The sequence below is a fragment of the Ochotona curzoniae genome, unplaced genomic scaffold (genome assembly GCF_017591425.1).
Source record: "Ochotona curzoniae isolate NIBS_2020 unplaced genomic scaffold, NIBS_Ocur_1.0 contig_3819, whole genome shotgun sequence".
Taxonomy (NCBI): domain Eukaryota; kingdom Metazoa; phylum Chordata; class Mammalia; order Lagomorpha; family Ochotonidae; genus Ochotona; species Ochotona curzoniae.
This window is the reverse complement of record NW_024466004.1, coordinates 2,297,915-2,441,418: the sequence shown is the minus strand read 5'-3', so window position 1 is coordinate 2,441,418 and position 143,504 is coordinate 2,297,915. Positions and strand designations below refer to the sequence as shown.

At 46.2% G+C, this 143,504-nt stretch overlaps 2 protein-coding genes across 7 annotated transcripts; both read right to left on the bottom strand.

Moving 5' to 3' along the window:
- Window positions 1–38,617: 38,617 nt before the first annotated feature.
- MAPK13 (mitogen-activated protein kinase 13) lies at window positions 38,618–49,269 on the bottom strand. Of its 2 annotated transcripts, XM_040983254.1 has the most exons (12): window positions 49,077–49,269; window positions 48,388–48,517; window positions 47,362–47,420; window positions 41,188–41,296; window positions 41,020–41,049; window positions 40,659–40,706; window positions 40,404–40,518; window positions 40,255–40,326; window positions 39,754–39,833; window positions 39,472–39,550; window positions 39,188–39,364; window positions 38,618–38,952 (listed from the first exon to the last, which is right to left on the bottom strand). In XM_040983254.1, exons 1-12 carry the CDS (start codon window positions 49,193–49,195, stop codon window positions 38,873–38,875), a joined length of 1,098 nt encoding a protein of 365 aa, XP_040839188.1. In that variant the 5' UTR covers window positions 49,196–49,269; the 3' UTR covers window positions 38,618–38,872. The 2 variants fall into 2 exon arrangements, with proteins under 2 accessions (XP_040839188.1, XP_040839189.1); XM_040983255.1 differs by lacking the exon at window positions 41,020–41,049 and having other exon boundaries at window positions 49,077–49,246.
- Window positions 49,270–67,017: 17,748 nt separating this feature from the next.
- MAPK14 (mitogen-activated protein kinase 14) lies at window positions 67,018–142,749 on the bottom strand. Of its 5 annotated transcripts, XM_040983249.1 has the most exons (13): window positions 142,195–142,749; window positions 111,194–111,323; window positions 103,550–103,608; window positions 87,376–87,487; window positions 86,422–86,451; window positions 86,052–86,099; window positions 84,261–84,375; window positions 83,649–83,720; window positions 78,360–78,439; window positions 72,066–72,144; window positions 70,295–70,468; window positions 69,279–69,305; window positions 67,018–68,498 (listed from the first exon to the last, which is right to left on the bottom strand). In XM_040983249.1, the coding sequence occupies exons 1-13, from the start codon at window positions 142,308–142,310 to the stop codon at window positions 68,317–68,319; spliced, it is 1,224 nt and encodes a 407-aa protein (XP_040839183.1). In that variant the 5' UTR covers window positions 142,311–142,749; the 3' UTR covers window positions 67,018–68,316. The 5 variants fall into 5 exon arrangements, with proteins under 5 accessions (XP_040839183.1, XP_040839185.1, XP_040839184.1 ...); XM_040983251.1 differs by lacking the exons at window positions 67,018–68,498; window positions 78,360–78,439 and adding an exon at window positions 74,051–74,130 and having other exon boundaries at window positions 68,996–69,305; window positions 142,195–142,747; XM_040983250.1 differs by lacking the exon at window positions 67,018–68,498 and having other exon boundaries at window positions 68,996–69,305; window positions 142,195–142,744.
- Window positions 142,750–143,504: the final 755 nt, after the last annotated feature.

The window sequence follows — 143,504 nt, the reverse complement described above, 5'->3', positions numbered from 1 at the left end:
GGGATCCCATATGGGTGCTGATTCTAATCCCGGCAGCTCCACTTCCCATCCAGCTCCCTGCTTGTAGCCTGGGAAAGCAGTTGAGGACGGCCCAAAGCCTTGGGACCCTGCACCTGTGTGGGAGACCCGGAAGAAGTTCCTGGATCCTGGCTTCGGATTGGCATAGCATCGGCCATTGTGTTCACTTGGGGAGTGAATCATCGGACGGCAGATCTTCCTCTCTGTCTCTCCTCCTCTCTGTATATCTGACTTTCCAATAAATAAATAAATCTTTAAAAAAGAAAAAAAGAAAAGATAGGTTAAGACAAATAGTTCTCCCATTCACTCCCCAAATGTCCAAAATGGCTAGATTTGGATGGGCTGAAGCCAGGAGCCAGGAAATGCATCTGGATCTCTCATATGGGCAAGCATCAGGGAACCAAGTGCTCAGCCACTACTGCTGCCTTCCTAGGTATATTCGCAGGAAGCTGGACCAAAAGCAGAGACTACTGGAGGGTGAACTGTAACTCTGTTAGAGGATGCTGGCAACACAAGCAGTGACTTAACCTTCCATGCTGCAGTGTCAACTCCTCTTTTCATTTTTTCAATGTTCTCCACCACTACCACCAGCAAACTATTTCTTTTCTTTTTTTGGATGGACTCCAGTTTATCAATTTTTGCTTTCAGTAAGCATGGTTTTGGCATCAAGTCTAAGAAATCTTTACCTGCTGCTAGTACTCAAATGTCTTCTCCATTATTTCCCTAAAAGTTTTATCATTTTATGCTTTACAGTCAAGTCTATAATCTATTTTGAATCAACTTTATGTAGAGAATGAGATATGCGTCAAGCATCATGAAATTTTTGCCCGTGGATGGCCAATTACTCTAGTACCCAATGTTGAAAAGGCCGTCTTCCATCAAATAGCGTTTGCGTTTTTGTCAAAAATCATTGCGGTGTTTTTGCGTAGGTCTATTTTTGAATGCTCTGTTCTGTTCATCTTTGAGTCTATCTCTGCCAATATCATATCATCACGATTAGTTATAGCTCTATAAAACACCATGTAGTTGGGTGGACTGGTGTTCCTACTTTGTTCTTTCTTTGAAATTTTTTTAGTTATTCTTGTTCTGTTGCCTCTTCATGTGATTTGGGAATAATTTTGTCTATTCTGCATAAAACCCTGGTGGAATTCTAGTGGAAATTGATTTTAAGTTTTAAAATTTCTGAATACTTGGGGTATTTATTTCCTTGTTATTAACATCTTATTTAATTTCATTATAGTCAGAGTGTAAGCAATATTATATAAATTCTGTAAAGTTTCCTGAGACTTGATTTATGAGCTTTCATTGAATTATTATAAATGTTACTCCCAAACTTGAGAAGAATGAATATTACCTAATTTTTAGGTTCAGAGTTTTATTGTATTCCAACAATTAATTGTGTTCTTCAAGTTTATTATATGTTGACTGATTTGTGCTTGTGAATCTATACTTAAAACCTTAGGGTATATTTTTAAATTTATGTAATGAACTACTTCCGGCCTTGTCATGTTTTTGCCTTAAAATCCATTTTCTCTGATGTTTTCAAAACCATCTCACCTTTCTTTTGTCAGTGTTAACCTCAGTTCATATATATATGTTCATATATATAAGATTTTATTAATTATGGGCCCGGCACAGTGGCCTAGGGGTTAAAGTCCTTGCCTTGAACATGCCAGGATCCCATATGGCCGCTGGTTCTAGTCCCGGCAGCCCTGCTTCCCATCCAGTTTCTTGCTTGTGGCCTGGGAAAGCAGTTGAGGACGGCCCAAAGTCTTAGGAACCTGCACCCACGTGGAAGACCTGGAGGAAGTTCCTGGCTCCTGGCTTCGGATCGGTGCAGCATCTGCCATTGCAGTCACTTGTGGAGTGAATCATCGGACAGAAGATCTTCCTCTCTCTCCTCCTCTCTGTATATCTAACTTTGCAATACAAAGAAATAAAAAAAAATATTTCATTAATTCTTATTAGAAAGGCATTTTTACAGGGAGAAGGAAGTACAGAAGGATCCTCCATCTGCTGGTTCATTCCTTAAGTGGTGTAACAGCCAGAGCTGATTCAATCTGAACCCAGGAGCCAAGAGCAAGGAGCTTCTTCTGGGTCTTCCATGTGTGCAGGATCCCAAGGCGTTGGGCTGTCCTCTCTCATTTTCCCAGGCCACAAGCAGAGAGCTCGATGGGAAGTGGAGCATCTGGAACAAACCAGCATCCATATGGGATCCTGGCAAGGATTTTATCCACGAGGCATTGTGTTGAGCCCACCTCAGTTCATCTTTTCTTTTTGCTTCCAAGTTCTCTGTGAACTTAGGTTTTAGATGAGTCTATTGTAAATGGATAACACTGGATTCTGTTTCATTTTGAGTGTGGATATCTGTCCTAAGCGGCACTTCTAGCTCCCTGCTCGTGGTGTCACTGTGAGATAGTCACCTTCCTTCCGTCATCATACTTTATGTGTGTCATTCTTCCTCACTTTTCCTGTATCTCATCTTCACTCACACACATAAACACAGTGCTTGCCCCATTTTGAACTTTCTTCATTTGATCTTTTCCTTGTAATCATTCACTCCTGATTTGGAAAATGCACAGTTCTAATTTTATTCCTTTGTGGTTCCCATTGAAATTTTACTGTGAGTACATATTCCACTATTGAACTCTGTCTGTAAGTCTTCTCAAGAAAAATTCAAGGAGCCTGGAACTTTCTTACTCTCCCTACCTAAACTTTTGCTCTCACCCTATGATTTTCCCGTATTTTAGACTTGTCTTTTTAAATTTGGCTTTTGTGACAAAGTGATAAATTCACATAATTCCAAAGCTGGAGATATAAAATGGTGCATAGCAATAAATCTCCATTCCATATTTGTTTCCCATCTGCTCAGTTCTCACTCACAGAAAATCATCTTTTTTTTCATGGATTTTAATGTTTTTGTATTTTCATTTCTCCAAAACTCCTTTTCCTTCCTCATGTTAAATTCTTCACTGATTCATAGGTTACATAGTAGCATCGTTTTCTTCAAGAAGGTTCTTGGTTTTCATTTCTTCCACGACACATTAGTCCTTTAATAGCATGTTATGTAACTTTTTTTTTTTTTTTGCAATTTTTACATAGTTAATTTGGGTAAAAAGGTTCAAGGGCTACAGGAAAGTGGGTAAGATTATTATTTCCATATTGATTCCTTCATGTATCTGAGGTAAATGGGGATATTGAAAGAGAAGCCCCACCCAGTTTCCCACCCACCCTGAATCCCGTATGTGGGGCATGCTCTGAGATACTCACTCAGGCGGATTTGATAGTTCACCAGTTATGAATCGCTGCCAGTCTCGCCTCTCCAAACATGATGAGGTCGTTGAAGAATCCACTGATTGACATTGTCCACCATAGCGTCTCCATTTGCCCGGTACTTTGCTGCCAACATTTATCTGAGGTGGTTGATTGACTTTTCCGTCTTCTGTCTTCTGTCCTTTCATGGTTAATTTTCTGAGTCCGGCAGTTCAATTGGGGAGATCCCCAAAGAAACTTCGTCAGAGGTGTTCCCAGACGAGATACTTCTATGTACTAGCAAGTACAGGGCCCAGCACAGTCAATAGCCCCGATCAGCTGGTGGTTGCAATTGCTGGGTTGGTTCTGTTTTCAGCCCTGCCTTCCACTGGAACCAATGGGTGTTGCAGTCCAGGCTGGCTCTGCCCAGCGCATACTCGGCCCTCACCTAAATCAGTGGGAACTGCAGCCTAGTGAGAGCGACCCAGAATAATCCCCACCAGGCCCGCACCCTACCCTGGTTTGCCAGTATGTGTGGCAGACCAGTCCAGTCTGTCCCACATCCCCTTTGGCTCTCTACATGTCAATTGTCATTGAAGCTTAGATCCATCTAACCAGCTCAACAATCAAGCCCTCACAGGTGTTGTTGAGTACCTCTCTGTCTAGCCACCCCAGCCCCTGTCCTAGTTTTCATGCCCTCACATGGTAGTGGTAACCCAAGAAGGGGGAACCCACTATTTCCCTCCCAGGTCTCTCACTCCCGAATTATGCACTATCCAGGTGGTTCTGTGGTTTGACTTGACAGAACTAACCCCCAGTGCCAGCTTCTGCCAGCTAATGCTGTGGCTAAACCCAAACAACCCTCACCTACTCTAATTTTGTTTGCAACAGTACAGATAATCAGCCCAGCTTGGCTTTTCCTTCATCTAGTCCACATGAGGCACACAGGTGTTGTAGCCCTGCTTAGTCTGGTCTGCCCCCATCCCAGCTCATGCTCTCCAGTGGGAGTAGCTGTCCAGCAAGGGAACCCCCCTTACTCCCCCGCTGGCTCTGCCCCCTCCCTTCCTGGTTCTCATGTGTGCTGGACAGGCACTGCAGTCATATCCGGTACAGACAACCTCACCCTGGCATTCTGTATTGTGGACTGGTTTTTATTGCCACCGAACCTGGCTTGACCCACTCTGTTCTGGTTCTTAGAGTTGCCAGTGGATGACGTGAACTGATTCAGTCTGGTCTGCCCCCAATCCATGCCAAATGTATGCCAGTGGGAAACTTCTCATGGCCTACTCTGGGTTGTTTCCATTCATGCTTCTTGCACTTACCCTCAGGGTCTGTGTCCTGCCAGAGAACTTGCCCAGGCTCCTCCATCAGAACCTCTCCCAGTGCCAGATTTTGCGCATACCTGGGGGTTCATGAGCCAGCCCTACTCAGTTTACCTCCTGTCTTAGCAGGAACAGTGGCTTTTCCTAACTGGCCTTCGACCCAGCTGGTTCTTGTTGTTGGATGTTTCAGCCCAGCCACGGTTCGTCCATACCCACATACAGCTCACACATGGTTCAGTAGGGGTTGAGACCTAGCCTAGTCTGTCCCACATCTACCCTGGTCCTCCAGGACACCAGACAGTGTCGGGGTCTGGCCCAGCCTGGTACGTCCAGTTCCAGTCCACACTTGTGCCAAGGGAGATTTCAACTGTTTTCTGATCAGAACACAGCCCCCATTCTAGCCCACATGTTCCTTGGTGGTAGCCTTAATCCAGTTAGGGTGTCCCCTTGCTCCCCAACTGGGCTCCCCAACTCTGGATGGAGTTGTCTGGATGGATCATGCACATGCCAGGGGTTGCTCTGACTCAGCCCCTCACTTGTACTGGCCTCTGCCTTGGACACTGTGGCTTAGTGTCCCTGACTTACGCAGACCAGTAACTGTAAGAGCCTAGCTCAGCATGACCTGTGCTCCATCCTGGTTTCCAGTTTCACTAGTGGGCTAAGGCTCGTTCAGTCCTGCCCGGAACACCCCATTCCATTACGAACCCATACATTAGCCAGCCATTGAGCTCCCTTGCCCAGCTTGTCTGACCCTCAGGTCTGGACCACATGTTCCCCAGCGGGAGCTGTGACCCGCCAGGGGAGTTTCCCAAGTCCTCCACTTGATCCACTCCCAGACCCAGTTCTCATACATGCCAATGGGTTTTAGGCCAGTGCCCAGCGCAGTGTGGCCTTCCACTTAACCTTGTATGAGCTGGTGAACGTTGCAGCCTGGCCCACCCCACACCCTATTCAGGGTGCAAATTCAGGTGCTGCTGCCTTTACCAGTCCAGACTGCTGCAGGTTCCTTTACCTTTGATTGATGGCAGGCTCCTTGTTCACCCTGAGCTTATTCCATCACCTCCGCAACTCTTGAGCTAACCAGTGGGGCTAGAATTTCCAGAGGGCTTGGCCCACACAGCCCCCACGGAATCTACCCTTGGATATGGCTCTTGAGTGCTAGTTAATGTAATGGCCCTGACCAAAGTGACCATTCTCCTGATCCATCATCATGTCAGGTAACAGAATATGATTCTGCTGGGTAAGCTGTGATCCATAGCTTTTGCATGGACTGGTATTTGGTGGCCAGCATTTCTAAGTGATGATACGTTCTTCAAAGGAAGAGTAACTCTCATTGGGAGCAGCCCTGGAGCCCAGGCAGGCCCAGGGACAGCTTACCACGTGCACATGGCGTCTGGCTTGCGGGATCCAGGCATGCGACACCCTGTCCCAGGACCCACCCGCAGGTGAGAGGCTGCTGGAAGTTTAACCTCCCAAGCCCAAAGTTGCGCCCCACCCCAACCCCATCCGCCGTCCAATGAGAGCGGCGGGTGGGTCTGCCTAGCCCTGCTCTGAAGGCCTCCCCCCTCGGTCAGTGTACTCACCCGAAGGGAGCAGTCCCGGAGCCCAGGCAGGCCCAGGCCCAGCTCACCATGTGCACATGGTGGCTGGCTTATGGGATCCAGGCATGAGATGCCCCGTCCCAGGACCCACCAGAAAATCATCTTTAAGAGTTTATTATGTATCCCTCCAGAATTGCATTAGGCACAATGCAAATATGAACAAATACAAACATAAGATTTTTCGTGTTCACCCATCTTCTTGTAATAGGTAAGATAGCATACTACATTCACTGCCTGAAGATCTATTTATATCACTACACAGAGATCATCCTCTTTGTTTTTCAGTAGTTACTTGGATTTTATCATATGAGTTACCATAATTTAATGGCCAGTCCAGCACCCAAATGTGATTCTGGCATGTGTAAGATGAGGACTTTTAACCAATAGGCTACTACGCTGGGCCCCTAAATAAATATTTTTAAAATGTGATACATTAGGGCCTGGCACGATTGCGTAGCAGTTAAAGTCCTCACCTTGAACATGCCGGGATCCCATATGGGTGCCAGTTCCAGTCCCAGCAGCCCCACTTCCCATCCAGTTCCCTGCCTGTGGCCTGGGAAAGCAATTGAGGATGGCCTAAAGCTTTGGGACCCTGCACCCGAGTGAGAGACCCAGAAGAAGTTCCTGGCTCCTGGCTTTGAACTGGCTCAGCTCCGGCCATTGAGGCCACTTGGGGAATGAATCATTGGACGAAAGATCTTCCTCTCTGCCTCTCCTCCTCTCTGTATATCCGCCTTTCCAATAAAAATAAATCTTTAGAAAAAATGTGATACATTATGCATCTCCCTCTTGGGTTGCCACTCCCACTGGCGAGCATGAGAACCAGGAGTGGAGCAGGCAAGGCTAGACAGATTGTGGCACCCACCAGCAAATATGTGGGCTGGATAGTGGGGCTGGCTGAGTTGAACTAGGCTTCAATGCCTATTGACATGTATTTGAGCTGAAAGGGATGTGGGACAGACTGCACTAGTCTGCTGTACTTACAGGCAAGCATGGGAACCAAGGCAGGGGGTGGATCTGGTGGGGGTTGTTACAGGTCATTCTGACTAGGCTGCAGCTCTCATTGGACGTATGAGAGCAGAGAGTGTGCGGTAGGTAGAATCGGGATGAGCTCTAACACTCTTGATTTGCATAGAAAACAGGGCTAGAGACAGAACTGACCCAGCAATTGCAACTACCAGTGTGTGCGACAGACTGTGCCAGTACCGGTATTGGCATGCACACACAAGAACCAGGTCTGGGAATACCTCAAATGAAGTTTATGTGGGGATCTCCCAGCTGAATTGCTGGACTCAGAACCCCAACCATGGAGGGAATTACAGGTTCCATGGTCTGACCATGGAGTGCATATATCAGAGGTGGGTCTCCTCGGTGGCTCATTCGGAGCAGTGGACACCATATCCAAGTGTACATGGAGGATATGGCAGTATGCTGAAGCCTGCAAAGGACATCTAGTACCATAGCAGAGGATGGAGGATAGGACAAATTGATCAACTACTCCAGCCAAGTGTTGGCAGTGAATGCCTGGGCAAATGGAGACTCTAAGGTGAACTATGTCAACCAATGGATTCTGGAAAGATTTCATTGTGCTTGGAATGATAAGATTGGCAGTAATTCAGAACTGTGAAACTATCAAAACCTTTTGAGCAGGACCCTTGGAGCATGCCCCACATCAGGAACCCTGGGATGGCGTCAGGTGGCTGACCTCCATCCAAGGATTGGGAGTTTGTGTGTAGCTTCTCCCCTTGTATCCGCCTTTCCCCCAGGTGCAGGAAGAAAAAAAAAAGGAGAGAGAGAAAGTGAGAATGGTGGTCTCACCCACTTTCCTGTAGCCTTTGCACCTAATCAACTATGTAAAAATAATCACAAATAAAAATTTTTTAAAATGTGATGCATTACATTGTTTTCAAAATTGCTTATAGAGTTTAAATAATTTTTAAAAATCATTCTCTGATTTTTTGTTTCTGTCATTCCTTATTTTGTGTTTTTGTATCATGTCTTCTTTATTAATTTCACTACTGTATTTGTGATGCAGATCTTCAAATGGTTATTATCTTTATTGTAAGTTATTCCTTTTAGAACCATGGAGAAATCTTATTTGTGTGTGTGTCCTCTGACATTCAAAGCAAGATGACAGCCCTTCTAAACTTCGTGTTTAACTATGAGCTGCTGTGTGTTCTCTTGCATTCTGCCTTCCTGATTTGCTTTTCTACTCCACGGGCATCTTCTGAGCTCCACCACATCTGGGCCATTTCTCTGTTTCCCTTTCGTTCTTACTGTACTCGCATCCACACAGTCTCTGACCAGTTGCTTTCTGTCTTGTGGTGGTGACGGATGTAGGTTGCTCACTTGAGGGTGAGCCCTGTACCCACAGGAAGTGCAGTTTTGCTGATGTTTTCTGAGATCTGCCACTTTTATGTTTCCTTTATCCCCTGTGGCATTTGCTGCACTCCATCCCCTTGCAGCCTCTGCTGGGGCTTTGGCAATGTTTGTGCGTTGTTGAGTCTGTAGACAAAACTGCCACCTGTCTAGCAGAAAACAGAGTGAACTGATTTTAATGCCCGTCTGTCTTGGTTGCAGCTTTTGTCAAACATATTCAAGAAAAGAGAAATTGCCTTCACTAATCCTTTTTTACTGTAAGCCTTGACTTTTCTATAGCCCTACATTTTAGATATTTTGTTATAATCATTTTACAAAGTATTCTGGTTTGCCTACATATTTTTAAGCCCTCCATTGTCTCTTATATCCACCTTATTATTTTCTGCCTGCAACACGTTCTTTAAAAATTTCTTCAGATAAAATCTATTGAGTTTTGTTTATCTGAAAATATCTTTAATTCATCACTTTTCTTGAAAATATTTTTCATATGCAATTTTATTTTGATAAGTATTTTCTTTTTTTTTGAAAAAAAAATTTCCTCAGAAATAATTCCTCTGGAATTTATTGTTGCTATCGAGAAGTCTGTTTGCTTATCTTTCCTTTTTAGAGTGTCTGCTTTTTCCTTTTCAGCTATTTGTGTGTTTTTTTCTTCAGTTGCTTATAAAACCTCTTTGTCCTTGGTGTTCTAAGTTTTCATAAATTGTCTTCAGAGGTGACTCTTTTTTGAAAAAGGCTTTATTTACTTTTATTTATTTGGCAGGCAGAGAGAGTCAAGGAAAGGGAGAGCTCTCCAAATGCCTGGAACAGCCAAGGCAGGTCTGGCTGGAGCTGGAAACTGGTCTCTCCCAGGGAAGAACCTAGTGACTTAAGCCACTGCCACTACCTCCCAGAGAATGTCTTGTTGGAAAGCTCAAGTGAGGAACTGGAGCCAGAACCCAAACCTAGGCTCTGCAGTGTGTGATTTTGGAATCCCAAGTATGAAGCCAAATTCCTACTCCAACCTACCCAGCCTGTAATTACTTATGAGGATCTGGTTGGTGTCACAAACTTCACCTTCTGCAACATGTGCCACAGCCCCTTCACCTTTACACAGGGGTTTCTTGCCAAACTTAACCTTCATGAGAATGCTAAGTCCTTACAGGTATACAGTCATCTTATGCACATTTTTGTCTCTGGATGTGGCAGTATAAGATCTGTACAGAACAGCAGAGATGAGTTCTGTCAAGATGCCCCTGCCCCGACCTAGAAAAGCAATCTTCTTTCTCCCTGATGGTCATATTCAGCATCCGTCCATCATCCTAATAGACACTATGAACTATCCCCTGCCCCCTTTTTTTTTGGCCTAATCATGTGTGGTATCAGACCAAATGAGTAACAGTGGAAACATTGTTTTGCCTTTTTAATAAAAGCAGTAATCTTTTGGATTCTCAAATCCCTAGTCAGCAGAGCCCCAAGTTACAGAAAGGAGAAGCAATAATTTGATGAGTAAGCCATTCAAGTTAATCATGAGTGGGACTCTCCCACTACCAGCCCATTGTTTCTGCACCTATATATTCAAATTACAGGAGAAGCAACACGTATGTGTGCATTGACTTATGATTCAAACATGCACCCTGCCTGCCAGCACCCAACCTAGCACCACTGGCTCTCCAACAAGTGTCCTCATGTTCTATGAGGCAAACTGCTGGGCTAGACATAGTTGGAGTAACACATTCTTGAAACTTACTGTGTCTTCAGAAATGTATGGCATCTGATCTTATAGGAATAGTTTATACCTCTTATAGCTAATGCTACAGTGTGTAGTCAGGTGGCTCACACAGCAGTGGTAACAAAGGGCAGCTTTGTTAGAGAGTTCAGGTCCCTCCGGGACCCAGCCCCAAGGCCAGAGCCATTTCTCACAGTGAGAATAATCACATGTCTATGAGAGAGACCTTGGCTTTGCTCTCTGACTTGAAGCGCCTGCCAGGACTCCTTATCACATTCACAACCGCCACCCACTCACAGAACACCACAGGCTTTGCTGGGTCACAAGGGCCAAGTGAAAGAGCTCCCTGGCTACTTCCCAGCTGTGGCTTGAGTGTGCTGCCCATGTACCTCCTCCCAAAAGGGAGGCCATCAGAACACTTTTGGCTACAGGTAAAACCCAACTCAAACTGTCTTATGATTGCTGGAGGAAAAAAAGAAGAAAAGACACCTAGCTCACTGCATCATTGAACTTTTGAGAACAGTAAGTTGTAGATTCATTACGGTCAGGTAATCAGTCCAGTCACCAAGAGTGTTCTTCGTGTTCCTCTCCTCTCCTTTCAAAATCACAAAATGACTACAGTACTTCCATGTGTCACAGCCAGACACCACAAAGGCCAAAGGAAGAAGAGAGGATCGCACCTGTGAGAATGTTTGTGTTTTGTTTTAGGATTATAGAGAGAGTTCTAGAAACTTTCAAGAGAATTCCTTTCACATACTCTTAACCAGAAAGGAATTCTCTCTAGAACTCTCCCTGCTTGTGGCCATGGGAAAGCAATCGAGGACGGCCCAAAGCCTTGGGACTCTGCACCTGTGTGGAAGACCCAGAGATGGTTCTAGGCTCCTGGTTTCAGAGTGGCTCAGCTCCAGCCGTTGCAGCCACTTGGGAAGTTAATCAGCGGATGGAAGATCTTCCTCTCTGTCTCTCCTCATCTCTGTGTATCTGACTTTCCATTAAAAAAAAAAAACCCTTAAAGATCTGACATCAGAGGCAATTCAGGAAATAGAATGCAAATGCTACCAACAACTAATATCTCATAATCTCAAAGATAGTAATTTTTTTGTAAACAAAAAAACACATCATAACATTATGAAAAAGAAACAAAGATAAGAAAGAATTCTTGGAAATTGAAAGCATGGTTGCTAACCTCAGGAAGATGATAATGGTGGTACAGTTTATTTTTCAAGTTTTATTGTGGTTTAGTTGATGCAAAATAAACTGCCCATGTTATAAGTTTGACATATGAGTATCCCCTGAAAACACACTACTACCAAGACAATAAACATACTCATCACCTCCAAAACTTTTCTCTGGCCTCTTAGCATTTCATTTTTCTTATTCCCCTCTCTAGACTGACGACCAGTGGTATGTAAATAGAATATTAACACAACTCTGTTTTGCCTGGCTGATTTCACCCAGGACAATTATTTGAGATGTATTACACTGTGGCAGGTAAGACTAATTCATTCCTTTTCATTTCTTGATTGAATTTCAATGTATGCTTATACATAGTTTGTTTATACATTTTATATAGTTGGACATTTCCCTAGATTTCATTTATAGATTGTTTTTACTTTCATATTTTCTACCAAATAAAGCTTCTATGAACATTTGAGAACAAATTTTCATGGGTACATAGTTCCCTTGTCTTGACAAATTCCTAAGAATGGAATGATTGGTTCATGTGGCAAATTAATGATATTTTTACAGAATTTATTTTTATTTTTTAATGAAAAATCAGATTTGCATAAAGAAGGAGAGACAGAGAGAATGGACTTCCATACACTGGGTCACTCCATAAGAGGCTGCAATGAGATAAGAACCCACATTTTCCTATTAACATATTGTTAATCAATACCATGTCAATGCCATAAGGTTGTGAATGGTTATTGATGTAATGTCGGGGCTTTTGATTGATTGGAATGATACTTTGCTGGTTTTACCCTCAGACCAGAGATGGTCTCACCAAGAAATCATTGAACCCACTAGGATAATAAGACGCTAGACTTTATGCTTGGTAAATGCTTCCAATGAAAGAACCTCAACTGAATTTGAACTGTGGTAATGCAGCAAGGTGGAGAAATCCACCATGGGGAGAGGGTTCGGGGAGGAGTGGGGGGAATCCCAGTGCCCATAACACTGTGTCACATAATGCAATGCAATTAATTAAAAAAAAAAAAAAAAAAAAAAAGAGGCTGCAATGGCCGTAACTGAGCCAATCCAAAGCCAGGAACCAGGAGCTTCTTCCAGGTTTCCCATGAGGCTGCAGGGTTCCAAGGCAAAGACTTTGGACAATAGGCTACAGCACTGAACCCAGGTTTATGCTTTTTAAAGAAATTGCCAGGGCCCAGCGCTATAGCTTAGCGGCTAGGGTCCTTGCCCTGCATGCACTGGGATCCCATGTGGGCACCAATTCTAATCCCAGCAGTTCCACTTCCCATCCAGCTCCCTGCTTGTGGCCTGGGAAAGCAGTGGAGGACGGCCAAAGCCTTGAGACTTTGCACCTGTGTGGGAGACCCGAAAGAGGCTCCTGGATCCTGGCTTCAGATTGGCTCAGCTCTGGCCATTGTGGCTGCTTGGGGAGTGAATCATCAGACAAAAGATCTTCCTCTCTTCCTCTCCTCCTCTCTGAATATCTGCCTTTCCAATAAAAATAAATAAACATTTGAAAGAAAAGAAAGAAAGAAAGAAAGAAAGAAAGAAAGAAAGAAAGAAAGAAAGAAAGAAAGAAAGAAAGAAAGAAAGAATGAAAAGCAGCCAGTTGCTTTCCTAAGTGGTTTATCATTGTGTTCCTACCAGCAATGAATGAAAATTCTACTTTTTTCTACATCTTCACCAATACTTAACATCGCTTATCTTAAAAAAAAAAAAATTCACTCATTTTTATTTGAAAGGACAGATTTCTTCTGCTGGGTTACTTGCTAAATAGCCACAATGGCTGGTGCTGGGCCAATCCAAAGCCAGGAACCTGGATGGAGCTTCTTCTGGATCTCCCACATGAATATAGAGGCCCAAAGGAAATGAACAATTCTTTTCTGCTCTCCCAGGTGCATTTGCAGGGAGCAGGATCAGAAGTGAAGCAGCTGGGACTGGAACCAACACCCTAATGGGATGCCAGCACCATGGCTGGAGGCTTGCCTTACTATGCCACAGCACCAACCCCTCATCTTTTTAAGGTTTAAGACTACTTTATTGACAAATAACTTCGCTACCATGTAATTTGCCCAGTTTGAGGGTGTGATTTTAATGGTTTATAGAATGGTTATAGAGCTGTCTGCTTATCATGACTGTTTAACTTTAGAATATCTTCATCACCGTGAAATCACCCCTCCAAAGCAAAGCCTCATTTTAGTCCCTGTCTGTTCTTGTCTTTTGTCAACAGCACCCCATTTCAGGCAAGTGCCCATTGTGCACTTAGTCAAATAATACATGATGTACAAATTATTTCGCTTAACAAGAATATTTCCAGGTCCAGTACAGTAGCCTAGGGGCTAAAGTTCTAAAGTCCTTGCCTTGCACGTCCCGGGATCCCATATTGGTGCTGGTTTGTACCGCAACAGCTTCATTCCCCATTGTTCTCGCTGTTTTTGGCCTGGGAAAGTAATTAAGGATGGACCAAAGCCTTGGGACCCGGCATCCATGTGGGAGACCCAGAAGAAGATCCTGGTTCCTGTTTTCAGCTCAACTCAGCTCCAGTCTTTGTGGCCACTTGGGGAATGAACTAATGGGTGGAAAATCTTTCTCTCTGTCTCTCCTTATCTCTGTAAATCTGACTTTCCAATAAAAATTAAAATTTTAAAGTATTTCCAAGGCAATCTATGTCGTGGCATGTATTAGTACTTCATTCCTCTTTTAAAATGTCAAATTCTGAAGGAAACATGGATATACACGAAGTTATTAAGATAGGACAGAGATGTCCATGTTCCCTTCACCCAGTTTTCACCGGTAAACACTGACATAAAAATGTCAAAACCAGGAATCTGGCATTGGCATAAAGGGTGCTTTCCTCAGAAACTATCCCATCCCCATGGAGAGACTCAGTTCTTCTCAAGCTTCCTAGCAGCTGGAAACCACTCATTCATTTTCCATTTTTATAATTTTGTCATTTCCAGAATGTTAAAGAAATGGAATTATAATCAATTTCCCTTACTTTCAAATGAAGTAAAAAGCAGAGTAACTAGACTAAGAAAATAACACCTCAGAGATAATACTGATGACAAAAACAGGTGACAAAGCCTACATGCCAGAGGGTGGGGCCCAAACACAGCCCCAGCCCTTCACAGAGCAGCATGTGTGAAAGGAAGCAGAGCAGTGTGTCTGAACGACTTGAGAAGAGAACCCCAAAAACAATAACCCCTGAAACTATTAGGAGGGAAGGGACGAGGGCATTCTGAGAACAACACTTCTCTTTGAAGAAGGCAGGAAGAGTTCTGCTCGCTCCAGTGACTACCAAATACAACAGCATCCCTGCGAAAGTCTGAGGGCCTGGAGATAAAACAGCACCGTTATCCTCAGGAGACGGGCTCCAAGGACGCTCACGGGGAGCAGGAACTGAGGAGTGTGATCAAGCTTGAGAAGAACAGACAAGAGAAGCAGCAGAGGCAGCAGGGAGGCAAGATAAAATGAAGCGAACAAGCAAATAAAGAGCACGGGCCAATCAGGAGGGAGACCTCGGCAACGTCATCTGACCCATACCACCTTCTCTAAAACGTCAGAGAAATGAGTTTCATATAAAACATGAACCATGGCAAAGTGTCCAGATCAACCCCATACAAAACCACTGTAATAAAAAACAAGAAAACACACAGAATAACATCCCTACAGCTAGCGAATGAACACTTGCCAGGAAGAGCCCACACAGTAAACCGAAACTGTAACCCATTATTTTAGAACAGACCAGAGGACATCAAAATAATATGTGATATTGAAAGAATCCAAGTCAGAAAGAAAAACAGAGTGAATGACAGAATACTGGAGATAAGTGTAAAAAAATTAATAAGAAGAATAAACACAATAGATGGTGTCTTAGGAGAAATATAAGGTGGAAAGAAAATTAATAGTTAAAGATCAAAAAATAATTTTTAAAAGATGTGTTTATCATTATTGGAAAGTCAGATACACAGACAGGAGGAGAGACAGAGAGAAAGATCTTCCATTTGATGACTCACTGCCCAAGTGGCTGCAACAGCCAGAGCTGAGCCAATCCAAAGCCAGGATCCTGGAGTCTCTTCCAGGTCTCCCTCACGGGTGCAGGTCCCAAGGCTTTGGGCTGTCTTCAACTGCTTTCCCAGGCCACAAGCAGGGAGTTGGATGGGAAGTGGGGCTACTGGGATTAGAACTGGTGCCCAGATGGAATCCCAGCACATTCAAGGCGAGGACTTTAGGCACTAGGCTACCATGCCAGACCCAAGAAAACAATTTTTTTACATTTCAGAGAAAATAATAAATGCAAACATGCATGCATTTTTTACACAGAAATGAACTTCTTTATTAATTCCATTTCCATGAATATTATGAAATACCCTCATATTAAGGATTGACAAAGGATAATCAGTATATATAAAATTGGAAGCACATTATTGTTTTGTTTTTACATTGGGAAAGAGAACACTTAGAACTATAACTCAACAATACTGCGTTGGAGGCTGCATGGACCAGCGTGTGCAATGGCAGATGCACGTGACAGAGTGAACCTCCCTTGTGCTAGCTGCTGCACACAAGTCAAGTCTGAGGTGGCCTCAGAGGAGGTTTCTCAGAGGATACCCCAGCTGGACCGCGGGACCGCTGGACTCAGACCCTGGCCACAGGGAATAATCACAAGATGTGTTTGGTCTTGGAGAGCATGTTTCAGGACTGGGCCTTCTCAATTGTTGATGCCTGTGCAGTGGACAGTATGTGCAAAGGCATACGGGGGACGTGATGACCAGCAGAAAAAAGGCCAGCAGGGAACACCAACCGACTGCCTCATCAGAGGAGGGAAAGCAGAACAGGTTGGACAATTCTGCTTGCCAGCCTTTGCAGCAAGTGTTTGGGTCTGGATGCACTAAGGTGGACCAGATCAAACAACAGACCTTGGAAATTTTTTCTCAACTCTAGAGCAACGAAACCAACCACTTCTCAGAACTATCAAAACCACTCAAGCAACACCCTCAGAACACTCTTCCCCACATCAGGGTCTCTGGGGTGTCATCAAATGACTGTCCCTCAACCCCAGCTGCAGATGTGGTTTGACAACAGGGATGGGCCTCCCACTTCTTCTCCCCTGTGGACACAGGAGAAAATAGAAAGAAAACTGAAATATGTGTCCTACCCACATTCCTCCATGCCTGAGCCCTCCCACTGTAATTGAATGCTCCTTTTTTGCATACATTCCTCTCAACTATCTAAAAAATATTAATAATAAAATAAAAAGCAATACTGCCTCAGTGTTAACTTCTTAACAAGATTTGAAATTTTTAGAGTTAAGGCCCGTCGCCATCTTCCTCTTGACCTTTTCAGCCCCATGTTGTGTGTTACAGCTTCTGAATTATCACATGTCCTGGGGAATGTACGCTCTGATCCTGCTTGGATGCCGTTGTTCAGGCCAGCACATGGGAGCCTCTGCGTGATGCGTCTCCAGTGAGTACAGCCTCCACTTGCTCATGTAAATTCAACCAAGTGGGTCAAACTTTCCCTCAGTTTTTCCTTGAACTGGAAGAAAAGACAAGTAGTCCAGGTGTGAGCTCTCTTCCTTCAGGACACTAGTGGGCAAGGCAAGGAGATGTTGGAAGGGAGCTGGATGCCCCAGGGAGCATGGGTGAATACAAGGACTTCAGCCACTTTGGCGTTTTGAGACTTGAGCAGGTGGGGGAAGGAAACATCAGTAATACAGCCCAGTCATATCAATGAGAAATGTTGCCTAGACACCTGATTAAGTTGATACTGGAGTGAAACAAAACAAGGAACAAAATGAAATGAACATTAAGCTACAGAAAGTACATTTTTTTTTTCTTTACAGTGGCCTGTTGCCAGGCCTCCTCCCTCACATCCGCTCTGTTCAGTTACAGTTACTTTGCTTTTAAAATATAGGCAGGAAGAGAAACAGGAAGAGTTTCACCCATCTGCTGGTTCATTCCTCAAATGCTGAGGGCTGTGGCAGGCTGGGACAGGGTGAAGGCTGAAGCCAGAAAAACAGTCTAGTACTCCCGAGTGGGTGTCAGGGACCCAGTGAGCCAAGCCAGCTGCCTCCCAGAGTTCACAGGGGCAGGAAGCTGCAGTCAGCACCAGGCAGGTACTGAGACCCAGCACTCTGACACAGGACATGCCTACTTTACCTTTAGTTTCTACTCTAAAAAAAATTATTGGGCCCAACATGATAGCGTTGTGGTTAAAGTCCTCTTCTTGCACACACTAGTCGCCAATTCTAATCCCAGCGGCCCTGTTTCCCATCCAGCTCCCTGCTTGTGGCCTGGGAAAGCAGTCGAGGACTGCCCAAAGCTTTGGAACCCTTGCGGGAGACCCAGAAGAGGCTCCTGGTTTTGGATTGGCTCAGCTCTAGCCATTGTGGTTGCTTGGAGAGTGAAAGATCTTGGAGAGAGGAAGATCTTTCTCTCTGTTTCTCCTCCTCTCTGTATATCTGCCTTTCCAATAAAAATAAATAAATCTTTAAAAAAATTAAAATGAAAAAATTATTTCAGTTAGTATGGGAGAGTGTGGCTGCTGGGACCAAAGCAGCCAGTTTGATAATGGGTTGTGAGAGTCTCAAGTAGCAACTTAACCCATCCTACCAGCTTGCCCCTGCTGGTGTAATCAAGTTACAATGAGATGATACTGGAATGGGTGGGCCCCAAGTCCAGCTAGTGGTATTCTTAGCCAGAAAAGATTTGGAGACCAATACACAGAGGGAAGACAGCCACGTAGACAGGCCGACACAGGAGAAATGTCAGGAATTGGCAGCTATGGTAGGGTGCGGCCAGGTGCTAGCTAGCACCCTACAGCAGTGGCAGGCTTGCTAGGTTAATGAAATGTTTTGACTGCATAGAAACAGGCTCTGCTCCCAAGGCGGGGAGTTGGGCTGGACCTGGGTCACCTGGCCTACGTCCTTGGCCTCCCTGAGCACTGGGTGCTGGTCCACGAGCCCATGGGGTGGGTGGATCCGCAGGGCCCTGTGGGAGAACAGCTTCAGCCGAGTTCAGAGCTCGAGAAGGGTGTGTGGAATCAGCAAAAAGAAAAGACACGGACACCGTCACTTGGTGCCCTCTCGTAACAGCTCAAGACGCTGTCCTTTTTATTTACTCAGACACATCACAAGCCTCTGCACACACATTTGATTGTTCTGTTTTTAACTTCATGACCAAGCTGACATGCACAGATGTTTGGTTAATTTTTTAGTTCAAGGTCAACCAGGTGCTCTCTAAGATTATTCTGTAAGTTGCTATAATCGGTTTCTTCAAAGCAAGTCATTTTTCTTTCTTCAGTAGTAGCCATTAGGCAACAGCTAGGACTCCAAGGCCAAGGCACATGTGGTTATCTAATCAGTCATACATCCCCACTACCTTACTACTTCTACAACTTATCTATCACTTAATGGGAGAAATACATCAAAAGGGAAAAAAACAAAGATCCAGGACAAAAGTTTCAAATATTAAATCTCCCTGCAACTATAGGCTCTACAACCCCATGAACAGTCAAACAATAATTAAAAGCATATTGCTATTGTACTAATAAAAGCACCCTTTGAGGGCCCGACACAATAGCGTAATGGTTAAGGTCCTCACCTTGAACATGCTAGGATCCCATATGGGTGCCGGTTCTAATCCCAGCCAGCTCCCTGCTTGTGGCCTGGGAAAGCAGTCAAGGACAGCCCAAAGACTTGGGACCCTGCACCCGTGTGGGAGACCCGGAAAGAGGTTCCTGGCTCCTGGCTTCGGATCAGTGCAGCACCAGCCGTTGCGGCCACTTGGGGAATAAAACATTGAATGGAAGATCTTCCTCTCTCTGTCTTTCCTCCTCTCTGTACATCTGCTTTTCCAATAAAATAAACAATTCTTTAAAAAAGGCATGCTTTGATTCCTCTAGCCAAAAAAATTGTAAAAGCAGCTAAAACAGATACATTTTCTATGCTCCAAAGAGTTGCAAAGATAGACTAACCTTTAAGGTCATAGTAACTATTCATTGCCATAGCAGTTTCAGCTCACACTCCTGTCACTTCCATTAGTTTGTAGGATTCTTATCAAACCTTATCCCAGAAGGCATGCAACATGTCTGGGCCAGATTCCGAAGCCCCTGGGTAGGCACACAATAAGGTGTCCAGAAATGGCATGGGCTTAATTGTACTCCTGTGTGCAGTTAAAGGCCCACTCACCAAGACATTATGAGCAACATTAAACCATCTCACAACAATGCCTCAACAGATTACAGAATTCTTAGCAAGGTAGTTGAGTGCCCATGCAAAAGAGGGTGAGACTGCAACAAGGTGGTTGGAGAGACATCTGCTAGGCCTTGCCCTACAGGGGAGCTGTTCTCTTCATACCTTTGAGTCATCCACACCCACTGCACAACTCCAGCTGGTCCCAGGTCACCTGGCCCTTGGCCTTGGGCCCACCTGTGAGGACTCATTCTCCTCAGTGGAAAAGATGGAGTAGTGGACAGCTGGCCCAGATCCACATGGAGAACATGGAAGCCCACTGAGGCCTGCAGAGAACATCTGTACCATGCCAGAGGAGGGAGGGCAGAACAATGGGACAACTATCCCAGCCAAACGATGACAGCAAATATCTGGGTAAATGGAGATTCTAAGGTCGACTACGTGATCCAATGGACGTTGAAAGGATCCTTGGATCAGTGAGATCCACAACATTTCAGAACTATAAAACCACCTGAGCAGAACTCTCAGAGCCTGTGTCACACTGGGACCCTGGGCTAATATCGTTTGCTCATTCCCTTTCCCCAGGCTGAGGGAGTTGGGAGGCTGGATGTGGCTTCTCTTCTTATCTCTCCCTCCTCCCCTGAGAAAGAGAGAGCAGAAATAGAAAAATGGGACATAATGATCACACATACTTTTCCCTAACTCTTGATCTTTCCCACCTTGACCAACTATGTTAACATAACCTAAAATTTTTTAAAAATAAAAAAATATATTAAAATTTAAAAGAAGAAACCGATTCTAGAGTCTGCAGGTGTCCCACCCCTTCTGCCTTCTTAGGGAACGCTCAAGTTAATTGACTGCTGGGAAACTTTGGGTTCCAGTCACTCTGTTCCTGCCTTACACACACACACACACACACACACACACACACACACACACACACACACACTCCATTCCCACTCTCTTCCAGCTACCTAAGTTAACTGAATGTTTTGTACTGTCCAGGGAAGGGAAACTTTGTAGTATGGGCCACTTAAGTAATTTCCTGTACAAGGTAAGCTTAAAAACCCTTCGTATGGGCCCAGCATGTGGCTCAATGGCTAAATCCTCAACTAACCATCACAGAAATCCAATGTGGGAGCCAGTGCATGTTCTGAATGCCCCTTCCTATTCAGCTCCCTATTTGTGGCCTGGTATGGCATTAGAGGATAGCCCAGGGCCTTGGGACCCTGCACCCACGAGGGAGACCTAGAAAATACTCCTGGATTTGGATCAGCTCAGTTCCAGCTGTTTATGGCAACTTGGGGAGTGAATCAGCAGATGGAAGATCTTTCTCTCTGTCTCTCCTTCTCTTCATAAACCTAATCTGTTTCCAATTATTTATGTGTATACATATATATATATATATATATTTTTTTTTTTTAAAACAAACTCTGACCTCAGCCAAATGTTCCAATGACTCTTGGTGAAATGGGAGCTGCTATCACCAAGCTTGGCTAATAAGCAATCCTCTTACAACTCTACTTCAGTTGTTGTAAGCCAGTTACCATGTGCTGGGTAGTGACAGCAGCCTCACACACTCAGGCCTTAGCCTATATAAATAAATAAACCTGACAGATTGTATAAATGACTTAGTGACTTATCTGTGTAAAAAGCATTCTTAGGGCATTGTGTGATAGCCTAGCGTCTAAAGTCCTTGCCTTGAACGCGTCAGGATCCCATATGGGTGCCAGTTCTAATTCTGGTCCAAAGCCTTGGGACCCTGCACCCGTGTGGGAGACATTGAAGAGGCTCCTGACTCCTGGCTTAGGATTGGTGCAGCTCCAGCCATGGCAGCCACTTGGGGAGTGAATCATTGGACAAAAGAGCTTCCTCTCTGTCTCTCCTCCTCTGTGTATCTACCTTTCCAGTAAAAATAAATAATTCTTAAAAAAAATCATACTTAATCATTTACAAAATCAGTTATCTAGCAAGTCCATCAAAAAAGTTTTTCTTTTCAAAAAACTTGGGCTATCTTTAACTGCTTTCCCAGACCACAAACAGGGAGCTGGATGGGAAGCAGGGCCACTGAGATTAGAACTGGCACCTATATGGCATCCTGGTGCATGCAATGTGAAAACTGTTAGCCACTAGGCTACCACACTGGGCTCTCTTTTCCTTTCCTTTCCTTTCTTTTCCTTTCCTTTCCTTTCCTTTCCTTTCCTTTCCTTTCCTTTCCTTTCCTTTCCTTTCCTTTCCTTTCCTTTCCTTTCCTTTCCTTTCCTTTCCTTTCCTTTCCTTTCCTTTCCTTTCCTTTTCTTTCTCTTTCTTTCTCACTCTCTCTTTCTTTCTCTCTTTCTCTCTCTTTCTTTCTCTTTCTCTTTCTTTCTCTCTCTCTTTCTCTCTCTTTCTTTCTCTCTTTCTCTTTCTCTCTTTCTTTCTCTCTTTCTCTCTCTCTCTGTCTTTCTCTCTCCCTTTCTCTTTCTCTCTTTCTCTCTCTCTCTTTCTTTCTTTCTATTTACTCAGGCCTCCCATGATGGTTCATTGGCTCAATCCTTGCCTAGCACCTGCCAGGATCCCATATGGTCATCAGTTTATTTCCTGGATATTCCACTTCCCATCCACCTCCCTGCTTGTGGCCTGGGAAAGCAGTCAAGGAGACCCAAAGCCTTGGGACCCTGTACCCACGTTGGAGACCTGAAAGAAGCTCCTGGCTCCTGGCTTTGAATCAGCTCAGCTCCAGCTGTTGTGACCACTTAGAATGTAAACCAGTGGACGAAAGATCTTTCTCTCTGTATCTCCTTGCCTGTATAAAAATAAAATAAATCATAAAAAAATAGTCTTGGGGCCCGGCGCGGTGGCGCAGGTGGTTAAAGGTCCTCACCTTGCACGCCCGGGATCCCATATGGGCGCCGGTTCTAATCCCGGCAGCCCCGCTTCCCTTCCAGCTCCCTGCCTGTGGCCTGGGAAAGCAGTCGAGGACAGCCCAAGGCTTTGGGAACCTGCACCCGCGTGGGAGACCCGGAAGAGGCTCCTGGCTTCGGATCGGCATAGTATCGGCCCGTTGCGCTCACTTGGGGAGTGAATCATCGGACGGAGGATCTTCCTCTCTGTCTCTCCTCTCTGTATATCCGTCTTTCCAATAAAAAAAATAATAAAAATAAATCTTTAAAAAAAAAAAAATAGTCTTAGCTCCAGGCTGGAGTAATGGCTCAATAGGTTAATCTTCTTCCTGCAGTGCTGGCATCCTATATGGGTGCCAGTTTGGGCCCTGCCTGCCCCACTTCCCATCCAGCTCTCTGCATTTGTGGCCTGGGAAAGCAGCAGAGGATGGCCCAATATCTTGGGACCATCTCTCACCCACGTGGGAGACCCTGAAGAAGCTCCTGACTCCTGGCTTTGGATGGACTTAGCTTCAGCCATTGCAGGAATTTGGAGAGAGAACCAGCAGATGGAAGATCTTTCTTTCTCTTTGTAAATCTGACTTTCCAATAAAAGTAAATAAATCTTAAAGAAAAATATCTTGGCTAAGGCTGCAAATCAAGTCAGCCCGATGCTCTTAAAAACAAGAGAACATTGTGAATCTAGGTCAACAGGGAGGAATCCACAATGTCTAGGGAGGGCCTGCTCTTTTATCTCCTGAGGTTGCTTCAGGAAACCACCATTTTCACATCCTTGCTGCTTCAATGTTTTGAGAGTCAAAGAGTGCTGACTGTCCAAAAGCTGGTAAGCACGATGAGAGCAGGAACACGAGGAAACTGAAAATGAGGCCTTCAGTGACTCAGGGGCACAACTGTGCAAGAAGGGAACATCATATTTGAGAAGAACAGCTGCTAACACAGGGAGCATTCACGTGAACGCTTGGCACGCTTCTGAATCCCACCAGGATCCCACCAGGAAGGATGCAAAAGCCACCAGGTCAAGGCGAATGGATGTATCATCCAGGTGAGCTGGATTTTGGTGAGGAATATTCAAGACTAACATCAAAACTACCATCTTTGTATAAAGATAAACTGGGCTTCCTTACTATTGAAGACTCCAGTCTGTGAAAGACACTGGTAAGAGAATGAAAGACAGGTTTGCACAACACAGAGCCGACACAGGGCATGTCATCAAAATATACAGAGGATTCCCAAAACCCAACACGAAGAAAAAACCCGATTTTAAAAATGGGCAGAACATTTGAACAGACCCCTTTCCCACCCTCGCCAGAGAGGATGTGCAGATGGTAAATGAACCCTGCAAAGATGTGTCATCAGCAAGTTGTAAAACAGAGCAAGGAAATAACACTATTTACCTGTGAGATTGGCTAAGATCCAAAACACTAAAAACAAATGCTCTGAAAAGAACTTTGAGTTGTTACTGTTGGGAATATAAAATGCAGCCTTTTGAAAGATGGTTTGGTGGGTTTTGTGAGATTAAACAAATGCTTACTGCACGGTCTAGCAATTGCACATCTATGTACTTAGCCCAATGAATTCAAACGTGCCCACTCAAAAACCTGCACACAAAAGCTTCTAGAAGCTTTATTAGTAATTGTCCCAAATTGGAAACAACCAAGATGCCCTTCAGTGGGTGAGTGGATAAAAAGAATGACGCATCCACACAAAGGAATGGTGTCACTGCTAAAAGGAAATCAGCTATCAAGCCACAAGAGGACATGGAAGAGAGCGGGCATTTAATCCAACAGTTAAGACATCTGCTGCTTGTGTCAGGATGCTGGGTACAAGTTCTGGCTTCATTCCCAATAATAACCCAGCTTCCTGCTAATGCATACCCCTCAGGCTGTGAGACCACCATTGCACCAATGAGGGGCACAGACCCATATCCCCCGCCATAAGGGCCGAGGCGACCCCCATCTTGGCTTCCACGTCAAGGAGAGTTTTAAAAAACCCTCCCCCGTCTCTTCCATGCTCTTCTTCCGCTGCAGCTCACTCCTTTGCGTCTGTCCTTTCTGCTGCATGGGGAAGGGAAGCCCGTTGACCAAGAGTCCCTGAAATAAAGGCCATCTAAATTCTTTTCATATATTTGACTGAGTTATTCTTTCCCTGGTGGCCGACCAATCTAACATTTTGGCAAGTAGCGAATCTAATAACATCCATTTGCCATTTTTTTTTCAAAAATAAAACTAGAAGAGTAGAACACTAACTTCCCCCATTAGATTATGTATCTTCTCAGAGCTGGCAAACATGCAGATTTCATGGTCACATTTTAAAAACATTTCCTTTGAAAGGAGGCAAGGTTGCCCACTGTCTCCGCTTCTAGTTATCATTGTGTGGGGCAGCAGGGATGGATGTGCAGGGAGTGCCACCTGCGAGCAGACCTGCTCTGTTGAGCCAGGTCAGGTAATTGCATCTCTAACCCTCCTACCAGTTTGTTAGCTTTTCTCTCAGCAGCTCAGATCAAGACAGATCAACACTCAGCTAAGGTCCTCACCTTGCATGTGCCGAGATCCCATAAGGGTACCGGTTCTAATCCTGGCTGCTCCATTTCCCATCCAGCTCCTGTTTGTTGCCTAGGAAAGTAATAGAGGATAGCTTAAAGCCTTGGGACTCTGCGGCCATGTGGGAGATCCGGAGGAGGCTCCTGGCTTTGGATCAGCTCAACTCCAGCCGCTGAGGCCACTTGGAGAGTGAAGCATTAGATGGGAGATCTTTCTCTCTGTCTCTCCTTCTCTCTGTATATCTGCCTTTCCAATGAAAATAAATACATCTTGGGGAAAAAGCCATGCAACCTTCTCAGTTGTAGGCAACTGCCTAAATTGCTTTGTACCTAGGCAAGTGTTACACTGCCTGGAGAAAAACAGCTACTAGTTGCCAAGCATTCTGGGCCTGGTTAGTGCCATATCTATGTTAACTATACCAGTATGTGAAAATAATTGCCTATTCTTTTTTTTTTCTTAGGTGGGAGTTGGGGACAGGGACTGCAGATTTCCCAGAGAAGGGAGTCTGGGGACATATTTGAGTGGGAGTAGCTGAGGGCATGTTTGACATGGAAGGAATGATTTCTGGGTGTTAGTTATTTTAAAAGGTTGAGTTCTAGTACATAGGATATTACGATGTTATTATGCGCAGCTGATTCCCGCAACCTGGTTCTTTACCGTGAGCTGAAAACACCAGACGCAACGAGGTATCTTAGAAGGTTTATTCCAGCGGGGCAGGAACAGGGTGGAGGTAGTGGAGAGAAAAGGGAAGAGGGGAAGGGAAGCCAGAAGGAGAAGAGAGAGAGATAGAGAGAATGCCAGGTTATATCTGATTGGTGGATGGCTAGAACGGTGGGAATTTCGTGAGCTGTGAGGAAGAAGAAATGGCGCCGGGTCCAGGGTGGGATATTCGAATAACTCCTTACACTGGGACCTTCCATGGACCAGACCACTGCACTCAGGTAGGCAAGGGAGCTGAGACAGAGTGGTTTAGAGGAGTGAAAGAGAAGAACATGTCTGGGTCAGGCTAAGGCACTGACCTACCTGAGATACCTGGGCTGGGCTAAATAGCATTGCCCACAGCCCACTGGTGCATGCATGCAGAAGTGGGGGCTAGAGGGCATTCCCTGGCTGGGCTAGGTCCATACCCTCCTGTGAGCAAAGGATTTTGGAGTAGGGAGTGGGCAGATCAGGCTAGGCCACAGCAGCCACCAGAATGCTAAAAAACTGGAGCTAGGGGCAGATTCTGTAGAGGACTTGTGGGCTCACATCTGTGGGACTGTAGTACCTACTGTTTTAGGCAGAGAGCTGGGAGTGGTGATGTGCTAAGTCAGGCTGGACTATAGAATTCACCTGGCATGAACCTACCTGACTCTCACAGAAGCTAGTCCTGTAGATGGCTGGGTGAAGCTAGGCTGCAGCATCCACAAGCACATAGTAGGGCCAGGATTGAAGGCAGACCATGCCATGCAGGACTACTGCCCCTACTGGCACACATGAGATCCAGGACTGGGAGCAGGCTCGGTAGGAGAACTTGGAGAACTTCCATACTAGGCTATAGTTCCTGCTGGGGAGCACAATAGCTGGAGCTGGGGGGCAGGCCAAGCCAGGCAAGTCTGCAGCACTCCCTAGCATTTGTGTGGGCCAGGTCTGGGGACAGGCTAGGCTGGGCCAGACCATAGTACCTGCTGGCACACTCAAGACCCAGTACAGGTTATGGGCTGTGCCTGGCTGGCCTAGGTTGCAACATCCGCCAGGAAGAGCTAAGACTACAGGTGTGCCATGCCAGACTAGTCAAAACACCCAGCAGCACACACAAGACCCAGGACTGGGAACAAGCCTGGTAGGGAAATTCTGCTGACTCACCCACTAGACTGCAACTCCTATTGTCAGACTCCTATTGCAAGAGTCATAAATGTGGGCAGACTAGACCGGGCAAGGCTGTAGCACCCAGCAGCATCAAAGAGGGCTGGATCTAGGGGATAGGCCAGACTGGGCTAGGCTCTAGCATCTGCTGGTATTTGTGAAAGTCAGACAGGGCGTGAACAGACCAGGCTAGGCCATGGCCCTCAGCGGGTCACATGAGAGTCAGGTCCATGGTCTATCATTGACTAGGATATAGTTATGACTACCTTTCTTCTCTATAACAAAACACCTGACACAGCTCCTTGTGAAGAATAAGAAATTGATTTTGCTCACAATTTAGGAGGCTGAAGGGCATGCGTGGCAATCTGGCACTGGCACAGTTCTGCAGAAGATCCTGTCTCTTGAATCGACCACATCACGTTGTGACAGATAACAGTGCTGGAAGTGCATGTCGGGGAGAGGGGTCACACCAAACCAGGAGCAGAGGGGCCACCTCACTGTTTTTATAACAACCCTTTTCCAAGAACTCAAGGGGTCAATATGAGATATAAAAAATGGCCCACTGCAGCAAATCCCTGGCTCGTTTTTATCCTTTCTTGCCTTCATGTGGGTTGATTGTTTTAATAATTCTATTTTAACTCTTGTTATGGATTATTTTATGGTTCTTGTTCTATATAATATTCTTCCATCATATCAGAGTGTTACAGGTTCGACATGAAACACTGCAGTTACCTCGTTTCTTGTTTTACATGAAAGCAAAATTTTCATTGGGAAAACTCTAGTTTGCAAAGCAGGATTTATTTAAGGAGAAGAAGGAATGTGGCTCCTGGCCTAGCGGCAGGAGAGGGCTCCAAGGGAGGAGAGACCTGAGGAAACGGTGCAATGGTGTCTTTCACGACCATCTCAGGGGAGTCACTCAACAGAGAGGGGGAAAAACAAAGCCTCATTCACCATTAGCAGCAGTGTCCAGAGTTGAAAGGACGTCAGAAGGTGGAACTGATTAACCTCCTCCTTCGATTCTGACGATTAGCTGAGTACTCAGGCAGCATCTCTTTGACAGTGACCAGAGATGAGATTAGGTGGGCCGACTCTCATTGCTTTTGTTATGACAACAACTCTGAGATGGGGAGTTGATAAGTTAATTCCGCCCCTCTGTCCTCCCTCAAGGGAAGAAGGTGTCCTTGCAAAGTTAAGAAATGGAGAGAAATAATTATACATTATATGGTTTTTAAAAAACATTTATTTTTTATTTTTATCACAAAGTCAGATATACAGTGGAGGAAAGAGAGGAAGATTTTCCGTCCAATGATTCACTCCCCAAGTGTCCGCAACGGCTGGTGCTGCACCAATCCGAAGCCAGGAGCCAGGAACTTCCTCCAGGATGCAGGGTCCCAAGGCTTTGGGCCGTCCTCAACTGCTTTCCCAGGCCACAAGCAGGGAGCTGGATGGGAAGTGGAGCTGCCTGGATTAGACTTGGTGCCATATGGGATCCTGACGCGTTCAAGGTGAGGACTTTAGCTGCTAGGCCACCTTGCTGGGCCCATAATTTTCTATTCTTAAAAAGGTAATTTCACCAGGAACTAGAAACCCTAACTGCCTCCTACCCCATCTGACTCCTCACACAGGAGTGCCTGTGTTCAAGTTTCGGTTCTGTTCTCCATTCTAGCTTCCTGCTAATATATACTCAGGGATGCTGTAGTCATTTTCTCAGCTAGTTGAGTCCACATGTGAGACCAGGATTGAGTTCTAGGAGCCTGGCCTGGTCCTAGCTCAGCCCAGCAATTATGGAGTAAACCAGCAGAGGAGATTTTCCATCTGCCCTTGCTCTCTCTCCATTTCAGACAAATAATAAACTTTTTAAAGATTTATTTCTTTTTATTGGAAAGGCAGATGTATAGAGAGAAGGAGATATGGAGAGAAAGATCTTTCATCTGTTGGTTCACTCCACAAACAGTCTCAACAGGTCTCCCATGCTGGTGCAGGGTCCCAAGGCCTTGAGCCATCCCCTACTGCTTTCCCAGGCCACAAGCAGGGAGCTGGATGGGAAGTGGAGCAGCAGGGACCCAGACCAGCATCCATATGGGATCCTGGCACATTCAAGGTGAGGATTTATCCATTAGGCTACTGTACTGGGCTCCTTGAGGACCATTTTATTTTTATTGACTTAGGAGCTTGAAAAGGTTATTAGGAGGGGATCTTATACTTTCAAGGACAGAGCAGTGGGGCATTCACTCCACCATCAGGAGGTAGATGAGGAAAAAGAGGAACTGACAGAGAGGGAAAAAATACAATAAGTGGAAAACACAGAGGAAAATTTTTACTCTCCAAGGTCAGTTTCTTTGTCTGTAAAATTGGAATAACAATTACCTTGTAATTATCCCAGATACACACACAAAAATGTGGAAGCAATGGTCTTATCCACTTTCTTGTAACCCTTGACCCTTTGTACCCTATTCAGCTATGTAAAAATGATCAAAATAAAAGAATTTTTAAAAACCCAATTACCTTATAATTAGCATGAAGGTCAGAAAGGATGTGTTTAAGGTGCCCAGAAGTGTGCACCCAGGAAACAGGCACGGCGATTCTGTGCAGGGACACCTGTGTCAGGGTTAGCCTCCTTAGAATGAACATCTCCCCTGTTCCCTCCCATGTGCTCCTGAAAGAAGTGTATTATGAAAACAAAATATGCATGGAATTCCAAACATTTTTGCCCCAGAATTCCACTTAAATTGCCCTTTTGTCATGAGCTTTTTGCTGTGCATCCCTTATCCTCCCACCCTCCATATAATCTTAACACTACTTCATTCCCAGCTGTGGAGCAGAGGGCTGAAGCGAAGCCTTTGCTGAATTCAGAAACAAAGAAGTTGGTAGGGACAGAGGCAAGCAAACTCCTGGTCAGAGTTGAGCAGACTTGGGGGAGCGGTGTCAGAGAAAGGCGGAGGAGCTCGTCCCACCCTGCACCCATTTTGAAAAGCCGATGCCTGAGCGGAACGAACCTGTTCGCACAGATCAATGAGTGGGCAGTCCTAGCTCAACGCAAGAAAAATGACAGGAGAGAAGGCAGAGTGGGAAGCAACAGGGGAGACAGAATTTCCATTTAGAAAAATTGTTCTTTCTGACATGTTAGCAGGATTTCCCAATGCTGACATCTTTATTTGATTTCCCAATTTCCAGAAAAACTGAGCTATCGTCTGGTTTCTACTTGGCTGCTTGCTAACATGAATATGTAGTTCTACAAAACGTGCAATGGCTGCTGAACAAGTGAAACCTAATTCTATGTGACATATTATTCCAAGACTCTTACCATCTCAAAGAGAAAAAAAAAGTGAAGTTTTCTTCCTCTTCCCACACACATAGAAAAAATATGGAGCAGAGGGCGGAGGGTAGGAAGAATTCTGGAAACTATCATCTCCTTTAGGGGATTTCATATGAACTAAAGACTCTGTATCAGTCTGGGGATGGGGAATCAGCAGGGAATGACCATAGTTCCTCTCTGTGGCTTTGTGTCACACCCACACAGCTCAGACCAGTGCTGGAGAGCTGCAGCCGTTGCTCCCAGCCACTGTGTGCAGTGTTGGTGCAGCCACTACTATCAGGTAGAAATAGCTGACATTCCCACTGCATTCTGAATGAGCACCCTGCCCTCCCTACCAGGCAAGCTCCTGCAGACTTCTGTGTTAGGGAAGGAAAAGAAAGCTCCAAGGAGAGGGGAAAGAAAAATTGTCTGCCTCCAAAGATGACAGGGTTGTTTTTTTTTTGTATCAGTTTCCCAAAGACAGGTGCCCCAGTTGCTTGGTTACACAAGGGATGCTACTGTGAAGACATTCTGTTGGCTTTAGATGGAGCAGGTGACCCTCCCCAATGCTGTCAGATGGAGGCCTAAGAGGAAAGGCCAGCTTGGTAACTCAAGGCTGAGTTGCCGTTATCCCTTTCACTACCCTTGAACAAAAGAAGAAAAAACAATTGAATCAGTACTAGGTGAAGGTGATGGTAATTAATGCATGATTGATTATAAGATTTAAAAAAGAATCTGATATATGCCTTTATAAATTCCTTTCATTTATGAGCTTTCCTTTTTTTAAAGAGTATTTTTTTTAAAGATTTCCTTTTAATTCTGTACTCTTTTTTTAAAACATTTATTTTATTTTTATTAGCAAGTCAGATATAGAGAGAGGAGAGACAGAGAGGAAGATCTTCCATCTGATGATTCACTCCCCAAGCGGCCACAATGGTTGGAGCTGAGCCGATCCGAAGCCAGGAGCCAGGAGCTTCTTCTGGGTATCCCATGCAGGTGCGGGGTCTCAAAGTTTTGGGCCGTCCTGGGCTGCTTTCCCAGGCCACTGCTTTCCCAGGGAGCTGGATGGGAAATGGAGCTGCCGGAATTAGAACCAGTGCCCATATGGGATCCTGGGTGTGCAAGGCAAGGACTCTTAACCACTACACTATCGTGCCAGGCCCAATTCTCTACTCTTGATATTTTAAGTCGTGTTAGTTTATGTTTAATGAAAATTGATTTTGGATATAAGTAAGCCACTTGGCACTATGTAACCACATGTACTGCCAATCATGGAGTTCCTGGCTTTAGTCAGGTCACTGCAGGTTTGAATGAGTAGTAACTTGCTGAAAATATTTTCTCTGAAGTAAAATAATGTTTTTTAGGATTGATTTTGTAATCATTCTTTTATAATGAAGTAAAAATGAAACAATTGGATGTTGTGTAAAAGCTTGTGATGATTTGTGTATAAATAAAGAAGGCAACTTTTCTGAGTTGTCCAGTGTGAGCATCATGCCATAGTGGTCCACGTCTCATCCCCTCTTCCTCCTCACAGATCCACACATCCTTTGCAAACTCTCAAGTCAGCTGGAACTGGTCTCCGGTAAACCGTAGCTTCCCCACTGTGCTGTGCAACAGGAGAACCTGTTCATTCTTGGGGTATCACTGTTATCCAACTGCCCTCTCCTCCCTGCTGCCTCCATCCCAGCCTCTAGTATTCATTGTTCCACCTTCAGGTTAGCTAAGTGTCCACATGTGCAAGACAACAAGTAATATTCTCTTTCTCTTTCCGATTTATTTAACATAATGACCTCTGGCTACACCCATTTTGTAACAAATAACAGGATTTGTTTTCTTTCTAGAGGTTGAACAATATTCCACAGTTAGCTATGTCACTTTTTTTTTTTAACGTTCACTCAGTGACACACACCTGACTATATTTATATTGTGAATGGAGCTACAGGAAATATGGGAGTGCAAGTTTCTCTCCTATTTCACCTTCTTCTCCAGATGTATCTATTCAGAGTGAAAGAGCAAAGTTGCAGGGTAAATGCATTGTTGGCTTTTTCGCAAGAGCTGCACGGTGTTGTCTTTCATAGCTGTGTTGACTTGCACCCCCAGTGCGGAGGGTTCCCTTTCCTGCACATCTTCACCAGCTTCTGTTGTCTTTTTGATAATATCCAATCTAACTGCAGAGAAATGTTATCTCCCTGTGTTTTTTATTTGTGTGTCCCTGATGGCTAGTGGAATTAGGCTTTTTTTTTTTTTCTTTTTGTGTATTTGTTGGCTACTTATGTTTATTCTTTTGAGAAATGTCTGTTTAGATCCAGTGCCCATTTCTTAACTGGGTTTCCTGGTTTTTATTATTGTTGAGGTTTGTAGTTTCTTACGTGTTCTGGGTATTAATCCTTCATCAGATAAACAGTTGACAGAATTATTGTCCAGCAGGGACAGAGGGCGAAGGAGCACTCCCATCCGCTGTTTCACTCCCACTAGCATCCACATGGTCAAGGTAGAAGCCTGGTACCAGAGTGCAATCGACACCTGCCACATGGATGGAATGAACTCAGTCCCCTGAGCATCACTGATACCTCCCAGGGTTGGCTTTGGCAGTCAGGAGCCAGAGCTAGGCATCCGACCCAGGCATTGCTGTGTGGGACGCAAACATCACAGCTTCCAGGTTAAATGCACGCTTCCTGCGGCTATATTTATTAGTTCTCATAATGTTTCATAATGTATTTAGGTTTTTATACATATAAGTCATATCATCTGAAATCAGGGATTATTTGATTTCCTCCTTTTCTATTTGTTTGCCTATTTTGTTTTTTCTCTTGCTTAGCTGCTCTTTTGCTCTTTGTTTTTTTTTTTTTTAAGATTTATTTTTATTATTTTTTTATTGGAAAGGCAGATATACAGAGAGGAGAGACAGAGAGGAAGATCTTCCGTCCGATGATTCACTCCCCAAGTGAGTGCAACAGCTGATGCTATGCCGAAACCGAAGCCAGGAGCCTCTTCTGGGTCTCCTGTGCGGGTGCAGGGTCCCAAAGCCTTGGGCCGTCCTCGACTGCTCTCCCAGGCCACAGGCAGGGAGCTGGAAGGGAAGTGGGGCTGCCGGAATAGAACCAGCGCCCATATGGGATCCCGGGCGTGCAAGGTGAGGACCTTAACCACTGCGCCACTGCGCCGGGCTCTCTTTTGCTCTTTGTAATATCATGTTGAACACGATTGGAAAGAATGGACATAGTTTCAGATTTTAGAGAAAATGCTTTCAGTTTTTCTGCATCCAATGCGCTGTTAGCTGTGGATTTATTATGTATAGCTTTTGTTATGTTGAACTATGTATGTTCTTCCATACCAAATTTGTTCTGGGTTTTTTTTATTATGAATGGATGTTGAATGTTATTAAATGCATTTTTAATCTTTTCACATGATGACTGGGTTTTTATTCTTCATCCTATTGATGTGTTGTAGTGTGCTTTTCACTTTGGGTTATTGAACCATCTCTGCATGCCTGGGATAAATCTCACTTGGTCGTGGTGGGTGATGTTTCTGTGAGCTGTTGAATTTGATTTGTTTGTATTTGAAGGAGAGTTTTCACCAGTGTGTTCTGAGATATTGGCCGGTAGTCTTTTTCTGTTGTGTCCTTGTCTAACCTGGGTGTCAAGGCAATGCTGACTGGGCAGAATGAGTTCAGATGGGCTCTCTCCCTTCCCATGTTTTGCAGTAGCTGGAGAAGAATCAGCCTTATTTCTTCCCCGTAAGTTCAGTAGCACTCAGCTCTGGAGTCGTCTAGCCCCGGGGATGGAGTTTCCCTCTCTGACTCAGGGTCATTGCTCATTATTGATCTGTTCAGGTTTGCTGTCTTTGTGGTTCCATTTTAGTAGATTTTATGTGTCCCAAAATGAACCTGTTTCTTCCAGGTTTTCCAGTTTGTTGATACAGAGCTGTTGATAACAGTCCCTGCTGGGTCTTTGGATCAATTGTTTTCATCTCCGATTTTATTTATTTGAGCCTGATCTCTTCTTGGTTAGTCTAGCTAACGATTTACAAATTGTGTCTATTTTTCCAAAGGCAAATTGTGAATTTCGTTGATTAATTTTAAATTTCTATTTCATTTGTCTTTGTTTTAATGTTTTTTTTGTTTTGTTTTGTTTTTTGTTTTTTTTTTTAGTGCTCCTGTCAATATTTTATTTCACTCATATTGCCAAGGCAGGAAAGCAGTGGAGGCACCCAGGGAAGAGTAAGCATGTTTCCAAGTCTTGCTGTGTCTCTAGAAGAAACCATTTTGTCTCCTTTCCATTGTTCCCTTTTCCCTTTTGAGAGAGGAGTTAGACTGGGTAGTAGGAAGTTAGGGTATTCTGGGTCCTCAAGTCATCAATTTTTTCCCTCAAATATAAAAGGATATTTTCCCACCATGTCTTGGATTCACCAGAGCATGCATCTCCCGAGACGAGTTTATATATATTATACATTATTAATATATTATTACATATTAATATATAATATATATAAACAATTACAAAACAATATATATATTGTTTTATTGCAAAGTCAGATATACAGAGAGGAGGACAGAGAAGATCTTCCGTCCAGTGATTCATTCCCCAAGTGACCCCAACAGTTGGAGCATCCGAAGCCAGGAGCCAGGAACTTCCTGCAGGTCTCCCACGCGGGTGCAAGGTCCCAAAGCTTTGGGCCGTCCTCAACTGCTTTCTCAGGCCACAGGCAGGGAGCTGGGTGGGAAGCGGGGCTGCTGGGATTAGAACCGGCGCCCATATGAAATCCTGGGGCGTTCAAGGTGAGGACTTTAGCTGCTAGGCCACGCCGCTGGGCCCTCTCCACAAACTTTTTGAAGTTCTCTAGCACGTTTGCAATCATGTCTCCTTCATGACCCTCTCTGGCTCTTTTTACAACCTTTGGGTTAACATCTGTTTTGTGCGATGTAGGTAGTTCATGCTCACTCTTGGTCTGCATGGAATATCTCTTTCCATCTTTTCTGTGTCAGTCTGTCTTTACTGGTGAACTGAGCTGTTTTTGTGGACAACTGTTGACAAAATGCATTGATTGTTGATTCTTGTTTGTTTTTTAACCTCTAAACCAGTCTGTATCTTCTACTTGGGGAGAATTTTGTCCATTTACACTCAAGAGGATGATTTAGTAAGAGGTTAATCATTTTGTTGATTTTCTTATTGCTTCCTGAAGTATCTTTTCTCTCCCCTCCTGTATGGTTGTTTACCCTTGTGGTTTGGTGTTCTGTACTGATGAGATTAAATTTGTTTTTATTCCTCTTTTGTGTACTTGCACTCTTTGAGTGGGTTTAATATGAGGAGGTCTCAAAAATTTCATAGAGCAATTTATTTGAAAGATAGTACACATTTCTGTGAAGTTTTGGAAGCCCCCTGAGAACCATGATGGTGGTTATTTTTCCTTTGCTTAAAGGTGTCAGACTCTGTTAGCATCCTTTGTTTTTTAAAAAGATTTATTTTATTATTTTTTTTATTGGAAAGGCGGATATACAGAGAGGAGAGACAGAGAAGAAGATCTTCCGTCCGATGATTCACTCCCCAAGTGGCTACGACGGCCGATACTATGCCGATCTGAAGCCAGGAGCCTCTTCCAGGTCTCCCATGCGGGTGCAGGGTCCCAAAGCTTTGGGCTGTCCTCGACTGCTTTCCCAGGCCACAGGCAGGGAGCTGGAAGGGAAGTGGGGCTGCCAGGATAGAACTGGCGCCCATATGGGATCCCGGGCGTGCAAGGCGAGGACCTTAACCACTGTGCCACCGCGCCGGGCCCTGTTAGCATCCTTTGTAAAGCCAGTCTGATGGTGATGGGTTCTCTCAGGTTTTACTGATCACAGAAAGCCTTTATTTCCCCTTCATTTGAGAAGTCTAGCTTTGCTGGGTATAGTATTCTTGGTTATCAAAGTTATTTCTCTTTTTTCCCTTTCAAATTTTCAATATGTCATTTCAATTCCTCTCAGCTTGTATATTTATTAATTTTTATTGGAAAGGCAGATATACAGAGAGGAGGAGAGACAGAGAGAAAGATCAATCTGCTGGTTAACTCCCCAAGTATCTACAATGGCCGTAGCTGAGCCAATCTGAAGCTAGGAACCTGGAGCTTCTTTCAGGTCTCCCATGTGGGTGCAGGGTCCCAAGGCTTTGGGCCATCGACTGCTTTCTCAGGCAACCAGTAGGGAAGTGGAAGGAAAGTGGAGCAGCTGGAACATGAACTGGTGCCCATATCGGCCTTGTCCTGGGACCCCAGCCCCTGTTGCAACCTTGGCAAGGAGCTGCATTCTGAGCAAGAACATCCCTTCCTGCACACAGTTGCTGTCTCAGAACTGACCCCAGGCTCCAAGGCTGGATTGCTTTCTGTCTCTGGGAAGACCTCCCCACTTGCCCACTCCCTCCCCAGGTGCATGTGATAAAGGCCAGCCTTGTCGCTGAGAGCTGCTGGAGGACCTGCAGGCTAGCAGAAGAGGAGCCAACTTGGTTCAAGTCCCCAGGCTCAGCCCTTCTGCCCTCTGCCAGCCACAGAAGGAACTCATTGCCTGTACTGCAGCCTTGTGCCCATTGGGGAAGAGCCAAACCTCATCCATTGATAGGCACCATGCTACCCACTGAACCCCTTCCTCTCTACCTCAAGAAGCTCCCAGGTGTTGGACAATGAGGGAAGGGCTGACATTTCATTCTTGAGTGGGGGTGACCTGGGGATGGCTGAGGGACAGTGGAGCGAGAGCTGGGAATCAGGACCCAGCGGCTTTCAAAGGTCCAACTCGTAGATATAGGCCAAGGAGCCTGCTCCACTCACTGCTGTGCTGCTGCTGTTCACACACTATGTTGGCCTGGTCAGGGCAGCAAAACCACCCCAAGTATCCTGGGGCATCATTCACTTACTCACTCATTTATCTTGAGCCAGGGCTCACAGAGAGCGACACAGAGGGGAGGCCAAAGCACACACACTGTCCGTGCTGCCCACAGCCAGAATTCCTGAAAGAAGCCAAAGCTCCGGGCCTGGACCCATGCCCTGGGTCGCAGTGGGGTCCAGGGCTGGCTGTGTGATGCCACTGGGTATGGGGCCCTGAGGTTAGGTACGTGTGGAAAGTCCTGCTGTAAATGATCGGCAGACCTCCCTGTAGTGCCTGTCAGCACCTTGAACCTTGTGGATGTGCAAGGTGAGCCTCATGGGGATCCCAGGACTGTGTCCAGGTATGGGGAATGGGGAAGCAGTGGAAGTTGATGAGCTTTGAGAAGATGCAAGGTGTGGACAGTGGCAGACCAAGAAGGTTGGACTTGGTCCTCAGGGCTACTGAGGAGTCTCAGAGTAGACAGGACAGTGGGGCAGTTTAGGAACCAGCAAAGTCATGGAAACCCCAAGATATGGACAATGCCAGGCAAGGACGATCCCACCGAGAGTAGGGCTACCCCATCAGGAGGAGGGAGCTTAGAGACACAGGTAAGGAGGAGAAATGTGGGGTAACCCCGGGCCCCAAGTGTATCCGAGTCAAACCTGTAGGGGTCCAAATGCAGCCCCCAGCACTTGCTGGCTGTGACTCCCTTACGGGTCTCTTTGGGCCTCAGCACTTTTGCTGCTGTTTTATATCTGCCCTTGATGGTACACAGTTCTACAGATTTAACAAATGCCCGTGTCACCTTGTCTCCCATCAGAGCAGCGCAGTCTGTCCTGAATATGCTCTTTCGGAGCCTCCAATTTACCCTCTGTAAGCTGAGCTCAGAGAAACTCTCTCCATTTCCCACTGCAGTTTGTAATGGAGGCCTCCTGACAAGGCAGGTGGGACTGAAGCTGTTGATTTGGTCCCTGAGCATAGTCTGATGGCCACAGCATCCTAGGTCTCAGACACACATGGAGCTCTTGGTTCAAACACACATCCTTGAGTCATAATCCTGGAAGCTGGGCCCTGGAATGTGCCCCACTGTGCCCAAGCCAGAATGCCTGTGCCAGCCTATACAGATGTTCATTTGTTCTGGCAAATCCCCTTAAACAGGGATTCTGGCTCTGGTCATCGTAAAGCTCTAGAGAGCTGAGCCATCTTCCCCAAGGGGCAAAGGAGCCAGGAAAATGCACATTTCTGCAGCACAACTCCGAGGAGACAGGCCTGTTGGCTGCCACGTGCTAGGTATCTTGACTGCATGTCACTCACCCAAAATAGCCTGGACGCAGCGCCTCACCAGCTGCGGCTCTCTCCACAGCTCCCTTAGCTTGGCGACCACACACGCTTGGCTCAGCGGCGCACAGGGCCAAGTGTGGGGTCCAGTGAGGGCTCTCTCCCCCTTGTGGTCACCTCTAGTGGGCTGCCCTTCCCAAATCTAAGTCTGAACCTCAGAATGTGACTTTGCTTCAGCCCTCCTCAGCCCCTTTGTGCCTGGGAAGGAAACGACCCACACCCAGGCTGCTCTCCAGACAGGCACTTTAATGCATGGTGATCCGAGTCATGTTCTCCCAGCCTACACCTTTGAATTCTACATGGGGCTGGCCTGTCTCTAACTCTGTCCTCTGCTTGGAAGTTTGTATTCCCAGAAGGTCTGATCTAGTGGTAACAAGTGAGTCTTGGTCACAGGCAGCATCTGGCTGGCGGTGTCATGCAGTAGTCCCCACGCACAGCTAGGCAGATTGGGGGGGGGGTGTGATCAGGCAGGATTGAGTCACTACAGCTTCAAGCCACTCCGCCGCCGTGAGTCCTTGCGGGCCACGGGACTAAAGTTCATGATCTCCTTGTAGATGTGCTCTAAGAAAGGCGGGTTGGGGTCAGCGGGGGATGCCGAGGGCAAGGGGATCCAGCCCACCTCCAACTTGCTGCAGAGCAAAAAGTGAGCTCAAGTGGAATCAGAAGGCACAGGGAGGTGGCGTCTGCTCAGAGAGGAGGACAGGAGTGTCCACGTGGCACTGGGCAAGCAGGAGGAGGCAAGGAAGGAAAGGCTGCAGGCAGGAGGGAGGGCGGATCCCAGGGCCCCGGCTCTCACGCTTCCATTCGTCCACTGTGAGCTTCCTGTGTTCCAAGGCATCATCGAACAGCTGCGGGGCCTCTGTCTCCTCCTCAGGGTCCCGGAAGGGTTCAAAGAAGGGGTGGGCAAGGGCCTGTGAGGCGGTCAGACGCTTGTCCACGTCCAGTTCCAGCATCTTTTCCAGCAGGTCAACGGCTGTGTGGGCAGAGCTGTGAGCCTCCCACCTGGGGGTGCACAGACTGACGCGTCCCAGGGAGTCACCCCAATCCCCATCCCCACTTTGTCCCATCCCCGGGACTCACCCTGGGGGCTAGCATGTGGGAAGAGCTGTGTGAAGTCCTTCTTGGGGATACGGGGAAGGGACTGGATGTAGGTTTTGGCCTAGAAGATAGAAAGTTGTTCAAACCCACAGGGTGCCAAGTGGGGAGCTCAGAAAGCCAGCGGGCAGACCAGGGGGTTCAGTGTAGACTGAAGTGGGAGCAAGGCCAGGACACCTGCCCCACCCCCACCCCAGACCACAGCCCACTCAGCTCCTTCAGGCCAGTGCACATCCCAGGCCAACCTGGGCACCATCTGCCACCTACTGCTTTGTCCTTGAGCTTCTGCACGAAGTCTGCCCCGGGGACTCCTGTCACTTTCAGGATCTGGCTCAGCTGGTCCAGGTCTCAGCAGCAGTTAAGGCTCAGTGGCGCTCTCTGCAGGTGGGCCAGTAGCTGCTTCCACCCCAAACCCTGTCCCCTCATCATCACTCTGGAACCAGCCAGACTGAGTCTGGTTCCAGCCAGACTCAAATCTCTGTGGGGCTCCCCTGGGGCACATGCAAGCCTGACCCTCATCCCTTGCAGTGTCTGTCCTCTCCCTCCAGAGGCCCACAGCTTGCTATCAGAGGCCTGTGGTACACACAGCTGTAAAGTATTCTCTCCAAGGTGGTGGAATCCCATGGCCTCATTCTTATCATTCTGCTTATCTACACCTTAAAAGTATCCTCCCCTGCCCTTCTCCCCGCCCCAGGAATCACGCTGGCCTTGGAGGTCACCTAGAGCCTGCCTGGCTCCTTGCAGCTTGGATCTCCCGGCAAAGGATACAGTCCTTGCCCTTGAACAGCGTCTTTCCCGTCAGCATCTCGGCCATGATGCAGCCCACAGACCAGATGTCCACTGTAGAGAGGGGCCACCTGGTCCATGTGAGTGGCCTGTAGCCCAAGCCCGGGACCCTCCCGCGACCACCCACTGACCAGTCTGGTTGTAGTGCATCCAGCTCAGGATAACCTCGGGTGCACGGTACCAGCGTGTTACCACGTAGCCAGTCATCTCGGCATCCGCTAGCCGTGCCAGTCCAAAATCCAGGATCTATGGCTCAGTTGGGGGAGGGGCATAGGCAGAAGGAGCTCGCTGAGGGGACAGGGCTCCTGGAGCGGCTGTGCAGGACTGATGGGACAAGACCCACCCCTACCCCCAGCCCAGGCTGAGCCTGCCCGGGGTCCACTCACCTTCAGTTCACAGTCCTCATTCACGGCCAGGTTGCCTGGCTTCAGGTCCTGGGAGGAGGAGAGGAGAAGAGAGGGGGGGCCCTGGCCTTGGTCTTGGCCAGTACTGTGACCTCAACCCTTTTCTCCAGCTGTGAAATGCACACGGGACTAGGGGTCCTCTAAGGGCATCAAGCTCGAAAACGTGCCATCTGTATCTGCAAGCCCATTTTGTGTATAGCAATTCTCCCCATGAAACTCCCTAACACAGGCCTTCCTGCTCACCACTCCATGCTTCCATGAGTGGCCTCTCCCTTCACCCTTCCCACCCGCAGCTGTCAGGTGGGGCAGGGTCCTCTGAGAAAGGAGTGGGGAACGTACTCACCCTGTGCACGATCCCGGCTGAGTGGATGTACTGTGAGAAAGAGACGGGATGAGCCCACTGCCCCCTCTACCTCATCTCAGTCCACCTCCAGACTCCCGCCTCCCAGACCTCGGGTCCCCACCCCAAGGGACCCCTTCTCCACCCTCTACCAAGGACCCACCCACCCACCTTAAGACCTTTGAGCATCTGATAAACCAGGCACTGGATCTTGTCCTCACTGAACTCCATGCCCATGATCTTCTGCAGGTCTGTCTGCATGAAGGGCATCACCAGGTAGCTGGAAGTCACAGGAATTCCTTGGAGCAGAAATTGGCCCTGCCCAGCCCCATGTAGGAACTCAGAGCAGGCAGTGGGGGGGGGGTGGCATAACAGGAGCCTCAGAGACGCAAAAAGGTGTGAAGAACCAACCCCCCTGGGCCCTCTGCACTGCCACTCTCCCACCGTGGGCCTCCAGGCCCTAGTCCGGGTCATCCATGCAGGGGACTGCCAGTTGGCAGAACCCAGAGTAAGCTCTGAAGTTGGAGAGTGCCCTGGATCCCAGACCTCAACAATGGCCTCTTTGTGCCTGCTACCCATGCCTGGAAGAAAGCCTCTGCCAGAATTTCCTTCTGCTTCTAAGTATGTTCTCCCTCAGAAGGGTGTGCTGGGTTGAGATGTCTCCATAAACCAGATGTCTGCACTTCTGGGAAGGAAGCAATAAATCCATTTTCAGGAGGTGGCTTGGCTAGTGCACCTGCTGTCAGGCTTGCGACACAGGTGAAGGTCAGCAAGATGAAACCATTACTCAAGACAGGGGCAGCCAAAGTCAAAACAGGAAATCAGACAGATTATAAAAGGAATTAAAAAAAAAAAAAGGGAGGAGATGCAGGCCAGCTCCATGAAATCTGTGGATTTTTGGAGCTCACCTGTGCCTGACTGCAGTCCTACCCTCAATGCACCTTGCACTTGGCATAGCCCCCCGTCCTGGCCTCAAAGTTGCTCAAGCCTTGCTGTGTCACAGCCGCCCTCCCTTCACTTGGCTTCTTCCTCCCTCACTGCACACTTCAAGGAAGGGGCTCTATACTCCCAGAATTCACTGGCTTCCCTGCAGGTCCTCCAACAACCCAGGGCCCGCCCCTGGCCTTCTGCCAAACTGCTCGGCTCAAGGTCAACAGTGACTGCCCTACAGACATGGTGCTGTCCTTTCTTTCTGTTTGACTTGCAAAGCCTCACACTCCCTCCAGTTCAGAGGGGTTTCTGAGTCATCACCTGCTTATCATTCTCTTCTCCCATCTCTCCTCTCTTTCTTGTGGATGCCTGACTTAGGATTACTCTAGTCTCTTCAAAAACAATCCCCCAGCACCTGCAGGCTGCAGCTGGCATCTTTGTTCCTATAGTATGCAAACCTTTCCCTTCCAAACTCTAGATTCTTTCCCTCTAGCAACTGCTGATTAAACACCAGAAAGTTCATAAGTCCTTCCTGAGTGACATGTGCACAGAGCAGGTGTTTCATGCAACAGTGAAGACATCACCTGAGATGCCCACACCCCACAGCCAAGAGCCTAGGCTGTAGTCTTGCCTGTTTCTAATCCGGCTTCCTGCTACAGGACTCTGCAAAGTGACAGGTGATGGCTCCAGTGGTGGAGTCGCTGCCACCCACAGGGCAAATCTAGACAGAGTTCTGAGCCATAAGTATTAGTTGGCTGGCCCAGGCCTGGCTGTTGCAGCCATTTGAGGAGGAACCCAGTAGACCAAAGCTCTCTGTCCCTCTCTCTCTCTGCCTTTCAAATAAGGTATTATGGTGGTTAGGCCACCATTTGGGACATCCACATCCTATATCAACAGTATCAATTCAAGTCCTGACATCTCCACTTCCAAACTAGGTACCTGCTAACGCCACCAGGAAAGCAATGGATAATGGCTTAGTTACCTGGGTTTCTACCACCACTGAGAGACAAAGATGCCATTCCTGTTTCCTGGCTTTGGCCTGACCCAGCCCCAGTTGTTGTAAGCATCTGGGGAGGGAATCAGCAGATGAAAGATATTTCTTCTTTGTCACTCCCTGCCTCAGTCACTCTGCTTTTTCAATAAATTAATAACACATAAATTTAAAAAGGAAAATTCCTAAGGAGAATGTTTCATCTTTGCCAATCTGTTCTTCTGGGGGCATCCTCCTAAACATGACTGCATTCAGACCCTGTCCTACCAGACATGGCATTCTGCCAGTCCTACCCCTGATAACCATGCCCTCAACTTTATTATTTTTAAAATTTATGCATTTATCTGAAAGGCAGAGTTCCAGAGCAGGGTGGAGGAGAGAAAAGAGAGAGACCTTTTGTTGTGGGCTAAGGAGTTGATCAGTGCTGGTTGGCCTGGGCAGGAACAGGAACTGGGCTTGTGGCTAAAAACACCTAGACTAATTGGACTCATCTGTATCCAATATCCTGCTAAATGAGGATGTGGGGGGAGGAGTATATAAGGGAGGTGAAGGAGCAACAAAGCCAGACTTCCCAGAGACTTCTACCATCACTGGTTTCCTGTCAGTGCTTCATCCCCAGACCCTCTCCCTGTCCACCTTACTGGCTCTGCTGGCCAGATCAAACGGCGCCTTAACATGGGGCATGGCATGAGGGACCCCTGGACCCACGAAGACAAGTTTAGAATTTAAATATTTTTCAGGGACATAATTGAGTTCATCTCCAGATCCTCTCCCTGTCCTCAGGCACGAGGGACAATCTGAGGGACCCCTGGAACTCTGGAGGGACATAAACGCCTTCATCCCCAGACCTTCTCCCTGTCCTGAGGCATCAGGGATAATCTGAGGGAACCCCAAAAATCTGGAGGTAAGCTTAGAAATAAATATTTTGCAGGGGCATAAGTAAAATTTATCATGGGGCAAGAACTCACTAAAGTGCAGATAATTAAGGGAGTCTGAGATCTGCTCCACACACAAGACACCGACACTAAGCTTAAGACCTTGCAGAGGTTCATTGAAACTGTCTGCGAAATATCCCCATGGTTTGCTCTCCTTGTAGCCACCTTTTTCCTCTGGCGCTTGGTAAATAATGCTTTGTCATCCCCTCAAGTGGTGATGCAACCCTTCCTTGAAAAATAATCCATAAGAAGGGGCAGGGAGCCACAAACCAGAGTAGAAAGTCAGAGGGGACCCCAAACCAGGGTAAAAAAGGAAAAGGAACCCTAAACCAGACAAAGTCTGGAGAAACTGCACAAAGTAGATTCAGAGTCCTCTTCTGAGGAGGAGGAAGGGGAAGAGGATGGAAGTGAGTCTTCCGAGGATCCTCCGCCCACAGAGGATATGCCCATAGAGTGTGTGCCGAGCAAAAATCGCTTTTGGCCAGGCACGGAGCCCTCTGTGCCACCTGCGTCGTCAGCGCCATTAAATCTGGGCCCCGCCGTGCTAGCTTAACAGGAGCAACTTCAGCGTCTCTCCCTTCAGCTGAGGCAGGATTAGCTACAGCCCCAGGTAAAATACAACTTGTTTCTCCGTTTAATTATTTGGAATTTCAACTTTTTCAGAATTGTATTAAACCCTCCAAATTTCCAAAGCCCAGATGTTTTTAGCCATCTTTAAAAAGGCATCAAGAATTCAAAAATTTCAAATTCTAGGGCTTCCCTTGGTATTCTTACGAGGCTTCAAGAATGCCAACGGATTTATCTCCCATTTTGTGGAGACAGTTAATCAGGTTGATTGAATTACATTAAGGTTATTGCCAACTGGACGTGACACACATCCCAGAGTTTGGGACACTAAAGTATGTGCATGTTACTGTCGATACTTGCTCTGGATTTATTCTAGCTACTCATCAGACAGGGTAACAAGTCAGACACGCTCTAACTCATTGCTATGCATGTTTTTCCATATTGGGAACTTCCAAAGTTATTAAAACTGGTAATGGCCCCTGCTATACCAGGAGTAAGTTTTGTGATTTTGCTGCTTCCCACCATATACAACTAATTACAGGCATTCCTTATAATCCTCAAGGACAAGGTATTGTGGAATGCGCCAACCATACTATTAAGGATTATCTTATTAAAACAAAAAGGGGGAGTATAGCACTCCCCGAGATCATTTGAACCTTGTATTATTTATCTTAAATCTTCTAATATTGGATGCTGAAGGACGGTCTGCTGCAGATCGTCACTGGAATCCATCTCAGAAGCAGAAGGGTTGCGTAATATGGAAAGATCCCTTGACTGATCAGTGGTAAGGTCCAGATCCCGTCCTCATATGGGGGCGAGAATTGGTTTGTGTTTTCCCAGAAAACGAAAATGGCCCACGGTGAGTTCCTGAGAGGCTTGTCCGGCAAGGTCCTGCTGCTGAGTCTTGTGAAAGCTCGGGTACTGGCCATGGTGATGGCATTTGAGTTGGAAGATCGACGGGACAAGTATATTAGGCTTTTATATATTATATAAGTATATTAGTATATTGTTAAGCACCCCTCTTTTTTTTCTTTCTCCCATGAGCACCGAGGTCCCGATATTTCCTGCCTTTTGTAAGTGGCAGCTTTGTGGGGAATGGGTAAGCACTGCACGACGCCCCCCTTTCCCTTATTAAGGGAGGCAATTATTACTATGGAAATTATCAGTTCAATCACTCCTCTGGATTTGAGGACTCGCTCACAGGATGAACCTTAGCTCCTTGAATTTTAAGCCCATGTCTGCCTGTGTTATCCCCATGTTTCTCTCTTACATACAGAAAACGTCTCTGAAGTAAATTGCACCGAAGTCAGCTGCACCCTAACAGCATGTTGGAATGGCAATGGCGATACTGCTGTTGTCATGCGGCTGCCCAGAATCCTGCCTGTGCCTGTCGGGGCTAACGGAGAGGCCTCTGTTGGCCTGATATGGCGTAAGAGACTTTGACATAACATCAACTATCGTAGCCAGCATTGCTGTGGCGTCGGCAGACACCACCACAGCAGCAGTGACCCTAGGACACCCTACAGCTACTGCTGAGACCATGAACAAGCTTGTGGAACTGACTGCCTGAGCTATGGAACAACAGAACTTTATTGATGAACGCATGCGGGTGGGCATGCTTACATTATAGCAGCAGGTTGATTTGTTGGCAGAGGAGCAGCAGATGCTGTGGGATTCGGTCTAGGCCTCTTGCTCCCCATCATATGTCTTTATGTATATAAAACCTGGGCAAGTGCAAAATGTTTCCCAAGCTCAGGAACTGCTGTCTGCTCATTGCTACCGAGCTAAAGATACTCCTAGCCATGGAACAGGGTTACCAGCCTCCCCAAGTATGGTTTGTGCAGCTGCAGCAGGCAATGCATTGAATGGCAGCCAGTGACGGGTAAGATGGACTGGGCACTGACCAACCTAAGACAGGGACTCCATCATGCTACAGAGATTCCCGATGACGGGTAAGGCTGATGACCTGAGAGTCCACAACCTAAGACAGGCGCATTCAAGTCTGCTTTAAAACAAAAGAAGGGGACCTTCTGTTGTGGGCTAAGGAGTTGATCAGTGCTGGTTGGCCTGGGCAGGAACAGGAACTGGGCTTGTGGCTAAAAACACCTAGACTAATTGGACTCATCTGTATCCAATATCCTGCTAAATGAGGATGTAGGGGGAAGAGTATATAAGGGGAGGTGAAGGAGCAACAAAGCCAGACTTCCCAGAGACTTCTACCATCACTGGTCTCCTGTTGGTGCTTCATCCCCAGACCCTCTCCCTGTCCACGTTACTGGCTCTGCTAGCCGGAGCAACCTTCCATCTGCTAGTTCACTCCTAAAATCTTGCAACAATTTAGGGCATGCCATGCTGAAGCCAGAAACCAGGAGCTTCATCCAGGTCTCCCACAGGAATTCAGGGGTGCAAGCACCCGGGCTCCACAGATACAGTAGCAGAGGAGCTGGTTCTGAAGTGGTACGGCCAGGACACAATATCAGCCCCATCCCTTTGATTTCAGATCAACATCTGGGTCACAGACACTAGCCTCCAGGGTTGCCCCTGTCCCCAGTGCTGCTCCCTGCTGCTTACGCACGGCTGAAACACTGCAGCCCTCAAATCCAACCTGAGTACAGGGCCTCCTGGTGGGATCTAGGATGGTGGACCCTGAGTCCCACCAAAGCAGCAGGGTCCACACTCCCCACACTGCAGGCTGGCTGGCTGCCTCACATTCACGCTGGCCAATGTGTGAAGCAGCTGAGTACACAGCCTTTCTGCTTGCACCACTGCCATCTCCTGCCTGCCCTCTCTCCAACTGTGGCGGAAAGCAACTCAGAGAGAACCTCACCATTGAAAGTCCTAAGGCACAGGGAGGCCCTTCCCCAGGAGATGTGACACTAGGGATCCGCCCCCAGTGGAAGCCAGTGCAACCCATGGACTCACAAATCCTGGAAATGGCGCAGCGAGGAGGCCGGGGTGAAGACATCCAGGAGCCCAATGACCTGTGGAAGAAGCGGCCTGTGAGGCCCAGGCAGTGCCACCCCAGGGCCCCAGCCACACACTTAGGACCGGCCTGGCCCCCAGGAGCCAGGTCCCAAGCCTGGCTGGGAGCAGTAAGCAGGCAGAGGTCAAAGACCCTCCTAGGGAAGGAGCTGGGAGCCACAGCAGTGGAGTCCAGCTGTGGGGATGGAGGCGGCAGTGTGGCCAGGTGTACCAAGGGCATTGCTCCCAGGATTGCGCCAGCTGACTTAAGGAGAAAAAGAAGGATAGGGTTACTTCCAGCGAGCAGTTCCCCTACCCTTGACCTTGGCTTCTCCTGGGGTCCCCCTGCTTGCCACAGGCTCATAGGGCAGGGGTTTGCAAGACAAGAAGGGGACTTAAGTCACGGGAAGTAGTTGAGACACCGGCCCTCCTAGCTACACATTCCCTGGGGAAAAGCTGGGTGCCTGAACCTAGAACCAGGTCCCTCGTTTCTCCCAGGCAAGGGGGTCAAGGAAGGGACATACACTGGGGATTGGGGCCAGGCAGCATCCCTTTAAGCCCCAGCTCTGCCGCTGGCTACCCCAGGAACCCTTCTGCGACTTGCTCTCCTTATCTCAGTTATTGTGGCAATAACCCCCATCTCAAGGGACACAGGGTAAAACGGAAGCAGCTACTGCACAGCTCTCAGAAGCACCTGACACACCCTCTGAGGTTCAGGTGTTTGTTGCTATCACCGTTCAGGATTCTAACCCCAGCTGGGCAATGGCTCCTAGATACCCCACAGCCCACCAAGGTCCTCCCTGCACCTAGAAGGGCTCACCCTGCCCACGAGCACCCAGCACTCCCTTTTTGGGAAGCGTGTGCATGGCAGTCCCTGGCCGCCGCGGGGGCGGGAAGGGGCCCAATGCGGGAGGGTGTCCGGTGGCTGAGTCCCGGGGATGCTTGCCTTCCCGCAGCCCCCTAAGCCCAGGCCCCGGCGGCGCCTACATTCTCATGCTGCATGTGTTTGAGCAGGAGCAGCTCGCGGTAGGCGCGCTTGGCGAAGATCTCCGACTGGAAGGGCCGGCTCAGCTTCTTGATGGCCACCTTCTCCCCGGACCGCTTGTCGATGGCGGAGCTGTTGGGGGCACGGGCAGGTCAGCCTGCAGCAGCAGGTTTTCCTCCAACTCCTCCTGGTCCAGGCGCGGACTCCAGGGCCACCCGTACACCTAACCCCACTGGGCGCGCAGCCCAACCCCTGCAGTGTGAGGTGCAGAGCAGCTGGGGCCACCGCACGGGGCGCGGGGCCAGGGCTCCCCTACGCTGCCGCCGACAGGACGCGGATCCCGGCAGGGACCTCACGTCCTGCGCAATCCGGGCCAATCCCTTCCTCTTCCTGGGCCTTCCTGCACTCGCCCGCCCGTACTACCCCAGGAACTCTGCGGTCCGGAAATAGAGCTTCCGTCCCGGGAGAGCCGTCTCAGTCCGCATTTCACCCCCCCCCGCACCCCAGCTCCGAGACCGCACTCGGCCACCAAGGGGGAGAAAGGCTGTTGGCGGCCCCAAGCCAGCTCCGCCGTCCGGGGGCCGTGCTCGTCCTGGTCCTCTCTGCCCGACTCTGCCGATTCAGCCGAGGGGGCGCCCCGACGCCGGGCACTCCCGCGCCCCCCAAGCGGCGCGCGGTCCGGGGGTCTCACCACACGGCGCCATAGGCTCCGCTGCCGATGTGCGTCGGGGACACGTAGGTCTTGGGCAGTTCCCAGGCCGTCTTGTTGACCTCCTGCTTGTAGAAGCCCCTTTTCCGGGTGAGGCTCATCCCGGGCACCCAGTCGTGGAGGCTCCAGCGCGGTGGCTGCGCTCGCGGCCCCGCCGGGCTCCCAGCGCCCTGGTCCCCGCCCGCGGTCCCGGCCGCGCCCGCCCCGCGCCGCCCGTCCTCCTGCCCGCCTCCGCGCGAGGGCGGGGGCTCGGCTGCGACGCGTCCCACCTGCCGGCTCGCCCAGGTGTGCCGAGCGCCGCCCCGCCCCGGCCTGCCGCCCGGCGCCGCGGCCCCATTTTCCGGTCCGTCCCAGCCACCTGCCGCAGGTGCAGGACCCGGCACACGGTCGGCGCCGCTGTGCGGGAGTGGGTGCCTCCTGGCCAAGTGCCGGGGTGCAGCGGGGCGAAGGCAGGCAGCAGCACCCAGCTCCGGAAGAGTCCCACGAGAGGTTTTGAGGCCCGACTCGAAAAAACACAAAAAACGAAAAAACACTCCACGATTTGTGTTACTTAACTTTTCCCACACGGAAGACGCCAGCCTCGCTCCGTGGGCTTCTCACGCACCGACATGCACAGCCCCTGGTGTTTTTGTTTATTTTAGCTGGGTTTTGGCTCGGGAGATTTGGGCTGGAGCCAGGAAACCGAGGTCTGAGGGGGCCTCTGCACCCCAGGTTACTCAGCCATTGTAGCAACTCGGGGTCAGCTTTGTGTCGTCCGCCAATGTTTCCCCATTGGCCTGGTACAACACACCCAGAGCTCATATTTCGTCCACAAATGTGTTTTTGTATCTCTAAAAGGTAACGATTTTTTTTTAATACTCTTAGTACCATTGTTACACTTAACAATTCATCACCCTTATTCTAATGATGCACTATTACGTACGCAGGTTCAAACCAGCCCAGTTTTGCACAAACACATCCGGTGTTTGCTGGCTTCTTAATGCCCTGCGGGGACAATGACAGCTGTGGGTGGTGGCTGGTGCAGCCTGAAGGAGACTCTGGGTTCAGCGGTCACCAGAGCCTGGGAGGACCAGTATGAAATGGGCACAGGGAGACACTGTGTGTGCTCTGAAGACTTGGCCAAGCCCTCTCTGGCCCAACAGAGGCTGTGGGAAGGCTGGGAAATACCTACCTCCTTTGTCAAGTGACAGAGGTTGTGTTCAATAAGGACAAGAACGACAGGAACCCCCCCCCATCCTTGCCACGGCCCCCCAGCCTGGAGTGCTCCACTTAAGTCCCCCACAGGGGTTGTGGGCAGGGAATCTGTCTTATTTGTCTCTGACACGGAGTAGATGCTGTTCCCCAAATGTATAGAGAAAGAACGGAAGAGTCAGCGCATTGGAAGTGGAAAAACAAACAAACAAACAAACAAAAAAACATAGCTTTAGTAGACTCTGGTGCCAGTCATTAGACCAGATGCTTTGTATACACAGCCCACTTAGTCACGCCCAGGGCCTGTGAGTCATCCTCATCTTGGAGGGAGGAGCTTGTCATGCCGCCAGGCGATGCACCGAGGTCACGCACCTTGCAGAAGCAGGTACAGCCTGACTTGACTGGTACAGCCCCAGTCAGGGCTACAGTGCTATCTCCTGTCTCCATGATGAGATGCTGCTCCTCGAAGACCATCAGGCGTTGCCCACGTCACAAGGACATGGCTGTGGTTCAGCCTAAGTCTTCCTCGGTTCAGCCCCTCCTACCTCCCCTCACACACACACCTCTCCATCGCTGAGACTCCCGCCCTGTGGGAAGGAGCTGAGGGTGGCATGGGACATAGGTGGAGGGCCCACTGATTCAGAAACTGGGGTTGGGTCCTGGGAGCCAGGTGTGAGGGCTTGACACTGGCAAGAGAGGTATCCGGGAGAGTCATGTTTCCTCTCGGGCTGAAGCTTCAGTCAGGAAGGGAGTGGACATCCATGGAAGCAGAGGGGGAGTCCCAGAAGGTGAGGAGCACCAGGGAGGTGCCCATTGCTTAAGTTTGTGCATTCCTGCGAGGACGTGAGCCAGCCACCCCAGCCATGGCCTCGGCGGCCTCTCCAGCAAATGTCAGGAAGTGATTCACACTCCACTGACACTGAGCCCCTTTGGGGGGGCCTTGCTGGGTTTGTGTCTGCTCAGCAAGCCAGGAAGCTCTGGAGGGGACAGCTGGGAGCATCCAGGCGGAGAGGAGGAAGTTCCTGACACCACAACCCTAGCTCTTCTTCCTCTTTGAACTCCAAGATCTGCTTGCTTGTCTGCGGCCTGGACGCAGACCCAGGGCTAATGGTTTGGTTTCTGCTCTATTCACATGGAGGTGGGGCTTTCAGAAATCGACTTTGGAATTTCTGTCCCGACCTCCGGCACAGTTCCTCCCCGTTCTCTGAACTTCAGTGTCCTCGTTGGAAAATGAAGAGGACACTAAAGGAAGATAAGTTCAGATCTTGCTCATCTTGGAGGGAATGCCACAAGCTGAGACTGTCTGGAGCACCTGATGCTCCCTGGCACAGCTTTGCTGTGCTGAGCTCTGCGAAGCCGCAGCCTCGCCTCCTGCCGCCTCATTGCCAGTGATAATCCAGAAAAGGATCCAGATTCAAAACCCGGGCTAGGGTGTTTCCTGAGTGTGCATCACTTCTGCATGTGGCAAGGCTGAAACACTGCAAGTCAGCCCCTCGTAAGTCAGGAAGAGTTCTGGGCGTATTCTCTGTTATTAAGCTTTTTGTTGTTGTTTGAAAGAGTTTCACAGACAAGGACAGATGTCTGTGACAGAGAGAGGCAACATCTCACATTCACACACAGAGTAGAGAAGAGAGAGGGAGAGAAAAAGAGGTGGTCAGTCCACTGGTTCACTCCTTAAACAGCCTAAAAAGCCAGGTTTGGGCCAGCGCAAAGCCAGCAGCCAGGAATGCCATCCTGATCCCAGGAACTCAAGCATTTGGGTCATCAACCTATTCCCTTCCCAGGCACATTCCGAAGCAGGGCAGCTAGGACTCCAGCTGACACCCCAGTATGGTATACCAGCATGGCAAGCAGTGGCTTAACCCACTGTGTCACAATGGCCATCCTTAAACCTCTCCTTTAATTCCATTTTCCATGAATGTTTTGAAGTCCCCTCCTTTGAATATGATCCTCACACAGGTCCAGCTGGGAAGGGACTTTTAGGGAGAGAGTGTCAGAAAGGACTTAGGGTAAGGATGGCACTTGTGTTGGGGAACAGGGCTCTGGATTGGCTACTGCAGGAAGTGGCAGGGATTCTAACGGGGCATCTTAATAAATCTTTCCTAGAAGGAGGGCAATCCCGAGCTGAAGCTTTGGCTGATGAGGAAGCAGGCTCCATTCAGACTAGCTATGTTAGGGGTTGCTTCGTCATCTTTGTGGTCTGGATGATGTTTGGGTCGGGTGTAGGTGCAGGTTGTCTGACCATTGTCTTGAGCCAGCCTGGTCATACATGGCCTTGTCTGTTGCTGATTTCTGGGAAATCACCTGGGCAACAGAAGCGCACCACAACTGAGCACCTGCCGGGCAGCTGCCGCAGCCGAGCCCTGGCTGAGAAGTGCAGCCAGCTCCCCGGCACCTCCCCTTCGCACTGTCATCCTCTGAGCACAGAGACAGAGGCCCAGAGAGGGCTGGTAACTTTGCCAAGGTCACACAGGACTGAGAAGGTGGTGGACATGGGCCTTCAGCCTCGTGAGTGGGGCAGGCGTTTGACTTAGTGGTTCAGGCGCCTGTATTAGGATGCCTGTTGTCCCACATGAGAGTGCTGGGTTCTATTCCAGGTTCAGCTTTTTGTCAGTGCAGAAACTGCGGGGCTGTGATGACAGCTCGAGTACTGGGTCCCCTGGAAATGTGTTCCAGGTTCCTTGGCTCAGCCTCATCCCTGGTGGCTGTCTCCCTGCAAGTTATAAGACCCTGGAGAACAGGGACATGGGCTGCAGAGCAATGGCTGTGTGGTCTTCCAGATCAGAACCCCCACGGCTCTGATGGCTCCCAGCCAGCCCAGCAGCCAAGCAAGCTCCACCTCACCTCAGGATTACAGCAGCTCATCATATGCTATGCTCATGTCTCTGCTGTGCTGGGTGGGCTGTGAGATCGCCACCAACACTGCAGTGGCTGACATGGACGTGGGCCAGGCAAAGGAGCAGCTTGGAAGCTGTAGCCCCTGGCTGCTTGGGGGGAAGCCTCCCAAACCCCATGGGACAGGAGTAGGAATTTAGTGCAATGGTCCAGGCACCACCTGGCCGCTCCCGTCTCACAGGGGCATGCCTGGATGCAAGCCCTGGCTCTGTCCCTGGCTCTGTCCAGCCTCTTGCTAATGCGTCCCCTGGGAGGTCATGCTGATGGCTTAAGTAGATGAGGCCCTGTCACCCATGAGGGAGAGCTGGTTGAGTCCTGGGTGCTGTGGGCATGTGGGGAGTGTGCCAGAGGATGGGCAATCTCTCTCCATTTAAAATAAATAAGTTTTTTAAAAATAAATAATTAAGTTTTCAAAAACTCTGTAAGGTAACAGCAGAAAGGTAGACAGATAAAGACAGAAGCCTGCACATTTATGGGCTGCTGTGTGACTTGCTAAGCTGAGTTAGTGCACCTCTGTCTCTTTCTCTCTAAGCCTCAGTTTGCCCATCCATAAGATGGGTTTGTAAGTGGCGGTGAAAAAACAGGGGTACACGGCTTGAATATGAGGCTGGCAGGCCCTCTGATCCCCCTGCATGCTCCTCTCCACCTTCCCTCCTCTCTCCCTCCCTGCCTTCCTAGTTCTCTCTCCCAGCAGGTACTCCAGAGGGAATTCCAAACCAGCTCACCTCTGACGCCTGTGGCCCCACACTTCCAACCTCCTCTGCACTCCTGCTAGCCAGTGGAGAGGGAGATGAGGTCTGGAACATAGAGAATAATTTTTAAATATTTATTATCATCATCATTATTATTGCAAAGTCAGATATACAGAAAGGAAGAGAGACAGAAAGGAAGATCTTCCATCCGTTGACTTACTCCCCAAGCGGCCTCAATGGCCAGAACTGCGCCAATCTGAAGCCAGGAGCCCAGAGCCTCTTCTGGTTCTCCCACATGGGTGCAGGGTCCCAAAGCTTTGGGCCGTCCTCGACTGGCCTCTCAGGCCACAAGCAGGGAGCTGGATGGGAAGTGGGACCGCCGGGATTAGAACCAGTGCCCATATGGGATCCCAGCATGTGCAAAACGAGGACTTTAACTGCTAGGCTACCATACTGGGGCCCAAAAAGCAGAATTTTGACTTGGGGTGCCACATGCTGCCATGTGACCTGGCACAGGTTAGCATAGTCTCTGGATTTCCATGTCAGTTGGGAGCATAGCCCAGCCAGCCCTGGAAAGCAGGTAGGTTTATTCTCTCTCTCTCTCTGTCTCTTTCTCTCTTTTCTCTTTCACACAGACACACACACACACACCACTCCCCCCTCCTCCCGTCCCTCAGGACTTCTCAAATACCTCCTCCTCTGGGAAGCCTTCCTAACTCCTACTTGTACCTGCCTCTTCTTCCTTCATACCTTCTTCAGGATGCAGCAAGCTTACTTATCAGTTGCCCTTGGGCCACTGAGACTTTATCGTGGAGTTATCAGAACAGAGAGGCCCTGACATGTAGACAGGGCTTGGGATGCGAGCTGGGAGTTCCGCCTGTGGGTACGGTGGCTGTTTCCATGCAGCTGAGGTGCAGCAGGCTCAATTTGCGCATGTCTGGTAGTGGAGAGGTCAGCCCCAGTCCATGTGTCCTGCTAAGCGATGGGCTCAGGGTCATGGCCATGCCTGAGCTCCTGCGTGTCCCTTCCAGGTTGGGGAGGCTGTGCAGGCCCTCCACGGGGACTGCCTCACACACCTTCCAGGCCAGAGGCCACTGATAGCAGAGCCTGGAAGTCCCTGGGTCCCAGGCAGAGGCAGGGAAACTTGGCCAGCCCAGCATGGCCGCCTGCCAAGGGCTTGGGCTCTGATCCCACCTCTGTCTTAGGTTTGCTGTGTGGCCTGAAGCAAATCTGACCACCTCTCTGAGTACTTTGGGTTTCTATTACAGCTGCCCCACAGACACTGACAATGCACTGATTACTTACCAAACTCTCTTGCAAGAGTTTTATGTAAGGATCTCATTGAATCCTCCGTAAGACCCTTATGAGGTAGGCTAGTAGCATCCCCATTTTCTGCATAATAAAAATGAGGCACAGAGAGGGGAAAAGACTTGTCTGAGGTCACAGGGGAGCTGGCATCAAGCCCAGGCAGCCCTGGCTGGCGCCAGTGCTGGCAGCTGCTGTGCTCGGCTGCCTGCCCTGGGTGATGCTCAGAAAGGATTGTCCTTGCCCCAACGCATCTGAATTTGCAGCTCCCAATGGGACATCTGTGATCAGCCTGCACAATGAGTTTCCAGAAGCTTCCATTTGGCTTCCCTGAACCAGAAGTTTTCTTCCCGCCCTTACTTTTCCAGAATGTACCTGACTCAAGGAGGACAGGGGACTAGCACAGCATCGGTCATTCCCGCCACGGCCAACTTGAAGCCACCAACCTGGCGGCCCCAAGAGTGATCAAAATCATCTGGTGCTTGGGCTGGGAATTGTCTGAATTCCAAGTTGACATTTCAGCAAAATGACCCCCTCCATCTCTTGGGAGAATCTCTCTCTGCCTGCGTCACAATGTCTTTGGGGCCTTTCACCCATGAACCCGAGCTTGTTGAGCCTGGGGCCACATGGACAGCTGCCACACCCAGGCCCTGGCTGCAGAGGCCTGTGCCTGACGCAAAGGGGCAAAAGGGGTGGGGGTGTAGGGAAGGGCAGAAACATAGCCCTGCTGTCTGCCAGATGAGCCAGGGCAAGTTGGGGAGAACCGTTGGGCAACGGGTCACCCAAGTTACACACCACCATCCTGTTATTGTGTCTGTCAATGAGGAGGGTTTTCCAACATCACTGGGAAAATGAAATGAAGCAAATCAGGAAAAGACATGCCTCATAGGGTGTCCCAGATTCAGATGGTGTGTTTGGGATGGTCTGGCTTGAAAAATACAGAGCTGGGCCCAGCGTGATAGCGTAGTGGCTAAAACCCTCACCTTGAACTCGCCAGGATCCCATATGGGCACCGGTTCTAATCCTGGTGGCCCCACTTCCCATCTGGCTCCCTGCTTGTGGCCCAGGAAAGCAATCGAGGACGGCCCAAAGCTTTGGGACCCTGCACCCGTGTGGGAGACCCGGAAGAAGCTCCAGGCTCAGCTCCAGCCGTTGTAGCCAGTTGGGGAATGAACCATCAGATGGAAGATCGTCCTTTCTGTATATCTGCCTTTCCAATAAAAATAAATCTTAAAAAAGAAAAGAAAAGAAAAATACAGAGCTAGTGTTGGGACTGCAATTTGTTCAGCTTTTGGGGTGACAGGAGGGGTGATGGTCCTTTTCCAGGCAGACCACCGTGCTCTTCCCTCTGGACACCAGATTCACATCCGTCATGCAGAACATTCAACATTACATGCCCTAATGATCCCAAAACTTACAGGCACGCACACGCTGTTCCAGGTGCTCAGCCCTGACTCACTGCAAGGAAGGAATGTGATGAAGATCATAGTCCTATTTTACAGATGTGCTCACTGAGGCCCCAGAGGAGGAAGCAACTTGTGAAGGTTCCTTGGCAAGTCAGTGGGGGAGCAGGAATGGGCTGGTCACTGGTGGCCAGCTTGCCATCCCTGAAGCCCTTCTGGACCTCCCTGGCTTCCTGCCCTCTGCGGCCACTGCCTCGGACTGTTGCATCTTATTCCGTGCCATCTTCTCATGGCCGTCCTGCACACGGCTGGGTCTGTGAGCTGTAAGCAAGCGGCTGGCCCTGCAGCTCTTTCTTCCATACTGGGCTTCTGGTGAGTGTGTTACACAGCGCTGTCTAGCTCTCGGCTGCTTAAGTTTAGGGCCATTGAGTTTTGGGGCTGGATGGTTCCTGCTTGGCTGAGGCTGTGCTGTGTCCTGCTGACTGTCCGGCTGCATCCTGGCCTGTACCCACTAGATGCCAGTAGCTCACCGCCACCCTCAAGCATGACAGCCAGACACTAGTGTCTCCGTGTGTGTGTGTGTGTGTGTGCCTTTGTCTTTACAGAGTCTGTGTACTCATGTCTTTAGGGACACCCACAGAGCTGTTGTGGCTCGTTGAGGAGAGGAGAGGTGGAAGTGCAGAGGCAGAGCGGTGCACGCCTCCTTAGCCGCTCCTGACAAGCTGCCCATTCTCCTACAGGCAGACTCATTGGCCTCCTTAGCTTCTCTCATGGCTTCCGGGTTTTGTGACACACTTTGAAAGCCTTCCTCCGGGTGGAGGCTTTGATCTGCCTGGAAATAAACCAACAAGCTGACTCAGTGATTTCAACACCCTTCTCTGACAGTTCCCTGGATGCTTTACACATTTGTTTTCAAAGTCCTGGACTTTTATAGATGTGGGACGTTGTCTAATGGTTACACCAGCCTATGGGCAGCCACCGCGAGGAGCTGCCTGCTTGTACAACCTCCTGCTCTGTGTCATAAAGAATGATGATGGCGGGTAGGAATGTGGCAGGTGCTGTGACACTAGGAAGCTCAAGACGACTCAGGGAGACACTTGGAGTGGGGCACCTGCGTGGCCCGCCTGGAGGCTGGGATGAGGCTGGGTGGGGCGGGGCGAGCCAGGAGCGGAGCAGCACCTGGGCTGTTTGCCTTCACACAGGGCCACTCCCTGGCATGAGACTATTATCAGATGACCCCTTCCTTCCTCCATGTCACCGGGCAGGGCCGTGGGTGGCTGTTTGCCACTCCAGTCAGTTAGCGCTGCCCTGCGTGAGCAGTGGTCCAGGGTAAGCAGGCTTCCAGGTGAAGGTGGCAGATCATGACTTCACACCTCACCTGGAAACAGAGGATAGAGCCAGCTCATGCAGGCCGGGCAACACCCAAGAGGACACATGGGCCACGGACACTGACATAAAATCCCACTGCCTGGGCCTGGCGTGATCGCGTAGTGGTTAAAGTCCTTGCCTTGCACACACTGGGATCCCATATGTGTGCCAGTTCTAAGCCCGGTGGCCCTGTTTCCCATCCAGCTCTCTGCTTGTGGCCTGGGAAAGCAGTCAAGGACGCCCAAAGCCTTGGGACCCTGTCCTATATGGCAGACCCAGAAGATAACTCCTGACTCCTGGCTTCGGATTGGTTCAGCTCCAGCAGTTGCAGCCGCTTGGGGAGTGAATCATCAGACAGAAGATCTTCCTCTCTGTCCCTCCTCCTCTCTGTATATCCTTTTTGATAAAAAAATAAATAAATCTTAAAAAAAAATCCCACTGCCTGTTGACTGAGTTCCAGAAATGTGCACTTGGCCCAGAAATGGCCTTCAGCCAATGAGGCTGCCAGGGCTGCCAGGGAGATGCACTGGTCACTGCCCTTCACTTCCTCCTCTGTTCCAGCCTCAATTCCAAGAGGAATCCGACCCTTCTTCCTTCATGTTCCCAGAGACTGACACATAGGAAGTGACTTAAAAAAAGTGTTTGTTTGAAAGACACAGATAGAGAGAAAAGAGGAGACAGTGTGATGGCTCAGTGGTTAAACCCTTGCCTTGCATGAGGCAGGATCCCATGTGGGCATTAGTTCATGTTCTAGCTGCTCCACTTCCCATCCAGCTCCCTGCTTGTGGCCTGGGAAAGCAGTCGAGGACAGCCCAAAGCCTTGGGACCCTGCACCTGTTTGGGAGACCTGGAAGAGGATCCTAGCTTTGTATCAGCTCAGCTCCAGCTGTTGCAGCCACTTGGAGGGTGAACCAGCAGACAGATCTTTCTCTCCGTGTCTCCTCCTCTCTGAAAAATTTGCCTTTCCAATAAAAATAAATAAATCTTTAAAAAAAATAAATCTGAAAGGGAGATAGGGAAAGAGATTTTTTTTTTCTATCTGCTGGGTTACTCCACAAATGGCTACAACAACAACGGCTGTGGCATGATGAGGGCAGGGGCTTCCTGTTGGTTCCCCACACGGGTGTGGAGTACTCGGACCTTCTTTCGCAGCTTTCTCAGGCCATTAGCAGGGAGATGGATGGAAATGGAGCAGCTGCGACTCAAACTGTGCCCATGTGGGCTACCCACGTGTGGGCGGCAAGTTTACTCTCTATGTCACAATATTGACTCCAGAAGGTTTTCTAATACATATTTGTGGAATGAACATGCAAGATGCGTTGTGAATTCCCATCCCCTATCTTTCTCCTATCTATTCTCATTGTAAAGTGGCAGGTGGATGGGATAACAGTACCAATTACCTAGGTCATGGCCCTCAGCTGCTGTGATAATCTTTTGATTCTCGTCCTTGTTGGTTCAGCTGCTGTGTATCCAACTTGGGCTAGGCAGCAAGACACAGCAAGGAAACTCAGAACCCAGCACTCCTAACCCCTGTCTTTGGGGAATTCAGTACTGGTTCTGGGGCAAGCAAATTGTGTGTACAGATGTGGCCTTTCCTTCTCAGAACTGTTGATTGTTAAACCAGGAAGCTGACGATAAGGTGATTTGTAAGTGATTAAAGGGTGATAGTCATTTGCTGGCTCAGTCAACTAAGCTGAGCATCCCTGGGATGCAGGCACCCTGCTAGGCACAGTAAACATGACACAACATTTACCCTCTAAGATGTGCTGCCAGCAGCTATTTCTTCTTCTTCTTCTTTTTTTTTTTTAAGATTTATTTTTTATTTTTATTGGAAAGGTGGATATACAGAGAGGAGAGACAGAGAGGAAGATCTTCCGTCCGATGATTCGCTCCTCAAGTGAGCGCAACAGCCGATGCTATGCTGATCCGAAGCCAGGAGCCTCTTCCGGGTCTTCCAAGTGGGTGCAGGGTCCCAAGGCTTTGGGCAGTCCTCGATTGCTTTCCCAGGCCACAGGCAGGGAGCTGGATAGGAAGCAGGGCCGCCAGGATTAGAACTGGCGCCCATATGGGATCCCGGGCGTGTGAGGACCTTAACCACTGCGCCACTGCACTGGGCCCAGCTACTTCTTCTTGAGCACCTCCACCCGCACCAGGACAGCTGGCAGTCCTGACAACCAGGTGGGGCTGGCCCTCCCATTGCCCAGCAGGGGCCTCCCCCTCCTCCCTGTGCCCTGTCTACTGCCTCCTCCATCCCCTAGCCAACTTGGGAAGTTGGTCTGCAAACCTAAACAGATAAAGACTTGGATTGTGGGGTAGCCCTTCTAGCTGAGGGAGGGGAGGGCGTTTCCCTACAGAGGGCTTTAGGAACATGGGAGAGGGGTCCTGGCGCATGCCGGAGGAGGTAAGACACCAAGTCCGTGAGTGCCCATGGTGGGGGCCGTCAACGACTGTTCCTGGCTCTGGCCAGCAGCAGCAGACAGGAGACAAAGCCACATGAACATGCTTTTTGATTAGCAAATTGAGAGAGGTACGGCTGACAGCGATGCTGTGTACTGTTTGGAACCAGGCATCTGAATCTTGATACCCAGAGGGTCTGTTGAGCCCAGTTGGTTTATGCTGTGACTGGGTGTGAATTTGACACCTGACATGGACAGAATGCTGAGCTGCCTAACATACAGCAGGAACTGGCAAGATGACAAGTGTCTAGGAGAGGTGAGGCAGAGGAAGAACAGGAAGAGAGGTGGTCCCTCATCATGCAGGTTCCACTCGCAGATATCCTGCCTGATGTTTTTGCAAATGGAAAACCATTGTGTGATCCTCTGAGCCTAGGCTGTAACTGGATCTTATATAGAAAATGTGAATACATTTTTGCACTGTGCCAACGTTTTCTAGTCTCACAAATAAGGAAATCAAAAGATCGTGGTTGTGGTTGTTTGAAATGTTGGCATAAGTGGTTCGTCGATTCAAGACAATACCGTGAGCAGCAGCAGTCAGTTCAGGTGTTCGACCTGCCAGGGTGACACATTTGGATCAGTCTGTTCCCAGAAGTCACGTTCACGGTGACCATAAGCATAGGAACTAGCGCCCAATCTCTTGAGATCTTTAATGTAGTTACGCTTGGGCATTTACACACCGAAATGTATTTGCATTTTCCTTTACTCTTCATTTCTATTTGCCTTGAAAGTGTGTTCGTGAATTCTCGAGGAATTCTGCTTTGTGATTCTAAAAGAGATGCTAGGAGGCACTAACTGTGTGGGCAGTGGGATCACAGAGCGTGAGCCACTGGCCACTGGTCTTTGTCAACAATCTAGAAGGGCTTGTGGTTTTACACCTTGCCTTTTTTTCCCCTGCAATTAACACTCAAAAGGTGGTAGCAACTTTTTTTTTTTTTGCAAAATTGGGATTAAGGCTACTTCCTCATTGAACCCTCAGAAACTTCCAAGTGAAGTACTTTCTCTAACTTCAGCAGAATAGGTTTGCAATGCAACAAGCTCCTACTGGCCAGGATCACACAGGCCAGTCTTCAGCTTCAGTACATTTTCCAGAAAGTGCCACTGAACCTTCTAAACCTCAGCAGCTTTTCTGCTCTCATTGTTCCCACGGGCATAGCACCCCAAACTCACCCAGGACAGCCCCCATGTCTGGTACCAACTCAAGCAAGGCAGCCACTGACCAGTGTCTCCTACCAGGCACACTAAGGCTTGTTATTTCATCTGATCCTTCTGGTCACCTGAAAGCCAGTAACAAGCATCCCATGGTTACACACCTGGTCAGGTGCCAGGCTAGGATATAAATACAGGTCTGTGGCCTCACAACCCAGGATGTGGGACGGGTACAGTGAAGTACTGAGCAGGTCAATCCTCTGCCTGCAAGCAATGGCAATCCATTGGGCATCAGCTTGTGTCCGGGATACTCCACTTCCCATCCAGCTCCCTTGCTTGGAACCTGGGACAGCAAGAGAGGATGGCCCAAGGCCCTGAGACCCCACACTCATGTCAAGGACCGAGAAGAAGCTCCTGGTTCTCAGTTTCAGATCAGCTTAGCTCAGGTCATTGTGGTCATTTGGGTGGTGAACCAGCACATGGAAGATCTTCCTCTCTTTGTCTCTCCTTCTCTCTCTGTAAAAAAAAAAATCTGCCTTTTGGACCCAGCATGATGACTCAGTGGCTAAATCCTTGCCTTGGATCCCATATGGGCGTCGGTTTGTTTCCCAGCTGCTTCACTTCCCTTCCAGCTCCCTGCTTGTGGCCTGGGAAAGCAGTCGAGGATGGCACAAAGCCTTGGGATCCTGCACCCGCGTGGGAGACCTGGAAGAGGTTCTGGGCTTCAGACTGGCTCAGTTCTGGCTGTTGTGGCCACTTGAGGAGTGAACCAATGGATGGAAGATCTTTCTGTCTCTCCTCTCTGTAAAATCTCCTTTTCCTTTAAAAATAAATTAAATCTTTAAAAATCTTTTTAAAAAGAGAGGGAGCATTCTTTTTTTTTTTTTTTAAAGCGTCCTTTCACTACACTCTGTTGGCCTAGCCAAGAAATGGGTAGGATATTACCTTATGGATAATGGCCAGTAGACTTCTGAGTAAAGAATGATTTAATTCAATCAACCACACCCTGAGTTGGACAGTTTGCAAGTGCCCCCGGAGGTTATGTGGTAGCGGCTTGGACTTCAGTCACAGTTCTGAGAAGGTGGATCTTCAAGGAGGAGAGCCGGAAGGCAAAGTGCTGGCTCCGTGGCATAGTAGGCTAAGCTTCTACCTGCTCATGTGGGTACCTGTTTGTATTGTATCCTGGAAGCTCAACTTTTAATCCAGCTTCCTACTTATACCCTGATAAAACAGCAGAGGATCACCCAAGGACTTGGGCCCTTGCACCCACGTAACAGACGTGGAAAGGGCTCCTGGCTCAGCTCCAGGTGTGGCAGCCACTTGGGGTGCTAACCATTAGTGGAGGATCTGTCTCTCCTCTGTGTAACTTTGGCTTTCAAAAACACTTTTAGAAACATATTTATCTTTGTTGCAAAGACAGATATGGAGAGGAGAAGAGACAGAGAGGAAGATCATCTGTTCATTGATTCATTCCCCAAGTGACCACAACAGCCAGAACTGAGCCAATCCGAAGCCAGAAGCCAGGAGCTTCCTCCAGGTCTCCCACACGAGTCAGGGTCCCAAAGTTTTGGGCCGTCCTTGACTGCTTTCCCAGGCCACAAGCAGGGAGCTGGATGGGAAGTGGAGCTGCTGGGAACAGAACAGGCGTCATATGGGATCCTGGTGCTTTCAAGGTGAGGATTTTAGCTGCTAGGCCACCATGCCAGGCCCTGCCTTTCAAAAAAAAAAAAAAAAAAAAAAAAAGACATGGAGGGCCTGGCGGCGTGGCCTAGTGGCTCGAGTCCTCACCTTGAATGTTCTGGGATCCCATATGGGCACTGGTTCTAATCCCAGCAGCCCCAATTCCCATCCAGCTCCCTGCTTGTGGCCTGGGAAAGCAGTTGAGGACGGCCCAAAACCTTGGGACCTTGACTCGTGTGGGAGACCTGGAGGAAGCTCCTGGCTCCTGGCTTCGGATTGGCTCAGTTCTGGCAGTTGTAGTCACTTGGGGAGTGAATCATTGGACAGAAGATCTTCCTCTCTGTCTCTCTTCCTCTCTGTATATCTTTGTAATGAGAACAAATTAAATCTAAAAAGAAAAAGCCATGGAGCACAGTGGTCAGGGACATCAACCTTGCAAGGGATTAACGTGGCTCTCTTGGAACCCACCAAGTTCTCGCCCCATGGCTTGGCTCATCTGCTGCAGCCACCTCCCTCTCCTCTGCGTTGTGCTGATATGCAGTTGTGACAGCCCACACAACAGAACAAGGTGACAGTAAAGCTTAGTCTTCGGAAACTTTTCTGAGATATGTCCATAACCTGATCTGTGCCATAACCTTGGGTCTTGGAAAGAGAAGTGAGAGTGCTTGTTTCATTCCAGGATGAGATTTTTTAAAAGATTTATCTCATCTTTTAAAAATTGGAAATGCAGATAAAGAGAGGAGATAGAGAGAGAAAGATCTTTCATCCACTGGTTTACATTCTAAGTGGTCACAACAGCTGGAGCTCAGCTGATTCAAAGCCAGCAGCCAGGAGTATCTTCCGGATCTCCCATATAGGACAGGGTCCCAAGGCTTTGGGCTGTGCTCAACTGCTTTCCCAGCCACAAGCAGGGAGCTGGATGGGAAGTGAAGCAACCAGGACACAAACTGGCACCCATATGGGATCCCGATAGAAGCAGGGTGAGGATTTAGCCAGTAGGCTATTGCACTAGGCCCAGAATGGGATCTTGCTTTTCTTTTACAGCTCAGGCAATAAGCTATTGAACCAATTTTTTTTTTGTAAACTATTGGAAGGCCCTGCTTTCCTGGTTCTGCTGTTCATTACTAGATGGATGTGACTTACTGATTAGATATTTTACAGTGTATGATGCTTAAACTGGGTATATGTTCCACACCACTATGGTTGATTGGATGATTTTGTTTTGCAACGATGTGAGCTTGGCTGATGATTCACATCAAGTACCGATGCTTAGTTGATTGATTATTGAACATGGCTGATCGGGGTGGCTGCGCTCTAGCACGTGTGGCTAGAAGGGACAGTCCACTGGTCGGCCCTGGCCAGTGTCTAGGATCCTGGGCTTCTGAGAGACTGTCTCAGACCCATTTCTGAGATAAGTTTGGTCAACTCACAACATGACCAGCCAGCCTTTGGCAGACTGCAGACACTGCTGGCCGGACTCTCTCACTGCCAAGACTGAGTCAAAAATCCTGCTTTCTTGAGAAAGTACCCAGCCTCAGGCCTCTGTTTTTTTGTAAGAGTTTCTTATTTTTCCTTGGAAAGGCAGATTTACAGAGAAGAGACACAGAGAGAAACATCTTCCATCTGTTAGTGCACTCCCCATATGGCTGCAACTGCTGGAACTGATCCAAAGCCAGGATCCCCCGGTGAGTGCAGGGTCCCAAGGCCAGCCTCATCTGGTTTCCCAGGCCACAAGCAGGGAGCAGTCGGGACATGAACAAACATGGGATCCTGGCGTGTGCAAGGCGAGGACTTAGTCACTGAGCCATCACACCAGGCCCTTTTCATCTTTAAAATTATGTGGTAAAGTGTGCCTTTTTTTTTTTTAATTGCAGGAGCACCAAATATCCCATCCATCCTGTCTGCTCCGTCGCCCCCCCTTTTTTTTTTTTTAAAGAAATGAAAGTCTTTTTTTTTTTTTAAGATTTATTTATTTTTATTGAAAAGGCAGATATACAGAGAGGAAGATCTTCTGTCCAATGATTCACTCCCCAAGCAGCCGCAACGGCCAGTGCAACGACTGGAGCTGATTCCGAGCCAGGAGCCAGGAACTTTCTCCAGGTCTCCCATGTGGGTGCAGGGTCCCAAGGCATTCGACTGCTTTCCCAGGCCACAAAGCAGGGGGCTGGATGGAAAGTGGGGCTGCTGGGATTAAAACTGGCGCCCATGTGGGATGCTGGAGCATTCAAGGCAAGGGCTTTAGCCATTAGGCCACGGCGCCGGGCGCAAGAAATCAAAGTCTTAATTTAGTACTATCCATCCTTCTGAACAGCCGTGACTTAAATATTTATTTATTTGTTGTTTTTTAAGAGGCCATTCAGGTGAGGCATTTGACATAGATGCCCACATCTGGGCCTGGCCCTGTAGCCTGGTGGCCAGGATCTCATATGGACCTCATATGGATCTAAAAGCCTTGGGACCCTGTACCATGTGGGAAACCCAGAAGGCCCTGGTTCCTAGCTTTGGATCGGCTCAACTCTGGCCGTTGCGGCTACTGGGAAAGTGAGCCAGAGGATGGAAGATATTTCTTTTCTTCTCTCTGCAAATCTGATTTTCCAATTAAAAAATGATAATAAATAAAAGATGCCCACATCCTTGAGAGCAATGCTGGGGTTTTACTTCCTGCATGTGGCTCTGGATTCCAACTTCCTGCCAGCACGGACTCAGACAGCAGGCAACAGCTCAGTGTAGTCCCTCTAAGCCGTGTGGAACACCTGGACTGCGTTCGCTAGGACTCAGTGTTGGCTCAGCCCAACCATTGTGGATCTCTGGTGGGTGCAAATGGCATCTTTCTCTGCTTCTAAAACTAAAGGAACAAAACCAACTCAAATTCATGCCAGCTGAGCTGCTTCTGCTGTCAGCTCTCCTGGAGCTAAGCAGGCCCTTCTTTCTCAGGAGGCACAGCTGGTACCTGGCCTGTGAGGGGAGCATTTCCACCGCTGTCTGACCTCCAGGTGCTAACAGACCTCACATGACTATGCAGCTGCTCTCTCTCTGGCTCATCACTTTGAGAAGTCACTGGGACAGCAAAAGGAGTCTCTGCCTGGCTGACCCCCTACCGCAGCCATCACTCCCAGTAGCTAGCCTGGGACAAAGGTTGCCCACTAGGGATCGACCCTCCCCATTCATCCAGACACCTGTGGGCTCTCATACCCTGAGCTGTCATCAGCCGTGACCCCAGACCCCACAGGCCTCTAGCACTGGGAAGGGATTCAGTCATTTAAAGTCTTCCCAAGGACCATCCCAGGGGAAGACAAAAGTCATAAACTAATATGTCTTCAGTTGTGGTCACTGAGATTTGCACTGTACCTAACTGTTCACATGCCAAGAGGCTTTCTTTAGATCCTTTTCAACCATTCAAAAAACGCTAAAACTCTTCTTAGTGGACTACAGGAAAGTATGTGGTGGGTGGGCAGGTGATCATGGGTCCATCCGCCGGCCTGGTCAGTGCCTGGCCACTCTTATACCCAGACATAAACACCTCTGCTGTGTCACTTTTATCTGTTCTTTGCTTTTACCTGAGACCTAGAATCTCTTCACCCTGAAGTGTGTACAACCCAGGGGCCCTTTATAAATGGTTTTCTACTTTTAAGGAGTTCTATACTAAGAACTGCTAGCAACATGCGACAAGCCACAGTTGCAACAACACTGATGTGGCATTGCTACATTGCGTTGTAGTTAACAATGATCAAGAAAGAAAGAAAAAAATAAAATAAAAACACCACCATAATAAATTCAGGAAACTTGCTGAATTTGAAAAACAGGCTTTATTTGAACCAGTGGTGTTCTCTTAAATCCTACCTGACATCACTGCTCTCAGCCAGTTCATGAATACAAAGAGCCGTTGCCCTTGCTGTCCGCTTTCTGTTCTGAGAAATCGGGAGATGGGAGAACTATGCTTGAAGTGAGAGCTCTTCCACGGGCTCCAAGCTTCGAGTCTGGGCCAGGGAAGCATGTGGCCTCCTCCTAACACGGGTGTGGTCACGCAGGCACAAGACACTCAGGAAAAAATACTCAGAGCGATACTTCTGTAAGCAAATCACACTGTAACCGGCTACGGCCGACAGACGCAAGTCGTCGTGCTGTGGATGGTGAGGGTCGGAACTGCATGGAGAGGAGGTGAAGCCTTTCCGGTTACTTTGTCTTTTAGCAAGGGGGCTGGGGAGCGGGGTATAACAGCAGCCCGCCTCTTCCTGCCCGCTCCAGTCTGACCTGGGGGTATCCCTCTGTATTCACACAGAAATGCAGACTCCTTGACCCGAATCCAGGGATTTGTCAAACAGCCAACACTGGAAGGGGTGCTACACTTTTCTTGTTATACAAAAAGCTTAAACACATGAGCTCCTCACGGAGCAAAACAAAATAAAACAAAAAAAGGCCTGAAATTTGAGAAAATTATGAAAACAACTTTTCTTCCACCCCTGAGGATATGTCTTCTTTACAAAGTTGAAAATACAAGATTATCAAAATAATTTGCCCTTTCTCCCCATCAAAAGGAATCACATTCTCAAAAGGATTCCCACAATGTATAAAATTTCTGAAGACGGGTTTCTTCCCACCCCGATCCGAGAAGCCGATTGGATATCAAGCTGCCAAGGAAAGCCTTTGCTGCCCGGGCTTGGAAAGGTACCTCGCCAATACTTTTCTGAGAATCACATTGGAGAGACAGCAAAAGCAGTTGCTGGCTTTTATCTTTTTGATTTTCAGCATTTCCTAGAATTGATGATTGGAAGTGAAGACAATGACTGGCATTCCAGAGTTTGGGAACCTCCTGGGAAGAGCCCAGATCTCCTGTGTTGGCTCCCCCGTCCTTCAGAAACCATCTGCTGTAAATCAGATGGCAAAAATGAGACGGCTGCCCACCCAAAGGCTCCATTTTGTCATAGCTTCCCCACCAACAGCACCTGGAGCACAAGACAGCACTAGGGCCGCAGAGGAGGAGGCTGCCACCCGCCCATCATGTCGGCAGAGCGCCCCCAGAAGTCTCCACTGGTGACCTTGCCTGGCACGAAGGCCACTCGAGGACAGGACAGGTGGCTGCGCATGCTCAGCTAGCCAGACGTGCAGAACGCACTGTGCAAGGGACAAAGGGTGCTCCGGAAGCACGTGGAGAACGAGGAGATGCTTCTCCGCCTGGGTTGGCACTCAGGAGACTTCTGCACTGAGAGGAAGGGGTGGGCACAGGGACGGCCACACTGCCCGCTGGGCGTGGGGGGTGAGGTGGGGAGAGGATGTCCATGCAGGCAGATGCGCACACGGCCACCTGGGAAGGCCGCCGGCAGCCCCCCGCTGCCCTGCTTGGCTGGCTCAGAACCTCAGGAGCTGCTGCCTTGACTCCGTGTGATATTCCCACGGCTCTCCTTTTAAGGCATAGACATGTTCACAGTCTCCAAACGCATGAAGCAGGTCGATCCCAGCCTTGTGCTGACGCCGGCCTGGTGGGACTGAGGACACCTTCCAGGAATGGCTCCAGTCCAGAAGCAGCCACAAGGTATAAACCTTTCTCTCTGCGGCCCAGTCTGTCCACTGCGGTCAAGGTGGGGCCATAGGAGAGGCCAGAGTGACAGAAGCAATGACTGGGGCCGGGGGGCGTTTTCACGTTGTTCACCTTACGTTTGACTCATCCCTAACAGGAGGGCAGCCCTGGTCTGCCTGAGCTGATGCTCAAGAAGGACAGCAGGTGGAGGCTGCCGGGGCAGAGACAGCAACTTCCTCTGAAGGACAGCAACTGTGGTCGACTCGCCCTGGTGCTCTCATCTTATAGACACACACACAGACTAACACACACACACGTACACACACGTACACACCCCCACACACAGACTAACACGCACAAACACACACACACCCCTTCCACCACTGAGGAAATCTTTGCAACGAGAGGCACTTGAACAATATTTGGAGAGTTCCCATGAAAAGGCCTTTCCCTCACAGTGAAGTGGGGTCAACGAGAACAGAAACCAGGTGCTCAGGATTCCATCTCTTCTTGGTCAAGGGGCGGTGGCACAAAGCTGATGACTTCATTGTATGTCAGGCCTGGAATTGGGAAGGATAAAGTTGAGATGTGAGAATTCAGACTGTTCTTTCTCCTGGGCGGGTGCTCTGACTGCTTCACTTCAAATCCTCATTCCCACGCAGGCTGGGTTCGGTCCACTGCTTCTGATAACTGCCTTCCCGACTCCACGTGATATTCTCCCATGGGGCTGGCATGGTGGTGTTTCTGCCTGCAGTGCCAGCATCCCGTATGGGCACTTGTTAAAGTTGTGGCTCCTACACTTCTGATACAGCTCCTTGCTAATGTACCTGGGAAAGCAGTGGAGGTTGGCACAAGGTTTTGGGCCCCGCACCTCTGTAGGCAGACCTGGGAGGAGCTCCTGGCTCTTTGCTTTGCGTCAGTTCAGCTCTGGCCATTAGGACCATTTGGTGGATGAACCAGCAGATGGAAGATCTCCCTCTCTTTCTGTCTTTGTGTCTCTCTCTGTAACTCTGCCTTTCCAATAAAAATAAACCTTTAAAATATATTCTCCCCTTAAGCTTCTGACAGCACAGAACCTGCTGCCAAAGGCCTCATAGCCTGTTTCTTCCTCTTCAAAGCTCTCTGAGGGTTCTTGCAAGCAGCAGACCTGCCCTGGGCCCTGGAGACTCAGCCAGAGCTTGGAGCTCAAGCTCTAGGGTAAGCCCAGGAGCTTGGCTATGGGAGGCCTGGGCTCCATCCCTGGCTCTGTTCCTAACTAGACATAAGGCAAGAGCTCAAAAGCGCATTCCCTTTGCTGCAATTTTATCTGCTGCAAGATCATAAAACTCCCTTGACCCTACTCCTCTCGGAGAAGACGCTGTCCATGCGAAGGCTCCCAGCACCTCGAAGCCCTTGGCAGCCAGGAGAGGCTGAGGCCAAGACAGAAGCACCCCAGAGCGACTCTTGAGTGGTTGTAGTCACCCAGTTTTGCCTGGTCCACGGTTCACCCAGAAAAGGTTTCCAAACCCCTGCGTTTATGCTAGATGTAAATCTGGCCCTCAGGACTTACTTTTCCATTCATCGATGAGGAGGTCTCTGCTTTCAAAAGACTGATCATAAGGGTCGGCCACTGGTTCGTCGTCAGGATCGTGGTACTGAGCAAAGTAGTCATGAGCGAGGGCTTGGGCTGCAGTGATTCTCTTATCTGAGTCCAAAACCAGCATCTTCTCCAGCAGGTCAACGGCTACGGGAACGGCAGATTGGACGCGGGGAGGGCAAGGATTTTACACAAGAATTTAAACAAGAATTCCGAGTAGGATAATCTCTTCCCTCCTGTAAGAGTGTGTATGTGTGTGTGTGTTCTATTTTTAAGGGTACATAACTAAAAGAACATAAAAAAATGGGATTCTGTTTGAACAAGCTGTGTGGAATGCTGATGTTTACAAATCTGTCTGACTCAATAAACAGGGAACCAAGCAATGAGCACTGCCATGCCCAAACCCGAGGAGTGGTGAGACGGAAGAAAAATCAACAGAATGCCAGCCAAGGGAGTTACTGGCACACAACAGCCTGGCCCCACATCCAGGTGTACTCACAGCTCAAAGAGAGCGTCCCACAGATCCTTGTTTTAGATAAGACAGCTCAAAAGAAGCTCGCCAGAGCCGCGCAGGGATCTGCAAACTTAAACCAGTCCTAGGAAAATCCTGCGCATGCTTGATGAGTCTGTACATCCATACCTGCACCTGAGAGCGACCCCATCTCTGAGGTCAACGTGAATTCACCTGTCACTGCCCCACACTTGAAAGTGCATATGTGTACCATCCTAAGATCATCATGGCAACCCTGAAACTCATCATGGAGGAAGTACTTTAAAAAGGTAAAACTGCCTGCTTTTCACTGTTGTGGCTGTCACCAGCTTTCACAAGGACAAAGCCAGGCCCCAAGCCTGGCCCTCATGCGGAGGGATGATCCATGCAGACTTAACGAAAGGTAGTAAGACCTCAGAACTTGCCCCAGTCTCATATTCATGGAGGCGAGAAGGCTGCCTATTCAGGCCCTTATAGCATCACTCTGCTCCCTACCACAGGAAGGCACTGGTAGGCTCCTCCTGTCTTGGCTGCTAGGAGTTGCCCAGCACTAGGAATTAAGGGGTGAGGGCTTCAGAAGAGGCCACACTCTGGAGCCACCAGGAGTGGTATGTCAGCCCCTTCCTACAACCTTGCCTCTAAGACACAAAAGAACTGCTTTAACCACTTAGGTCTCAGCAGCCCACCGATTCCCCTTTGCTGAGGCACCTAGGGCTGACAGGGGTGGGGAATGGGAAGCGATGTGGAGCCCTTCCCCTAGACTCGAGGTAACTAATAATTAAGAGGAGAGGAAACCAGGGAGTGCGGAGCATGGCTGGGCCTGCAGCCCAGCTGGCTGCCAGCAGAGCAGAGCATGCTGCGGGGAGCTCCGGGGAGTGTCCCCTGAGCACCACCCCTCTGTGCCTCCACCGTTTCTACCTTCAGCTTGGGACTCGGTCACCCGTCGGTGGTGTGGGCATGTCACGGCTTTCTTCTCTTTCTCTTTCCTCCTTTTCTCCCAACATCCCTATCTCTCCTTTCCTCATTGTATCACCCATTTCCCACACCAAATCCCGCAATAGAGCAGGTCATGTACTTCTTAAGAAATCTGATGATACAAACAACACATAATAAGTGCCATGTGAGTAGTTATCACCTCCCCCAGTTTTAATTAATAGTATGCTGTTCAATCAAAAAGAAAAAACTCTTCCTCAAGTCCCTAATTTTATACTCTAGTTCATTCAGTATTCAACAAGCGAGGATCTGGTCACTTACCCAGGGGATTGGCACCAAGAAATACGTTTGCAAAGTTCATCTTTGGCATCTGGTTCAAAGACTGAATGTAGTTTCTTGCCTGTAAAAATTGAGAGTGACTAGTTTTGTTGAGCAGTAAGTTACGCTGACAGCATACTCACTCCAAGGTCGGGGACCATTTCAGACACTTGCTGGAGATGTCCCTTGCACTGCCATCCTAGCTTCCCTTCTCGTGAGCACCACCTTTGCTTAGTCCTGCTCTCTCCCAGCTAATACTTCAAGCGAATGAGAATACTAACGAGCCAATTAAGTTCTCTTTCATTAGCTTTCTGGTCATAGGATCCCATGTTCAAAAACTGAGGTCAAGAATTGGCCCTTTGTGAAAGGGCCTTTCTTGGCAGCTAAGGTGGACAGAGCGGTTGGTATCCCTGGACTCAGTCTATGACAGTCTTCAGATGGTGCTGACCTTGGATGCTATGCCCGGGACATCAAAAGTGTCCTTGGTGACACAAGTGAACATAAGCTTAGCACGTTCTATTTAGAGGCTCAAACACATTTTCAAATGATCAAAGACAATCTATCAAGGATAATAAGCAATTATGAAATTTCAGTCACATGGCCTATGCCTTTCCTTCTCTGCCACATCCAAGTTACAACTACCTGTTAGGCAACTCTCAACTGGTGTATCTCACCTGCGAAATACCAGCATTAGCGCTGAATGTTACCATCTGGATGGTCTACAGCATATCATGGCTGTGCTAACACTTGTGAAAACACCTGAAAATGAAACTCCACCTCCCGTGGCATGTTGGCTACCGGGACAGCTGTTACACATTTGAATTCTTTGGTGCGACGGGCTAGAGCATAAATATGGAGTTTAGCACTCAGGCCAAGTTCATCTCTTTTAAAAGCTTGGGTTCCTCATTTGTAAAATGGGTTTAACAGCAGGGCTGACCTCACAGGATTGAAGAGTCAGCAAGAGGCAAGCACTTTCTTGGCTTAGTACTTGGTGTCGAGCAGGGGCTCAAGAAACACTGCCTGCTACCACTGTCACTTTCAGACAGACACTGCTCTCTTTTCCTCCTGCAGCTTCCTGCTCAGCTACAGCTCAATACTAAAGACCCGGGAGTACACTATGCACAGAAGGTTATGAAAAGTTCTGGTTGCTGGGGTAACTTTACCTTGTTAGTCATTGTATGGGGAGTGAATAGACCAGGTCTACTTTGAAGAGCAGCTGACAATCTTTCCGATCTGGAAAGAAAAGTTCCTGGGATGGAATACACATGTGGCTGCAATCCCCTTCCACTTGGGCATGCAGATAAAAGGAAGGAGGGAACACGAAGGCAAGAGACCTGCCTCTTCCAGACAGAGCAGCCATTCCTCTGTTAAACTGAGAATGACAAGGCTGGGGCTGCAGGGACATGACGGCTACAAGTGGTTTGGTGCCACTGACCTGACTCCTGGAAGTACTCAAGGTCCCTCTGAAAGTGGGGCCCCCATCACTGGCCACTGGTGCAACCAGACTTCAAAAAACAAGAAACCAGGCACTGAACCCTACTTCAGTGTTCATAGTTACTCTATCCTTGCATATCCATTGGCTTGTAAATTCAGTACCAGTTAGTGTTGCAAATTTTAGTTTTAAGAACAGGAGAGCATGCTAATGAACTTGAAGGTCATTAGGAAGCAGTATTCCTTTCTTATAAAGGCCTGAGATCCAGGAAGAAACACAGGCCTCTTGAAATATTAAATATGCTAAACACAATGTAAAAGTAGCACTGTTCTCCATGTCCAAGCCTGTAAGCTCCATTCTCAACCTCTTGGGTTTGGATGACATTTTATTCCAAATGGCCACATCTTGCAATAGTAAACATAGGCACTGTCCTAGCGGTCCTTCAAGATACATGCAAGCATACTGCGGCATTAGGAACGTTGGTTACACAGTGCCAGCCAACACGAGGATGTGGCCTCTGAACTCCACCATGCCTCTACAGGCTGTGTGCTCTCACCTCGTGGCTTGGCATCCTGTTAATGAGATAAGCAGGGGGTGTCCCAGTCAGACGCATAATCTGCTGAAGCTGGTTAATATCTTAGATGCCTGGTCAAGGGCATTGTTAAACATACAATGCAGAAAAAAAGAACTTTCAACTCAGGTGCTCAAAAAAAGAAAAAAAGGTTAAAAAAAATCATTCCAAAACAAAACAAAATTAAACAAACCACCCCACTCCCCACGTTACTTCCCCACCCACTCTAGGCCACAGGCCAAGGGTGCAGGTTAAAGCATGCTGATGCACAGACTGGTCATGCAGACAAGAAAAATGTTTCTTTGGTGTCAGCATTATCTTTAATTTTAAATCTTTCTGGTTTCCTGGAAACAGACTGCTCCTTGATGCAGGAAGCCAGCCAGAGAATAATTTTCCTGTTCTGATGATTAAAACCTGTCTGCCTGTGGGTAAACACAAACAATTCAGAAAACTTTGGACCAAATGGAGTAACTGACACATCCTCTCATAGAGGAGACTAAATTGCTGATAAACATTGCAGAATTTCAAAGACATTAGTGGCGGTATTTTTAAAATACATGTCACAAACACAATGGTGAAGTGAAAAAAGGGAAGATGGAGTTGGGGGGTAAGCTAGAGGCTAATGCCAATGACAAAGTAGAAGTCACAGGCTGCCGATGGTATTATGGCATGCCACAGTGGTTTCTTCTGCAAGTGGCTAGAGTAATTTTTTTTTTTTTTTTAGCAAACAGCTGGGAGGAAGTGGAAAAAACAGCAATTCTCTGGCAATGGCCAAAACTGTGAGGTTTTCCATATTCACAAGCACACGTTAAGTTGCACAGCAAATTCTCCCCTTGAACTGTGCTAATAAGCTAAACAATTCCCATCGCCCCAAAGTGGTAAGGAGAACTGTTGGTTTGTCATGCAGTCCTACCAAAGGCACAAGTGATGGGATTTCTAAAATCCTCACCATAATTCACTACAATCCCTTGTATGGTCCCTTTCTCATTAACTACGAATTCCCTCCTTTGGCTCAAGTGTCATTTTCCACCACCACAGCCGAGGGGTCACACTCCTCTGCAGCTTCCCCGAATCATTTTCCACTTGAGTTCATCCCCTGAACACAACTCCTGAGTGGTCAGATTCCTGTGAATGCAGGCTTATGGCCAGCCGTGGGGATAGAGGCAAGATGTGCTCTTGCCTTGCAAGCTCTCCAAGCCCAAAGGCAGAAGCCAGCAAATCCAACAGATGGAAGTGCTTTTAACACGGTCACAACAAACAGTAGTCTGCATGCACGGCACAAGATATTACAAAGGGGTTACAAAGCAATACCAGTGGGATTTTTTTTTTTGATTGTTTGCTTTTTAAGACTTGTTTAAAAGACAATTCTCTGGCAAAGGCCAAAACTGTGAGGTTTTCCATATTCACAAGCACATGTTAAGTTGCACAGCAAATTCTCCCCTTGAACTGTGCTAATAAGCTAAACAATTCCCATCGCCCCAAAGTGGTAACGAAAACTGTTGGTTTGTCATGCAGTGTCAGGGAGGGAGAATTTTCCATCCTTTTGTTCACTCCCCTAATGCCTACAACAGCCAAAACTGGGTCAGGCTGGAGCAGAGAGCCTAGAACTCCATCTAGGTCTCCAACATGGGTGGCAGGGGCCCAAGTCTTTGGGCCAACTTCTACTTTCTTCCCAGGCACATTAGTTTGGAACTGGATCAAACTGGAACAGCCTAGACTGAAAATGGTGCTCATATGGGATGTCAGCCTTACAGGCAGTGGTTTAACGGCTATATCTCAGTGCCAGCCCCACCAGTTGGGTTTCAAACTATTAAAATCCTGTCATGTCTCTTTTCCTTTCTATGAACAAAACTGGGACTGCATCTATGTTCTGTCTGTCTTCTTTACAGAGATGGGTTATCACATCTCTATCCCATTAGGAGGTTAGGAAGATCATATTTCTAGCGAAAAATGTGAACCAAGTTCTTGCTTTAATATGGTTACAACAGGTACCGGGGAAACCAAATAAATAAACTCTATCCTTTAGTCTCCACCATGACTATGCATCCTCATTCCCACAGCATACCCTGATGCATTCCATACAGAACATCCTTTTAAATTAATTAATTGGACTTCTTCATAAATGCTGGTATCACTTCTCTACCCTTTAGCATTGAACAAAAAAAGTGTTGGCTCTCCTTTTTCTGCATCTTTACTGATGTGTTTCTTTCTCAAATCTTCAGCAAATGTACTTATCTTTCTGTTATTTTCCCATTCTGTCCTCTGTAGTCATGCAGTGTCATGATACACAGGTAGTAGGTCAGTGTTGCTAACATCAAATTAAGCTTGTCTATCCTTTGAAGATTTATACTACATTTATTCACTTGTCAGAATTAAACAGCGTAAGTGGAACAGAATCTTATTTGAATAAGCTCTGTGCTCTGATTCTGTTCAGTTATACCTGACGCTATACCTAGAGCTGTTGAAATTTTGATGTGTTTTATTTTGCACAGTGAAACTAAATCCTATTATTAGGCCACTATGCCATACGGTTAGGTTAGTGTTTCCTTCTCAAAAATAAATGATGGGGGAGAGGCGGGCTGTCAGAACAGTTAAGATGCTACTTGTAGCACTTGTATCCTGCTCAAGTCCTGGCTCCTGTTTCTAGTCCAGCTTCCTGAAAACGTGTACGCTAGGAGGCAGCAGATGGGTGAACGTGTTTGGGTTCCTGCCACCACATGGGAAACCCGGACTGAGTTCCTGCTCCTGGACTGGGCCTGACCCAGGTCTGGCTTTTGTGGGCACTAGAGAAGTGACCCAGCAGACAGATCTCTCTTGCTCCATTTCTGTCTTAAAGATAAGATGGATCACTATTAGGCAAATGCTACTGTTCCCATACTTTGTCCTCTGGTCCTGACTAGCCAATCTTTCTAAGCATGTGCAACCGTTTTTTTTTTTTTTTTTTAAGCAATGTTCTTCCTAAGAATCATCTCCTATCTTTTTTGATGTGCTCTATCTAACCCAGCTTGTGCATTTCCTAAAGCAACAAACCAATAAAACAAAACAACTCCTCTTCAGGTGGACAGTGTCATCAAGAACTCTGACACAGACTTTACAGTCATGTGCAACTGCAGGAGATTCTGGTTTAGACCGTGTTATCGGAACATCTGGAATCCCTACATGGCTCTGCCAAATGACTCAGTGCAACTCGGTCAGGCACAGCCTTTCTGGGCTTGTGCTCCCTTATCTCGAATGACTAACTGAAACATGATAAAATAGGGCCAGCATACGCGTCCACATCTCTGAATGGAAACTGAGAAGTGCACTGGGCTTCACGGTTGTTTTAAGAAATGCATCCGATACCCACAGACAGGGCACTCTTGGCAGTCACATGGCCAACAGCTGAAACTCACCTGCGCAGGCCTGCCTCACGCTGGGCAAAGAGCCCCTCAGGGAGAAGCAGTGGGAGGAGAGAAAGCCACAGCTGGGGTTTGGGTCTACAATTCCCCTCCCTTCTGTCTAAGGAGGCAGATGGAAATGGAAATGGAGAAAGGCTGGGCTTTCAGAGACTTTCTCATGTTTCTGGCCCAGGAAAGTGGCCAACAGCAGAAAATCACATCCCAAACGCGCAGTCTCATCCTCTCGGCTTTTGTCTAAGTCCCTGCTTACAGGCTGGGAAGCACCAGCTCCAAAGCCCTTTCTCAGGCTCTCCAGCTTGGGATCAAAAGGCAGGCTGTGGGGAGGAAAGATTTCCAACCCTCCTGGGGATGGGGGCTACAGGAACAGAGGTGCTTCCTCGATGTAATCTGCAGATGGGGAAGAGATGTGGGCACCCTACGTGGGATGTGTGACTCGTCTACTGCAAAATGATGAAGAGGGTGGAGCCTGGGCAACACTGGCGAACGATGCCCATTTCATTCTCGGTCACGAAGTTGGACTAACATGTCCCAGTGCTCGTGCCCTAAGAACAAGCACAGTCCAGAAATAAGGAGAGCTGTTGCATGGACATAAAATTTCTGACGAAGACAAAGTCAGGGCTTGAGAACGGACTGAAGAAATTTCCCCTTCGTTTCTCAGTAAGAATGAAAGTCTTGGATCTCATTGTTCTACTGGAATGCTATCGCCCAGCTGAGGCTCTCAGGAATAAGAGAGAACAGAACACGTTCATGCATGCAAGCAGGAACGTGCGTGCACACACACACACACACCTCGCCTCTGAGGACACACGTGCTTACAAACACACCCAAGGTCAAGGTTCAGAGTGATGGGGAGCAAGAAGGCAGGGCAGAGGATTACAAACAAAGCATCAACTCACAGACTCTGAGGAGATTTTCTTCAAAACCTCTGCCCCTGGGGTTCCAACGAGTCTTAAAATGAGCTTCAACTGATCAATATCTAATGGTGGACTATAAAGGAAAATGTTGGGACAAAATAAAAATGGAAAGCAAACAGTAACACACAGAAACAAACAGAATACCCCGGAGAACAAAAAATTGTAACAATAATAATAATAAATAAAATAAAACCCGAAACCAAGGCAACATGGTGAATTCACTTAGGTCAGGGCTTCCACACAGCTGCCACATCAAGATTCACGATGCCACCAGACACCTGGACACGCACACACACGCATACGCACACTGAGCATCTGTCAACGTCCCACATCAGAAAAGAGAAGCGATGTTACCTGGGCTCTTAGCTACCAAAGACAGCAGGTGAAAACACAAAAGGCTTCCCTGAATGCATACGCTCAAGTCCACACCTAGCTTCTCACCTTCCCACAAAGCAACAGAAGCCAGCTGAACACAGCACTGGTAAGCAGAGGCCGACAGGTAAGAGAACGACAGCAGGGCACAAAAAGCAAGGGTGGGCATTCCTCTAAGCTTGACCTGACCATCTCCCTCTGTGGCAGGAGGAGGCTTGCTCTGACTTGCTTGCTCTAGAAACTTCTCCCTTCCCCAGTCTGTGACAGCCAGCAGAGGGCACTCTCCCACCACACACCCACTTCAGAGAATTCTAAGAAGGCTGAAGAGGCTTCATCCTTGTTAAAATGCAAAATACAGGACACAGAAAACCAGCCATGAACTCCACACGTCCAGGACTCTACCTACTAGGTCAGAAATGTTGAACCCTCTATTCCAGTAGTGTCCTGAGGGACACTCAACGTGTGTACACCCCAGAACCAGGACCCAAAGCCTGTTCATGCGCTTTTTCACTGCTTCTGGTCTGACCTAGGCAGATAGTTTCAAATGATGTGGGGTAAGGTGGAAAGGAAACTTGCAGAACAGCTTTTGGTATTTTCTATGAAATGTGAATATTTCACCCATGCCATGGATGGGGAGGGAGGCTGGGAGGATACCGTCATGTGCTCACACCATTACAGCCTCCTCAGCGGATTCTCCCAGCATCATGTCACATGAGTCACAAACTGAAGGACATCCTGACGATTACGATGATCCAGATGACCTGGTTTGCCTGTTGTCTTATCAGCTCGGTTGGCACTACCACTTGGCGAAGGTGGGGACCCACCTTTCCTGCAGTACTCAGCCTCATATCTTTCCATGACAGGCACTCAACATTTCTGAGGAGAGGGTAGGGCAGGATTCAAGAAGAGATTTTGGTGTCTGATTGCAAAGGTGATGGTGGCTTCAACAAGCCACAGCTGCCTACGTCACAGGGATGACTTATGCAACAGAATGACTGGCAGCTTGTCTCTTCCCCTCTGGTCTACTACAAAGTGGACTAAAACGGGAGAAAATTCTAGACAGAAGTCCACAAGCCCCAGCCCACTAAATAAAATTTGTTTTTTGTTCTAAGATGTGTTTATTTCATTTGAAAGTTAGAGCTGCAGAGAGAGGGAGAGACAGAGAGCAAAATCTTCTATCCACTGGCTCACTTGCTCAAATGGTTGCAAAGACCAGAACTGGGCTGGTGTGAATCTGGAAGCCAGAAATACTTCCAGGTCTCCAACATGGGTGCAGGGGTCCAAGGACTTGGGACATCCTTCACTGCTCTCCAGACCGTTAGCAGGGAGCTGGATCACAAGTGGAGCAGCTAGGACACAAACTAGCATCCACGTGGGATGCTGGTACAACATTAGCCTGTAATGCTAACAAGCTGGTTGGTCCCAAGAAATAAAGTTTTTTTTGGAACACAGGTGTATTCATTTATTTACACTCTCCCGATGGCTGCTTTCACAGGACAATGAGCAGAATTAAAACAAAAAATAATGGTTCCTAAAGTCTACAGTATTGACAGTGTGCTTTACAAGAGAATGTGTACAATTCTCCATCACACCCCTACATAAGTCTGTTCACGTAAACTATTTCTAAATTAAGAAAATTAGAGAACTCTGTCATCTTTAAATGACAAAAGGTAGTATGTTCCCAAGGTTAAAATGTTAATACTGGTTTATCAGTACTTGATAAAAACAAAAAATGTAAAGTCCACATTTAAGGACATACAGCAGGAATAGGGGCAGGACAGAGCCTGTATTGCATCATTATAATCGGACTTCTCACACTGGAACAGAAATTAGGGGCTGCTGTTGGGGATGGCATGTTAAGCTGCCACCAGTGACACTGGCATCCCGTGTGAGTGCTGGTCTGAGACCTAGCTGTCCAAATCTGATTCACATCCCTGCTAATGCACCTGGGAAAGCGGTGTTGTTGATGTTATGTTGTGGATTTTAATTGATCGGGATGATACTCTGCCAGCTCTGCCTTCAGACCAGAGATGGTCTCCCCAAAAAACCATTAAATTTAGCTGGACAATAAGATGCTGGACTCTATGCTTGCAATGAAAGAATCTTGACTGAATTTGAACTGTGATACTGCACCAAGGTGGAGCAATCTACCATGGGGGGAGGGTATGGGGGAACCCCAGAGCCTATGAAACAGTATCACATAATGCAATGTAATCAATTTTTAAAAAATTGAAAAAAAAAAAAAAGAATCAACAGGGGCCTGGTGTGGCAGCCTAGTAGCTAAATCCTCACCTTGCAATTACTGGGATCCCATATGGATGCTAGTTCATGCCCTGGTTGTTACACTTCCCATCCAGCTCCCTGCTTGTGGCCTAGAAAAGCAGTAGAGAATGGCCCAAAGCCTTGGGACCCTGCACCCGTGTGGGAGACTCAGAGGAAGCTCCTGGCTTCAGACTGGCTCAGCTCTGGCCATTGTGACTACTTGGGGACTGAACCAATGCAAGGAAGATCTTTTTCTCTGTCTCTCCTCTCTATAAATCTGCCTTTCAAATAAAAAAAAAAAAATCATCCTTTAAAAAATTTAAAAAGAATCTACAACCACCACTTTTAGGGCAGCGTCTGACTAAGATGCTGGTTGGGATGCGTGGGTTCAGGCCCAGTGTGGTCAGTACCAGCGTGCACACCAGTGTCACCTGGAGGCCGAGTGCATGCGCAGACCCGAGAGTCAGTGCCGTCACCATCCAGAACGGAGGCTTCTGGCAACACGTCCAGGCTTCTAGAGCTTTAAAAACTTCTCCCCGAGGATTAACAACCACTGTGCTGGAACATCACCCCAGGCAAGGAAAAAATAATGGGAAACAATTCCCTCTCCCCTCTTGTCAAGTTACCAAAGCTGTATCTATACAGATGGCAGCTTACAGGAAGACTGAATACATACAAACACAAACCCTTCAAGTTTGATTTCTATAATCCAGGAGAACATCTGTCCAAAAAAAAGAAGAAGAAGAAAGAAAAAAAGTCAAATAAAAACAGTGAATCACAAAAATGAGAATTCTGAAGTGAAATCTCATGTGTTAAGAAAGTAAGAATGCCATATTAAAATGTTTAAATGCTATGACGTTAATCTACAGCTCAAAAAAGGTTTTCCTAGAGGGATGGTTTATGGGTTGGTAGCATTCTAAAAGGGTCATGCTGTACAGGGAACTAGCCAGCTGTCTATGAACGGGACCATAAGGGCACAAGAACCATAGTGCTTTGCATACTTTCTTCCAATATCCTGCTAAGGAGATCCACCCTTTGCTATCTGCCACAGAATGAATGATTCTTTAAAAACGTAACCATTAATGATTCACAGGTAGGCAATAAAGCTGGTGGTGGAGAGGAAACTGTTCTGTGAAGGTTGCTGACTCGGGCATTCCCTGCCGGGCTCTGGGCCGAGGACTCAGCAGCCACTATCTTGCTGACTTCTCACCACTCCTGGGTGGGACACATCCTGGGATTCTCATTGTACAAGCTGAGAGGTTAGAAGACTTGCGCCCAAAGTCACACAGCTGTGAGGAAAAGAGCAAGGATTTAAACCCAAGCGTCTGGTTCCAGAGCATGGGCTACCTTGAGTGTGTGTCTCTCTCTGCTGCTTTGTGTGTGCAGGCATGCCTGCATTGTGGAGGGAGATGCAGGTACCAAGAAAGGCTGGGGCAGGGTGCCAGAGGGACGGAGGGCATCAGGACAGGGCCCTGTTCCGGAGGACAAGCTGAATTCTCCTGACTTGGCCAGAAGTATGTATTTCAAATTTCTGAGACAGAGGGCGTTATGACACAAAGACGACAGATAAGGCACAAAGCTAACTGGAAATTCAGAGGTACCCAGCAAGCCAGGGATGGGGAAACTGGACTCTGTGTCCTTGCAGGGCTGTTCATGGAGAAGCAAACAACAAAAGACAGAATACAGGGAGAGGCAGCATGAAAACTAGTCCCCGCAGTAGTATATCCTAAGGTGCAAGCAAGTAAACCGATAGTCTGGTTTATAAACTCAATGAGACTGTTTCAGCAAGTGGCTAAGACAGCTTCTCCACCTCTAAGCAAGACAGGGCAAGCACAACATAACTAAGAGCCCAGCCCAAACCATTTAAAGAACAGTCAATTACATCTTACGGAAGTCCCATTAGATCAATGCTAGACATATTTTAACATTCCCTCCATCACCTAAACACCTTCCCCAAGTGGAACGTATGGAAGCTACAATATATCACAGGTTGAGGACATTATTACTAAGATGTGAAACAAACACACCGTAGATAGGAAAGGGACTAAACTAATGGGGTTGTGATAAACTATAAGCGTAACACAAGTCTAGAAGCCATCTGAGGTCTGGCTGCAATATGGGACACAGTTGTGCTGGAAAAAGCAAATGTGAATAGATGGCCTTACAGCTTCTTGCTATTACTGTTTGTTGCTAAAGGACAAGCATAGCGAGAGTCTGCAGGTGCATCATTGCAAAGCGTTACACACATAGCGTGTTCACACACAGCCCAAACATGACCGCCAGACACCCTGGATTGAGAAATGTGTGTCTTGTGCTCATTCAGGATTTGTGTAAGTAGACCACCTGTCACTGGGATCCTGAGCTCATCAGTGGGGTCTGCTCTCAGAACTGCTTTGTGATGTTAACCATCAGACACCAAGGAATCTGCTGCAAAAAAGATGGCAGATGAGAGGTTCCCAGTGTTTCCTGGCTGATGGGGACTCTTCGTGGCTCAGAAACGTGACCAGAGGGCGCATCTGGGTTGTAAACGTGAGTAACTAACAGCCTTCCGGGCAGAGGGGTAAAGGTAGGACACATCCACGGACACTGGAAAACAAGATGGAACAAACCCAGAGTCCACAGCTGTTCAAAGGATACGGTCTGTTCCTGGAAACAATGTTCTTCCCGTCAGCAGCTCAGCCATGATGCATCCGACCGACCAAATGTCAACTGGCAAAATGAAAGAGAAACGGCAGTACATACAATGAGGAAATTTACACCTCTGTTAGTACTTAGCCACAGAAGACAGTCTGACTAGGATGAGATATTCAAACTAGCATGTGAGACAACTGAGGCTCAGTAACTGCACTCAGTTGGTCTAGGAGTAAATCAGCTAGTTAACACTTCCACCCCACTACAGGGATGAGGCAGTGGGGCAAGGCAAACATGCGCAAGTAAGAAAAGGAGTGGTTCGCCAGATGGCCAACGTCTCCTGTCTGGGAATTTCAGGTTATGAACCCATTGTTGTTAGGTTGGAAGGACCCACAGGTTTATGATGAAAATCTAAGTAAGTGAAAATCGAATTGCTAAACCACAAAGTTTAAAAGCTGTGTGTAAAAAAAATCACCCCATCTGAGTACATAAACTGTTTCTATGCACAGGGTTGAAGAGAAATGAAAAGAAACATTATTTCCTTCCCTGCATCTCCGAGGATCCCACACACATCCAGCACCGTGTTCCTAAAGCCCCAGGAAGCCGTACAAGTCATACCTGTCTGGTTGTAGTGCATCCAGTTCAGTATGATCTCAGGAGCCCGATACCACCTGGTGGCAACATAGCCTGTCATTTCATCATCAGTATGTCTAGCCAATCCAAAATCCAGGATCTAAGCAAAGGAAAAAACTCAGTATTAGGACTGACCAACTGCCAAGGTAGGCAGAAAAAAACCTGCTGACGTCACAAAAAAAGGGAAATAATATAGCACTGTCATAATCAGCTTTCTGGTCCGTGTATCTGATAGATCTGAAAAAGTAAAATTATAAAAAAAAAAAAAACAAAAACACCTGTTTTAGGTACTCAAGCATGATGAAAACACATCCATGCAAAACCTTGCACTTGAACATCACAGGAACTTACCTGTACACAGCTCACAGACTAGGAGTAAAGCAGATGGTAGAAGGAAAGGCAGACGCTGGCGTGCTGATGACACAGAACAGTACTCCGCAAGAAACAACAGTGCGGGAGATTATGAGGAACAAAGAAATGCCCTGTGTGATTCCCCTTGCCTGAAAGTCTAGCAAAGGTCAGTTCTACCTGTAAAGGCAGAGAGACCTGTGGTGGTCTGGGGCCAGCTCAGGGGAGGACCACAGAGGACACGTGGGAAGAGGCACAGCGGACATGCTGAAGTGAAGTGAGGGGACTGTTCTTTATCATAACTCTGGTGGCCAAGGCACCCTTTAAATAATGATGCATTGCACTGTATGTAGATTGCTTTTAATTGATTAAAGAATATGAAACAAAAAAGTCCCCAAGCTGCTTGTTCCCTAGGGACAGCCTACTTATCTTGATCATTTTGAGTGGATTTCCATCCTTTTTCCTTTTAGGAATCTATTTCACAATTATCTCCTCAGAATGACTTATGAGATTCAGACTACAGTTTTCCTTCATTGTAATTAATTTGTTACACATCTAACTTAAAGTGAAAACGACACATGTGATGCCACTTTCTTTGTCACTTAAACAAAATACTCATTCTATGGAAAAGGCTGAATGACAGAGAGGTTTAAATTCCAAACTCTGATATTCCTAAGGGCAATAGAAATTTTCAGATATGAAGTCATGTCACTGTTTAATAAAAAATCATTGTTAAAACTTTCTCTTGGGCCCGGTGTGGTGGCCTGGCAGCCAACATCCTTGCTTTGCATGCAATGGCATCCCATATAGGTGCTGGATCTAATCCCAGCAGCCTCACTTCCCATCCAGCTCCCTGCTTGTGGCCTGGGAAAAATAGTCAAGCAGTCCCTGCACCCACATGGGAGACCTGGAAAAGACTCCTGGCTTCAGATTGGTTCAGCTCCAGCTGTTGTGGCTGCCTGGGGAGTGAACCTTCAGACAGAAGATCTTCCTCTCTGTGTCTCCTCCTCTCTGTATATCTGCCTTCCCAATAAAAATAAAATAAATCTTGAAAGAAACCCCTTTCTCTTGGGCTGGGTGATGTGGGACAGCAAGTCAAGCTGCCATCCCCTGTAGGAATGCAGGTGTGCGTCCCAGGTACTTCACACTTTCCCTCCTGCTGATGCACCTGCGATGCAGCAGATGATGGTCCCAACACTTGGATTCCCGTCACCCATGAGGCAGATCCCAATGGAGCTCCTGGCTCCTATCTGATCTATACCACAGCTCTGGCAGCCAAAGAGAGAATGGACCAGGAGATGGAAGAACTCTCTCTTGGTCTCTCCCTGTCATTCTGCCTTTCGAATAAAATAATCTTTAAGAAGTACACTTGCTTAGTCAAACTTCAAGGCAAAAGCAAGAAAGCCATCACCACTGTCTGCATTTTACCTTCAGCTCACAGTCTTCGTTCACAGCGAGGTTACTGGGCTTTAGGTCCTGGGAAGCAAGGGGAGGAGATGATCAACTTTCTGAAGCATGATAAATGCTCTCCCTACAGGTAACAACCAAAGGCAACACATAAAAGACCCCCTCCAGTTATCCACAGATGAGCGCCACTGGTCAGCCTCTGGCCCCAGTGGATCTTCAGCAGGCCCAGCCTACACAATTCTTTCTGTAACTGGTCTAAATCCAGCGCAGAGAGGCACACATCAAGGTTGTAACAGCTGAAGTCAGTTTAGATTATAATCTTGGCTACACAGTTTTCTTCCATCTCTATGCCACAGTCCCCTCAATAATTTCATACATTTCAAATACATACCCTGTGAATAATGTCTGCTGAGTGTATATACTGCAAAAGAAAAACAGAAACAGTGTCAGTTGAAGTGGTCTCTAACCTCCTGTAACATCACAGACGTATGTGCAGCGCCTTTTCATGACTTACTGAGGATGGCCGGTGTTCACAATGGGATTGGCAATTGGAGCAGGCTGTCACCAGGGCTCTCCACCACAGTCATCAACTCCCTTCACTGGCGCTTTCAACCTATTACCTGGTTGGTGTTCTAGTGCTCAATACAAACTCACACAGGCTAAACAGAAAAAGTGGCTTAACTTCAAATTTTATTCTTAATCTGCACACCACAAACACACAGAGGTAAATTTCTTCTAAACCTCAGCATCACAATAAAGTGCTACATTGCACCAAGAAATTAATAATTTTTAGATATAACAAAGTTCTTACAGATATGTATAATGAAATGTCTACAGATAGGATCCTATAAAGTCCAGACCAACTTTTAAAATCACCCAGGAGACCATGTCTGTCCCCTGGTGCCAATGTTATCTGGCAGCAAGGAGTAATGCAACATCTCCCCTCTCCGACGGTCACGAGAGAGTGGGATCTTTTCCCTCACTCACTTCCCCCCTCATCCTTTTCCATCGCAGAGACTTACATGGGTCTGCAATTCCCTCACCTAACAAACATTTAAAGATAAGTAAACTTAAATAATGAACAAATACAAATAAACAATGTTTTACACACACACACACACACACACACACACACACACACACACACACACACACTCCCCAGGGCTTGGGAAACACAAAAGAAACAGGATTGCTCATCTGCTGGTAACTGGGGTCACCCAGTGAACTTGACAGCTCACAGTCCTATGTAGGACCTAGGAAAAGATGTTTTGGCTGGTTTGTTTAAACTCTAGGAGGAGGAGAGGAAGAATTCATTTTTCAACAGTATTGCAGACATTGCTTATACCTTCAGGCCTCGGAGAATCTGGTAGATAAGGAACTGGACGTGATCATCTGTGAGCTTCTGGCATTTTACAATGTTGTTCAGATCTGCCCCCATAAGATGGGTCACCAGGTACCTAGAAGGTAATGGAGAGTTACGCAGCAGTCCTGAGACCTTCCAGGGACACACTGATTCCCCACGCGGCTATAGGAGGTGTTTCAGGAAGAGCCCCTCACTAAATACCACAAGGACAGAAAGCTCAACAACTACTTACACAGGGGGCAGCTGCTCGTTTAGCAGCATGATCCCAATCTTATCACTATTTGCCATCTATCCTAACATTTTAAATATTTTCCATAAATTTATTATTATTATTTATTTACTTTTATTGAAAAGTCAGGTATACAGAGAGGAACAGAGACAGAAAGGAAGATCTTCTGTCCCATGAGTCACTCCCCAAGTAACCGCAATGGCCAGAGTTTAGCTGATCCAAAGTTAGGAGCCCAGAGCTTCATGCAGGTCTCCCACGCAGGTGCAGGGTCCCAATGCTTTGGGCTGCTTTCCCAGGCCACAAGCAGGGAGCCGTATGGGAAGCAGAGCCACCGGGATCAGAACTGGTGCCCATATAGGATCCCAATGCATTCAAGGCAAGGACTTTAGCCGATAGGCTATTGTGCTCCATAAATTTATTTTTAAAATTTATTTGAAAGGCAGAAACAAGAGTGATCTTGCAACCACTACTTTTTACCCTAAATGTCTACAGTAGCAGTGGCTGGGCTAGTCTGAAGCCAGGAGCCAAAAACTCCAACCAAATCTTCCATGAGGATGGAAAGGAACCAAGAACTTGTCTCCCGTGCTATACATTAGCAGAAAAAAACTGAACCGGAAGAGGAGGCAGTACTTGATCTTGTGCATTCTGATATGGGATGCAGGCATCCCAAGTGGTGCCTTAACCTGGTGAGCCATCACACTATCAGCTTAAAATTATCCTTTTACTTGCTGTATCTTCTCCAATCTCTTTAGAGAAAATAGGAGAAAAAGTAGATATGGAAATTAGAAGTATTGATGCATCAGCTTAAGTATACACTACAACTAAGTACATGACCGTAATTAAGTACCTTGCATTTCTAAATCCACCATTACACATGCACCTCATTGTTAACTTTCCACATCTCCTTCTTCTAGGATGATTGGTTGAGGGATACTGTCCATTGACTACACTCCCACCTATTTCTTGTAAGAACGGGCAGATGAGGCGTTCCTCACAGGTGTGGTGCTGCTTATTAATCCTGTCTTAACAGGAAACAATTATATTCATGTCCAACAGGTTCACCGTGGATGCTCTAGACACAAAGCCCTATCCCACTCATTACTCTTACACATAGCTACAAGAACCCAAAAGACAGATCAGCACGACAGAGGTGGAATTTTAACAAGCTGAGGGGAGAAGGGTTCTTCCTTCCGAGAGGAATTCCTTTTGTTTTCTCTGCAGTAATTTCCCTGTAGGGCTGCCTCTGTTCATTACTGTTCTCTTTCTCTCCCCCTATGGATTATTTAAAAGAATGACAGAAGGAGAGCAAGAGAGCTCTATCTGCGGGTTCATGCCTAAAATGACTGCAAGAGCCAAGGCTGGGACGTGTAGAAGCCAGGAGCCGGAAGGCCATCTGGATCTCCTATGTGGCTGGCAGAGGTCCAAGTGCATTAGCAGGGAGCCAGACTGGAACCGGAAGAGCCGGAATACAAACTGGTGCTGTGATGACATGAGATGCTGGCATTGCACGTGGTGGTTGTGCTTGCTGTGCCACAACGCCTGCCTCAGTTCTTAATTTCATAAAGACCAAGACGACTTAGCCAAACTTTAACCCAAGCTCACAGTTTTAACATTTCATATTTTTATGAGGATTTACAAATTTTTATTTTATATGAAAGTTGTGCACGTGGTAGTTCTGGCATCCACCGAATCACTCCCCAGTGGCCACAATGGTCAGGGCTGGGCTAGGCTAAAGGCAGAAGCCAAAAGTCAGGTACTTCTCCATATCTCCCATGTGGGTACACGGACCCAAACATTTGGGCCATCTTCTGCTACTTTCCCAGGTGTACTAGGGAGCTGGAGCAGAAGTGGAGCAGCTGGACAACAAATCGGAGCCCCTGTGGGAAACTGGCATCACAGGCAGTGGCTCAACGCACTAGACCATAATGATGGGCCCCCAGGATTTCATATTTTAAAACTTGCGTGTTTACGATGCTTTGAGGAAAGGGTGGACTCTTAGAGTAAATTAAATTTTCTGGAATTTTTCCATGAAGATACTTTTGATTTATGAGATCTTCCAAGAATAACATAATAGAACCAAAGGCAGTTGGTCCAAGCATTGTGTAGAGTTGACTGGGTGTGTGGCTCACATGTTCTGGCTGCACGCTCTGATAGGTAAGTCCCACTAGTGTCCTTATTTCATCAATGAGGAGACAGGATGAGGAGAGAATGCCCCACAGGGTCTAGTGGAGCGGGATGATTAGCAGCTGGATTAAAATCTAACCCCAGCAAATGCGAGCCCAGTCCCAGCACAGCCTGCCTTCAGTCTTCCAGTTGGCACAGGACTGACGCAGAGAGAAAAGGATCTTTTAAAACATGTTCTACAACTGACACAACAACCAAGGAATCGTCACCTCCAGATAATTTCCTTAACCGTTCTCCACACTCATCTTTACTCACGAAAAAAAGCAGAGCTGGCAAGAGCTTAGCACCACCAATACTGATCGGTCTGTGTATTTTTTTTTAAGATTTATTTATTTTTATCACAAAGTCAGATATGCAGAGAGGAAGAGAAACAGAGAGGAAGATCTTCCGTCCGATGATTCACTCCCCAAGTGAGCGCAACGGCTGGTGCTGTGCCAATCCAAAGCCGGGAACCAGGAACTTCTTCCGGGTCTCCTACATGGGTGCAGAGTCCCAAAGCTTTGGGCCGTCCTCGACTGCTTTCCCAGGCCACAGGAAGGGAGCTGGATGGGAAGCAGGGCCACCGGGATTAGAACCGGCGCCTATATGGGATCCCAGTGCGTTCAAGGCGAGGACTTTAGCCACTAGGCCATGCTGCCGGGTCCCGGTCTGTGTATTTGTAAATCTCCAACTGGCATTTAAGCTGACAAAGATGAGAATATTTTGAGGAAAAAAAAACCAGGATAATGGTTAACTTAATTAGGCTAAATGATTATGACAAGTCTCAAGGCTTAGTCTGAGGAAGAGAGAATCCGGTTTCAGTCTTAACAGACTGCCTTGCCAAATAATTACGTGTTAAACTGTCAGATTATAAAAGGATTATTCTCTCAACTTCTCTAAATAAGTTTAAGGACAAGAGGGAAACACATGGGACACTGTCCTGGATGATTCTGCTTGTCTTGAAAGGAAAACTCAAAATCCTAACTCATCTATGTTACTTCTCAAAGATTTTAAGCAGTATTATTAATGCGACTTGAGTGAAGCTGCTGTGTTTCAGTGGCTACCAGTGACTTCAAAAATCCTGAGCAGTTGTGGCTGCATAGCTTACAGGAGAGAACAAACTTTAAAATCTTCCATGATTGTGTCATTTCTCTCAGACCCCTTCCCCATTGCACACCACATTCTGTTTGATCATCCAAATCTCCAGAGAAGACTGTTGAAATGCTAGATACAGACATTAATCAGTCTAAATGGTAATAATTATCAAGCTCTTGTTACTAAGCTATAGTTAAACTGATTAAAAAAACATTATTTATGACAGAGCTACCCTAACACCACATGTTTCTTCAACAAGGTCCAACGACGACCAATCCATGACTACTAACCATCAATACTCACAGAGAGAAAGATTTCCAAAATAAGCTCTTGCAACACAGAACAAACAAGCATCATGCAAAGTTAGTAACTTTGGAAAACATCCCAACTTATAAAAATAATGAACAGTATGGGGAGAGAGAGATGCATATGAGCACATTTTAAAGGAAGCATTTATGGAGTGTTTCGTATATTCTACAGTGTATATTTCTGGAAAACATATGTAATAATTACATTTACAGTAGACACACACCTAATATCACTGCACCAAAGACTAACTTTCTAGCTAGGATTGTAACACAGTGGGTTAAGCTATCCCTGGCAATGCCAGCTATCCCATAACAGGCACCTGCTCCAGCCCAGCATATTTTATTTCCAATCCGACTCCTGCCAAATCTATATGGGAAAGCAATGGTCGATGACTCAAGTATCTGGGCCTCTGCCATGTAGACTGGTGGAATTCTATGCTCCTGGCTTGGATCTGACCTAGTCATTGTGGCCATTTGGGGAGTGCATCAGCAGATGGAAGATTTTTCACTCAGCTCTATTTATTTATTTCAAAGAATTACAGAGACAGAATCACAGAGAAGCAGAGACTTTTTTCCATCCGCTGGGTCATGCCCCAAATGGCTGCAATGGCCAGGGTGGGTTAGGCCAAAGGCAGAAGCCAGGAGCATCATCATGCCATGCACACGGGTGGTGAGGACCAAGGCACTTCGACCACATTCCACTGCTTTTCTCAGGACATTAGCACACAGCTGGATTGGGGAACAGCCAGGATTTGAACAACTTTCTTTAACCACTGTACCACAAAGCTCTATTTATTTGAAGACAAAGTTAGAGAAGCGAGGGTAGGGAGATGGGTGGGGAGAGGGAAGGTGTGAGAGAGAAACAGAATGAAAGAGAGAGAGAATTTTCTATCCACTGGTTTGCTTTCCAAACAGCCAAAGCAGCAGGGGCTGGGGCTGGGCTAGGTGAAGGCAAGAGGAGCCTGGAATTCATCCAAGTTTTCTGCATAGCTGAGAAGGTCCAAGTACTTGAGTAATTTTCTTCAGCTTTCCCAGGTACATCAGCAGGGAGCTGGACTGGAAGTGGAGCAGCCAGGACACAAATTGGCACTCATGTGATGCTGACATTGCAAGTGGCAACTTAACCTGAGACAACACAACTCTGGCCCCTAATTCTTTCAAGTATATAAATCTTTTTTTTTTTTTAAATTGCTACAATAAATTAAGGAGGGTCTGACTTGAGTACAGTTGGATGGTTATTTAGTTCTCCTATGTTGAAACAGGAATTGGGTCAGATTTTATCAAGCTAAAGGCTGATACAAGCCTTGATATGTATTGTCAAGATGATTCCTTCTGAATTTAGTCAAAACAACTCTTTTTTTTTTAAGATTTATTTATTTATTGGAAAGTCAGATATACAGAAAGGAGAGACAGAGAGGAAGATCTTCCGTCTGATGACTCACTCCCCAAGTGAGCGCAATGGCCAATGCTATGCTGATCTGAAGCCAGGATCCAGGAAATTCTTCCGGGTATCCTGTGCGGTGCAGGGTCCCAAAGCTTTGGGCTGTCCTCGACTGCTTTTCCAGGCCACGAGAAGGGAGCTGGAAGGGGAGTGGAGCTGCCAGGATTAGAACCAGCGCACATATGGGATCCCAGCGCATTCAAGGCGAGGACTTTAGCCGCTAGGCCATGCTGCCGGGCCCAAAACAACTCTTATGAGTAAAATGTACTGAAGCACTACGAGGGCAGATTTGTGCCCTAAGAGCTTTTCAAGACTCCTGACAGCACCCCACATTCTAGAGCTCACTTTATTTATTTATCCATTTATTTTTAAAGATTGATTTACTTTTATTGGAAAGTCAGAAATACAGAGAGGAGGAGAGACAGAGAGGAAGATCTTCTGTCCGTTGATTCACTCCCCCAAATAGCTGCAACAGCCGAACCTGCGTTGATCTAAAGCCAGGAGCCTCCTCTGGGTCTCCCATGTAGGTACAGGGTTCCAAGGCTTTGGGCCGTCCTCGACTGCTTTCCCAGGCCACGAGCAGGGAGCTGGATGGGAAGCGTGGTGGCTGGGATACAAATCAGTGCCTATATGGGATCCCAGCACATGCAAGGTGAGGACTTTAAGCCACAAGGTTGCCACCCCAGACCCTAGGGCTTGCTTTATTAGGCATTTACTGGATAACATCTATTGATCATCCATCTGCCCTCCTTTTGCAGTATAATACAATTAACAAAAAAAAAAAACCTCTGTTGTATTGATAATTTAACATTTCAACTACCAACACTATTAAAAGCAGTTATCATAAAATGCAAAAAGGCGTTTTAGTCTTTCTCCTGGACTACACCTCTTTTTGTATTATCCACCTTGATTTGTCCAAATATAAAGAATCAATGGTGGTCCATTTCTTTAACATTCTCTGTTTCTACACGTACACAGGCTTAACTTGCCACTGAACTAGCCCCCGAGTAGTGTCTACCGGCTAAGCCAAATGCCCACTGCCAGCAAGTCAGTCCTTCAGTTACCTCTGGTAAGCATTTATGCTTTTTCACAAGACAACATGCAACTGGGAGTCAGAGGTAGGCCTTTGGCGCTGGCACCTTAGAATCTAGCATAGCATTTACTCACTGAGAAAAATTAGCCAATAATCACTAATGTTCTTGGATCAAGAAAAATAGGCTCAGAAATAGTGAAAAGGCCTTGGATCAGCGCACTTTTGTATGTATCATCACAGTCAGCTTCACCTCTCTCAACCTCACTTGCTGCATCTGGAAAGTAGAGAGTAGTATCTACTTTACAGAGTTGTTATGTTAAATGATAAAATTAACATAAAAACCCTTTGTTAACCAGAAGATGCTTTTGTAAAAAACAAAACCACATCCGCCTATCCATAGTTTTCTGCCTCACTCACATGCACAATGTCATGTTTTTAAAGAAGGCATACAGAAGGACCAATGTTGTGGCACAGTGAGTTAAGCTGCCAATTGCTATATCAGCATCCTACATCAGAATGCTGGAGTCCCAGCTGCTCCAATTCTAATCCAGCTCCCTGCTAAGGCACCTGGGAAAGCCACAGAAGATGGCCCACACCCCTGTGCACCTGGCTTTTTTGAGTGAATCAGCCCTGCCCCACTGAGGCCATTCAGGAAATGGATCCATGACTAGAAGATTGCTCTGTCTCTATCTCTATCACTGTGCCTTTCAAATAAAATAAAAATAAATTAGGCCAGCACAGTAGCTTAGCAAGCTAGCCCTCCATCTGGAACACTGGCATCCCATATGGATGGTAGTTCGAGTCCAGCTACTTCACTTCTGTCCCAGCTCCCTGGAAATGGTCTGGGAAAGCAGCAAAGGGTAGCACAACTCCTCCACTCAAGTAGAAGACTCAGAAGAAGCTCCTGGCTCCCAGCTTTAGACTATTGCAGCCATCTAGGGAGTGAACTATAGATGCAATTCTCTCTCTGTCAAATAAAAGAAATAAATCCTTAAATAAATAAACAAATAAATATAATAAAAACAAATCTTTAAGGAAAGAAAGGAGCATGGTGGTAATGTCAAAAACCTAAATGAAAAGAGAATTAAAGTCAGATATTAACAATATAGAATATCATTATTATATAAAGTTTAGTTCCAGAAAAGTCTTAAATCCGTTTCAGATTTTCATCTGGTATGCTCATCCAAAAACATTTTCTAATGTGTTAATAAGGCTCCAGGAGAGAAACTGGTGCAGCTAAAATTAAATCTTCTTCTTGCACATTACCAAGTGTATTTGTGTGAAGAGAACAAGGTAACTGATTTATCTCACATACAAGTAAAAACTCTCATCCTTTCTCCAGTCTCACCCAGTATCCTCTTATCTCTTCTCCCAGGTAAGCTCCTTATAGAGGCTTAGCTTACAAAATCCCAAAGGACCTTGCCCCCCTTCTGCACACACACACACACACACACACACACACACACACACACACACACCCCTCACTTTATCTTCTGCCACATAGAGCTCTACTCCCACCAACACCATCTGTGTCCTCAGCTCTCATTGTTCCCAACTTCCCAATTCCCACTCATCCTTCAAACACTCAGTCTATGCAGTTTCTCTCTCTCTCTCTGCATCTCTTTTCTGCAAAGCTTTTTAGTCCAACACTTCCCGTCTAGGATAAGTTGCCACACCATGAGGTCCTTTAGCACTCCGTGTCTGCTTCCGGGCCATCTTTGCATTCATCTGGTCAATAAACAATTGGGTGCCTGCTACTATTTTAAGTGTTAATAACTCAACAAACAAGAAAACAGACGCTGTGCTCCACTACACCTCACAAGGCGAAGGAGTAGAAAGATTATAACAGTTTATGGCAAATGCTAGAGAAAACAAAGCAAGACAAGTAGGAGATGGTAATTGTGAGGGCACTTCCTCAGCTAGGGACTGGAACAGGAAGAGAGCTTCTGACAGCAAGACCCCTGAGTAGGGGCCTGTGGCAAAGGACAGAGCCAGTCTCACAGATGGGTGGGGTCTGGGGTTAGCCTGGCTCAGCCCTGGCTGTTGCAGGCATCAGGGAGTGAAACAGTATATGAAAGAGCCCTATTTCTTTGCCTCTAAAATAAAACAAAACCAATTAATTACAAAAAATTAAAGCTCAATGTAACAGTAAAGGATTACACTTATTATTGTATTTGCCCAGGGCGAATATTCAAATTTATACTAGTTCTTAAAGATTGATTTTTAAAATTCATTTGAGGGCCCGGCACGGTGGCGCAAGTGGTTAAGGTCCTCGCCTTGCACACCCGGGATCCCATATGGGTGCCGGAGGTTCTATCCTGGCAGCCCCGCTTCCCTTCCAGCTCCCTGCCTGTGGCTAGGGAAGGCAGTCGAGGACTGCCCAAAGCTTTGGGACCCTGCACCCACGTGGGAGACCCGGAAGAGGCTCCTGGCTTCGGACCGGCATAGCATCGGCCGTTGCGCTCACTTGGGGAGTGAATCAATGGATGGAAGATCTTCCTCTCTGTCTCTCCTCTCTGTATATCCACCTTTCCAATAAAAAAAATAATAAAAATAAATCTAAAAAAAAAAAATTCATTTGAAAGGCAGAGTTACAGAGAGAGGAGAAGAAGCAAAGCAAGAAAGATTTTTTATCTGCTGGTTCCCTGCCAAAAAAGCTGCAAGTTGGGGGCTAGCAGACTGGCTCAACTCTAATCCTCGACCTCCAAGCACCAGCATGCATTCAGGCTGTTGTACTTTTCCTGCAATGCCCTGCTTGGTCTGGCAAAGCGGCAGAGGATAGCCCAATGCCCTGGGACCCTGCACCCGTGTGAGAGAGCTGAAAGCTTCTACTGGCTTTGGACTGGCTCAGCTCCAGCAGTTGCAGCCATTTGGGGAGTGAACCAGTGGATGGAAGATGTTTCTATCTCCCCCTTTCTTTGTAAAAAAGAAAAAAAGATAAATAAACAAAAATTTACGACACATGATAATCAAGCTCTCTTCAATTGAACATAAGGAAAAGATCCTTAAATGTGCTTGTGAAAAAAAATCAATTGACTTATAAAGAAATGCCAACTGAATTCACAGCTTATCTCCCACAGGAAACTACAGGCCAAAAGAGAACATAGCGACAAATGATACTTAAAGATGTTCTCTTCACAGAGAAAAGGAATAGCGTCTACCAAAATCAAAGGCAAATGTAAAGAACATTCCACTAAAGTAACGAGAGAAGATTAAATCAATGAACAACCCATTGCTAAATGACAGGAACAAATTATCATCCATTCATATCAGCCCTGAATGTAAATGGCTTAAACTCATCCAATAAACGTCACAGATTAGTAGACCGGATTAAAAACACAAAACCCATCCACTTGTTTCCTACAGAACACACATATATCTCATATATCTCATGGATTTTGATTTTTTTTTGCTTTTAGTCTCACTTCTTCAAAATATTTTTTCTTGTTAAATTCTTCAATGACTTATAATAGATCATACAGTAACATCATTTTCTTCAATAAGGTTCTTGATTTTGTTTTTCATTTCTTCAGTGACACATTAGACATTCAGTAGTATGTTGTTTAACTTCATTGCTTTGTAAATTTCTGTTTTTCTTCCTGTTGTTGATTTTGTTGTGACTTCTCACTTGGAGGGATTTACAGTGACTGTGGAGACTGCCATGTACTCTGGGGTCCGTGCAGTAGGTATGGATGACACGAAGGTGTGAAGAGAACAGCTTCCTGCTTGGCAGGGCCTGGGGAGCTTCCAGCTGTTTGGCAGGGCCCGGCGATTTCTCTCTGACCACCTTGACGCAGTCTCACCCCCTGTTTGCATGAACACTCAAGTATCCCACTAAGAATTCTGTAATCTATTGAGGCATTGTTTGCCCCTGTGAGATGGCTTTAGCAACTACTGTGAGCTTAAGAGTTAATGTTATTGATGTCTTGGTGAGTGGGCCTTTAACTGCACACAGGAGTACAATTAAACCTACAATTAAAGCCATGCCATTTCTGGACACCTTATTGTGTGCCTACCCATTGCCCTGAAATCGGGCCCAGACATATAGCATGCCTTCTGGGAAACGGCTTAACAAGAATTTTACAAACTAATGGAAGTGATGGGAGTATGAGCTGAAACTGCTATGGCAAAAATATAGTTGCTGTGACCTTAAAGGCTAGCCTGTCCTTGCAACTCTTTAGAGCATAGAAAATGTAGCTGCTTTAGCCGCTTTCATAATCTTTTAACTAGAGGAAATATAGGATGACTCTATTAACATCACAGAGATATACTTTTGATTATTGTTTGACTGCTTCTGAGGCTGTAGAGCCTGCAGTCGTAGGGGGATTTAATGTTTGAAACTTTTTGTCTTAGATCCTTATATTTTTTCTCTTTTGATGTATTTCTCCCATTATGTGATAGATAAAGTTGTGAAAATAAGATGTAGTAAGAATGTTTTACTAATTAGTAGGTAACCATCTGTGCCTTGGCCTTGGAGTTCTGGCTGTCACCTAGTGGCCACTTCTGAAGAATGAATAACGGCTTGCTTTAAAGAAACTGATTATAGTAACTTACAGAATTATCTTTAAGAGCACCTGGTTGACCATGAAGTAAAAATTAATTGAACATCTGTGCATGCTGTCTTAGTTCTAAAGTAAAAGGTAAAAAATCAAACGTTTGTGCAGAGGTTTGTGATGTGTCTAAGAAAATAAAAAAGAACAGCTTCTTCTTGAAGAAGCAAAGCAAGCAAGAAGCAAGGAAGCAGCAAAAACGCAACAAGTGTCTGTGTCTGTGTCTTTCTTTATCGCCGACTCCACGCACCCTTCCCGAGCTCCGAACTCAGCTGGAGCTGGACTCCGGCAATGTACAGATGTGAGGATACGGTGCAGTGTGCAGCTCTACTTCCAGTTCAAGGATGGACTCCAAGTGAAACTGTTGGATGTATCATGACAATGGGATGTTGGACTCTCTGCCATTGTCAGTGCCCTCAATGATGGACTTACGACTGTTTATGAAGAACTATGCTGTTGTAATGATATGGGAGAACTCAGTGGGGGGAGTGGGGACAAAGGGAGAGTAGGGGAAATCCTAGGGCCAATGGAACTGTATCATAAACTGCTAATAATAACTTTAAAAAGGAGAGAAACATTTTTTAAAAATTTGCCTTTCCAATAAAAATGAATCAATCTTCAAATACTGCAATGACAAGGACTAGGCCAGGCTGAAGCCAGGTGCCTAGAGCTTCTTCTGTATCTCCCATGTGAATAGAGGTTCCCAAACACTTGGGTCACCTTCTGCTGCTTTCCCAGAGACATTTGCCAGAAAGCTGGATCAGAAGTAGAGCAACCAGGTCTCAAATTGGTGCCCATATGGGACACTGTTATTACATGTGTCAGCTTAACTCACTATGCCATAATGCCAGCCTCAAACTAAACAAGCATTTTAAAGCATGCATTTGTTTAAGTGGCAGAGAGTTGAGAGTTCCAATTTGCTGAGTCATTTCCCAAATGCCTTTAAAGGCTGGTACTGTGTCCGGAGAGGAATCCAGGTCTCCCAACCACTTGAGTCAACATCTATATTTTCTAGAATCTGGTCAGCGACAGTGTAGGACCCTGAACTCAGACTCCAGCATGACACAGGTATCTTAAACGCTAGGCTAAATGGCTGCCCCTGAAACATTTTCTGAATAAAATCAATGAAATATAAATCCAGAAAGCCCTTATACTACTTAAGTACCTTAAGCTCTAAACATAAGTCTAAACCCATTACTTGATCAGTCACTTTTGACAGGTGGAATGCTGAGATAGGTTATCTTTCGCCCACTGACTTTCACTAAAACAAAGGCTGCTGACTGGCCCTGCTGCAGGTGTTTGGCTAGATCACAAGGAATCCAAAACCTCACTTCCATTTCCTCCTTCAATAATGAAGCACAGGGCCCAGCATGACAGTCCTAGCCTTGCACATGTTGAGCTCCCATATGGGCAATGGATCTAATCCTTGTGGCCCGGCTTCCCATACAGCTCCCTGTTTGTGGCCTGGGAAGGCAATCAAGGACGGCCTAAAGTCTTGGGTACCCTGAAACTGCATAGGAGACCTGGAAGAGGCTCCTGACTCCTGGCTTCGCATTGATGCAGCTCGGCCTTTGTAGCCATTTGGGGAGTGAACCAGCAGATGGAAGATCTTTCTCTCTGTCTCTCCTCTGTAAACCTGCCTTTCCAATAAAAATAAGTAAATCTTAAAAAAAAGAAAAGAAAGAAAGAAATCTGGGGTGGGAAGCTATAAAATAGGAGCAAAGTGGCCGAAGAGCTATTTCCACTTAAATAGGACAATTCGGTTTCCTGAAATTTGAGTAAGCAATTCCCCAGCAGATTCCAGAAACTCTTTGTTGCTTACTAAGCTTGACCAGAGCACCAAGCCAAGGAAAGGCAACACTAGAGCAGTGCTCACTTTTAACTACACATTGGCAGCATGTACATGCAAATATATGTGGCTTTCTGCCAAATACCATCAAGAGGCCAACAGAAATGTCCAGAAGATTAGCAATCCTTTGCCACCAACATGACCATATCATATGGCAGTCAAGAGCAACATGATATATTTAAAAAAATTTATTTATTTGAAAGGAAGAGTTGCAAAGGGAGGTAGAGACACTCACAGAGAAAGAGACTTTGCACACACTGGTTCATTCCCCAAACGGCAGTGATAAGTGGGTGGCAGGGGTCGGAATAGTTAGGCCATCTTCTGCTGCTTCCTCAATCATGTTAACAGGAAGAAGGATCCAGTGCAGTAGGCAAGATTTTTGCCCTGCTATTATAGGATGCTAGATTAACCCACTGAGCCACAAAGCTAGTGCCAATATGCTTTAATTTCACGTTTTTCAAACACCACCTCCATTTTCTTCAACTCTGAATGCACATGTTCCTAATGAACAGAACTCACTACTCACTGTTCCTTTCTCATAGCTGCAGTTTCACAAATTATGTTCAGAGAATTCCCATTAACCCAAACATTTAAAACTCAGTGAAAAATTTGATACTACCGGGCCCAGTGCGGTGGCGCAAGTGGTTAAGGTCCTCGCCTTGCACGCCCGGGAGCCCATATCGGCGCCGGTTCTATCCTGGCAGCCCCGCTTCCCATCCAGCTCCCTGCTTGTGGCCCGGGAAAGCAGTCGAGGACGGCCCAAGGCTTTGGGACCCTGCACCCGTGTGGGAGACCCGGAAGAGGCTCCTGGCTTCGGACCGGCATAGCATTGGCCGTTGCGCTCACTTGGGGAGTGAATCATCGGACGGAAGATCTTCTGTCTCTAACTCTCCTCTCTGTATATCCGCCTTTCCAATAAAAACATAATAAAAATAAATCTTTTAAAAAAATTTGATACTACCATAAATGGAAATTGCTAACTGAAACCTGAAAAGTATTTGCAGAGATTTTTTTTGCTGTAATTAGCATGGAAAATTCATGCTCAAAATTATAGCCTGCACTAACCTGCAGCATCCAGTGTGTTTGGTTTGGTTTTCCTTGTTGTTTTTGTTTTAAGTTGTGTTTGAGAGCTTTTAGAAGTTCCAGTATGCTTTCTCACAGATTCCAACACTCACTCCCAGCCGAGAACAGTGAGCCTCATTTGAGCTACTGGGTCTGGCCTGATTCAAATGTGTAAACCCTGCAATTTTAAGTGAGGATGTTTAGCCACTGATGCGGACTCTGAGATGACTCTGGAAAATACTTACAGGGTCCTGGACATGTGCTGCTCAGTGATGCACACATCACAAAAAGTAAACAATGAAGCAATTTCCCAAGGCCAGCACCAGTTTCCATTTCCCAAAGTTTCCAAGGGTTGAAACCTCATCAGATGTCATCAACCACCCCAATTTTTATCCTGGGAGGGAATCTGACCACAGCCTTCAGAGATAAAGTAAACTTGTCCAAGACCAGACGCTAATCGGGGGAGGCAGAAATGTTCTCATGCTTTTGCTTCCCCAGCCAGACAGAGTTCACAGAGGGTGAGAAGGATTTCTGATCATTCCCAGCCACTCATGGTCAGTGTTATACACTCAGGACGGATTCAACATGTGGTAGTGAGACGTACTTCCGTGAGAGGCAGTCGGTAATCTTTATGAAAGTGTCAGAAAGGACAGATCTCTGATCAGAGGTCACATGAAATGAGTGACCATGGTTTTGATTTTGAGGGAGATTCAGAGTCAGCAGATCCTCATGCGGATGAAGGAGCTAAAGGCACTCCACTCACTGATATTGAACATTTTACACAGATACTGACTTAACCAAGGCTATTTCACGTGAGAAACGGACTCATACTTCAGTTAAAGGTGCTCAGTTAAGTCAAATGACAAGATAGGCTCAACTCAGTAAGCCATCAATGATTCAGTTAACTACATCCATTGTCATTGCGCCTTCCTTCTTGGAATAAGGCTCAGACTGCATTCCGATGTTGTCTGCAGTGATCCACAAAGACAAGGCTTTAGCACATCTTCCACAACAGCCCTCTGCAGCAACGTTTTTTCTTCACGTAGCCTGCAGCGGGACGTGGCACCTGGTGATACACACACCCCCACTGTGCCATTTGGAAGCCTTCACTCTGAGGCCCAGCAGGCTTGCAGGAAGCACTGGGGTTCACAGTGACTTCCTATGGTTTCCTTTGCTGATTTCTTAAACCTTCAGGATCACTGTCCATGTGGCTGGGGAGCTCTTACACTTGGATCACGTTCCTCTGAACTCTACCACGTGCCGCCCAAGTTCTAACGGCGGGGAAATCTTTTTTTTTTTTTGCTACCTTTCCTCCTTCTCTTTTCCATTTTATCTTCATTTCTCTTCCACCCACAACACAACCTCAGATAGATTCTCTTGCCTGTTCCGAGGCCAAGGGGCAGGGTGGAAAGAAACCAGTGAGATCCTGCACTGAAGATAAACAGCAGGGGGTGGTGGCTGAGGAGGAGCAGCTACATTTACAGGTCTGCTTTGGCTTTCACAATGTCACCTTTTCCCTGCTCTGGAATGCCAAAACATCTGCAAAGGTCACTCTGTTTAAGGTGTTCCTTCTCTCTTCAGGTATAGAATGTGAAGGAGGGGCAGAGAGCAGTGAGCTGGTTCGTATATTGGAAAGGTGACTAGCAGAGAGCGTGCGCATGTCCGGGAACACCTGCTGGCCTCTGCGTTGGTCTCACAGGTGTGCCACCTGAGCATGTGAAGGCACTCAGGACCCTCAGAGGGACCGTTACCGCTGAGGCTGGGACCCAGCGCTGGGGCGTCTTCTGCACAGCTTCTCAGATCCTGGCAGGTGTCGGCCCAGTTGTCCCTAACGGGTGACTGACATCACCCGTGTGTCCCATCCTTCTCCTACCCAGCTTTCTCCTCTTCCCTGTTTCATTTTCCTTAGAACCCCAGGGTTCTGCTTTCTGAGGGGATTTCATGGTAAAAGTAAAGGAGACAGATACACAACGTGGAGAACGCGTGCAGCATCTGCCCCCTGGCTTCAGCTCAAAAGTCTACTGACCAAGGATCAGCACACAGCTCCGTTATCATCTCCCACCACATGCCGAAAAGAGGAGGAGCCCATACGGAACTAGGGCTTCAGTACATTTCTTGAAGCACCTTTAGAGCCAGAAAAGGCAATTTGAGAGAGAGAGAGGGAAAAACAAAAACTCCCTCTGCTCTTCCATGTAGCTCATAAACATTCAAGACTATTTCCACAAAGAAAACAATACACCTGAGGGGACGGAAAAGCAAAATGTACCACTGACTCTGTGTGTCCTCGTGGTCCACTCCACCCCCTGGAAGAGCTGGGTAACAGGAAGAATCTTTTAAAGTTGGTTTACAGCTCCGTGGCCGGGCACAGAACTGGGCGGCTAATCATTCTCTAGCCGAGGAAGGCAAAGGCACAAAGATTTACTCACACGTCGTTGAACTCCTCCAGAGACCTTGCAGGTGTGAAAACATCCAAAAGACCAATCACCTAGAGGAAAACATAAAAGGCAAACAGTAGGTAAACATGGAGCTTGATAGGCTTCTCATGGGTTCTTAATCATTTTAAGTGGAACCAATTCCCAAGCAGCACACACTAAAACAACATCAATGGATTTTCCATCCAAATTACGGCTCTGGCTTTTACTTGTCAACATTATTAGTCGTAACAATCTACTATATGAAAACTTTTAACTCTTTAGGATTTGTCATATCTAGATAATAGTGAATCAGATTTAGAGTTTCTGTTTTACATGTGTGTGAAGTCTAATGAATAAAATAGCTAATCAGATTTTCACAGCTGTTATCATGGCATCTTACTTTTTAAATTTTATTCTATAAAAAAGTTCAAATTACATAGCCTTCAACACTGACAATTTTAAAGTCCTTAAGTATTATCTCAGTACATTCATGATATTATTTTCATATTTTTTTAAATTTAAAAACAATTTTATTAATCATCATCAGACATTTTGATCAAATGATCAAAACATGAATTTAAAATGCTCTCTTCATGGGCCTGACACAGTAGCCTAGTGGCTAAAGTCCTCGCCTTGAACGCACTGGGATCCCATATAGGCGCCAGTTCTCATCCCAGTGGCCCTGCTTCCCATCCAGCTCCCTGCTTGTGGTCTGGGAAAGCAGGAAAGGACGGCCCAAAGCCCTGGGACCCTGCACCCGTGTAGGAGACCCCAAAGAAGCTCTGGGCTCCTGGCTTCAGAGCAGCTTAGCTCTGACCACTGCAGCCACTTTGGGAGTGAATCAACAGAAGGAAGATCTTCTTTGTCTCTCCTCCTCTCTGTATATCTGTCTTTCCAATAAAAATTAATAAATCTTAAAAAAAAATGCTTTCTTCATGAGAAAGCAAAGAGCTACTACAATCTGTAATACTCAGTAATCCACAATCTTTGCATAGGTTTTTTGATCATGAATTTACACTAATTTACCATACAGAGGACAACTTATCCCAGGTCCCCTAAAACTTCTCATTGTTACAGTTAGCTGTCAAAAAGGAAAATAAATAATATTATCATTCATTTGTGTTGTCCTAGCCAGAGTGAAGGACATCTGGATACAAAACGAAAACAATTCTCTTGATAACTGAACCTGTGAATTTTCCTACTAGCCTGTGACTCTAAATAACCAAATTAAACAGCCCCCAAATAAGATAAATCACCACTCAACACATTATCAAGGAAGAGGATATGAACCTGTTCATTCAGATACCAGACATTTCCAAAGCAGCTTTTGCCTTGGTGCTGCTGCCTCAGGGAAGGAGGTGTTGGCCTTGGAGCTCAGGAACACATCTACATGTTCTTACAAATTGTTACAACGGAAAGATGTAGTCATCCTGAGATCCTCACCTGAGCAACTGCGTGCAAGAAAACGCAAATCACCTCAACCGTCCCAGCCATTAAACTGCTACTAACAGTCTCCATACATGTCCTTTGATTATTCTGACGCATATAAACTAAATTGAGAATTTCATTATGCATATAGTTTTGCTAAACAGATGACCACTCTGCTACGCTTAAACATATAACGATAACATTTACATGCACACCATCGGTTATTTGTGTTTAACCAAAACAGAATGCTAATATTTGGTAACTTCTCTGAGCCCCATTTTCTTTAAATGAAAGAAAATGGGTTAACATTATTTTTTTTTAAGATTTATTTATTTTTATTAGAAAGGCAGATATACAGAGAGGAGGAGAGACAGAGAAGCAGATCTTCTGTCTGATGATTCACTCCCCAAGCGGCCGCAACGGCTGGAACTGAGCCAACCCAAAGCCAGGAGCCAGGAGCTTCCTCCAGGTCTCCCATGTGGGTGCAGGGTCCCAAGGCTTTGGCCCGTCCTCAACTGCTTTCCCAGGCCACAAGCATGGAGCTGGAGGGGAAGTAGTGCTGCCGGGAATAGAACCGGCAACCATATGGGATCCCAGGCGTGCAAGGCGAGAACTTTAACCACTATGCTATCGTGCCGGGCCCTACCTTTTTTTAAATTTCTTTAAAAGGAGAAATGGTTAATTTATTTTTCATACAGCAAGGTCATCTTTATGAAACAAGCTATGTTATATCAAAGCACTTGTAGGTTTTTGGAGTGTTTTTCTGGTGGGGAGGGGGGACTTAGACAATTCCCACCTATTAATCCTTTATAAATAGAGAGGTCATCGAAAGAAAAATACTGTGAAACACAACTTTTCAGCATTAAAGTAGATCTTTAGAATATTCTGGGACTATTGTATCTTTTCTTACATAGACACTTCCTTTCCTAAAAAAAAAAAATACATATTTACTTTTACGTGAAAGGCAATTATAGAGAGGAGAGGCAGAGAATGAGCTTGCATCTGCTTTCTACTGTGCCAAGGATCACAACAGCCCGAGCTCAACTGACCCGGAGCCACCAGGCAGGAGAGTGCCCCGGCCTTCCCACGTGGGTGTCGGGGCTCAAGGCCTTGGGCCACCCCCTCTGCTGCCTTTTCAGGCCATTGGCAGGGAGCTGGATCCTTAGTAGGAGAGGATTATATGGTTTCACACAACACCGGCCCCACAGATTTCCTTTTAATTCAAGCCTTATCTTAGCTTATTCAATTGTTTTTCCTGTCATTATGTGATTTCAGTCTCTTCTCTTTGTAACTTTGCCCTTAAATAAAAATAAATCTTCAAAAAAAAAAAAGACATTTATAAGATGAATGAACAGTATATATCTCTAATGGTTTTCTAACACAGTCCAAAGTCTAACAAACAGAAGTAATACATTTTTCCAGTTTGGCACATACCCCTGTAAAATATTCAATAACCAAATAAGGACATTATATAATGTCTTAAATATATTCGTACTAGAACAACCACCTGGGGCCCGGTGCGGTGGCCTAGGAGCCAAAAGTCCTCACTTTGCATGCACCAGGATCCCATTTGGGTGCCAGTTCTAATCCTGGCAGTCCCACTTCCCGTCCAGCTCCCTACTTGTGGCCTGGGAAAACAGTCGAGGATGGCCCAAAGCCTTAGGACCCTGCACCTGCATGGGAGACCTGGAAGAGCCTCTGGGGACCTGGCTTCGGCTTGGCTTAGCTCTGGCCGTTGTAGCTGCTTGGGGAGTGAATCAACAGATGTAAGATCTTCCTCTTTTTTTCTCCTCCTCTCTGTATATGACTTTCCAATAAAAATAAATAAATCTTAAACATTAAATAAGATAAAACAACCACTTGGTCTACTATGTGAAATGTTACATCTAGGGTCCTACATGAAACCTTGAATGAAAGGATTCCTTTAATTATTTCTTCATTTCAAAAGGTACCTGTCTCCAGGCCCAGAGGCAGGCAGTCTGTAGATCAGTGCAGAGACCAAAACGACACAGCTGGCAGGCTGCCTGTCTTTCTTTCCTCCTTAGAGGAGGTGTTAATGAGATGAGGAACTGGCAGTTCACTTGGCTCAAAGAGCAGTTCTCATAATCACCGGGCACAGCTCTAGTCACTGCTGGAACCAACGCTCAGCTGTTACTTCCTCGGTTCAAGATGAATCACTGATTCAGGGTTGGAGATAAGTATTTTTGGGTGAAAGTTCGCTTATGTATTTGGGCACCAATAAATCTGATTTTTTTTTTTTTTTAAAGATTCCTTTTTATTGGAAAGTCAGATATGCAGAAGAGGAGAGACAGAGAGGAAGATCTGTCCGATGGTTCACTCCCCAAGTGAGCACAATGGCTAGAGCTGAGCCAATCCGAAGCCGGAGCCTAGAGCTTCTTCTGGGTCCCCCACGCTGGTGCAGAGTCCCAAGGTTTTGGGCTGTTCTGTACTGCTCTCCCAGAACACAAGCTGGATGGGAAGTGGAGTTGCCAGATTGGGATCCTGGTGTGTGCCAGGCGAGGTCTTTAGTCGCTAGGTTACCATGCCAGGCCCAACAAATCTGATTTGCTACTAACACTTAAACTGTCCGTAGTTTTAATCTGCTGCCATTGTCTTTGGACGTCTGGTGGCTACCAAAAAGTTGGATGGTGATCTAAAACAATTTTTTTCTTAAGAAAATGGGGTTTTGGCACACAGTTTATAAAAACTGTTGTACATCAGAAAGCCTGGCTCCAGTCCCAGTTCTGCCTTCATTACCAGCTTCCTGCATACCCTGGGAGGCAGCAGGTGATGGCCAAAGTCCTTGGCTCCCTGCCACTCATGGGGAAGACGCAGACTGACTTCCTGGCTCCTGGTTTCAGCCTGGCCCAACCCTGGCCGGCTGTCTGGATCATTTGGGAGTGAACCAGAGGGTGGGAGATCTCTGTCTTTCATCTCTCCGCCTGTCAAGTAAACAGGTTTTTTAAAAGAAGGAAATAGAAGAGGATCAAGAGGAAGCCTGCTAAAAAAACAAAAAATCCTTAAGCTTACTGGAAGTCTTAGTTTAACTGGATTAAACTACTTTAACATGGTAAGCATTTTGCAAATGTTTATAGAATGGCCTGAAATGCAGGAATTTTTCTATTTGAAGGGGCGTGGAAGTGGCCCAAAGACTTCCATTCTCCTTCAAACATTCATCAAAATACAGAACCATGAGATGTTCAGCCATACATGTCTTCCTTCCTCCAAGCAACAGACCACTAAGTATAGCTAGCAACTCTCTCTTGCTAAAGTATTTTCTTAAAACAAACAAACAAACAAAAAAGGTATAGTGACAGAGATCTTCTAGCTGCTGGTTCATCCCCCAGATAATGGTAAGAGTGGGGCTGGGCTAGGCCAAAGCTATGAGCACAGGGCTCTATACAGGTTGCAAAAATGAGTGTAGAGGGCCAAGCACTTGGGCCAGCTTATGTTGCTTCCCCAGGCTCATTAGCGGGGAGCTGGCTGGGAAGCATAACAGCCAGAATGGTTCCAATACGGACTGCTGGCATCACAGGAAGCATCTTAATTTGCTGTTGTCACAGGATGGTCCCAAATCTAAATAGCTTAAAAAAGGTGGACAGCTAAACATGCTTGTGTTTGTGGTTATCCACAAAGTCAGAGCACAGACTCAGATCACCCCAAGTGCTGCCTGTTCTGAATGCTGGCTTAAACTGTCCATGAAGAAAAGCAAATGGTAAAGTATAGCACAGGCAACACTGTGGGGCCTTCTGAAGTTGTCCTGGGCGTCTATATATTTAATCTGCATTGCATTTTAAATGCTATTTGCACTTCTAAAAAGCCATGTCTCTGTCAGGTTTATTAATGTGCAATGAAAAAACAGTAACACTCCCAAACATGTTAAAAATCAAAAGTAAATACATCAGTTCCAGGCCACTTTGATTTTATGCAGACCTAGAAATAATGTATTCTCTGCCAGCTTTTTCCACATAGCTCAACTTGTTGTAAACATGTTACTGATTAGGAAGGCTGCAGTTCTGCCCAAACTTTTAAAAAAGCTCAGGTTTGCACATAGCTACTCATGTAATTTTATACTTGGGAGTGAAGGTTATCTCTAAGAAATAGGATTTTACCCAATAGCATTATGCAATCAAGATAAAACATGGAAACAAAAACGTGTAGCTGTCATTTTAATGCCATCCATAAGCCAATCACAACTGGGAGCCTTAATTGAGCCTTCTCAATTGAGAAGAAACTTGCAATAATAAAACAAATGTATACTAATAAAATGTCACTTTGTGACTTTTCTTCCCCCATTGGAGAAAAAAGTTCAATGATTAGAACAACCAAGCATGAATGGCAAAGTAATAAATTTACAGACTTTGAATTTCCTCTACAAAGAATCAGTAAAGCCATGTGATTCTAAAATCTCTATGGCTGCCAATTCTAGGGGACTATAGATTTTAGAGTCTCTTTCATATCTCAGCAATTCAGAGGAAAAATTTTTGAGTTGGAAAGTCAGGAAAGGGCCATTGTTAGGTCCAGTGCTGAAGGCATGGGCTGTGATACCTGAGTACCATACAGGAGTTGGGTGTCAAGTTCTGGTTCCAGGATCCAGCTTCATGCTGCGCAGACCCTAGCAGCAGGCAGGGCTAAAGTAACTAGATTTCTGCCACCCATTTGGGAGACCCGGACTGAGTTCACAGCTCCCAACTGTATTGTTCTCAAATTAGCAAACTGGTAGAAAAGGCTATACTTAATGTGTCTGTCACATTTATTATAGCAAAAAGCTGTATCTCAAAAGGTTTTAAAAAATTTTAAAAATCATAATATTAAAGCACAAAGATTCCTGAATATTTGTGGGGGATTGGTTCTAGAACCCCTGCAAACACCAGAAGGTGTAGGTCACTTACATAAAGTGCTGTGGCCTTTGGATATAACCTCCGCGTATCCTCTTTTATGCATCAAATCATCTCTAGATTACTTATAATAGCTAATACAAATATAGAGGCTATGTAAGTAGTTGCTATACTTTATTGTTTAGGAAATAATGACCAGAATAAAAGAGGCTGTACATACATTCAGCACAAAGACTTCTCTCCTCCGAAAAGATTGATTTATTTGCCAGGCCGAGTTACAGAGAAGGAAGGGGAAGGAGGGATATGCAGAGGGGGAGTACAGAGGTAGACAATAAGAGAGAGATTTCTTCCCCTCTGGTTTACTCCTCAAGTGGCCCCCAAAACAGGCAGGGCTGGACCAGGATGAAGCCAGGAGCCAGGAATTTCACCCAGATCTCTCTTTCAAAGGGGTCAAGTACTTGGACCATCTTCAACTGTCTTCCCAGGCAATTAGAAGACCTGGATTGGCAATGGAGCAGCCAAGACTAAAACTGATAACCATATGAAATTTAGCTTAACCTACTGTACCATAAGACCCACCCATAATTTTTTTTCCCCCGAAACAGTTTCACACCTTGGTTGGCTGACTCCACAGATGTAGAACCCATGAATATGGAAGGCCAACTGGAGACATTAATTAATAACCAATTTTGATAAGGCTTTCAGTGAGCCAAAGGCATTCTTCCTAAAATTCTTCCACCAAAATAACCCATGATAGTCACAAAAAGTCATAGTTTACAGTATTCTGAGAATATGGCCTTAAGCAAACCAAGCAAAAATTACAAAACTTCTTTATCTATTGAAAGGCAGAAAGAATCCTTCCCATCTGACAGTTCATTCCCTAATAACCTGCCACAGGCTGGGGAAGGAGCAGGCAGGGACAGGGGCCAGAACCAGAAGTCAGGAACATAGCCCTGGGCTCCGTTTTGAGTCACCACCCCTGTCTCCCAGGGTCTGCACTTGCTGGAAGCTGGAGTCAGGCGCCAGAACCAGGAAAAAAATATAGGTACTGCAGTATGCAACATGGGCTTTGCTAGGCTGAACACTGCTCCCCAAAACTGTTATTTTGTGGATCCTGTGCTGCCCTTCATAACATATCCTTAGAAAAGCTTTCCACAAAAATGCTTTCGTTCTAAAACACAAACAAAAATTCCAGAATAGCACCACAACTCCAGGAGGCCGCACCATTTTCTTTCCAAGCCTTTGCTTTGACCTAACCTAGGAGCTGTACACACCCCAGTTCAGGAAGTATAAGCCAGAATTGGATGCACTCCCAGGTATTCTCAAAGTACAAACATCCCCAGTTGTTCAAGAGCAGAATTCGCCCTCCCCGGATGCAGATGGAACTCACATTCTCATGTTTCATGTGTTTGAGCAGCCGCACCTCCCTGTAGGTCCTTTTGGCGTGGATGATGGACTGAAACGGCCGGGAGAGCTTCTTCACCGCCACACGCAACCCGATTTTTGTGTCGAAAGCAGCACTGAGGGGGAAGGGAAGGAAAGCAAAACAAGAAGCACTGCGTTACAAGTGTTCCAACTGTCATTTCCAAATTAAATAAGCCCGAAACAAAATATTGAAAAAGAGATGACCTGAAATCCCAACATCCAAAGAACACTCCTGTTATTCTTTTTGGTTTCCTAAATTTATCTCTTCATTTATTTATTTGAAAGTTAAAACTAGAAAGAACCTTGGTGATTCACTCCCCACTTATTGATTCATTACTCCCAAAGGACTGCAATAAGTAGGCCTGGACCACTCTGAACTCCATCCGGGCCCTGTGTATGTGAGCCATCCCCTGTTACATTCTCAGGTGCACCAGCAAGAAGCCGGATCAGAAACGGAGTGGTCTGGACTCCAGCCAGTGCTCATTTAGGATGCTGGTATAGTAGGGGACAGTTGAGCCAACTGCACCACAACATCAGCCCTATCTTTTTACCTTTTTTCTATGCATGTATAATAGGGATTTACAAAGTTTTTCCATAGCCAGATAGTAATATGAATATTTTAGACTGATGAGAACCCCATGGTCTCCATCACAACTGCTCAACTCTGCTTACAGTGGGAAAGTAACAACTGGTTTAAAACACAGGTGTGCTATGTTTAGGTGCCTGTCTCATCTGAAAGAGCCAACAGACAGATTAAACACACAGTTGCATTTTGTCTGTCTCCTCTGCTGAGGCCTCACTGTCACTTTGTCACCCCACACTGCCAGGTCACAGTTAAAGCCCCAGAAACCCCCATACTCTGGAGATACAGAGGAAGCACAACTATTCCTTGAGCACCTACAAAGGATTTGGCACTTTGTAGAAGATAAAGTATGGGAAGACACAAATCAATGAATCCCTGCTTGCAGGATGGGGTAAGAGGGAGAGCAGAATAATAATTTCCACTAGTGATAGGTACTATGGTTAAAACACAGTGATGGGATAAGGGGTGACCGAAAGACAGTGGTGTTACACCACGGGAGCTGAGGACAGAAGGATGAAAAAGCAGGAGCTACAAAGACCCAGGAAAGGGTTTCAAGCAGCAAAAATAACGGTTGTTATTAACAGTTTGAGTCTTCACCATAGACTGATTTTTATGAATTAATACATTTAATTCCCTCAATGGCTCCATGACATACCATCATTTTGCCACTCACAAACAGGGGTACTAAAGTCCACAGAGGTTCAACAACTTGCTCTGGTCTCAAAGCATGGCAGGACAGGCAGATGGGATCCAAAACGCCTGCTGCTGACCACTGAGCTAAGCTGTCAGTGCACACAAAAGAAAAAGGAACAGATCTGTGGAGGGCCTACTGAGGGCAGAGGTGGGGCTAGAGAGAGAAGGAGACCATGTGCGTGCAGAGGGAGCAAAGGAAAGACAGAGAGGGATGATGGCAGAGATGCAGGCAGCCCAGGCCATACAGATTATCTGTAGAGAGAGGAAAGACAGAAACATCTAAACTTTATTTTTAAAGATTAGTTTTTTAAGTTTATCTTAGAGGCAGAGTGACAGAGGAAGAACCTATCTTCCATCAGCTGGTTCACTTCCCAAAACAGCCACAAGAGCCAGCTATGTATGGGCCAGGCTTGAAGCTAAGAACGAGTGATGTCTCACAGCTCTCCAACGCAGGTGGCAGGAGACCCAAGCCATCACTGGCTGCTTTCCCAGGAGTATTGGCAGGAAGCTGAGTTGGGAGCAGAGCAGCCAGGACCCAAATGAACCCCTAACACCTACTGTCCTACAGAGGGGAACAAACAAGCATATTTTAACCACGTTTGTGAACTGTTTGGGCTAATTCCATCGTGCCTTACCCTCTTGGCCGTCTGTCAAATGGACATTAAGACATCCTAGTCATCTATCACTACTCAACGTTTCCCCATCTACCTTTCTTTACCATTCCATATTTACTCCAGGAGTTAACTTTCTTTTGCTATCAAATCCTTATGCTATATTCTCACTCTCCCAAATTGGTGATAAACTTCCATAAATCTTTTCCCTCTTGTCTAACTTGCCCTCTATGTCCTTGAGAACACAGGCTGTACCTTAAGACACAATTTCCTTTCCAGTCCTGCCACGTATTGTTTCCCTCACAACTATGACACCTCCAAGCTAGCACTACTCCTTGCTAACCACTGCTATTCCAACACCATTAATTCTCATGTTTCCCCCTAAATCTCATGCTCACAACCCTGATAAGCTCCCCTTCTTGCCACTGCTATCCATTGACCAGGAATTTTCCATAATTCATTGAGAATTCATTCCTATCTGAAAGTCTCTCTCCACTCCCAACTTCTGTCATCATTGTTGGCAACCTGAACTCCCAGGCGGAAGACATATCCAACATCCTTGTGGTTTCCTGGCCTCCCTAGGAAGTTCCACCTCCTCTTGCCACCTTCACAGTCGCACTCCAGTTCTCTGTCCCCACCAGAACTGTCCCACTTAGAAGACTATGGATGTCAGAACTCACTTTAAACAAAATTACTTAGTTTTATCTTTATTTATTTAAATGGCAGTGCAATAGAGAGATGGAGAAAAAGTAAAAGAAGAGAGAAATTTTCCATCTGCTGTTTCATTTTCCAAAAATGGCCACAACTGCTGGGTCTGGGTCAGGCTGCCACCAGGAACCAGGAACCAGGAATTCCAACAAGGCCTCCCCCAAGTGTGGCAGAAGGAGCCCAAGCACTTGGGCCATCTTCTGCTGCTTTCCCAGGAGCAATAGGAGGGAGTTTAGTGCAGAGCAGAGCAGCTGGGACTGAACTGACTCGCTGATGTAGCCAGGCAGTGGCTTAACCCGTTTACTGGACTAGAGAACCAGCCCAGAACTCACTTTCCATCACAACCCTCCTAGTCCTTTGAGTTTAGTGTTCTTGTACCTTAACTGCAACGATTTGTTCTGGATCAGTACATTCATAACCTTTGACCCCTCTTGCCTTCATTTCCTTTCTAGTTGAGTGATCATATTCATTCCCTGATGATCTCCTTCCTCGTTAATGTATTCAGCTGATTAAAGTCTAACTTTGGGTGACTTCAACCACTTAGTTTTTCAGAATAAATAATAATCAGAGTGCCTTAATTTGTAATTTCTGACTTTAGCCCCCAAGATTTGCTTTTAGCTCCCCAAGCTGCCACAATGGCCAGAGCTGAGCCAATCCAAAGCCAGGAGCTTCTTCCTGGTCTCACATGTGGGTGCAGGGTCCCAAGGCTTTGGGCCGTCCTAGGCTGCTTTCCCAGGCCACAGGCAGGGAGCTGGATGGGAAGCGGGGTTCCCAGGATTAGAACCGGCGCCCATATGGGATCCCAGTGCATTCAAGGCGAGGACTTTAACCACTACTCTATCGTGCTGGGCCCAAGACTTGCTTTTTTAAAAAAGGTTTTGGATTTATTTGTAAGTCAGAGTGAAGATGAGCTAGGAGTGTTCAGGGTGGTATGGATACAGACTGAAAGTCTATCAGAGAGATCTTCCAGATGGCTGCATGGCGGAGGCTGGGTGGGGCTGGGTGGGGCTGGGCCAAGCAGAAGTCAGAAGCTATGAGCTTCTTATCTCCAAAGTCTTGGGCCATCTTCTGATACTTTCCTAGGTACACTCAGCCAGAACTTGAACTAGCAATGCTGCCATTACAGGCAGCAGCTTTACTCACTATACTACTGTGCCAGCCTCTCCCAAAAGGCTTCCAATCCTGCCACGTTAGTAGTCAGTTCATCTTCCCATTGCAAGATGATTATTTGATGTTTTCTCTTTCATACTTTCAACTCAGCCTCCTCCATGGAGAGTTGCTCTTGCCTTCACTGAGCCAACAGAAATCATTAAGAAGAGAGCTCCTCCCCTCCTAACCACTCTTCCCCTTGCAAAGGAGGAGAAAGCCAGAATGGGTATTATTTTTTGCATTAAATATCTGTTAATTAAAAATCATATTTTAAAAAAGAAGAAAGCTCCTGTCTGCCACCAGATCTAAAAACCCATCCTTGCTGTGGTTCTTGTGACCAAGGCGGATGAGAGCGCCTCCTACCAAAATCCAGGCTCCCGAGGCAGTCCCCAGAGCTACGTCTCCCCTTTTCCAGAACTCATTTCCTTTCTCACCAGCATTATCAGTCTCTCCCTACTGACAGGACCACTCTCTTCAGCTTTAAATTTTTATGCTCTAGTTATTTCCCACCCTCAACAAACAAACAAACAAACAAAAAATCCCTTGATGGCTCCCTGCCACAAAGTTCTCAAAAAAAAAAATCATTTGCACTTGAAGTTCCCAAATTTGTGGTTCTCAGATGAGCCACATTAGTTTCACCTACAGATTTATGAGAAATGTAAATTCTCAGGCACCTCCCTTGAGCTAGGGAATCAGAAACTCTGCAGACACACACACACACACACACTGATATTTAAATAAAGCACCTCCATGGACCAGATCTGCAGGATCTCAGCCCCACAGGACAATTTACATTGTGACAAGCTTTCCAGGTGATTCATTTACCTCCTAAGACTTGAGAGGCACAGACCTGCAAATGACTCATTTTCTCAACTCTCAGTCTTTTTTTCTCCACTCCACTGCTCTTCTCAACTCTGGCACTAAGCCCAAAGGGTCAATTTTCTGGATTAGTAGTTGACATGATTACTACTACTTGTTTTTTTTTTTTTTAAGATTTATTTTATTGGAAAGGTAGATGTACAGAGAGGAGAGACATAGAGGAAGATCTTCTGTCCAATGATTCACTCCCCAAGTGGCTGAAACAGCGGTGCTGCGCCAATCCAAAGCCAGGAGCCAGAAACTTCTTTCCGGGTCTCCCACACGGGTGCAGGGTCCCAAAGCTTTGGGCCATCCTAGACTGCTTTCCCAGGCTGCAGGCAGGGAGCTGGATGGGAAGTGGAGCTGTGGGATTAGAATCGGTGCCCCTATGGGATCCTGGCGCGTTCAAGGTGAGGACCTTAACCATCACGCCATCGCACCGGGTCCCATGATTACCACTTCTGCTTTCTCCAAGCACTTCCTCATGCTGGAGTCTGCCTTAGTCCTTCTGTTGGTTTTCTGTGACCTCTTTGGCAACTGTCCTGATTAGTCTGTGTGTTTCCTTCTATTCAAGCTCTCTAGGCTGCAGTTCTTCAGGCCATAACTCTAGGCCCATTTTTTCTCTCCCACATTCTCCTTCCAGATGATGTCATCTATACTTGTGGCTTTTAATACATGTCAACTGCATACTTAAAAAAGCACAAATCTATGTCTCTCACTTAAATCTTATCTCCTTCTGAGTTCAACTACCCACCCAGGCATGTCCATAGGAAAAACATATAAGCACTAAACAGCAAGTTCAAAATACCCAGAACTATTCCACTCCTTTTTTAATCTCAGTAAATGAACTGTTCATCCAGTTGCTATTACTTCTCCCCTTCCTCCACCCCCATGGCTCCTAAACCCTACTATTAGGAAGCATTGTGGTTTTCATCTCCAAAGTTCACTTCAAGCTCAACTTCTCTTCAGTTCACCATTTGCTATATTAGTCCATATCACCCTTATCACCACCTGGACACCTGCCTTTTTTTAAGATTTATTTTTTATTTATTTGAAAGAGTCACCAAACGATGGGAGGGAGGGGCCATCTCCCACTGCTTTCGCAGGTATATTAGTAGGAACTGGATTGGAAGAGGAGCAGCTGGGACTGGAAAGAGGCTCATATAGGATGCTGGGAAGGCAGTCAAGGGGCTTACAACACTGGTCCCAAGCCTGCCTTCTGAGACTGGTCTCCTGGCCTCCAGCTTTGCTCCCTTCTAACAGACTGTCCATAGCATTCAAGGCCATCTTTTAAAAAACATAACTAGATCACACCATTCTTGCCACAAACCCTTCAAGGAATTTTCTTGGCATACTGAAGTCTACAAGGCCCAGGATGGGGGATGGGCCTGAGCCCACTTGACCACACTGTCCTGCTTCTATGCTCCCCCCCACCCGCCCTAGCCACTGTTCTGAACATGGTACTCGTTTCAGTTCCTTAAACTATTCAGACAGGCTCTTCCTGGCTCCTGGGTCTCTTTTTGCCCTCATCCCTATTGCACTCTATGGTAAAATCTTCATCTTTCAAACACTGGCCTAGTCACTGCCTCAGAGATTTATCCTTCCCTGACTCCTTCTTTATTCTACACAAAGGTTAGGTGGGCTAGGTCTTTCCCACACTCCTCACTCCAAAAAACCCAGAAAATAGCCACTTCTTCTTCCATAGAAGTACAGAGTAAATTTATATTCTTCTCAGCATTTCACTTTGTAGCATGGCTCTAGGGGAAGTGGAAAAACAGCCACTGCTCCCATGTGACGTGCGCCAAAAGACTGCAACAGCCAGGGCTGAGCTGATCAAAGCCAGGAGTCAGGAGCCTCGTCTGGTACTACCACACAGGCACAAGGACTCCGCGCTTTGGGCCATCCTCCCCTGCCTTCCCAGATCATAAGTGAGGAGCTAGATGGAAAGTGAGTAGCCAGGACATGAACTGGTGCCACATGGGGTGCCAGCACATGCAGGTAGATTGGCCAATCGAGCCTTCACGCCAGCCTTGCCCATTCTCCTTCCTCCCACTGGCAAGCCTGTGTGGGGCAACCAGGAATAGCAGGGCTTCCTAGCTGCCTGCCACCAGGTGTTCAAGTTCAATTAAGTGGGAAAGAAGCAACAACCCTCTCTGGTGGCCTGTCCGAGTGATTCTCCAAGTCTGCTTTATCAGTAAAAATGTACATATTTTTATCTTAATTTGACTCCTTTATCTATTCAGTGAAAGGCAGGCAGAGATTAACTAATACCCTACATGCCCCAATAGTCACAAATTATTACATTTATTTATCATGAAGCAGAGTGGTTAAGTAAAGACTGGGACTTTGTCATTAGACTATCTGGATTTAATTTCAGCTCTGGTACTTCAAGGCTGTATAATCTTGAGAAAGTTAATTAATTTTTTTCTACTTCATAAGTGAAATGAGGATACTGCTTATATCTAATCTACATAGCATCTGTTAGGGTTGAATATGATAACTTTTATGGTGGGGTTAGCAAACAGCATGGTCCACGGTAAATCTCAAATATCAGAAATTCATAATGCCTGGCTTTCCAATTTATTCTAGGCATCCAGAAGGCTAGCAATGCCTGTGTTCAATTCACTAACACATATTACAGCACTTAGTTTAATGCCTGACATATGGTACATTTTCTTTTTTTTAAGATTTATTTTTATTATTTTTTATTGGAAAGGCGGATATACAGAGAGGAGAGACAGAGAGGAAGATCTTCCATCCGATGATTCACTCCTCAAGTGAGCACAATGGCCGATACTATGCCAATCCAAAGCCAGGATCCAGGAACTTCTTCCGGGTCTCCCACACGGGTACAGGGTCCCATAGCTTTGTGCCGTCCTCAACTGCTTTCCCAGGCCACAAGCAGGGAGCTGGATGGGAAGTGGAGCTGCCGGGATTACAACCAGCACCCATATGGGATCCTGGCATGTTCAAGGCGAGGACTTAAGCCGCTAGGCCACGCCGCCAGGCCCAATTTTCAACAAATACTTACAAAAGCCTTTTTTCTTTTTCTTTAAAGATTTAATTTTTATTGGAAAGACAGATTTACAGAGAAGAGACGAGAGAAAAAGATTTTCCATTGGCTAGCTCATTCCCAAATGGCTGCAACAGCAAGAATTTACCAGGAGCCAGGAGCCTCTTCTGGATCTCCCATGTGGGAACAGGGTCCCAAACCTCTTGGCCATCTTCTACTGTTTTCCCAGGCCTCAAGTAGGGAGCAGCTGGCTGGGAAGTGGAGCAGCTAGGACATGAACCAACATCCATATGGGATCCCAGAACTTGAAAGGGGAGGATTAGCCAATTGTACTACTGTGCTATGCCCCAGAATCCTTTTTTTTTTTTAAGATTTAATTTTTAATTTTAATTGGAAAATCAGAAATACAGAGAGGAGGAGAGACAGAAAGGAAGATCTTCCATCCGTTGATTCACTCCCCAAGTGACCACAACGGCTGGAGCTGCACCAATCTGAAGCTAAATGTAACATGTGGTGGGCTCTTACTCAAAAAATTTTTTTCTTATAAGATTTATTTTTTATTTAAAAGGCAGAATGTCAAAGAGAGCAGAGAGAGCAATAGGGAGTGAGCTTGCATCCACTGGTTCATTCCTAAATGTACACAATAACTTTGTTGCTTCCAAGAACTTGACCATCACCTGCTGTCCTCCAGCACACACACCAAGAAGGAGCTGGATTAGAAGCACGGGGGAACGCAATCCCTGCCACCCTGATGTGGGATGTGGTCATTCCAAGCAGCAGCTTGACCTGTGGCACCATAACGAAGGTAGTGTGTTTAAATCTTCACACGTGAGCATATTTATCACAACCATGTGAGGGGAATTCATAATGCCCACTTCATAGCTGAGCAAACCAAGGCACAAAAAGGTCAAGTAATGTGCCTGGAGTACAGACCGAAAATGGCAGACCTGCAATGACCCTGGTGAAGTGTGACAGCAAGTTTCTAGGTGAACAGAGACTCAGAAGTGGACTCTGTCAGCCAACGGACCTTGGCAGGATATCCTCATCTTCAGAACTATCGAAACCACTTGAGCAGGACCCTTGGAGCATGTTCCACTTCAGGGATCCTGTGTGGCCGTTTCCCAAACCTGGGTACTGAGGTGGTTGGGAAGCTGGGTGTGGCTTCTCCCCTTCTCTCTTTTCTTCCCCAGATACAGGAAGAAGAAAAAGAAAATGTGGAAACAATGGTCTCACCAACTTTCCCCTGATCCTGGACCCTTCCCACCCTAATCAACTATGTAAGTATCATCAAAAATAATTTAAAAACAATGGCAGACCTGAATTCAAATTCAGACAGTGAGCTTCAAGCATGAACTCTTTACCAGTGTATCATAATTAATAAGCAAATCCAACATTTATAAGAGTTTAGTTCATTTTAAATATATTTTAATTATGTGGATTCTCCTTCTACTCTAAGATGTTTCCTACTAAAATTCTATTTCACAAGAACTATATCTCTGTCACGCTAAAGATTTATTTATTTTTATTGGAAAGTCAGATTTATAGAGAAGGAGAGACAGAGAGAAAGATCTTCCATCTGCGGGTTCACTCCCCAAGTGGATGGAGCTGAGTTGATCTGAAGTCAGCAGCCTGGAACTTCTTCCAGGTCTCCTATATTATACTGTATTCAAGAAAAGTACTTCACAAGAAAGAATTTTACACACGGTACTTTATTAACTATATATATATATTCATGTTACAGTTCCACAGGCTCAAGGATTTCCCTTCCAACCTCCCCCATTGTTTCCCCTTAAAGATGTTTTTAATTCCCAAGTCCCACTATTCCCTATGATTCTAGAACACTGACAGAGTTACAAATACAATTATCATTTCACAAATACTTAGTGAAATAGCTCCTTCATAGGATTCCTTTGGATATAAATCAGAGTTAAACACACCATCTAGCTGTGTTTAAAGAACTTACCATCTAGTCAGGAGGATGAAATACAAAGCAAAGAATGCTTCAAAGAATATAGACAGTTGACTAGTTTCCAAAAAGTTGGGTTCAAATTTATTAAATTGGATTTTAAAATGCATACTTATTTTAAAATGCATCCAACATGAGTTGAATACACATAAATGTTTATGTTCACAAGAACAAAACCAGAAATCACCTGGACATATAACAGGGAATAATTAAATACTATGGTACAATCTTGTTTTTCAGATTCTTTTTTCTTTCACCTTATATAAGTGATTAATATCTTACTAAATGTCTTAAATTTGTCTTATTTATTTTCATTTATTTGAAAGGCAGACCAGTAGGTGGAAAGAAATCATTCTCCCACTGTTCCCCTCTCCAATGTCTGCGATGTGCAGGGGCTGGGCCAGGCCGAAGCCAGACAACTCAGCTGTGTTCTCCTCTGTGGGCATTACTGCACACCCAGGGTGTGCACCTGCAGGACGCCAGATGGGAAGCCGAGTAGCAGGGACTCACCCAGACACCATCGTGGGAACCGCAAGTGGCAACTTAACTGCTACCCCAAATGCCCAGTCCTTTCGTATATTTTATTAACAAAAATCTTCATGTACTTTTATGGATATGCTATATTATTATTGTTAAAAAGACTAAGTCTCAGAAGTAAAGAATAATTTTATCTGTAGGGGAAAAATGAAATATATATTCATACATGCTGATATAGATTTTAAAATACCTAATACATTCTAGACATTTAATATTTTTGAATTCTAAACACTTTTTTTAAAAAAAAGAGTTAACGGATACCTTTTAAAAGGTTATAAGTAAAATTAAAAATAAATGACATCTGTTGTTCTGTCCAAGAAAAAGGAGACTATACATTTAATACAACCACATTAACAATTTTATTTTTCTGCAAATGATACTTACTTACATAGCTATAATTATAATATATACATTTTAACCTTCTACCCTTAAAACATGCATTTTCCTAAACAATTTTCATGTCTTACATTCACAGTGATCTCACTAAAAATATATACCACAATGTATTCATTCTCTTGCTGATGGGTATTAAAGCTATTCACACAAAGGTACAAACACATACAATATAAATCCTGGCATAGCGGACATCTACAAATACATTGCTTCTTCGAAAATGACATGAATTCCTTAGACTTATTTTTTACTTCAAAAGACACAAATACTCCAATCTTTAAGATATTTCTTCCTCACCAAAATGAACAGAGAAACTGCTTGCTAATTCCTGCTGATCCCTACAGCAAAAGCTGCTAGAGCAAGAACCAGATGACCCACCCCTCACCCACATCAGTAAGAATTTAAACGCTCCTCCCTAGTTTCCTGGTTCTGCCACTGGTCAAAGCAGGATTTGGAGAGAAATCTTGCACCCTAAACAGCAAATTGTAATGACTACAGACAGAAACTTCTAAGGACAATCATAAATCACTTTCTACAATCAGCTGAATGCTCAAAAGAAATTCAAATTTGCTGAATACCTGATTATGCCATGTATTATTTTGGTATTGTTAATCCTTATAATAACTTGAAGAGGCAGTATGATTTACTTAACATAAAAAGAAGTCAATGGTCAGAAACATTACCACTCACTTAAGGTCACACAACTGGTATACATTTGGAAACCCATATCTGACCAATTTCAATGTTGACTCTTCTCCATAATGCCAAGCTGGTGCCAGGGATAAGGACAATCCTAAAATAGCATTTGGTTTTTGCCTCTATTATGACTCACCTACCAGTATGACCAGTTGGGAAGCTCTATCTTAATCATAGTTTCATAGAGCTACAAGTGAACACTATCACAAGACAAAACTGTCTTTATGATGATCACCTTCTCCAAAGAAAATTCAAGATTTGCACTTTAACAAGTTTTTCTGACTGTAGATATACATGATGTCTAAAAGTTAGAAGAAATATAAAGTTTACTGAAAGCAATTACTACAATTAAGATGTCACTGTCATTTATCTACTGCCAACTGTGAATCTAGTGCCTCACACACAATATTATTTAAAGTTGTTTTGTTGCACATTCATACCTGCCTGCCTTTCCCAATCACCAAAACAAAAACATTTTACTAGATGCTTAATATATCACAATATAATTTTCTTATGTGTATCTTACTTTGTTCCATATTGGATTTAAAGTAGATTGAAATTATATATACATAAACTGCAAAAATGGTGGGGAAATGAGTAAGATAAATACATTCAGTATGGGTAAGGTTAGCACCTATCTGAGGCTCCTTCTGAATACCCGTTAGAGGTGGGTCTCAAATTGGGCTCTGAGCCCACTGCCGCCATCACAAAACAAACACAACCAGTTAGGACATGAGTCACAGGAGCCATGCAACTGAAACAAGCCAGCTACTCAGGAGAGCTGCAAAGAGGCATAATTATTCCTGCAACAAACCAGGGCAGAGTTCCTCTTGAATGTTCCTGAAGGATACGGCATTATGTGGTGGAAATGTCCTAATCCACGTCTTTAGGAAAACCTAATGGTGGGTTTCAGATGGCTCTCTTGGAGTGTCCATGCGTACTGACTGCTGCCACAAAGCCAAAATAGTGCACTGACAGACTTAACCCAAGAGGAAACCTTATACAGGGTTAGAAAGAAAAAGACTGCGTTCTTCAGACAATTCTCCAAAAACAACTGAACATTTGACAGAGCTTTTACAGGTGTAAGCATAGAGGAGTTTGTGTTCATGCTCTATGGACTGGCACCTGGCTAACAGATGTTTTGGGTCCTAAGACAAGGGCAGATCAGTATGCCTCAAGAGCCGACTGAGCAGACAAGGAACAACTTCAGGGAGGACGAGGGGCTTGCTGCCCAGCTGACCCAAGTGGTCACACACACACACAGAGCACCAGAGCACAAGTGACTGCACTAAGATTTCCTCAAAAGACAATATGGGAGGGACACTGGGCTGGGGGGGGGGGGGGGGCGGGGCAGATACGTGGCACAGCTAGTTAAGTTGCTGCTTAAGATGCCTGCACCCCATACTGGTGCACCTAGCTGAGTCCTGGCTATTTAACTTCTCCTCCACTTTCTTGCTAATGTGCCTGGAAGGGCAGTGGATGCTGGCTGAAACACTTGGGTCCTTACTGTCCTTGTGTGAGAGACCAAGCTGGAGCTCCTTGGCTTCAAGCTGGCCCAGGTCAGGCTACTGCAGATGAACCAGCAGATGGAAAGCATGTATAACTTTGTCTTTCTCTGTCACTCTGTTTTTCAAACTAATTAAAAAACAAAAAAAACTGAGTATTTCCCAGCAGGCTGTGGAATGGGCAACCATGTGGCAAATCTCTTAGGTAACTGGTGGGGATCCTAAGTGATTTTACAGTTGAGCTTTTCTAAGCCCCCAATAATGTTAATAAGCAAAAATGAAGTTCTAACGACACAAAATTTTTTTAATTAATGGAAATATTTAAAAACATTAAAATCTAGAGTTACATTATATGATCAAAGTTTCTTTAGCACATCAGATTCATTAAAATATCAAAATGAGAAGAAAAATTTGCAAAGACATGACAAGTCCACATTTAAAACATCAGGCTTTTTCCCAGTTGACTTCAAACCTCGCCATCTAAATAATTTAATTCAAACAACTAATTTGAAACTTTTTTTTTTTACCTATGAGCTGATACAAATTCAATAGATATTAGGAAATGTTTTCCTGTATAAATCTTACTGTACTATAGAAACCCAGCTTTTCTTCCTTACAAATGCAGGTTAAGTGTGTCCGTGTCTTTGTATTTCTAATGTGAATGCTCTGGTCTTCCTCTGTGTTGAAAATATTGTCATCAAAAGAAACTCGGGTTTTTTCTTTTAACATTATTTATTTATTTATTGGAAAGTCAGGAAAATCTTCCACCCAATGATTCACTCATTGCAGCTAAGTGGCTGCAATGGCTGGAGCTGAGCTTATCCAAAGCCAGGAGTCAGGAGCTTCTTCCAGGTCTCCCACACAGGTGCAAGGTCCCAAGGCTCTGGGCCATTCTCGACTGCTTTCCCAGGCCATAAGCAGGGAGCTGGATGGGAAGTGGAGCTGCTCGCATTAGAACTGGCTCCCATACGGGATCGCAGAGCATGCAAGGAGAGGATTTTAGCCATCAGACTACTTTGCCTGGTCCAGAACTTAGGTTTTGACTTAATATCCTCAAAAAAAAATATTGTTCAGAGTAAGAGAGGATTTAAGATTGACTGTAAAGCTTATACAATTTCAAATACTGTAAGCAGCTCTTTTCAATATCTTCATGAACTCTCAAACATATTGTTTTAACGCTTACATCTCACTTATATCTTGAAAACCAGAAAATTATTTCACCATTTGTATATATGAAACTTTTAAAAAATATTTATTTATTTGAAATGCAGTTACAGACAGAAAGACAAAGAAGAAGGGAGAAAGAGAGAGAGAAAATCTTCCATCTGTTGTTTCACCCCCAAAAGGACACAACAGCCAAGGGCAGGTCCTGGGCAAAATTGAAGCCAGAAGCCCAGAAATCCACTCGGGACTCTCAAGTGGGCGGCAGGGACCCAAGCACTTGGCTCATCTGCTGCTGCTTTCCCAGGCATATTAGCAGGAAGCTGAATCAGAAGCAGAGCAATGGTGAACCTAATACAAACCACAGATTCTGGGTGCTGATGAGGTGTCAATGTGGATTCATCATTATAACAAACCAACCATCCTTGCAGAAAATGTTAGTTTTGGGATAGTCTACGTATGTGTGTGACAGTGGAGGATGTCCCAAAGCCTTGGATCCTGCACCCACCTGGGAGACCTGGAGGAGGCTCTTGGCTCCTGGCTTTGATTAGCTCAACTCCAGCCATTGAAGTCATTTGCGGAGTGAAGCAGAAGATGTTTTTCTCTGTAAATCTATTTTGCCTTTCCAATAAAAATAAAAATAAATTTTTAAGAGGTCTCTGTATCTTCTTTTTAAATTTCGTATGAACTTGGAACTTTAAAGCCTTTTTTTTTTCTTTTTAATCTATCAGGGACATTACATATGGGTCCAAGACTTACAGAATGGCGACACATGCGACAGATGTTTGCCATTCTGAATTTGGCCCAAATTCTGCTGCAAAAACTTCTGAACTGCTGGCATAAGAATGTTTTGTGTGGCTGCTTTAAATATCACTAGAGATGAAACTTAATACTCAACTAAGATGGAAATTCAGTTTCAGATGCAATCTAAAAATCCCAAACTATTAAAATGTGAAAATATAAGATTAAAATGTGAAAATATAAAATGTAAAAGATTAAAATTATTAATCTTTTCCTGTAAGATTCTCTATTTGTGTATCAAAGTCTCAATAACAAATAGTTTCCATTTAGATCATTTTAACTCTTCTCAAGCAAATATGAAAAGTTAAGACTGATTATATATTACATTACGGTTGCTTGTATTTGGTATTGTCTTTTTGTTATAAGTAAATGAAGATTGTATGACAATCAGTGTTCAGTTTTTTATCCAGAGAATCACTCATATGCTATACACATAACTCTGTTCACAGCAGGTGCTGGGCTGTCTTCACACATATGTTATTTCCTCAGTCTGTAACTTTCCATCTTATGGGATACTCATAGGAAGACACTTGGTGATAACAAATCACCTCCAAATTTGGTGGCTGCAACAAGATTTACGAAGCAAATCTTTGTGGGTCAGAAATTCAGTAGCAGCTTCTCTGGATGGTCCCGGTTCAGTTTCTCCCAGGTTTGCAGTCAAGGAGGTGCTTAGAGCAATGGTCACCTCAAGACTGGCTTGAGGCTGGAGCCCCACTTTCACACACTGCACACGCAAGGCTGCTGGTCAGAGGCCTAAGTTTCTCTCCACTGGAACTTCTCCATGGAACTGCTTTGGTGTTCTCCCAACACCACAGAGCCTCCCTTAAGCCACTTGTTCTCGACAGAGGGCAATTTCCTCTCTCAGGGGACACTTGACCGTATCTTAGACACTGTCCACTGGAGTGCACGGAAGGGCTACTACTGGACAACTCATGGGCAGCAGACAAAGACTCACAGGATGGACCCCTACAACAAAAACCTTAATTGGCTCAAGATACTAATAGGTGTTGAGGTTGAGAAACCTGCTCTACATCAAGTGACCTCAGAGAGACAGGAGGCACCATACCTTCTATGACCTGACCTACCTTCAAAAGCCACTTACCACCATTTCTACCACAGTCTGCATGTTAGAGAAGTGAGTCAGTGATGCAGTCCTCGCAGGAGGGGAGGAATCAAACCCCACTCGTCAGGGGAAGAAGTGTGAAACAACTTCTTCACATTTTATTTTGTTTGATTTTACTTTAAAAGACCTACTTGTTTGTTTGTTTATTATTTTTATTGGAAAGGCAGATATACAAAGAGGAAGATCTTCTGTCCGATGATTCACTCCCTGAGTGACCACAATGGCCAGTGCTGCGCCAATCCAAAGTCAAGAGCCAGGAAGTTCCTCTAGGTCTCCCACATGGGTGCAGGTTCCCAAAGCTTTGGGTCGTCCTTGACTGCTTTCCCAGGCCACAGGAAGGGAGCTGGATGGAAAGCGGGGTTGCCTGAATTAGAACCGGCTCCCATAAGAGATCCCGGTGTGTCCAAAGAGAGGACCTTAACTGCTAGGCTACTGCGCCAGGCCCCTACTTGTTCATTTAAAAGGCCAAGAGAGACCGAGATCTTCCATCTGCGTTTCTCTCCCCAAAGTGGCAATGGCTGGGATTGGGCCACACTGAAGTCAGCTGCCTGGAATTCCATCCAGGTCTCCCACATGGGTGCAGGGCACCAAGTATTTGAGCCATCTTCTGTTGCTTTTCCAGTCACATTAACAAACAGCTGGATCAGAAATGAAGAACCTGGAACTCAAAGCAGTGCTGCACCACAACACTGGTCTGTGCAGCCATATTTTAAAAGTATCCCTTCATCAAAATATTCTCCAACTTAAACTGGCTTGAATAAAAAATTTCAATTTGAGGGTGGTAACAAACGGTACACATTTAGTAGACCTGGAATTTAAAACTCCAACTTTTTTTCTTAGGATTAGGGATATGGGTGGGGTATGAAGCCTTCTGTGATACTGAGCAGTGGTAGCGAGTTTCAGCTACTAGTAAGCCAGGGAAACAACCAATGCGCTATAGTGCACTGTGTCTCTAGGCTATGATATCTGGGTGGGTCAGTTATATTAAACTGTAATGCCTGAGTTATAAAATGTTTTTGCCCCACACGATTTTCAACTTAAAAAACAGGTTTATTAAAGACACAAGCCCATCGTAAGCTGAGGAACATTTGTGCTGGCACCTGTGCACCACCTCGCTCAGCCTACGACTCTGCTCTGCTCTAGAGAAATGACTGAAATCCCACTGAACAAAGCTGCCCCTGCATTCTGGTGAAGGATCTGTTTCTAATACTTTGAAAAGCCTAGTCTTTTTTTTTTTTTCTTTAAGGATTTATTTTTATTATTTTTTTTATTGGAAAGGCGGATATACAGAGAGGAGAGACAGAGAAGAAGATCTTCTGTCCGATGATTCGCTCCCCAAGTGAGCGCAACGGCCGATGCTATGCCGATCCGAAGCCAGGAGCCTCTTCTGGGTCTTCCAAGCGGGTGCAGGGTCCCAAAGCTTTGGGCCGTCCTCGACTGCTTTCCTGGGCCACAGGCAGGGAGCTGGAAGGGAAGCGGGGCTGCCGGGATTAGAACCGGCGCCCACATGGGATCCTGGGCGTGCAAGGCGAGGACCTTAACCACTGCGCCATCGTGCCGGGCCCTGAAAAGGCTAGTCTTAACAAATCCTACTAAGCATAAACATATGCAGTGTGACATGGAGAACGGTAAATCTGTAGTAAAAAGACTTGAGCTCTAGTTTTGGTTTTGGGACTTCCTAGCAGGTAATACTGGCTAAAGCCTCTATATGCCAGTCTCCAAATAAGTGAAATGGGACCACAATGTTGTTTTGGGGATAAAAAAGGCTATGAAATGCTTTCAAAATGAACATACTAATATAAAATAATCCCATGGTAAATGCTGTGTCTACAGCCCTCAGCATGGGGCTTATCACACTAACAATGAAGACTGATACATTATATCAATTATATATGTAATTATCAATTAGATATAACTACCAATTATATGCAATCATGTAATCAATTAGTAGTGTGATAACAGTGAATAAAAATATATACATAACACAAATTTATATTCATGTAATATACATCTGCACATTACTAAATATTTTGCATAAATATATTTATATATTATGCCTCTTCTGTTCGTTGTCTAAAGTTGAATATATCTTTGAAATAATATAAAATAAGACAGATTTAAAAAATACAGATTGAGGGTCCAAACTCTTGATCATTTTTTGATCTATGGGTAAACCTGTCCCCGAAAAAAAAGTTTCCACAAGTTAAAGTACACATCTATTCAAATGTTCTTGGATAGAACCTAAGTATTCCAGGCCCATCACGACAGTGTAGCGGTTAAGGTCCTTGCCTTGAACGCGCTGGGATCCCATATGAGAGCCGGTTCTAATCACGACAACTCCACTTCCCATCCAGCTTTCTGCTTGTGGCCTGGGAAAGCAGGCGAGGAGGACGGCCCAAAGCCTTGGGACCTTGCACCTGTGTGGGAGACCTGGAAGAGCTCCTGGCTCTGGATTGTCGCAGCACCAGCCAGTGTGGTCACTTGGGGAGTGAATCATTGGACGGAAGATCTTCCTTTCTGTCTTTCCTCTCTGTACATCTGCCTTTCCAATAAAAAATAAAATAAACCTTTATTAAAAAAAAAAAAGAACCTAGGTATTCCTATAATCAGCAATGTAATGTAACCAATATTGTAGGGATTAAACTGAAAACAATTCCTTTATTTAGGTATTTGTTTCCTGTGAGGGAGAACAGAAACTATAGTTTATTTATATTTTTATACTGGGAATGTAGCCCAGCACCTAACATATAATACAAAAGGAAAGAAAACAAACCAAAACCAGGTAGTTCCTGACATTCAGGAACTGAGAAATCACGCTGTGGAGCCGAAACAAACAGGGGCGCACGTAAACAGACTGCTAAAAACTTCTATAAAGCAACACATTTGCTTCCTCCAGTAAACCTATTTTTTAATGTTTTTCCTTACCACTTCACAGCTCAAGAAATTCTAACAGCATTCTAAGGCCTCCAAGGAGTTCAGCAAATCAGAACCACCTAGAGACTGCTTAGAAGTATGGTTGCCCTGGGGTCCGATGTGGTGGACTAGCGGCTGAAGTCCTCACCTTGAATGCGCCAGGATCCCATACGAGAGTTGGTTCTAATCCAGGCAGCTTCGTTTCCCATCCAGCTCCCTGCCTGCAGCCTGGGAAAGCAGTCTAGGATGGCCCAAACCTTGGGACCCTGCACCTGCATGGGAGACCTGGAAAGAAGTTTCTGGCTCCTGACTTCGGATTGGCGCAGCACCAGCTGTTGCGGCCACTTGGGGAGTGAATCATCGGATGGAAGATCTTCCTCTCTTTCTTTCCTCCTCTCTGTATATCTGACTTTGCAATAAAAATAAATCTTAAAAAAGAAGCATGGTTTCTGAATCCGACTCTGGCTCTCACCCTAATTCTGGGGGCTCACTCACCTGAATATTTCAGCTTTTCACAGGTGATTCTAAAGTGTAACGAAAGGAGAACTGCAACTGGCTTCACCATTCTTAAGAAGTTCCTGATGAGGCCAGTCCTTTTATTCCTACTCTGCTTTTATTTCTTCTTATCCAGATGCCTTCCCTTTCCTCCTGTCCAAACATGACCCTTCCTTTAAAACACTCTTTAGGTACTTCCTTGTCCGTGACACTATTACAATCACTGTAACTCAGAATGTCCCCACTCCGCACACCCATCACCACTTATCTTACGCATACACAGTGCACTAACACTTCTTTGTGCAGTTCGTTCCGTATATACTGGTGGGCATCCAACATTGACGGATAACTGGCAAATCCTAACTGCAGTAAATCCAAAAAAATAAATCTAAGTACACATTTCAAACTCTCCAAACTATGTTGCCTTAATATCAAGAGTTAAATCTTCAGGTAACCAACTGAATCCCTGATTCTTATTTTCATGATCACCTTCACCCATCAGTGTTTATGATAAGATTCCTTCAGATATCAGCTTCATGTATTTAAAAGTTAAACCACAAAAGTAGATAATGCAAGTCCATTCCAACAGAAGCTAATATTGTTTTTTTTTAAAACAGTAATCAGGAGAAATCATAAAATATTTTTAGTATCCAAAAGAGACATTCTTGAGAATAGGTCTGGATGCACAAATTTGGAAGCAGTACGTGAAGCAAGCCACTGCTGAGACTGTATCAGTTAAGGAACGCAAAAGGAGGGGCAGGTATTTGTCCTCATAGTTAAGATGCCAGCTAGGGGCAGGCATTGTGCAACAGGCTAAGCCACCAATTAGGACGCCCACATCTCTCATCAGAGTGCTGCTTATGGTCCTGGTTCCTCCACTTCTCATCCAGCTTCCTGCAAACACTTGAGTCTCTATCATCCATGAAGGAAGAATGCATGGAGTTCCAGGTTCCTGCTTCAGCCTGGTCCAGCCCTGGCTATTACAAGCCTCTGGGGAGTGAACCAGCAGATGAAAACTGCTAGTTGAGATTTCCATACTATATACTGGTCAGATTGTGTGAGTTAAGAGTCTTGGTCCTGCTTCCGATTTCAGCTTTCTGTTAATGCCACCCCAAGGAGACAGCAAATGATGCTCAGGTAGTTGGGTCCCTGCCGCCCACATGAGAGCCTCAGCCTCATCCCAGCTCTGGCCCAGCCTGGCCACTGCAGACATGTGGGAAGTCAAGCAATGGATTAGCTCTCTCGGTTTCCTTTCTCCTCACTTCTCCCCATTCCTCCCAACCCCCACCAAAAAAAAAACCCACTTAAATAAAAAAGAATATATGAGGGAGCAGAAACAGGAAAAGAAAAATTGCCCAAAAGGTAAAATAACAATTTTAAAACCATGAAAAGCCTTCCCAGACGCAACAATGTACAAAAGATAGATAAACTGGGTTTCTAACATGCTCCTTTTTGCTTCTTTTTTTTTTTTTTAAAGATTTATTTATTTATTTTTTTATTGGAAAGGCGGATATACAGAGAGGAGAGACAGAGAGGAAGATCTTCCGTCCGATGATTCACTCCCCAAGTGAGCGCAACGGGTCGATACTATGCCGATCCGAAGCCAGGAGCCTCTTCCGGGTCTCCCACACGGGTGCAGGTTCCCAAAGCTTTGGGCCGTCCTCGACTGCTTTCCCAGGCCACAGGCAGGGAGCTGGAAGGGAAGCGGGGCTGCCGGGATTAGAACCGGCGCCCATATGGGATCCCGGGCGTGCAAGGCGAGGACCTTTAACCACTTGCGCCACCGCGCCGGGCCCCCCTTTTTGCTTCTTATTTTATCTGTTGTTCTCTTGGTGGCTTTCTAAACAGCATTATATTTCTAGGAATTTGAAAAAGCTAGATGCTGAAAGAAGAGAGAAAAGACAGAAAATACTAGAAGAGACACTGAGGAAAACATTACCTACATGCTAATGTCTAAAAATGGTTTTCTTTCTCTCAAAACATTCAAAATACCTTAAGTTGGGCAATAACTGTGAATAATGGCAAAAAAAATTATTCACAATCATCAGATTTACTTCACCTGTCATCGTTATTTTTCAGTGGCATGAGTGACATACCTAAACATGCTGTACAAGTTCTCCTGTCCTTGAAGCTTATCCAATTGTACCCAGGACCTTGGCCCCGGTATTCTGGAAATAATGAAACGCTTGTTTAGAGAGGCTCCAACTTATTAAACAGAAAGTACTGCATTTCTATCTTACAGCAGGTAAAGGATTGTTTCTATTCAAGGGTGGTCAATCTAAACATATAGGGTTATAATTTTTAAAAAAATGGTGATTCTGCTCCCCATTACAAGGGACATGCAGCAATGTTGATGGCCACTTTGGGGAGTCACAACCAAGAAATGTTACTGTTATCTAGTAAACAGGAGACAAGGATGCTACAAAAAAAACATCACAACAAATACCATCCCTCCCAAAATGTCAACAGATTGGAATAACCATAGGATGCACAGTATTTGGAATATAAGCACAACTTAATTGCTGGTCACAGTACTTACTGTCCTTTCGATTTGCTAATTTCCTCCCTTTTGTGCCTGCATCAGAGTAAGAGAATACTGAGGTTGTTCATTTCACAGCAAGTCAAATCATAAGGCAGCCAGAACTCTAAGAATCAGAAAATAAAGCAAGCCAAACTTACAATGTCAAATGAGGATATGATATAATGTACCAAAAAAAGATGCTAAATCAATATTCCACTACAATCTAATACTATGATCATTAGTCATATTTTAATACATTGAATGAGGAAAATAACTAAAATTTTCACCAATATTTGGCTGACATAAACAGACACTATTTATTCAAAACTCAAAGTCCAAGAAGGTACCTAGGTTCTAAATGAAGGAATCGACACAGAGAAACAGAAGTACTGGGGACATTAAGGATAAACAATGGTTTTTGGAGATTAAACTAGATCTGCTGCAGGGATGAGGAAATACAAGGAAGATGAGCTCAGCATACACTTATGTAAGCCAGGCACTTCCAGCTCAGCAGCAGAGGAAAGAGGGAGAGCATGATTGTGGCACTTGGCGGGTAAGTGACCTCCTGTGGGCACGCGCTGAAGTCATTACTTTCAAGATCTGAATCATCAGAAGGAAAGGTCCCTGAGACAGACATCCAACACAATCCTTGCACAGAGTTGTCCTAGATGTAAAATGTACCCAGTATGTCATGGAAGAATCTAAAGAGGTTTCAAGAGAAGGATTAGACATATACAGGCAAACAGCGCTGGAAGACACGGAGAGTTATTATGCACCAAAGTGCTCCATGAGGAACAACAACAACGCCACCTCCCAAATCAAAAGCCACAAAAGCAGGGCTCCCTCCTGCTTTCTGAATCTTTATAAATATTACACCTGCTACAATGCCTGGCACCGACAAACCAAAGGGCACAACGGATCACGTTTTGTGTTTTTGGCACGGTCACAGATCTGCATTTTAGACCATAAACTTCCAAGCACAGGCAGGCAGACGAATGATAAATACACTTATGCACCTTTCTTCATGTTACAGCCACTGTGACAATGCCGCCAGGACCCAGGAAGGAAAGGCTTTGAGGAAAACAAGAAAATCCATAACGACATCATTCAAAGCAACAGAAGCCAAAATATTCAGGGTCTCAAGTTGGTCAGACAAAATAAAACATTTGTTCTTTTGCTTTTTTGTTATGTTGCCATGGGAATCTGTGTTTGCAAGGAAACTTGTTTTCTGTAACCAGATGATAGTGCAGTAAAGGGGCGGGGGTAAGCTTTGATGAATGAGTGAGTGGAGGAGGAATTTGAATTTGTAAAGGCAGGGCAGACAACAAGAAGTGGGGGGTTTTGTGTGGTCATATACCTGCAGATGCTTCCAACCTATAAGATTTTTTCCTCCTTAACAACAAAAAAAAAATTCTTGGGGCCTCAAAACTGAAGTGTTAACAACAGGTAACGATAGACTCCACCAAAATTATAGTAATAGGGGAAAGACAGAGGATTGCAGAGAGACAATCAGGCCAAATAAAATCCAAAGTGAGATCTTAAATGGTGAGACACAGAAGCAAAGTAAAAACGACTTCTCAAATATACACGCACAGTAAGAAAAACCCTAGAAGTCAAAGAACTTAGAAAACACTCAACCTGCCAGCAGGCTAATCTTCCTTTTTCAGCTGAACTCTACAGCTAATCTCTTTATTCCCTTCCTTTTGGCAATAAAAAAAAAAAAAAAAAAAAAAAAAACCCTAAAAAAGTGAACTCTGCACCTGTTATTTAAAGAGCTGGATTAGGGTATTCTAACTTTCTCGGGGCCCAAAAAAAAAAAAAAAAAAAAAACACCGTCTCTGGGCCTATTGGAATGAGAGCTGTGAGTAGGAGTCAGGGCCCAGGAACATTCCACCTTACTCTCTGATTCTATCTAAACCACTGCCTCTAACAGGGTAAGAGAACAGAGAAGAGAAGAGAGGAACAAAGCCAACTTAAGCGTAAGCTGCATGATGCTTCCCCCTCTTATAAAAAGTCAGTCTTTACGAGCAGGGAACATCCTACAGGATCTCTGTGCCTTTGCAACACCCCAGTCACTTCTGTCCACGCGGGCGTAGCCACACTGGTCTCCTAACTGCTCCTACAGCACACGGCCTTACTGCTTGATAGTCCCTCAGCCTGGAGCGCTCCTCCCACTCCCCAATCCCACCCAGGGTCCTCCATCACCTCCTTCAGGTCTCCACTCAAGTGTCACTCGGTCTCCAAACACCCTCCTTTCTATGCTTCCTTTTCCCAACAACACTACATATAAGCCACCTGTAATCTACATATTGCATTGCAAATTTTTTACTTGCCTATTGTCCACTGTAATCTTTCTAAATACATGCATATTTTTTAAATACAGCTTCTTCATTATGGGCGTTCTTGTCTGTTTTGTTCAGATTCCCCATCTAACACCCAAAGTACCTACTGCAGGTGTTCAAGGTATCAGGAAAGGCCAAGCCTGACCTCAAGGAGATTAGCATCTCATCTTCCACCCCCTTTCTCTCCTGTAACTCTCAGGAAACAGTACTAAAACCTAACTATCTGTTCATGGCCAAGGGATCCTCCTGTAAGGCTCCTGTTTCAGGGTACCTCTTCCTCCCTGACACTCAGCCTCGGTGCCAAGCATGTCCAGAACTCAGAATCCATTTGTCAAGTAGAGTTTGTGGACCCTCTTCTTCTTCCCTAGATAAATTCATAAAAAGCTTGAATGTGAGGCCTGGTACGGTAGCCTAGTGGCTGAAGTCCTCGCTTTGCACATGCTGGGATCCCATATGGGCGCTGGTTCTAATCCCAGTGGCCCACTTCCCATCCAGCTCCCTGCTTGTGGTTGGGGAAACTAGTCAAGGATGGCCCAAAGCCTTGGGACCCCGCCCCCCTGATTGGGAGACATGGAAGAGGCTACTGGCTCCTGGCTTTGGATCAGCTCAGTTCCTGCTGTTGCAGCCACTTGGAGAGTGAATCAGGGGCACAAGATCTTTCTCTCTGTCCTTCTTTCTGTAGATCTGAATAATTAATAAGTCTTTAAAAAAACTCGAATACTGGAGAGTTGTTTACTTTTAAAAATTCTTAACAGGACCCAGGGCGGTAGCCTAGAGGCTAAAGTCCTCGTTTTGCACGCACTAGGATCCCATAGGGCGCCAGTGATTCATATCCTGGCTGCTCCACTTCCCATTCAGCTCCCTGCCTGTGGCCTGGGAAAGCATAGAGGACCACCCAAAGTCTTGGGACCCCGCACTCGCATGGGAGACACAGAAGAAACTCCTGGTTCCTGGCTTTGGATCGGCTCAGTTCTGGCCATTGTGGCCACTTGGGGTGTGAACCATTGGACAGAAACTCTTTCTCAGACCTTACTTTCTGATTAAATTAATAAATAACTCTCTTAGAAAAAGTTCATAACACACATACATATTTGACTTATGGAAGCACTGTGTAAAAACAAACTACTAGAACTAAAAGCTTTTTTTTATAAAAAAGATTAAGTTTAAAGGGGTTTCTGTTTTTTGCCTTAAGAAACATATATGACTTTAAAAGACATGGTGATCATGAGAAAAAAAAATCCATGCTAAGGGAATTCAAATTATAATGAATGCTTTTTAAAAAAAACAGTACAGTAGTTGTACCTCTTAGGAACAAATCAGCTTTATACTGAATTTCACAGTAAAGAACAAAAACCTAATGTATTTTCAAAGACCTGGAGAGGCAGTTATTTCTATTTATATCCTGTATTTATATAACACAAGCATGGTCAGATGGTCTCAACTTTATATAAACACACACACACACACAGTGAAGGATTTCAAACCAGGATTCATAAATTCAGGAATTAACTGTTTGCACTGCCAAGTAATTCTTATGGCACAAAGTTTTAATCTGTCCAATGAATGAGTTCATCTTCGGTTTATCAGTTCTGAGGAAAGGACATGACTTCAATGGGTTAAGGCGCTGCTCTCACTCTGGGCTACACAATGACAGGGGTGGGACCGTTTCCCCAGCCTCACAGCTCTGTTGCAAGTGACTTAAGCAGCCACTTTTCTTTCTTCACAAAAGGAGGCAAACTACACAAGAGAAAGTGGCACCCTGCAATCCCAGCAGCTCACAGCTACAGGGAAGTACGAAAACCCCAGAATCAAAACCAAAATGGCACAGACCAGTGCACTGTGCCTTTCATGAATGAGTCCAACACTTCATCCGTAAACCTGCATTCACAACACAAGCATTCCTGGAGCTGGTGAGGACTGATGGATAGTGCTTTGAATCAAGCACACTTTATGCACTGCGAAGCCCCATAAAAATGTCAGCTAGTACTAAAGCGAGAGTGCCCTGACCCAGGGAATCCCACCCCTCTGAATTGAAGCCCTAGGAGTCCGGCCCCATCTGCACTGTTCCATGTAAGGCAAGGTCTATCCCCACATCTGGATATGGTAGTCTGTATTGTATCCCTTCTTCCAAATCAAAGATGGACTCTCAGTGAAACTGTTGGAAATGTGTAGACAACGAGAGGCTGGACTGTCTGACATTGTCTGTACCAACAATAAATAACAGACTGACGGAATTATGACTCCTTATGAAGGATTATGCCATTGCATCAACATGGGGAAAATCTGTTGGGGGGGGGTGATTCCAGTCTATACGAAATTGTACCACATAACTCAAAAATTCAAAATAAAAATAAATAAGAAATAAGAAAAAAAATTTAACTAAAAAAGAAAGAAAGGCAAAGTCTACCCAGTCCATCTGAGGCTGGGCTAGAGGGCAAGCAGGGTAGAATCCTCCTCGGTGTCAAGAAACTAACTTGGCAGATGGAAAAGCTGGGGGTTCCACATACTTTAATTTTAAATGAGAGCCAGTAAAAAAACCAGTGGAGACAATGGGATTCGGGAAATGAAACATAACTTTATCATCAATGTAACCGAACTCTTTAAGGTCTTTATATGTACCCATAATACAAATATTGATTATTAATTGTGCTGAAATATTTTGGGTTGACTGGCATTGATAGCAGTCAGCCAGCCACCTTGCTTTTGGTTATAAAGGAGGACTGGCAGGAACCTACTGGCACCTTTGGCACAGCAGATACACACTGTTCTCATTGATCAGGCATCAAGAAAGTCATCTGTACATAATTAACAGCTTTTTAAAAAAGATTTCTTTATTTAAAAAGCAAAACAACACAGAGAGAAATATTTTTTCTATCTACTGTTTTACTCCCCAAATGACCACTAAAGCCAGGTCTGGACCAGACCAAAGCATGGAACCAGGAATTCCGACCAGGTCTCCCTACTGGTTAGTCTCCCAGGTGCTTGGGCCATCTTTTGCTGCCTCCCAGGCACAATTCCAGGGAGCTGAAACAAAAGCAGAGAATCCTTGCACTGACTATTCAAATGGGGTGTTAGTGTTACAGCAGCTTATCCAGCTGTACCCCAACACTGGCTCCACAACCATGGAATTTTGTTTGTGCCCTAACACATTTCAACTGATGGTCGCTAATTCTAAAAAAAAAAAGTAAGAAAGAAAAAGTTTCACTCATTGTTATAACACTTATTAGAACAATCTTATTCCACAAGGCACTCTGGAATTTGGACTGGATTCCTTAGGAAACTGAAGCATCTTTTTCACATTCTGTGTAATTTATGTGTTGATGACAATGTACACAACCCAATGTCCAGAACATTGTAGGATGAGGTTATTAGACCTTCCAGGCTACAAGCTCTAAGAGGTAATGAACTGTCTTGTTCCATTTTGCCCGGCACTCTTCCTCAAACACCCAGGCTCATGGTTGTTAGTATTCAGCAAATTTCATATTACTGAATAAACAGTTGAGTACAACCCCAAAATAACTCTCAATTCCCATCTCCTATTGTGTGATTCCCAGTTCCCTTTCTCCTCTAATCAATAGCAAGGAACTGGAAAAAAGTACCCCAGAGGAAAGGCACTTCAGTTCCTGTTTACATTTCCTTAAACTCACCACAAAGATTCTTCCCTTGGGTCCCAAAGCCACAAAATCAATGCCTTGCAGCCATGTTTTCTTTCTTTTTTAATATATTTTTACTTTGAATTCTGAATAATGTGGTACAATTTCATATAGCAGCCATGTATTCTTAACAATTTTGCTTCGTTTCCCCTTGCAGACAATGCACAAAGTTCCTTAAAAATGCAAGACGGAGTTTAGTTCCTATTCCCCTTTAAAAAGAAAAGCCATCTTTATCTAACTCTACCAATGCTCGAATTTCTGATCTGATTCCTTGATCTTTGTTTCTAGGAGGTTATCACACAGGCAACTCACTTTTATTTCTTTGCCATATATTTGGTAAAAAAAAAATAAATAAATAAAAGGAGGGTGATATGCTTTTCAAATGCTATACATCAAAGTGTATCACACTTCAGAGTATACAAAATTGACATATTCAAGAAGGTTGCATTCCTTAAAACTCAGAGATTTCCCAGGTCTGGTTAGACAAGTCACACAAAACTGTCATTGCTTGATAGTCCTATCTGACCTAAAACAGTATGGTCAACCTGACTGGTGAACCTTTTTCGTTAGACTTGAGGCAAAACTCCCCAAATTCTTTGAACTGAAATTGACTCTGTTATTGCTTAAATCGAATCTGCTCTCAAAAGATGAAGACAGAAAAAGCAACACAGGTTCCAATGTAGATTCTAGAAGTTCCAGAAAATGTTTTCTGCCACACCTCAAAAGCTGCTATTTAAGTCGGGAGAGACAGGAGACTTCAAATAACTATAGCACCTACTCCAAATGAGGTATCATTTGTAATTCTAAACTGCAGTATTCATTCCACAAGCAGATACATTTGTTTATAGTCAACTGTTACGTAATCCCTGTTGTATTTTCTTCCTCTAGTACACTGTGGTTACTTCTTAACTACTTAAAGTTAGGTCTTTGGAAATGCTACTAAACAAACAACCAACCAAAAAAGCTCCACCTCTCTGTCTCCAGTTGTCTCTGAGAAATAGCATGGCTAGAGAACAGAAGGAAAAGGAGATTTTTTTTTTTTTTCACCAAGGCACTTCCTTCTGAACTTTACACAATGTTACTGCATTTCCCATTTTTAAAGAACTGCTTTCAGGTGCCGGATACTTATGTAAGCTTGTACAGCACAGAAGGCACACTGTGGAGTTCAGTCTACTGACACTACACTGCAGATCTGAAACTCTGGGCCAACATACAGCAAGCCCCGCCAAGAACAGGGAAAGCGTATAAGCAGCTGCATTCAACTTCAGCTGTCTGGGTTTGAGTTGCTCTGTTAGTGATACAGGAAGGTTTAAACACTTGATGAATACTAGGAAAATGTCTATATCAATTCAAGAGTGAAAGCAACAACAGCAACAAACAGGTGGCACAGCAAGTTAAGCAGCTGCCTGCAACACTGACATCTCATAAGAATACTGGTTCTAGTCCTGGTTGCTCCACTTCAATCTAGATCCCTAGAACGCATCTGTGAAAACAGCAAAAGCTGCCCCTATGACCTGGCTGGAGTTTCAGGCTTCTGGCTTCAGCCTGACCCAGACCCAGCTGTTGCAGTCATTTGAAGAGTGAACTAGTGTATTCTCTCTTTTTCCCTCTCCAACTCTGCCTTTCAAATAAGCATTTTTTAAAAATGAAAATGCAAGTATATGAATGAGTCTTGAATTTTAAAGATAACCTTTACAAAGCAGCAAATCAACAACATATACGTATTATAAAAAAAAAAAAAAAGCTTCAAATCTCTTGGAAAGGTTAAACTGCCGCAGTGTGAAAGTGGGAGACAAATGTTAACCACAGGGACCTGTGCAGCATTACTCAAGCAGCTTGCAATACGATCTGTTGCAGGACACAATTGCACAATCTCAATTACCCAGAAAAGTCCACCAAACAGGAAATTCATGAAGTGATTTTAAGAAACACAGGGATCCTGTTTAATGATGAACACATCCAAAAGCCTGGAATTTGTTCCAAAGCAAAAATGCATTTTACCAGCCCCTTTTCAAAAAAAAAAAAAAATGCATTCGCCAAAAATTCATAGGGCCAAGGGGGGAAGGGGATATAGCTAACAATTAAGCCCGATACTTAGTTTCAGAACAGGAACTCTATAAAGATATTAAGTGGAAAAAGATTTGGTCTAAGTGTATAAAGAGAAGTTAGGGAAGTCCTTCAGGTCTGGGGAGGCCAGGTGTCAATTTAAATACAAGCTACAAAGTGTCTCTTAAGTGCTCCCAAGCCTCACGGAAACCATCCTGGGTGAGTCGCTCCCAGCACTCTCTCTCGGGGACTCTGAAAAGTACACCATTCTCAGAACCCAACTGGAATGAAAAATAGTCTCAACACCTCCTAGCACCCCAAAAACCCCCAGTGGCAGGGACCGGCCTGGCCCTGCTCCAGAGAGAACCCCCTTCCGTCAGACAATACTTGAAGGAGCAGTGGCTGTGACGTGACTAATCAGCCAGGCCGCCAGTTTCTCAAGCAGCAGCGTTCTTTCTGCAGGCGCTACCAACACCCTCCAAGAGGAAATACGCTTCCAACCGACTCGGAAACGCACCGCGCAGGCGGGCGCAGGGCTCACCCAGATAAAGCCGATATCTGAAGCCCAGTGGGTCGCTACCAATTCAATTGCAAATTCAAAAAGAACGCTTCTCCACGGGAGATGCGTGGGGAGTAGAGAGTGGGGGGAGTTGGATTTCGACAAAGGTTTGCCACAATAACAAAAGCCCGCAGCTAGCTGCTTCTGTTTTGTTCACACAACCCCCGTCTCTGCGCCCCCAGGATGTGCGCACACCCTGGGAGAGAGTCCTTGAGCAAAGCATCAGTAGGAAAAACACCTCACCCCACCTGCGGCAACAACAGGGGTCCCTTCCTTGGAGCCAGCCCCCCCGGGAGTGGGGTGGGGTAGACAGTAAGGGGAGAAGCAGAAGCGCAGGGTTTGTGAGCTGGGAGCGAGCTCCAGCACCGGGAGCGAGCTCCAGCACCATCAGCTAACCGCCCACGGCGGACCTGCGTCCCGCACGCAAAAATGACCACCGCCCTGGCTTGTGCAGCGAGCGAGGGGTGCAGGGGGTACGGGACATGCAGAGCTGGAAGGGACAGCTCGGGGGAGTGGAAGGGCGAAATTCTTGCTGCTGGGCGCAGAGCCGAGCCCCGGGGTCAGGCTTGGCGCTGGGGCGCAGGAGGGGCTGCCCCGCCATCCCCGCTCCCGCCGGGGCCCCGCACCCGGCCACACTCACCACACCGAGCCATAGGCGCCAGAGCCCACAGGGGACAGGTTCTGGTAGCGCTCGGGCACCTCCCAGATGGTCTTGTTGAGCTCCTGCCGGTAGAACGTGGGCCTCTCCTGAGACATTTTCCAGCGACGGCCGCGGGGCGACGAGGTGGCCCTGAGGTGTGCTCCCTCACCCCGCGCGCGCGTGTGCGTGCGTGCCTGCACCCACACCCGCTCCCCGGTCCTCGTCGCCCGCCCCAGCGGGGCGTGGGAGGAACGACCTGGCGCCGGTCGCTGCGCAGGTGCCGGCGGCTGAGACCCTCACGGACCACCGCGCGCGCGCCCACGGCCCCTGTCAGCTGCAGCCAAGGGCAAGGCGCTCGCTGCGGGGCTCAGGGCTGCGCCCGCGCACGTCTCCCGTGCACCCTCTCCCCCGGCCAGGCCGACTCCGGGCTGTGCAGCTCGGACTCGGGGCTCCCCTTGCAGCGCCCGATCAAGCTCCAGTGGTCACAGTCCTCGAGCCAGCGAACAGGAGCCTCTCTCCTCTCGCGAGAACAGCTCCCGGGACTCTCCGCGAGCCGAGATTTTACCCAATATGGAACCTGTCCGGGGGAGGGGGTGCAGAAGGAGCGAGGCCTCGGGAGGGGACAGTTCTCGCGAGAAGAGAGCGACAGCTGGCGATCCGAGGCAGGAACTCCCTGTCGCGGCGCCGAGGCGGCGCGTGAGGCGGCGCTGACCGGGCCGCACAGGCCGCGCGCGCCCCTCGGTGGCCGGCGGCGCGAGGACGACGCGACCGCGCGGCGGAGGAGCGAGCACGGACGGGCCGAGAGCCAAAAGATCTTTGAACCCGAGCCGAGCACCTGCTCGGCTGAAACCCTCAGCTTCCGAGAAATACCTGCGTCAAAAACACCGGTTCCAGCCAGAAAGCCGTCCCGGTCCCATCTGCCAAAGGACATTTGGCGGACTCTTCGGGACTCTGACGAAATCGGCCCGCACAGACAAACATTAGACCTGCCGGACGCCGAGATGCACCACCCGGACGCTTCGTCCGGCCCCGGGGACGCGCGGGCTGAGGGTGCCGGCTGCGGGGTGCCGTGCGTGCGTCGCGGTGGGCATCAGGAATGCACTTTTTTGTTGTTGTTGTTTTTAAATCATCCACTCCAGGTGGTTCTGATGAGTTTAAAAAGACCCCCCAACGTTTTGAACCTGGGTTCTAGCCTGAAGAATCGCCCGCTAAAGAGGACTGCGAATTGTTCATTCCGGGGCCCCTCCGAGGAAGGAAGATTCTGGCCCTATGGCTTTGGGGAGAGTCAGCCAGAGTTGCCAGATAATTGC

Excerpts from the sequence above, each read along its gene's own strand:
- MAPK13 (XM_040983254.1), bottom strand. The coding sequence starts at position 49,195 with ATGAGCCTCACCCGGAAAAGGGGCTTCTACAAGCAGGAGGTCAACAAG. Across the intron at positions 47,421-48,387 it reads AACACATGCAGCATGAGAAT|GTCATTGGGCTCCTGGATGT; the intron begins GTAGGCGCCGCC and ends CTTCTTCCACAG. Across the intron at positions 38,953-39,187 it reads CACAGTGGACGAATGGAAGC|AGCACATCTACAAGGAGATC; the intron begins GTGAGAGCCGGG and ends CGCCTTTCTTAG.
- MAPK14 (XM_040983249.1), bottom strand. The coding sequence starts at position 142,310 with ATGTCTCAGGAGAGGCCCACGTTCTACCGGCAGGAGCTCAACAAGACC. Across the intron at positions 103,609-111,193 it reads AACACATGAAACATGAGAAT|GTGATTGGTCTTTTGGATGT; the intron begins GTGAGTTCCATC and ends GTTTTCCTCTAG. Across the intron at positions 84,376-86,051 it reads ACGAAGACTGTGAGCTGAAG|ATCCTGGATTTTGGATTGGC; the intron begins GTAAAATGCAGA and ends TCCTTTGCTTAG.